The following is a 144,179-nucleotide window of genomic DNA, read 5'->3' on the forward strand; positions in this document are numbered from 1 at the left end:
TAGCTATAATTTGTTTGTGGCTTAGCACAATGTGTCAACTTCAGAGAACAATTTTCGAATTTTCACTTTGGGATACCAACTTTGTTACTGATAAAAATTATTTGCAGTGAGGGAAGCTTTTCTAACCATGCAGATTCAGTGCCAGATCCCTCCCTCCCTCATTTCCCCCTCCCCACCTCCTCCTCCTCTCCCTGTCCTCTCCCAAGAATTCCTGCTGGCTTCTCCATTTACTTTGCCTGTGGGAAGCTTGCAGGGAGAAAATTAGTGGGGTATCTGTCAGAAAGTTGCAAGTCCAAAGCCAGCAGACAGATAAGTGGCTGCTGCTGGATGCTGGACGTAGTGAGGAGGTGCATGGGGGTGTGAGTTGGGAAGGGGACACAGGTGTGCACAAGAGATAATGACTTGCGTTGCGTAGGGCATGCAGCGGGGTGGCATGGGTTGGGAAGGATATTTGAGTAACGTGTGAGAGATGCTGTGTGGGGTCATATAGGGTAAGCAGGGGGTGGTATGTTTTGAGAAGACTCTGTGGGCTCAAGGAGGTGTACAAGAGTGCAAATGCAGATTGGAAAAGGTGAGTAGGGCTGGTGTGGTTCGTGAAGGGTGCCAGGGGTGCTTGGAGGTGCACAAGAAACACCATGCAAGGCAGGGATGGCATGTGGGGGAGTGGCATGGATTGGGAAGGGTATGTGGTCTGTGCAAGAGGTGCTGGGAGGATCAGGGAAGTTATGTGGAGTGTGAGTTTGGGAGAGTCTCTGAGGGTGTGCAAGAGATGCTCACATTTCAGGAAAAGCATGTGGGGGATGGCATGGATTGGAAATTTATTTATTTATTTATTTATTTTATTAAATTTCTATACCGCCCTTCTCCCGAAGGACTCAGGGCGGCGAACAGCCACAAGATAAAACACAGAAGTACAAAAATTTAAAATAGATTAAAAACGAATTAAATAATTTGGCTGAATTTAAAATATCCCATAATTTAAAACAGATTAAAATTTGTATTTAAAATTTATATTTAAAAGGGAAGAAGATTTAGGCCAGGCCAGCTTGATGAAATAAAAAAGTTTTAAGCGCGCGATGGAAGATCCTCCGTATCTCCGGGGGGAGCTCGTTCCAGATCGTAGGTGCCCCCACAGAGAAGGCTCTCCCCCTGGGGGCCGCCAGTCGACATTGTTTGGCTGACGGCACCCGGAGGAGCCCCTCTTTATGGGAGCGTACTGGCGATGGGAGGCTATTGGTGGTAGCAGGCGGTCCCGTAGATAACCAGGTCCTAAGCCATGGAGCGCTTTAAAGGTGATAACCAGAACCTTGAAGCGCACTCGGAAGACCACCGGGAGCCAGTGCAGCTCGCGCAGGAGAGGTGTTACATGGGAGCTCCACATTGCTCCCATAACCACCCGCGCGGCCACACTCTGCGCCAGTTGGAGCTTCCGAGTGCACCTCAAGGGGAGCCCCATGTAGAGAGCGTTACAATAGTCCAGACGAGAGGTGACGAGGGCATGAGTGACTGTGTGTAGGGAGTCCCTATCTAGAAAGAGACGCAACTGGTGGATCAGGCGGACCTGATGAAAAATCCTCCCAGTCATGGCCGTCAAGTGCTCTTCTGAAGACAGCCGTGAATCCAGGAGGACGCCCAAGTTGCGAGCCCTTTCCGTGGGGGCCAATGATTCGCCCCCAATAGTCAGCGATGGCACCAGCTGACTATATCGGGATTTCGGAAACCACAGCCACTCAGTCTTGGATGGGTTGAGCCTGAGCCTGTTCCTCCCCATCCAGATCCGTACGGCCTCCAGGCACTGGGATATCACTTCAAGGGCATCGTTGGGGTGGTCCAGGGTGGAGATGTACAACTGGGTGTCGTCAGCGTACTGATGGTACTTCACCCTGAAACCACGGATGATCTCGCCCAGCGGCTTTACATAAATGTTGAACAAAAGGGGCGAGAGGACCAATCCCTGCGGCACCCCACATATGAGAGGCCTCGGGGTCGACCTCTGCCCCCCTGTTGCATGGGAGTACGTAAGACGTGCCAAAAGGTTGTGGAAGGTACACAGGTGGGCAGTGTGGCCAAGAAATATGTGCGGCATGTTCTGTCCTTCCCACTTCCCTTCCCTCCCACTTCCCTTCCCAGTAGGCAGAGAAATGGCGGCTACTGGAGAAGGAGTGACGGATTGCAAGAATGGCTGAGAAATTGGAACATTGAAAATCCTGAGGCTGCAGCAACAGGCCAATCTCAGTAGCAATCTAAAACAGCCACAACTTCAGGAGTGAAATGCTCCCGGTTCGGACTGGCTCGGGCGAGTAGATAGCGATGGCGGCGGGCAGTTCGGAGAACCGGTAGCAAAAATCCCTGCCCCCGGCCCCCATGCCCAGCTGAGCCGCGCAATCATCAAAGCCTCTTTTTCCTTTTTAAATGGCTCTGACAATCCAAGCTCTGACGAACCCAGCTGAGTTGCCTGCTAATCAGGCAACTCAGCTTGGATCGCCAGAGCCATTTAAAAGAAAAAAACTTTTTTTTCTTTTAAATGGCTCTGACGATCCAAGCTCTGATGATCCCAGCTGACTTGCCTGCCAATCAGGCAACTCAGCTGGAATCGTCAGAGCCTTTTGAAAGCATTTTTTTACATGGTTTTACATGTAAAAAATGTTTTTAAAAGTAAAAAAAAAAATTGGCCACGCCCACCCAGTCACATTATCCCCCCACCAAGCCACGCCCACAGAGCCAGTAGTAACAAATTTTAGATTTCACCCCTGCACAACTTCCCCAAATTTCATACCCTTGGGAGTCATAGATCCCAATATTCGGACACAATCAGTAAATTGTTGCCCTACCGTGCCCTGTTCCACCCAGTTAAAGGTTAGAGAAATGAAGTTTTAATGGTATATAGATTAGGCTGCTTGCGGGGAAAATGCTAGCAAGGGAGGACAAAGGATTGTAACATTCTCCTAGGGCTAGGCTGTTGTACATTTTAATTTTTGTACTGAGGGTGGAAATTTAAGTTTGTAATTTTTTTAAAGATCATTGCCCAGTCACTTGCTGAGATAGGTGGCTTTACAAATTGAATAAAGAAATAAGTAATGCAAAATAATGTAAAGATTTAGAAGTCATGTGAGTTCATAGCTTGTTCTCATTTACATTTGAAGGACAGGCATAGACAATCTTTCGTGCTTGCTAACTGGGCTTACTCATTGCCTTGAGCCATGGGCTTTTTTTACTCATGGTTTGTTGAATAGCCACATTTGAGTAGATATAAACACTGCACTAGCATAAAACCAAGTTACATTACAGATTAGTGGGAATCCAATGGGCTAAATCCCTGCTGTATGAGGTATCATATATGTTTTCCGAATAAGGCTAATACAGTGTAATAAATTAATTCATACATAATCTACATTATATAAAGACAGCCTTCCTCAATAAAACTGGCTAGAGCTGTGATGGCGAACCTATGGCATGCATGCCACAGGTAGCACGTGGAGCCATATCTGTGGGCACGCGAGCATTGCCCTAGTTCAGCTCCAGCGCACATGTGTGCGTTGGCCACCTGATTTTCGGGCCTTCCGGGCCCACCGGAAGTCGGGGAAAAGACTGTTTCTGATCTCCGGAGAGCCTCCGTGGGTGGGGAAAGGCCGTTTTCACCCTCCCCAGGCTCCAAAAAAGCCTCTGGAGCCTGGGGAGAGCAAAAAACAGGCCTACCAGACTCACTGTGCCAAAAGAGGGGGGAGTGCAGGTGGGGTCACACGTGCATGCGTGGTGGGGGCGGGGCACATTGAATTATGGGTGTGGGCATGCCCGTGCACGATTCCCCCCGCGATTCCTGCTTTTGGAACGCGACGACAAAAAGGTTAGCCATCACTGGGCTAGAGAATAGGGGATTTGCAGTCCACCTGATTTGGCAGCATTTGGAGCTTTGGGAACCTGCACTGAAACATCTAAGACTGTTCATAACTGTCCTGTACAGTATTAGAACTGCGAAAGAAATCTGTGGAGCATAGAGCAGCCTCCTAAAACAGATTGCATTAATTGCATTAATTGTTTTTAATGCAAAATTTGTTTTTATATAGAAATTAGCCAGTTGCCTTCTCAAATAGACCTCTCAGGTGCTGGTGACAGCCATTCCTTGATCATACACAGCCAGTCAGGGCAGTTCTGCAAAAGAATAATAATAATACAGCTTTCTGCAGAAGAAGGGATTTCTCCTTAGTGTCACAAAATTGAATAAATTTGTTTTCACAAGTGAGAACATCTTCCTGTTACTCAGCTTTTCCAAATGATGGCTTTAGTCAGAACATCTCCATGGAAAATAACTGCAAATTCCAAAATAAATCTGAAAGGAGTATAATGTTGCCTAGACATATATTTTGATTTCTTGATTTATGCACTAATAAATAGTGCATTTATATCATGGCCCTTTTAATAGGATATATCAATTGAATCTATTACATTACAGTTTACATTCTGAGAAAAAGTTGTCATAAATTATACAATGGGCAAAAACAGAAAGTTTAACTATAATGCTGTCACTGAACATTTTTTGGTGGGTGCCTTTTTCTTGCCTTTTTCCTAGCCCATCGTATCTTTCTACCTACCTTTTATTCAGCTTATCCTTTCTGATCTCAAGATGTTGTGTGTCTCCTCTTACTATATCCTCATAACTCCAATCTTGTAGGTAGATTGGTCTAAATTGAGAAACTAAGAGATATTTGAGTATGATTTTGACAAATAGCAAATTTTCATTAATCACCAGGTGTTAGCTATTAGTTCAGTAATACAAAATTTTATTCTAAGTCACATAAACTGATACACTCATGCTGTTTTCCAAGAAAGTGAAATACTGTTTTGCTGATAGAATCATTATGGGTGTATCTGTATGCCAGTGGTGAAATGTCAAATTTATTACTACCTGTTCTGAGGGCGTGGCTTGGTGGGGAGGGGGTAATGTGACTGGGTGGGCGTGGCCAACTTTTTTTTGTTTTACTTTTAAAAGCATTTTTTCTACAACTTCTTCAGCCGAAGAGGTTGTAGAAAAAATGCTTTTAAAAGGCTCTGAAGATCTCAGCTGAGTTGCCTGATTGTCAGAGGCTTTTGTTTTCCTTTAAAAGCATTTTTTTTTTTTGCTTTTAAAAGAAAAAAAAGCCTCTGATGATCGTGTGGCTCAGCTGGGATCGCCAGAGCCTTTTAAAAGCATTTTTTCTGCAACCTCTTTGGCCAAAGAGGTTGTAGAAAAAATGCTTTTAAAAAGCTCTGACAATCCCAGCTGAGCCGCACGATCATCAGAGGCTTTTTTTTTACTTTTAAAAGCATTTTTTCGGCTGAAGAAAAATGCTTTTAAAAGTAAAAAAAAAAAAGCCTCTGATGATCGCGCGGCTCAGCTGCGCATGGGGGGTGGGCAGAGATTTTTGCTACCAGTTCTCCGAACCACCCGCTGTCATCGCTACCGGATCGTGTGATCCGGTCCGAACTGGGAGCATTTCACCCCTGCTGTACGCCCATAAAAAATAGTTACAATATTCTAGCTGTCAAGGCAAAAAAAATATGCTAGCACAGTGAGAGAAAGTAAGAAAATAGATGAACATCTACTTTCTCTTCCCATATTTTATTTTGATGTTGAAATAATACAAAAGAAGATAAAGGTCATTAATATTAGTACTGAAAAGAAAATGTGGTGAGTCTCGGCTTTGTGAAAAAGTATGCAAAAACAACAAGTAAAAATACAATCCTGGAATCAAAGAAGGGGAAAACAGAAATCAGAAGACAGCAGCCTCTCTGATACATCATTGGGCATGCACAGCTCAGGTTCCCATTTAAATCCCATCATGTTGGAACATGAGGAAGCATTGGCTTTTTCTGAAATGAAATTGTGAGGTCTTCATCAGTGGTGGGTTTCAAATTTTTTTACTACCAGTTCTGTGAGCATGGCTTGGTAGACATGGTGTGGCTTGGTGGGCATGGCAGGGGAAGGATACTGCAAAATCTCCATTCCCACCCCTCTCCGGGGGAAGGTTACTGCAAAATCCCCATTTCCTCCCAATCAGCTGGGACTTGGGAGGCAGAGAATAGATGGGGGTGGGGCCAGTCAGAATTTTTACCACCGGTTCTCCAAACTCCTCAAAATTTCAGCTACCGGTTCTCCAGAACTGGTCAGAACCTGCTGAAACCCACCTTTGGTCTTCATGAAGACAAACTTGGAATTTTAATACAAATACATACTTTAAAAGGGGGGGGGTTATAGCAGACAGATTAAAAGACACAAGAGCACTGAATCACATTGTATATTAAGCCATAATACAGTTTGTTTGTGTCTTAGCATGTTATGTAAACTCAATCATTGCGGTTTTTAAATGATGGTTTATTGTTGAACACATTCTATAAACCCATTCTTGTTTTTAAATTATCTTTAGACCAATTCATGTGTTCCTTATCTTAAAAAGAGGGAAAACTACACTGGGTTTCCAACAATTGCAGATCAGGGTACAAAAAATGTTTCTACTCCTGTTTTAATTAAGCAAATGAACACATTCTGAAAGCTGCAAGTAGTGGTAATTAGAGAGATAACGCATCTTCTGCTTTTCCACACACCTGCTTTACCTTCTTTGAATTAAACTACTTTAAGAGTTGGAAGGATCATTCTATTCCACCAAATTGATCCTATAATGGTGCTGTATAAAGAAAACGTTGCTTGGTGTCCAAATTTCTGTATCAATTTTGCTAGAATTAAAACTGGAATAACCAAAGGCCACGCTCATGTTGATTACACTCTCTGGAAAGAGCCTTTTTGATATAGAAATAGATCATCTATTTTTCCCTCTTGTTCATGTCCTTCAGCCCCGCCCACCTCACTCCCCACCCCTTTTGGTTCCCTTTTATTCTGCATTTGATTTTTACTGATGTTTAATAAAGAGCAAACTATATTTTTGCTAGCTGAGCTCCATGTTGTGTGAGTTTGCTGTGATGCTGTATGGATAGAGAGGCTGCCTAAACTGGAAATTATCCATAGGAATTTTCCAGTATTAGGAACAGTCTAGCTAAAGAGATGCAGTTATAATGAACATTATCTATGAACAGAATTATATTAAGTCTGATGATTACATTATGAAAGAGAATATTGGACATTTAAAGTCATTTTTCAGTGGAAACACTAATTCATAATCCAAGTATTAAGGCATATCCTGTTTCCATGTTTATTGAGGGAAATAAAATGAATAAAAACACTGTGGCAGAGGTGAAATGCTCCCAGTTCGGACTGGATTGCCCGATCCCGTAGTGATGGCGGTGGGTGGTTCGAAGAACCGGTAGCAAAAATCCCTGCCCTCCCCACATGGCCAGCTGAGCCGCGCGATCATCAGAGGCTTTTTTAAAAAACTTTTTAAAGCATTTTTTCTACAACTTCTTTGCCGAAAAAATGCTTTTAAAAGTTAAAAAAAAAAAAGGCTCTGATGATCGCGCAGCTCAGCTGAGATCGTCACAGGCTTTTAAAAGCATTTTTTTCTGCAACCTCTTCAGCCGAAGAGGTTGTAGAAAAAAAAATGCCTTTAAAAGCCTCTGACGATCCCAGCTGAGTTGCCTGATCGTCAGAGAGACTTATAAAGCATTTTTTTCTGCAACCTCTTTCCCAGAAGAGGTGGTTAAAAAATGCTTTGAAAAGACTCTGCCGATCCCACCTGAGCCGTGCGATCATCAGAGGCTTTTTTTCTTAAGGTTGTAGAAAAAAATGCTTTTAAAAGTAAAAAAAAAAAAAGTTGGCCATGCCCACCCAGTCACATTACCCCCCCACCAAGCCACGTCCACAGAACCGGTAGTAACAAATTTTACATTTCACCACTGTACTGTGGACTAAAGGATATTCTGTTTGTTTTACAGCATGCAATTTTGGCAGTAATATCAAATGGTACTAGTCTGAAAGAGTATAACTTTTCCTGCCTGAGCAGTGGGTTGGACTAGACCTCCAAGTTCCCTTCCAACTCTGTTATTCTGTTATTTTTGTGTTCTACCTATTTTCACTAAATCAAGGACAAACATAGGGTTTACTATGTTGTTGTTTTCAAAACTATGATGTAGTTTGTGTAGGGTATTTTTGATACAGTTCACATACTGAGGTTCCAGAAACCTCAGCCTTAGCAACAAAATAAATATTCAACAGAGTCCCAACACTCTATGTTTCTTTAGCAGTCAGTAATCAAATACCTTGTCCTGACGCCACCAGATTTATTTGTGAATAAACATTCCTTTCCTCTTCATGGAAATAAAATAAAATAAATAATAATAAAATAAAATACACTGTTAAATTGCTTTTTTTTTTTTTATTTGATTTATATGCCGCCCTTCTCCGGAGACTCAGGGCGGCTTACAATGCATTAAGCAATAGCCTTCATTCTTTGTATATTTTATACAAAGTCAGCTTATTGCCCCCACAAACTGGGTCCTCATTTCACCTACCTTAGAAAGGATGGAAGGCTGAGTCAACCTTGAGCCTTGGAGAGATTCGAACCAGCAGAAATTGCAGGCAGCTGTGTTAATAACAGGGTGCACTAAACCACTGTACTATCAAGGCTCTTCCCCATGAATCTATGCTTGTGATGGCAAATAATTTTTGCTTACAAATTGTCTACTACTGGTATGCTGGCAATGATATATACATTTGGACTCTGTTATTTAATCATGCAGAGGTGGGAGTCAATTTTTTTTACTACTGGTTCTGTGGGCATGGCTTGATGGGCGTGGCAGGGGAAGGATACTGTAAAATCTCCATTCCCTCCCCACTCCAGGAGAAGGTTACTGCAAAATCCCCATTCCCTCCCTTTCAGCTGGGACTCGGAAAGCAGAGAATAGATGGGGAATAGATGGGCCAGTCAGAGGTGGTATTTACCGAATCTCCGAACTACTCAAAATTTCCACTACCCGTTCTCCAAAACTGGTCAGAGCCTGCTGAATACCAACTCTGTAATCATGCCAGCAGGCTGCTAGGATCAGCGATCAGATTACACCTTCGGGCCAAAGGCAAACTTTAAAGGGTATCTTGAACTCTGAATCAGCGAGCTCTATCCACGCCTACCTTATCACTGGAGCAAGTAGCAAAGTTAAGTGCAATTGCAATATAATAATTTGACCCCTCCTATCACCCCAGTATTGGGTGTACACATTTTTTTTCAAAAACCTCTTAGGCATAGGATATATAGATTATTTCTTGAAGAAAATCTATACCTGGTATAATCAGTAGAATTCATAATGGATAGTTTCATTTGGTTTCCTCCCTCTGATAATATTATTTTTACAGAGGAAAAGTCTTCCCAAGGACCGTGCTTATCAATTGCTGTTAAATGTACTGTACTTTGGACCAGTTTATTATCATGCAGGAACTCAGTCAATATTTGGTTACTTGTAATTAAGTTCTGAATTCACTATATTGTTTGTAAGCATGATTACAGTTTATTAATTAAAAGAATAATAACATTAAGTGATAGAATGCCTATAATAATGAATTTTGCTATATCCCCTGAGTCTGCCGGTTTGAAGCATGTTTATCTGGATCTCAATTTTTTGCAGCAAAGATTTACTGGAAAATATTAATTCTACTCATATATTGCTCAGTATGTTTTTAGGAATGTAAACATTTTGGGAGTGACAAAGGATTTTGGGAACTGGGGAACTGACACAGGACTTGCCTTTCTATTGGTTCCTTGAACAGTGATAACAAAAATATTTGAATCAATATACAAACTGAAACTTAGTAATAATTTAAAAGAATTTTTTGAATGTTTTAGTGCAATACATGTTTTTTTTTTTTAAAAAAAAATATGAACACACAGTCTGTACAAATATGCATGTAAGGTACGATAAGGGACGATAAGGGACGATTTTACTATTATCAGTATGACCAATGTAAAAAGGGGAAAAGTACAATATACAATGGGATCAAATGTACAAATGTACAAAAAGGAAAAAAAATACAAAGTACAATGAGATTAAATGTACAAATATGACATGAGTAAACAAAATAAATGATATAGTAATGATACAGGTAGTCCCCGACTTATGACCATGGTGAGCCCAAAATTTATACTGCTAAGTGAGAAATTTGTTAAATGAATTTTGCCCCATTTTCCAATTTTTTTTGGGACCGCAGTTGTTAAGTGAATCACTGCGGTTGTTAAGTTAGTAACACAGTTGTTAAGCGAACTTAGCTTTCCTACTGACTTTGCTCATCAGAAGGTCACTGCAATAGCCATAAGTATGAAACAGTTGCCATGCATCTGAATTTTGATCACATGATCATGGGGATGCTGCAAAAGTCATAACTCTGAAAAATAGTCATAAGTCATTTTTTTCAGTGCTGTTGTATCTTCAAACAGTCATTAAATGAGCTGTAGTTAGGCAAGAACTACCTGTATTATTATAGCTAAAATTCCTCAATCAAATTTGTATCTGAATCTAAAAAGAGAAGTAAATATTCAATGTATAGGAAGATTGACAATAGAAACATAAATCATCCTATAAAATGTTAAAGTTACAATCAACCATGAAGAATAATTAAAATAAAAATGTAAGAGTAATTATCAGTGTAAGTGTAAAACTTGGTTACATTTTATATGTTAAAACAGTGTTTCTCAACCTTTGAAGCTTGAAGATGGGTGGACTTCAACTCCCAGAATCCCCTGGGAGTTGGCTGGGGGATTCTGGGAGTTGAAGTCCACCCATCTTCAAGCTTCAAAGGTTGAGAAACACTGTGTTAGAACGTGATAGAAGAAAGTCAACATAAAATTCCTCAGACCAATCTAATATCTGCAACAACAGATGAAAGCTGAACTGAGACTGTTATAAAATGGACAATGTAACTGCACATGAAAGACAAACTCAGTTGAATCCTCAGCACAAGGACAGGAGTGACTAGCCACAGAGACATAGGAGTGCTAAGCATAAGTTATTGAACCTGGTTCTGAAAAGGAACCTTAATTATGATGAAGGCAGAGGTGGTATTCAGCAGGTTCTGACCAGTTCTGGAGAACCGGTAGTGGAAATTTTGAGTAATTCGGAGAACCAGTAAATACCACCTCTGACTGGCCCCGCCCCCATCTATTCTCTGCCTCCCGAGTCCCAGCTGATCGGGAGAAAATGGGGATTTTGCAGTAATCTTTCCCTGGAGTGAGAAGGGAATGGACATTTTACAGTATCCTTCCCCTGCCACGCCCACCAAGCCACATCCACCAAGCCATGCCACACCCACCAAGCCACACCCACAGAACCGGAAGTAAAAAAATTGAATCCCACCACTGGATGGAGACTTTAATGAATAGATATAATTAACTGATCTACTTTGAAAGTGCTAACTCCTGAGATAGGGTAGGGTGTCGAGCATAGCTTGGACCTCATTAGGCATTGCATGGGGATATGATACTCCTCAATAATCAGACGTCATGTTTCCTGCTTTTGAAATTCACAACAATGAACTGAGCCGGAGTAAACAATTCCAGAACATAACATTAGGTCATGCATGTTATTCCCAAGATTTGGCAGCCTTTACAATCTATGCGGTGTTAGTAATTGACAGTATAATTTTAAGAGTGAAAGGAGAAGACAGGAGAACATTATAGAAAAGCTAAAATGAGATAAGTAGCATTTTTTTCTGGAGACAGTTGAAACATCTATTGTGTTTCTGCTTTTAATATATACCTTAAAACAGTAAAAGCTTATTAAAATGTGGCTTGGATCATTAAAAAGTATTATAACTTTTAAACTAGGAAAGGCATCTTGTCCAGCTTGATAGATTATGGACTATTAAAGAGAAATCAGTTCACAAAATTCTTGTAAATAACAGTGCATATATCTGCTTTCAGGCCAAAGGTAAGGCAGAATTATGTATTAGGCCATGGGCGTCAAACTCAAGGCTCGGGGGCCAGATTTGGTCAGCAGGGTGCTTAGATCAGGCCCATGGAACCACCCTGGAAACAGGAAAGGACCGGCCCGGGATGCCTCTGCCAGCGAAAACGTAGCCTACGGCCCTCCCAAACTCCATTTTCATTGCAGAAATCTGTCACAGCTGAAAATGGAACTCAGGAGCCCATTTTTGCTGGCAGAGCGCTCAGGCCAGAGGTGGGTTTCAACAGGTTCTCACCAGTTCTGGAGAACCAGTAATGGAAATTTTGAGTAGTTCGGAGAACCGGTAGTAAAAATTCTGACTGGCCCCGCTCCCATCTATTCTCTGCCTCCCAAGTCCCAGCTGATGGGGAGAAAATGGGGATTTTGCAGTAATCTTCCCCTGGAGTGGGAAGGGAATGGACATTTTATAGTATCCTTCCCCTGCCATGCCCACCAAGCCACACCCACCAAGCCATGCCACGTCCACCAAGCTACACCCACAGAACCAGTAGTAAAAAAAATTTGAAATCCACCACTGGCTCAGGCCACCATACGAATGATGTCAAGCTGGCCATGCGGAGGTGGTGATCAACGGCAATGTGCTGTGGCAATCCCCGCAGCCTGGAACAGGTCTAAAATGGGGCATGCAGAGACCGAAAATGGCTGAAGAGTGGGGGCGGCGGGTGGGCGGGGCTTCAGCAAAATTTGGTGTATAAGACACACCGCAATTTTCACTCACTTTTGGGAGGAGGTGTCTTATACTCCGAAAAGTACGGTATATTGTCTGCATTGGTGATTAATCAGTGGAATTAATCAGTGGAACAACTTGCCTCCAGAAGTTGTAAATGCTCCAACACTGGGCGTTTTTAGGAAGTGATTGGACAACTAGTATAGAGTTTCCTGCCTAAGCAGAGGGTTGGATTAGAAGACCTCCAAGGTCCCTTCCAACTCTGTTATTCTAATTCTAATTCAATCAACTTAATTTCTCTGACATTTTATTGCTTTCAGTGCCCCAGGTCATATATGTATAACTCAGCATTACACTGATAATCACCATAGTCTCAGAAATGATATGTTTATCTTTAACACTGACATTCATTTCATCATGCAAAAATTGGGTAGCCATTTCATAGGTACGTAAAGTTTTTGAAAGATCCCTGCAGTTTGTTTAGCCCAGCTCTATCAAGTCAATATGTGTGCTTGAATTTTCTTTGAAAGAAAGAGAGCTTAGAATAAGTTGAGTTGTTTATGCATTTCAAGGCCAATTTCGTTCTGAGTCAGAAGATCTCCAGTATAGAAACCAACCAAAATATATTCTGTGATTGCATCACTTCCTCTGAGGCTTATGCTACTGTATGTACAACTCCAGATGGCCACATTTATCTGCATTCCTCCAGTCTTTGAGTTGGTAGAAAAGTATGCCAGAATAATTTGCTATGCCATACCTTGCCTCAGTAATAAGGGTGAGTTGTTTATTTGTCCAATTTGTTTGTTGGTCATATTGATAGGGCTACCTAAATCCATGAAGACACTGTATGGCATATATTAAACAGAATAAAAAATTGTGAAAAAGAAACTCCCTAATGAATGTTCCAAACAGGGGTGGGTGGGTGGGGGAACTATTCAAACATTCAGAATCCTTTAAAAGGTTCAACCTATGCCAAGGCCTAGAGCAAGGGTCTGCAACCTTAAACACTCAAAGAGCCATTTGGACCCATTTCCCACAGAAAAGAAAACACCGGGAGCCACAAAACCCTTCCCGTGCTTGACTATTTCTTGAGCGGCCATAAAACTAGCATATGTAGTTGAATTAAACATTGTGTTTTCTTCTGAAACTTTTCTTTTCTTGGATTTATCTAGGGTTGGCCTACCGGGGGTTGAAAAGCTCAATAAATTGTGTGCCAGCGGGTGTCTTACATTGGCGGTTGTGACGCATATTTTGAGTGAGAGGGAGCCGCAGCAGAGGGGTGAAAGAGCCACATGCAGCTCCAAAGCCGCAGATTGCTGACCCCTGGCCTAGGGGAAAAGTCAGCCTTTTAGACACCTTCCTAAGCAGTCAAGATAGCAGCCAGATTTTTAAATAGTTTTTAAACAGTCAATATAGCAGCCACAGCAACTCTGAGAGGATACGGTTCCAGATGGCAGGCATAGTGATAGAAAAGGCCTCCTTCCTGAGTCCTAACATATGACTTTGTTTAATTAGTGAATTTGGCACAAACCAACTTTATCTGATGGCATAGGGTGGCCAGAAACTATCAGAGACTATTTGCAGAGACTGTTTGCTTGCAAATAATACTGTCCATATTGCTTTAAATCAGATCATTTAAAGGCAATGATTAGTTGAGTCCCCTTGATACATTTCCCCTCCCACAAGATCATTGGCCCCTAGGCAGGGGTGAAATCTACTTACCTTCCTTATCAGTTCAGAAGTGCACACGCCACGCACTTCATGTTCTTCTTCGTGGAAATCATGAAAGTGATTTATGCTTGCCTACCTTGTAAGTGACAGCAGGTGTTTAACAAACATCTCTAGAGTACCGTAGGGCTGATTTAGTCATGGATACTGGCTACATATTAATAAGAAACCTTTCGCATCAGCAAATATTCCATATTACCTCCCCATTTATTGCAGAGCCTTTTCTGTAGCTCACTTTCATGAACTGCTCTTTGCAATTTTGGAGGAGATGTATAATAATACTTCTTTTGCAGAATGAACTGGCCCCAGAGATCTAGAGGAACCTGAAATTCTAGCATGAGTATCTCTAGAATGTTCTTTATATAACGGCTTGTGTCTTCTACTTACAGTTCCACTTGCTAATAGTTGTCCCAGTAATTCTGATGATTTAATTTTCTTCCTGTTGTTTAACAGGAACCTTAATATATCTCAAGAGTTGTACTAATTCTTTAGGAACATTATTTTACACAGGAAACTGCTCCCTAAACTTTCAGGACCCAATTAGCACACAATTCTTTTCTTTTTCCTTTCCAAATGTGTTATCTATTGTCTTATGTTTTGGGCCTTTATATTTTACTGATCACTCATCCTTGCAATATTTATACATACATATTATATGTGTATTTACGCAGACGTGCTCAGCAGTTTGGTATTAAGTCTGTAAGCATTTAATTTTTTTATTCATATTTAGATTCCTCAGTATCATTATCTGCATGTACAGCATTACAGTTAATTATTTTACACAATTTTACTGATTTCAGAAAATGTACTTTTTAGTTTGCACTTTGTATCATATTAAAAACTGCACATAATACTAGTTAATTATAGTAATCAAATTCACTCACTCACTCACTCACTCACTCACTCTATCTATCTATCTATCTATCTATCTATCTATCTATCTATCTATCTATCTATCTATCTATCTATCTATCTATCTATCTATCTATCTATCTAGCTAGATAGCTAGATAGCTAGATAGCTAGATAGCTATCCAAATACCTAAGTATCATTATGAGGATATGTCTCCCCCAAATGGTTAGCCAATTGTTTTAAATTGGATGGCTATGTAAGTTGAAGAAATAAATGAAAAATAGATTTATATACCTCAGCTTCATGTGAGGATTGTCTAGCTTTAATTGGTAACTATACATTACCAATGGATTGTTATGACTACTATTCTCTGATCTTTGTGGTTAAAGAAATAGGACAGAAATAACATTTATTGTTCTGCCTTCTTTCAAGGAGTTAATTAATAGCTCCCTCTGGTGGCCAAAATCATTTAAAACATAGAGTGAATTTTGTACTTTTCTCATCTTATCATGAGTTGGAAATAAATCTGGCCATGACATAAATCAATCAAATTCTTATTATTATATGGTAAACTTTTGCAAGTGTTGAATTTGTGACAGACCCACAGGGGTGGCTGTGAGTTATACAGAAGGATTAGGCTGATGATTTCCTCAGCCCTACTCCATTAGGTTATTGGAATGGAAGGGAAGGGAAGGGAAGGGGAGGGGAGGGGAGGGGAGGGGAGGGAAAAGAAGAGAAGAGAAGGGAAGGGAAGGGAAGGGAAGGGAAGAGAAGAGAAGAGAAGAGAAGAGAAGAGAAGAGAAGAGAAGAGAAGAGAAGAGAAGAGAAGAGAAGAGAAGAGAAGAGAAGAGCTTTATTGGCCAAGTGTGACTAGACACATAAGGAATTTGTCTCCGGTGCAGAAGCTCTCAGTATATATGGGAAAAGAACAAGTAATAATAACCATAATAACAAAGGATAATAATCATAATAATGATACCAATATATAAGGTAGTGGAACAAATGATAAGGATAAAAGTAATATAGCCACACTACATGGGTAATAAATGTAAGACAGACTTGTGGAAATTAAGTGTTCAGCAGAGTGCTGGCACAAGGGAAAAAACTTGTTTTTGGCATGTAATGCCCTGTGGCGTCATTCAAGGGGAGGAGTTGAAACAATTTATGTCCAGGATGTGAGGGGTCTGTAGTTATTTTCTCAGCCTTCTTTCTGACCCATGCAGTATACAGGTCCTCAATGGAAGGTAGGCTGGTTGAACCAAGACCTGTGGTAGTGCAGTGGTTAGAATGCAGTATTCAGGCTAATTCTGCTGACTGCCGACCGCCAGCAGTTCAGCAATTTGATTCTCATTGGCTCAAGGTTGACTCAGCCTTCCATCCTTCTGAGGTCGATAAAATGAAGACCCAGATTGTTGGGGACAATATGCTGACTCCAGTGGTGGGATTCAAATAATTTAACAACCTGTTCTCTGACCTAATGACCAGTTGGGTAGCCATGGCTGGGTGGGCATGTGACTGGGTGGGCATGGCCAACTTGGTATCACTCACATCAAGGGGTGTTTTGCCTCGCCCGGCCTCTTGTGACCGTGGGGATGCTGCAATGGTCGTAAGTGTGAAAAATGGCCATAAATCATTTTTTTCAGTGCCATTGTAACTTTGAATGGTCACTAAATTAACTGTTGTAAGTCAAGGATTACCTATACAAAAATACAAAAGGCTTTTTTGCTTGCAAAAAGCTGCCCTAATCATTAGATTAGAAATGGAGGAATACACACTGAAGATCAATGATAGCCACAGCCATCATGGAAACCTAAACCATTCTGTCTGAATACCTTCCTTTTCATCAGCAATATCTGCAATCCGAGTTACAAATCAGGCAGCGTGCCAGAGCACATTGAGGAATTAAAATAGTTAAAATACAAGCAACCAAGTTACTCTTGCTCATAAAGTGAAACCCTTTAGTAGAGAGGTCATTTAAGCTCTCCCAAAAGTGGGTGGGCATATTTGGACTACAAAATGCCGAGCTAAATAAACAAATTAACAAAGTTTATAGGGGACCTAGGTTCAAGTCTCCCAAGCTTGTCAGGCTCACAGTTAAATTAGTACATGCCACAGATATCTAAATAAACTTAAAGCCTTGTGTTACTACTGTAAGCCTTATTATATGAAAACTAAAACGAATGGAAGGATCCACACCCCTACCTCCTTTTTTTTTTGAAATTTTTTTTTAAAACATATATTAAAACATTGGACACAGTGTAACCATCCTGGCATTATCTTTGTCATACATACTAAAATAAACAATAAATATCATATATATCTTGCTACTTATATACATTTGGTCTATTCAGTATTTACATATATAAAGACATCATTTTTCTATCTATATTATTTATACATTTGTCTTATCTTCTTTCATTCTATTGTAATTACATACATACCCTTAGTTCTCTATTCTATAAATTCTAATCAATTCATATTTTTCATCCCTCCTTTCCGTTCCAACCATTGATGGACCATTTGTTCCATATCTTATAATAATCTGACTCATCTTTATTTTTCAATTCCAACATTAATTTGTCCATTTCTGCAAATGTCAAATTCTTTTTGATCACTTCATTTTCTAGGGGGATTTCCTTATTTTTCCAATTTTTGGCAAAAATCATTTTTGCTGCTGTTATAATATGTATTATTACGTAAATTACCCCTTTACTATATTTCCCATTTATAATTTCTAATAGGAACAGTTCTGGTTTATATTCTATTTCTTCTTCAATTACTTCTGTCAGCCATAAATGAATTTTCCACCAATACTCCTTTGCTTTTTTACATGACCATCACATATGGTAGTATGTGCCTGATTTGTGATTGCATTGCCAACATTTTAATGATAAATTTCTAAACATTTTTGCCAATCTCGTTGACGGAAGATGCCACCTGTAGAACATTTTGTATAATTTTTTTTATATGGTATTGCCAATGTTATTTTCCTATTTTTTTCCCATAATTCTTGCCATTTTTCCAGTTGTATATTGTACCCAAAATTTATTGCCCATGCCACCATCATTTCTTTGACCTGCTCTTCTTTCATTTTATAATCCAGTAAGAATTTATACATTTTCTTTACCAATTTATCATTTGTCCCCAGAAAGATCTTATCTATTATCATTAATTCCCTGCTAATGCCCCACTCTTTAATGTCTTTCAAGTAACGTGATTGGGTCTGTAAATAGGACCATCATGTGAGGGCAATCTGGCTGTGACATCTGTCACCCCATTGATCACCAGAGTTGATTTGGCTGATCTGGCTGGCTACGTGGGTGTCCCCTTCCTCCCTCACCGCTCCATGTGCGTCCCTCTGTGCATTCAGTGGAAGAGGACCACCATCCCAGATAGAAGGAATGTACTGATATTTGGTCAAGGGTATACAATAGCTGCTCTCCCCTGCTAGAACCTCCAAACAAGCTCAAGCTCCTTTTTCTTTTTTTAAATCTTACTATCAGTGAGCAATCGTGCCCTGGCCCCTCCAAAGCAATGAAAGAGACTCCTGTCCCCAAAGTGCTTTTTCAATACGCAACTAGACTTTCTGGAAACCAAAAAAGTCCAGTTGCCTCTTATAGAAAGTTAGCACCCTCCCCCAGGAGTGAAATCTAAATTTTTTTGCTACGGGTTCTGTGGATGTGGCTTAATTAGTGGGTGGGGCTTGGTAAGGTGACTGGGTGGGCGTGACCAAGTCAATGTCACTTCTTTGCCCTTTTTTAACCTACAAAACACAACACAACTGGCTCACCCACAATGTAAAAGCAGCTGTGCTAGACTCAAAATGGCTCCTGCAACAAGCAGAAACATCACACAGCCACAAAAAGCCCAAAAAACCAACTTTCACACTTTACACACACAAAATTCCACATACAGCTTTGTGAGATTTTGTGTGTTTGTGTAGTTAGAGTGAAACACTACAGAAACACACTAAATCTCAGAAAGCTGCACAAATATTTTATTTTAATTTATTTTTATTTTTATATAAAAGCAGCTAAATTTAAAACTTCCTAAACTTTAACTGGCTAGGTCTAAAAAAAGAACAACTAAAAAAACCCCAATTAACTATTTTTTTTAAAGCTCCCAAAGGGGAAAAAAACTACCTAATAGAACAGGGGTCTCCAATCTTGGCAACTTTAAGACTTGTGGACTTCAGCTCCCAGAATTCCTCAACCAGCTTTGCTGGGAGTTGAAGTCCACAAGTCTAGGCAGGAAGACAGGCAGGCAGAAAGAGCTGCTCACTGATGAGCTTGATTGCAGGCAGGGAGATTCAGTTGCTTGCTGATGTATGGATTGCGATCATCATGCGATCAGCAGCTAAGGTAAGCAAGCTGGAGGCTGGGAGGGGGGGGGAGAAAAAAAGATTTTTTTTTTCTTTTACATGGCTCTGGCGATCCAAACTGAGTTGCCTGATTAGCAGGCAACTCAGCTGGGATGTCAGAGCTTGGCTGGTCAGAGCCATTTAAAAAGAAAAAAAGGCTCTGATGATCGCAGGGCTCAGCTGGGCATGGGGGACAGGGGCAGGGATTTTTGCTACCGGTTCTCCGAACTGTCCACCGCCATCGCTACCTACTCGCCCGAGCCGGTCCGAACCAGGAGCATTTCACCCCTGCCTTCTCCCCAGAAAAATGAAATATTTTGAGAAATATTAAAAAGGCAGAATACTATATTTCCCTAAATGAGAAATAGAGATACATGCTCTTAAAAGTCAGGAAACAGGGTCAATCTTTTTTCATAGCCCCATATGGTTTCTGATAAATCATAGTCCAATCTCTTCTTGAAAGCCTCCAGTGATGAAGCTCCCACAACTTCGAAAGGCAAGCTGTTCCATTGATTGATTGTTCTGTCAGAAAATTTCTCCTTACTTCTAGGTTGAATCTCTCCTTGATCAGCTTCTATCCATTATTCCTTGTCTAGCTTTTGGGTGCCTTGGAAAATAGCTTGACCCCCTCCTCTCTGTGGCAGCCCCTCAAATATTGGAACACTGCTATCATGTCTGCCCTGGTCCTCCTCTTCACTAGGCTAGCCATACTGAGTACTTGCAACTGTTCATTGTATGTTTTAGCCTCCAGTCCCCTAATCATCTAGATTGCTCTTCTCTGCACTTCTAGAGTCTCAACATCTTTTTTATAACGTGGTGACCAAAACTGGATGCAGTATTCTAGGTGTGGTCTTACTAAGGCTTTATAGAGTGGTATTAGTACCTCACTTGATCTTGATTGTATTCCTGTTAATACAATTTAAGATTGCATTGGCTGCTGCCGCACACTGCTGGCTCATATTTAACTGGTTGTCTACTAAGACTCCAATAGTTACTGCTATTAAGCCTGGTTTCAACCAGTCTATATGTATACTTTTGGTTTTTCTTACCTAAGTGTAGGACTTTATTTTTCTCTACATTGAGTTTCATTTTGTTAGATAGGGCCCAGTGTTCAAGTCTGTCAAGGTCCATCTGGATATTGAGCCTATCAACTAGGGCAGGGGTGTCCAACTCAGGTCATCATAGCAGCGTCACGTGACATATTGCAACTTTTTTCCTCTTTGCTAAACCAGGCATCCAGCCTGTGAGCTGCAAGTTTGACAGCCCTGATCTATGGTGTTAGCTATTCCTGCCAGCTTAGTATCCTATCAGCAAGGTTCAAAATAAGCCCCAATGTTCTCCTTGAAAAGAAATCTTGGGAACAGATAAGGAGATAGTTACAGGAGATAACAGGAGAACAAATTGAATTTAAACCTGAATTATTTTTATTAGGAATAATTAATCAAAAGATAAAGAAGCAACTCCAACATATCATTTTACATATAGTAACAGCAGCACAAATTGTTTATGCCCAATGTTAGAAACTTGAAAATATACCAGCCATTGAGAGGATTATTCATAAGATATTAGAATGTGCCGAGATGTATAAGCTCACATTAGAAATAAAAGGCAAGGAAGAAACAGAATTTTACGAGGTTTGGTATAAGTGGTATAACTGGTTAGAACAGAGAAACAAAAATGTATAGAAATAAATGTAGATAACTGTAAGAGACACATGACACAGTACTGTTAAAAATGCTTATTGTTATGTAAATTGGAAAAATGGAAAATTAAAATTTAAAAAATGGTGGATATATGTGTCAGATCATATTGTGGAAATTGCTTAGCTTTTTTCCTCCCATTTTAGCTTGACTTGGAACTTGTATATAAAGTTTGTAATCTGCTTCACAATTGGCCCCTGGCCACATCTTTGTTGTTATAATTGAGCTCTTCCACTTCTTTGTATCAATAATATAGTTGATCTGATTTATTGTACTTTATCTGGTGATCTCCTTATGTATACATGTCCTTTTAGCTGAAAACTGTATTAGCAATAAAGAAAGCACTGGATTGAAGATACTAGCAAGTCATTCCCTTGTTCCACTTCTCTTTTCTAGCTATATAATCCATCTACATTTTCCTTCTTACTATTTGCAACTTTGGCAACCTAGTCTCCAATCAGAGGCAGACATCTAGCTTGTAAATTCTGTCAATTTTAGATTGGATTTTATCAACAAATCAACCTCCTCTCCTCTTCTTCTTCATCATCTGTGGTTGAAGCGTAAAATTGAGTAACTTCATACTGTGTTTCCCCGAAAATAAGACTAAGTCTTTTTTAAATTAATTTTTGCTCCAAAAGACGCATTAGGGCTTATTTTTGGGGAAATACGGTACTAAATGCATCCATCTAGCTGACAATCTTAACTGGGGCTTATTTTGGGGGTAGGGCTTATATTACAAGCATCCTGAAAAATCATGCTAGAACTTATTTTCCGGTTGAGTCTTATTTTTGGGAAAATAGGGTATTAAAGAGTTGTCCACAAAGTCTGATTAATATGATTTGGCCGTTGACTAGGTTGTATCCAAATTTGTATTATCTATTTATTTATGTATCATATTTAAGAAACATCAATTTCTCTCATAGAGGGACCCGTCTTTGCTATATTCTGCTTTATGAAAACATTCTGTTCCTTGTTTTTCATGTCTTGAGTAGTAAATGATATGATTTTCTGATTAAAGCAGCATCAGTTGTGATAACTTTGTTCTACACAGTAGTATTAGGGGAAGGATATCAGCTCCTAGGAAACTGATGATGGCAGCAGCAAGTACCAAGTTGCTATCCCAAAGCAGGTGGTGGCCAAGACCACTTGTGAAGACTCATATGAGTTGGGGGAAATTTTGAAACCTCCAGGTTTCCATTTTATTGGCTTAGTTGTTCTGCTACGATTTACGTGGTTATTGTACCAGGTTTTTTAGGGGCTGATCAGAAGTTGGATTTGAAAGAGACTGAGAATTTAATTTTTTTCTTTGTAATGATATGTGGGAATGACCTTGAAAGACTGGGCGAAGAGACACTGCCAAGAGAACAGTCTGATAAGAGACAGCACAGCTTGTAGGAAGATAGTGAGCAAGGCAAGAGGCTCAGTACCACTCTAGTTTCTTGGGCTGTAAGGAGATGAGGGAGGGGGAATCTTCTTTCATACAAAAGATTAATGTTGGCGTCATGAGGTAATCTAGGTAGGAATCACAACTAGATGAACTAATTATACTATTATAAAGATTTATTGACAGAAGATTGCTATCACTTATGAGTAAACCAGATAGGAATCAGCTAAACTAATTCTATGTTATTAATATAAAGCTACATTGACAGAATCTTGCAAGAATGAAAATACAATGCTCTCCCCACCCCCACCTCCTTTACAGCCTGAGAAATTAGGGAGTTTCTTCTGAGTCTTTTGCCATGTCCACTGTGTAGCCAAGGATTATGTTGTCTCTTATCTGTCTGTTCCATGGCAACATCTCTTTATACACTCTCCCAATTGTCTTTCCTACATACCATTACATCCTATGAATAATTCTGCAGTTCTACATTTATGGCATTTTCACAAAATGGCTATCAAGATTTTGGTAGCCAATCAAAAACATTCTCTTCTTAGAAGGCAATCTGATGAGATTATTCAATGTTACTCCCTCTAATATACTAGGCAACTCCATGGAAACTCAGGCTTTAGTTGTGATATTAGATTATTGTGAGCTACTGTATTAATTTGAAGCACTGTATTTTATACTGTGTCTGATTACTGGCTTAAACTACTATTATTGCCTCATCTTCTTTGTTTTTTTAACTTGGATAGGTGGGCATACTTCCAATTACCCACTACTACAATTACTCACTATTTTATTTTCTAAGAATGCTTCTGGGTATTTTTGGAATATACGTTATGACAAAAATTGGCACTTTTTTCAGAAGCAGGTAAAGCCACAAGCATGCAAATAAAGCTGGTAAGCTCAAATAGTTTTAATTTATGAATTTTGTATATGAAAATAAAATATGCCTTTAAAATAGAAAATAGGCATCTACACACGCATATTATAAGCACCCGTATTGATGATAAGTGAGGATGAGATCCTCTGCTTATTAGAGTATATGGCCACTGATCACAGTAGTACGTCATAGTGTTATGTATAAAGAAAATGAATATACAAAATGTTTGGAGAACCAGGAAGCTACTGTAGCTCTTCTGTTTTTACCAAACTTTCATAATAAACAGGCACAGAATACAGTAGAGATTTTAGTCGTTATAAATACTATTGAACAGACTGATATTGTTTCATATCAAGTTACTTTTAGCACCTTATGACCAAAAATTCATAGAATTTATGTTTTATTAAACTTAATTAAAAATTCAAATAAGCAAACAAAAACCCTACCCTTAAGCATAAGACTTTCACTGTTGCAATAAAAGAAATTCCTATTGCTGATTATTAGGTCTATAACTGAAAAATTCTAGAAAATGCAAGCAGATTTTTCTTTGAATCAGAATGGAAAATTCTTCTGCCCCAAATGTTTTGGCAAAAAATAATGTAATAGCAAAGGAGCTATATTTAAAATCTTTTTTAAGGTACATAAATAAATCATTACCTATAAAAATGTTCTGTATGTAAACATGGAATATATAACATGCTTATATTCCTAAGACACATTTGCATGAACACAAGCATAAATATGCATGTTCCCAAATTTTTCTTGATTTGCTTTTTTTCATCTTGATATTCTTTATATTTTACACATACACAAAAAAGATTAAATCTACATTCCAGGAGTCTTGACAAATTGATTTTTATCTGAATAAAAAATATGAAGAATACATCTTGAGTAATTCTATGTATATGAATGTCATGGTTAAACACCTAGCTACTAATGCTAGCACCTGCTGTTAGTTTTTTCCTTTGCAGGAGTATGAAAATTTTTCAGAAGCTACGCTGACGCTTTTCAACTGATTTGAGAGCAAAAAGATCCATTCTCAGTGGGCCAAATCTCCTCTTTTTGGTCAAACATGTTAAATCTTGCCACGTTTTTATGACGCTGCTTTGTTAATCGCACTGCTGCTTTCTCTACCAGAACGAAATCAAACGCAGTGCTACCCTTCCAAAATGTCCGTGACCTTTTCTACCTCCATCACTTGGCTTTCGTTGTTGCCTGCACTATCCTGTCACCAGTCAGTCACCCAGTATTGTTCTCTGGAACAGTTGCAGCCATTGCTGAAAGAACACTGCAAGCAGCACATTAGGGTGAAGGAAGGGAAAAAAAAGAAAAAAAAAGCCTTCCCGATTGAAATACAAACAAATATATTTGACGCCGGCAGGTTGATCGCGTCATCTTTTCCTTTCAATTTGCATTTATAATCAATCGTCTGGCCCGTTATTGTCTTTGCAAGCTTCCCAAACGCTGTCCTTGATTGGGGCCACCAGATCTGGTGATCTGCGCCCATAATTTTCTTTTGTTTGTAGCGGCGGCTGGCTGGCTCCTGGCCGGCTGAGAGATGCGGCGAAGAGGGAAGCGGCAGGCGAAGCCGAAGCGAGCACCTCCGTGAAGGCTCCAGACGTTGCAGAATGAATGCGCCAGGCACGGAGAAGAGAGCGCGGAGAGGGAGAGCAGAAGGGGAGGGACGGCGGGGATCAGATCAGCTGCCTGCCTGGCAGAAGCCGCGAGGTTGTCAGGAGGACGAGGAGAGCCTAGGTGGACTTTAAACCCGGGGCAGCCCCTCTCCGGTCAAGAGCTCCACTTTTCTTTGCAGACCGAAAAGCGGGAAGCGGCTGCTTGGCCAAAGTGAAGTGGTTAGTAGTGCACTGGGGGCCGTTGGAGAAGCCAGCTCGCTCTGGGCTGATGATAACCTGCGGATGCGCCTAGCCGAGGCGTACCAGTCTCCTCCTCTTTTCCCCTCCTCTTCTGGGGAGCCAGGCCGACTTCGAGGCTGGCGGGGCGTTGGATCTCCCAGGCATGCGGGGAGGCGCGGAACAGCCCCTTGGTAGAAATCCCCGACTCGGCACTGTGGAGTAACGCAAGAGTTTCGGTCCCCTCACTCGCAGGGAGGCGGCTGCGCCAGTCCTCAGACAAGCCAGGTGGTGGGCGGGGGGTGGGGGGAACCAGGCGCTGAGGCGAATTACTCGCTCGCTCGTGCCTCTCCCTCCGTCTCTCTCTCTTTTTTTACGCGCGCTTACGCCCGCCTCTCCCAAGGCTCTGGGCCAGTCTGCTTCTGGCAGGTAGGCTGCGAGCGCCGGAGGTGCGCGCCTTGGAACATTGGGAGTGCTGGTCTCCCGTATCTCCCGCCCCCCCCGCCCTCCTGCCAGTAGGACTCCACCCGGCGCGCCTCCGACCTTTCCAGGAAAGGGCCAAAAGTGCGCGCTTGGGGCTTTCACGCCCCTTCCCCGCCTGGCTTTTTTTCCCCCCCTCCCCTCCTTGCACGCCCACCTCTCCTGTCCGGCTGAGGGCAGCGGTAGGACGCGGCGCGCGCTTGGGGAGGTCTTTGCGTCGGCCTCAGCTGCGGAGAATGAATTAAAGCGGCTTTCCGGGAACGACGGCGGCGGCGGCGGGGCGCGTCTCCGTTTACGGTGCGTCTTTCTCATTGAATGAAAGGTAACGGCTCTCCCACGTAATTTGGGGGAGGCGAGACGAGGCGTCGTCGGGGCAGTCCCGCGAAATTCCGACACCCCCGCCCCCCCTCCTCCCCAGGTCGCTTTTGAATCAACCCTCCCCCTCTGTTTCCTCTGTATAGCGCGATCCTATCGGGTAGGCCAATGAATGTAGTTAAAGGGCGGGCGGCGCTTGTGGTCCGATAGGAGGGCGCCTTTTAAGGCTCCGGGTGGGGAGAGAGAGAGAGAGAAATAAATATGTGCACTACTCCATTTGCAGACATCTGCTCGGGGTGTGCAATGTTGGAGGGTGGTAGAAGGGTTTGCCGGTGCTCGGTGGGTCTTTCATAGCAACCTTTTTGCAGGCTGCTGATGCCTTCCGTCCCTGTAATTGACAATGCCATATTGGCTTGGGAATTCTGGGAGTTGAAATCCAATACATGGGGAAGGGGATTCCAGCTTGAGAAGGCTCGTTTTTATAAGACAATTGTTGCCTGATTCCTCAATTATGTTTGTTTTTAATAAATTAAGGAGGTTTTGATCCACCCAGATGTATTGTTGTCCAAATCTGAGCACGTTACATAATAGACTATATGGATGTACGTATTAGATGATTGCACAGATTTATGCAAATTCGTATCAGGAATGAGGGACAAGATATATATTTTTTTTGCACAATGTTACGTTGCCAAAAAAAAAAAAACAATTTTTAAGGCCTAATAATAAGGACTGTAACTTCTGTTATCTTTTTGGGAATTCATATTTGGCTCATGAGACTTTTAACATACTCAGTCTGACTTACACAGGGGCCTTGATAGTTTTGTGAATTGTTGCAATAGAAAGAGGCCTTGCCCTTTATCAAAATTAATACTTTTAGTTTTGTTACTTATACAATGGCAGCTGCTAACACTATCTTTCAAGAATGGGAGTAGTGTTAGACTATCTCCTTAAAATTATTGTACTGTTCAGAAAGTCCTATTGGGGATGTTTCTCTTCTATAAAATCTATAACTGATATCGAAGGAGGAAAGAGCATTTATTGCACAGTAAGGAACACACTTTAAATTTATTTTACTTTTAAAAAATCAAAATATCCGAAAGTTCTACTAAACCTTCTGTGCAGTGTCGAGAGCTACTGAAAATTCGAATTTTCACCCCACAGAGTAGCTCTCCTGCTTATTGAGCTCTTTCATTCTTGCTTTCTTAAACCCTTTCTGTTGAAAATATAGAATTAAAGGATAATCATTTTAAGAATGGTCAGAAGGATTGGGAGGGGAATCTGAATCCTTTTTAAATTTTTTGTTGAAAAGTTGGGAAAAATAGATTTTAATTTTATCTAGATTGTGTTTGTTTCATGGAGAATCTTTTATCAAAATAATTTATGTAAATTATCTACCAAGATCATTACAGTTCCTCTTGATATTTTCATGAGTGAATAAAGAAGCAATCTGTGTGTTGTCTGAGCGATTTTGATCACATTTGTAATCAAGCATATAGTGGTTCTGTTCTTGTCTTCTAGAAATATGACTGAGGCTCAAAATTGTGAAAGTGCTCTGGAATAAGCAGCAATGCATTATTCCAGAGGAGATTAGATAGAAACAAGGAACTCGTGATCTTGATTACCACAGAACAAGTCTAAAGGTTCAGATGATGGAATGAACTTCTCTTGATGTTGTAAGTTTATTTTGAGAGTCACAAATAGAGCTAAATAGAGCTGAAATGCATCATTGTTGCCAGCAAGAGTTCTGAAATCCTTATAATAAGTTCTATTTTACCCATCTAAGTTAGAATTTGCATAGATATGAAAAGAGACTATTGTCTGATATTCAGTTGGAAACCATTGTAAAAACACTTTTACATTTAATTGTACACAATACATTAAATTTTTCCGAATTGTGCTAAAAACAAAGGTTCACCTAGATTTAAAAAAAAAAACCAAAAATCTGGAAATTTTATATCTTTATTTAGAACTACTCGGTTTTCATGTTTTTGATACTTTTCATACCTGAGGTTAAATATGTCCTTGGACCAGATTCTTACCTTTTTGATCATGACTTTATAGTACTGTCATTGCTACCATTCACATTTGAAGCTGTGAATCAAAACTATAGTCTTTGGCCAAATATCCTTCAAGTGAACTACAATTTAAGGAATTTGCAGTCATTGTGAGCACTGATGTTTTTGAAATTCTGGAAAATCTTGCGCCCTGAGGTGAGATGGGCTCCCACCCTCCTGACGTGACAAAAGAGCCTTAAAACCTGGCTTTGCCAGATGGCTGTAGACTTGGTGGGGGAGAGCTTCATACTAAAGGTGGTTGACTAATTAAAATTCACCCCCTCCCCCACATGTCCGGCTCTCTTCTTTGCCGGCTTGTCTCCTTGAGTTTATCAATGTTTTTATTTGCTGTATTTTGGATGATTTTAATGTTTTTCAATGTTTTTATGTTGTTGGCCCCCTGGAGTCGTTGGATATGAGATGGGCAGCAAATAATTTTTTATAGATAGGTAGGTAGGTAGATAGTTTTCAGATCTCTGAAGGACTGATAGGTAGGAGAAAGAGTGGAAGAAATAGTGGGATTAAATTACAAGATATCAGATATCATAAACAATTTCCTAACAATAAGAACTGTTCAACAATGGAACACTCTGCTTTGGAAGATGGTAGAAGGTCGGATGGCCCTCTAATAGTGGATTCCTATTCTCATGAAAGCTACCTAAGCAAACTATTTAGCTGTCAAGTTATCTAATTTTAAGATCCTCTGGAGATATTTTTCAGAGGTACAGATGAGAGGTTAGTTTTTCTTCTATATATTTCAGTAGAGAGTAAGAAGGATAATCTTGATGGAGATATCCAAGATCTGTTGCCAGGACAATGGGAGATAACTTATTTTAAGCCCACGATATATAGATAATATTCAGAAGTGACTTGGGCAGACATCTTCCTAATTTACTGAACAATAAGCAATAGTACAGCACAACAGACTTGCAAAATTCTTCTTATAGACAATCTCAATGAAAGTAGTTTTAGCCTTTCCATTTTTTTGTTTCATCCACCTATTGGGCTGAAAAATTCTTAACTTACAGTGAAACCCAGACAGTGGGTTTTGAGGTCGAAATGCATATGACATATATAAAAATTGAATGAGATACATGCTAGAAATATAGAGAAAAGAATAGAAGTTAATGTTCAGGCAATTGGTATGTCTATCTGTTTGGGAAAAAACCAAGTTTAGTCTGCAGTTTTGGAATGTGCTTTGAAGTCTTCCAACATTCCTTTTTTTGTTTCTTTGTTTTTTTAAATATTCAACAAAAATAATGCATTTGTAAATTCATTGAAAGAAAACAATTGTCAAGTTTTCCTGCACGTGATTTGAATAGAATGTGACTATTTGCTGGTAGTTGTAATTGCTGATGCAATGAAAATCTCAAATGATCCCATTTGGGATATGAGAGGTTGACAGTAAGGACAGTATCTTTTTTTTTAGAAAACTGGTATTAGCAATATGTATCAGCTGCAGTAACTAATATTTTTGGACAATTTTTTTCAGAGATTATCTAGCAATATTAGGTTAGATGTTCCAGACATTTCTTGAAGAACTCTTCTTTTATTTAGTAGCTTCTTGTAGCAACTGGTTTTCAAAGGGATTTATATAACTACACACTTTTAAAAAAGTTTTTAAAATATACATGGGTAAATTTAGCACCAGATGTGGTTAAGCATCATAGGCAAGAACCACTAAATGATTTAAAACTTTGAAGTCACTTTAATTAGGAAAGTGTGGCAGGAATACAGTACTGCAATAACAGCAACTAGTCATACCAAAAATTTCATGTGGATGCTTGGATGGGAAGGGTTCAAATTCCATCCCTTCTTTTTTTTGCTTTGTGGGAGGGCAACCTATGATAATAACCATCAGTAGTTGTAGTGGGCATTAAGTAGAACTGTCATAACCTGGAAGAGTTTTGGGACATTGCAAGAATAAGGTAAAGAGTTTAGATTGGAACAGAAGGAAATGATTCATCTGTGGATTCATCTTAATGTTATTCCCCATACTTTTTCCTATGGATTTTAATTGGGAGTTTGACCTTGGTTCTTCAAAAACAAATCAATTTAGCTGGATTGAAATATCTTTCTACTTCCTATTTGGTTCTGAAGTAACCAATTTACATTGTTAATTAATATGGCTTGATTGTACTGTTATAGTTGAAAAAATCTTTTTACTGAATTCTTTATTTTCAAGGGCTAAAGAAAATATAATTTTTCAATAGCTTTTGATTCTTCATGATCTGACGGACATTTTGCCAGTCTTATCTATCAGTAACTGCTGTTTGAGTTCCTGTAAGCTCAAATCTTCTCCACTGACTCTTGCAAGCTTGCATTATGTGCCCACAGTATCTTAGTTTTATTTACAGAATTACTCCATTTGGGTGAGCAGCCTGGTTTTACTTCAGTTAGTATTGAATTATTTGTTCTTTAGGAAGGCTACAGTACACTAAAAAGTTTTCTCTAGAACCAATATTCAAAGACATTGACTTTTCTCCATTCATCATTTCTGATCATCCAGCTGTCATAATTATATACTACAGCTGAAAAAACCATGGAAGTGACAGTATATTTTGTTTATTTATTTGTCCAATTTATATAGCTGTGCATTTCACCAAACAAGCGGCTTTGGATAGCATAAACAAAGCTAAAATTAAATCAATCAATAGATACCTAAAACCATGAAAAACTAAAAGAAATCTGTACCCTAATAGATTTATAAATCTAATAGATAACTTTGTTATTAGTATAATGTCTGTTTCTAATCTAATATCTTCTGGAATTAAAGTAATACCAGTATATTTAATATCCTAGTGTTTCTTTGAGCAATTGTAATGCTAATTTCCATTTCCAGCAGTACTTCATATATATTTTGCATAGGAGTTAAATAATGGGACATTATTCTTGGTGTACTCCTTTCCTAATGTTTAACCATTTAGTTTCTCTATATCAGGGGTCTCCAACTTGGCAATTTTAAGACTTGTGAACTTCAACTCCCAGAATTCTTCAGCTAGCATAGCTGGCTGAGGAATTCTAGGAGTTGAAGTCCACAAGTCTTAAAGTTGTCAGGGTTGGAGACCCCTGCTCTATATCACACAAATTCTTCAATGGTCTAATGAGATGACCTCATGCACTCACATTTTTAATGGTATCCGTGAAACCAACATATACATCTTACTGTTCGTATTCCATGTGTTGTTGAAGAATTGCAAAATCTTAAGTGCTATTTTACTAGCATTTGAAATAATTGCAATTGCATAGTAGTTTGAGTATTCCTTAACATTGCCATTTTATTTGGCATTGTATACTGCTATGTTTTCTATACCTGTTTACAAGCCACAAATTGCACTGTATGTTTATAAACCTTAATTGTAAAAACCTTTCTGTGTACTATGAATGTGACAGGATTGTATAATTTCCCAGTAAGCACAAATGGTCAAGAAAGTAAAATTTTAAAATGCTATTTTGGCAATAATTTAAAATATGTTAGAACCAGTGACACAGTGAGAAAAAACATTGGCTGCCTGGCAGATACTTTTTGCATTCAGATTGAAAACTATGAATTGTGTCTCTTGCTAATCTATGAAAGCATAAGCTTCTTCTGGAAGATTACGCAAAATATGGCAGGTATGTTAATCTGAGCTGCTTGGTTGATGCTTACACCCTATTTTTATACCAGGCAACCAAGATTTTACTCCCATTGTAGCATTTAGCTGGCTACATTGAGGACCAGAAAATATCTTAAATCCAGGGTGGATAAAAATCAATGATTTTTTTAAAAAAATCAAAAAAATCAGATTTTTTTTATTTAAATTGGATTTTTTTGATTTTTATCGAATTTATTTTAATAAAAAACTTTTGGGGTAAAAATCTATGGTAAGATAGTTTTCTATTTAAGATACATAAATAATTTAGTTTATTCAGCATGAAATGGAGCTTAGTTATGTAGCATGAGGCTGTATATTCTGCAACACTGGGATTATCGGTGAGTCAACAGTGGGTCAAAGGAGTAGCAGAGATGACAGTTGCTCTTTAAAAATTATGATTTAAATCGAGTTGATTTATATCAAGCCTTTTTATTAGTGATTTAAATTATGATTTAAATCAACTCAATTTAAATCAAATCCACCTTGCTTAAATCATTTCTGTTCTTCTGAATATCTTACAGAAAATTGCTGGGAGAAAAAAACCCTTGTCTACCAATTGGAGAATGTATAGCAACACTCTGAACCTGGTACCTTGTAAATACATTAGATTCCTTAGCCTAAACCTGGGGTCAGCAACCTTAAACACTCAAAGAGCCATTTGGATCTGTTTCCCACAGAAAAGAAAACACTGGGAACCACAAAACCTGGGTGGGCGTGGCCAACTCAACATCACTCCCACCCAATCACATGACCCCCTCCAGCCACGCCTACCCTGGTTTTGTGGCTCCCGGTTTTCTTTTCTCTCTCTCTCTCCCTCCCTCTCCCTCCCTCCCCCTGGAAACGTCCGAAAAGAGAGAAAGAACAGATGTGAAAGATCTGCTCTAAAAAAAAAAACCCCAACAAGTGAGTGCATGTTTGTAAAGCAGCCCCCTTCCCAGCCATTCTGGATCCATGTGCAAGAGCAGGTTGCTGCAAGAATATGTGTTTGGGTATAAAAGACAGCTCTTCCCCATTGAATCTATGTGTGTGTGTGTGTGTGTGTGCACAAGAACAGACAGAATAATTTAACTTGCCCATGCAGGTGCAAAGCCATTTATCTGGGACAAATTAGGCACATGAACAATTCTTGTGTGCCTGCCAAGGTCCGGTGGACCAGGCACAGATACAGACAGATCGTTACACTCGTCCAGTACTTGGTCTCCAGGATGAGCCAATGCACGAATGGAGTGACAGGAACTGCAGCATCTCCAAAGCAGATCAGGTGCAGAGCAACCAAGGAGCGCACTGGCAACTGCAGAGTCTCCCCCTTCCATCCAACGCATGACCCCCGCCACAGAAGGCGGCCAGGAGAAATGTGCATGTCTTGAATCTGCATGCTGGTCGCTCTGGCGCTGCTGCTGCCATTGCTGCTTTGGAGCCCACTGAGGATGGCAGACTAGCAGCGCGCCGATGATCATTGGGGAGGTGGGACATCACAGTAACTGACACTGAGGAGGTGAGAGTGAGCCTCCAGAAGACGCGCCCGTGAGACCCAGCAAGTACAGCGGTGCTTCACTCCCACTCTGGAATATGGAATGGGTCTCCATCCCCTGCTGTCGCCCTTACCTTCTCAGGCCAGGCGAGGAATGACAGGGAGGGGAGGATGAGGGAAGGGGCCAGCCAGTGGTGGGATCACCTGACAGGGATCTGCAGCAGAGAGGTGAAAGAGCCATGGGCTGCCGACACCCGGCCTAAATAGTGGTTGACCATGCTAACTGGGAATTTTGAAACGTGTATTACAATAGGTAATACATAGTCTGTTTTTGTTTTTAATTAAAAAGCTGTTTTAGGAAAAGATATGCTCCCTGAGTAATGTGTAGTTCTATAGATACTGTTGAACTCACATTCCCATAAGGCCTACTCAGCTAAGCTAGTGATAAGATTTGATGACATTTATCCTTAGGTTTTTTATTCTTTTTGTAAGTGTTCTAAGTTGTTCCTAGGAACTTCTGATATTTATATTCAGTCTTTTGGTACCCAAGCTATGTTAAATTCCTATATTAATTCTGGAGGTAGGGAATTCTTTAAGAATATCCCTTTCATGGTAAATACTTTTATTATCATAACTGTTCCACGTTGCTTGGAAGACCAGGTTATTGACAGATTATTATGGAATAAATATTGGTAGGAGTGTGGCTTACTTCATGGCAGTTCCTTGATTAGGGCATTGTTTTTTGCTTGATTATTTGTCTGATGTTAATCCCTGTTTATCTGATGTTGGCTGCTGGAGAAGATGTTTTCTGGTCTTTTTGTTTCCTTTGAAGCTTTTTTATTGTCTCTTATGAATGACTTGTAAATGTACTTTATCTCTGTGTGCCTATAGATGGTGATTTTTCTGAATGCTAAACTTCCAGGAATTTGCTAGGAACTTTGGATTTAGCTTGGTCTAGGATACTCACACTCTCCTGGTTAAAATTATGGTTGAGTCTGTCCATCTGTTGTGAGATCAAGGAATTTTTTTCTTATGTCATCTGACTGCTAGTTGGGGTTCATGGATGCACTCTATTAATCTGCATGTCTGTCCTACACTGTGGCTGTTACAGTCTTTACATTTCATATTGTAGATGACTTTGTTTTTTTCCCCCCCTTGGAGCTATTTGGTCTTTTGGTTTATTTAAGATACTTTGGAAGAATTGAGTTGGTTTGTGTGCTACGGTGATGCCATGTGGTTGTAATAGATTGTTGGTTGTTTCTGTGATGTTTTGATGTATGGCCGTGTGGTCCGTTTCATAGCTTGTGTTGAGCGATGAGGCATTTTTTGATAAAAGTTGTATTGTTACCCATTTTGTTAGAATATGTTATATTAGACAGTTTGTTTCCTGCATAATAACATTACCCTACATGAAAAACATCTCGGAAACAACCAAAAGGCTATTGCAATCATATGGCATCGCTGTAGCATGTGTACATAACTAGAAAATATAGTTTTTATTATCAGCCGTACTGACATCTAAACTAATCAGAGAATTTAAGCTAATGATGCTCATTTATCTTATAATACATTTCAGTTCTGTATTGGAACAGACAACAATAGCATATTCAGTGACCATTGGATGTGCTTTTTGCAGCATAGGCAATTTGGATAGTTGTAGAGAGGATAGGCAATTCAGTTGCTGTCACAGAGGGAAGTCGTCCTGTCTTCTGAATCTTAGTACAAAGGAACTATTATATAACCCTCTGTTTTGTGCTCTCTCCCCCCACCCCCCATTATGATTAACTGAGAATGCAGCCTCGCTTCAGTGACAAGTATAATGTGTTTACTAATTTAAAAATATATTTTTAAAAAACTTCTATCTTCCTACTTGCATTTTTTGTTTTCTGTCTTGTATAAGTACCCACAATAATAGTGGCAGGATGCTTAACACTACATTGCATTATTCAGTCAGCCAGAATATTAACTGAGTAATCAGATGGTTATCTTATAAACAGGGCATAACCCAGAGTGTGATACGTTGAAGATTTGACATGTCAGTTTATCAGGCGATGTGTGGAAGCTTAAAAGGAAAAGAAGAAAGATGCTTTCCTGTTCTCCTTTGGAAGAGGAACCAAAGAAGAAATCTTGTTGCTGGATTCTTCCACTCCAAAGCTTTGAATACACCAGGAATACACCACACAAACAGCTGCTCCTGTCTTGAATGTTGCATTGTTTTTCAAGGAAAGAGAAATAATGGTTGGTTAGGTCTATCTAGGCCAATATAGGGACTATATTGTAGGGACGTGGTGGCTCAGTGGCTAAGATGCTGAGCTTGTCGATTGAAAGGTCAGCAGTTCAGCAGTTCGAATCCCTAGTGCCGCGTAATGGGGTGAGCTCCCATTACTTGTCCCAGCTTCTGCCAACCTAGCAAGTTCGAAAGCATGTGAAAAATGCAAGCAGAAAAAAGGGACCACCTTTGGCAGGAAGGTAACAGTGTTCTGTGCGCCTTTGGCATTTAGTCATGCTGGCCACATGACCACAGAGACATCTTTGGACAGTGCTGGCTCTTTGGCTTTGAAACAGAGATGAGCACTGCCCCCTAGAGTCGGGAACGACTGGCACATATGTGCGAGGGGAACCTTTACCTTTAGGCCGATATGGATTAAATGGTAGATATATATGGATTCAGGGGAAGCACTCAGATTCTGACCACCATTCTAAAAGAGTTCTTCCAGCTGAGGTGGCCTGATAGACTTGCCTCAATCTATTATATTAGGCTTTAATAACTGACTGGAAATAGCCATTTAATTCATTATGTTGAGAATTTGTCCCTAGAAACCTAGGATGAACATATCAAACATATTACCATAAAAAAGATTCAGGGATCTGAACCAAACTTTGGTTTATTAACTCTAACTAGTTTGTCTATAAAAGGTAACTTATACTCCTGAATATTAAGGCATCCATTGAAACTTCTTTGGTTTAGGGCAGCTTGGCTGTCTCAGGAATTCTGGGAGTTGAAGTCCACAGGTTGTAAAAGAGCCACAATTGCCCACCCCTGGTTTAGGGCAGTGATGGCTAACTTTTTTGCCATTGAGTGCCAGGAGAGGGAGGTGGGTGGGGGAGATTCGCACATGCGCGTTCCCACACCCATAATTCTAAATGAATTTTGAATATGAACAGGCGTTATTCATAGATTTAATAATTACAGAAAATTGATTTCAAGGCGGATAAAAATGTTGCTTTCATAGAAAAATAAGGATAAATATGAAATGGGATGAATTTAAGGAAAATTTATAATCCAGGAGAGAATATGTGAGAAGATATTTGTTGTAACACATTTCTATTTCAAATTGGAGGGAGATATGGAGGAGAATATGTTGAAAAAGCAACCTATGTAATATGCTGTGAATCAGCTAAAATAAAACATTTATAATAATAGATCTAGGAGTGGAGGAAAGCATGCTGGTAATCAGCGACAATAGATTTAGGAGTAGAGGAGATTATGCTGGCAATCAGCAGGAGAAATGGAGGAGATTATGCTGGAAAACAGCTTGCTGTGAACCAGCTAAATAATATAGATTTAGGAGTGGAGGAGAATATGCTGGGAATCAGCGAGAGGAGTCGAGGAGAATATGCTGGAAAATAACTAATTTAGTTGTGAACCAGCTAAATAATAGATTTAGGAGTAATGGAGAATACGCTGGAAATCAGCCAAAATAAAATAGATTGGGAATTAGATAAAATTATGGATGGAAATGTGGAATGAATGATAAATGTGAAACGATTCTGAAGTGATTTTATGTAAAATGAGAAGTGTATTTCATGACAAGATTAAGGAAATTAGACGTAAATCAATAGAGGTTAAAATACAGATTTGATGAAATGGGTTTTAAGATTAAGGAATATATATGGAATTCTGATTGACAAAATGGAAAAAAGTTAGAATGGTGTTTATTTGGAAATGAAAGATTGTATATAAAAAGGAGCTGTGTTTATTTGTGATTTAAGATTTATGGTGATACAATAGAATGCCAAGAGTTTAGAATAAGATGTTAGATTGTATGATAAAAAATTGGTGATTTGATGTTTTTTTTTTTCTTTTTAAAGATGTAAATGGATGAAATTTGGAATCAAATTGGTTAAAGAAGTGTGGGCAATTGTACTTATCTAATACCAGACCAAACCTTAGCTCTTAAAAGATGTATTTTATGTTTAAGATGTTTAAAAACAAATAAAATATTTTTTTAAAAAAAGAAAAAGAAACTTCTTTGGTTTAGTTTAGAGCAGTGATGGCTAACTTTTTTGCCATTGCGTGCCAGGAGAGGGAGGTGAGTGGGGGAGGTTCGCACATGCGCGTTCCCAAACCCATAATTCTATGTGCCCTGCCCTGCGCATGTGTGTGCAACCCCCCCTCCCCAGCCCCCCGCTCCTGGCAGGCAATGGCCTGGTAGGCCCATTTTCCTTTCTTATCTGGCTCCAGATCCTCTCTATGCATCTGGGAAGAGCGAAAACAGCCTTTCCCACTCCCTCGGAGGCCCTCCAGAGGCCTGAAAGGGCCCATTTCCCAACTCCTGGTGGGACAGGAAGTGACATTTTTTGCTGTCACCAGCCTCCTAAAGCCACTCTAGGAGTCTCTGGAGGCTGAGGACAGCAAAAAAGTCACTTCCTGTCCCACCAGGAGTTGGGAAATGGGCCCTTTCAGGCCACCGGAGGGCCTCCGAGGGAGTGGGGAAGGCTATTTTCCCCTCCGCAGATGCATAGAGAGGATCTGGAGCCAGGTAAGAAAGAAAAACGGACCTCCCCCCACCCCCGGCTCTCCGGAGGCAGGAAACAGCTTGCTTCCCTATTTCTGGTAGGCCCAAAAGGCCCGAAAATCAGCTGGCCGGTGTGCACATGTGCGCCAGAGCTGAGCTGACATGCCCACTGATATGGCTACGCGTGCCACAGGTTCGCCATCATCGGTTTAGGATATATATTTTAACACCTCCTCTAGCCTCAAGTCTGTTCAGCCTTTATTAGTGTCCAGCCAAAGACATTTCTATTAGCTGCTTACTGATTGTCTTACTTCCTCTGTCAACTTCTAAACAGGCTAGGCAAAATCTTCCAATTTATACTTACTAGATCAGATGCCTTGTGCAGAAAAGAAAATGCAACAATCCAGGAAAATTTAATTTCCTCTTTATTTAAGCAAGTAACAACATGAAATGCTTATTAATTCAGTAAAATTGACTATAAAGAAATTCCAAATGTTACAAATTTAAACTGAATATCCTACTCAACTAAAGATTCAAATGAATATAGTAGAGGTGCAGACAATCGCAAGAAGTGGTTCATCTCAGTGGAAACTAATGATGGGGACCCACTGAATTTAGCTCCAAATTCTAGGCTGCCATACTCAAAAGACTCCAGATTGACAAAATGCTGTTTCCTGATTGGCTTCTTTACAAAATCTTATTGACATTCCTGAGTCTCAGTCAGTCCTTCTCAGGTCATATAGAAGGTCTTAGAATATTTTACCACTTCCAACACGTGTTTCTTAATTGCTATTCATCTTGATGTGTTTTTGACTGATTTTTCAAAGTGGTTCCAATTATCTCCATCCTCTTCTATAGCTTGTATCCAGTCCTGTTTGTCAAAGCCTGTGATTCTATATAACATACTAAACTAACATAACTGCTTTATATCATGCAAGAAAAGCCTTTTTTTCCAAAATGACTTCTCATAAGCATGTACTACCATTCTTTAAGCAGATTACAAAAGTAATTTAGCCTGAATACATAACAGGCACTCTTTGGACCAGATTGATTATTATCTGTGGAGCAAAGGGGGATCTATTACTGATGTTTTTTTTCCTTGTCTTTGTGTAGTGTGTGTGTGTGTGTGGTTCATTGGCTTGGCTCAAAATTACTGTCAGCAGTTCTTTCATTTTTCCCCTTTCATTTTTTCCCCTTTCTTTTCTTTAACCCCTTTTCCTTTCTTTTATTCTTCCCAACAGGATCATCCCTGCCAAAGCCACAAATGAATTTTCCTGGAATATGTCAGGTTGTGTCTCCATTGGGGATTGGGGATAAGCCAGAAGACTGGTTTTGAGTGGCACACTAACACACTCTTCTGCCTTTCCATCAATTTTTCTTTCCTTAAGTTCAATTGTTTCCAATTCTTGGAAACCGTCTGATTAAATCCGTGAAGTTTTCTTGGCAAGGTTTTTAGAAGTGGTTTGCCATTGCCTCTTTCCTAGGGCTGAGGGAATGTGACTAGCTCAAGTCACCCAGCTGGCTTTCTGCCTAAAATGGGACTAGAACTCACAGTCTCTTGGTATTTAGTTTGATGCTTTAACCACTGAACCAAAATGGTTTTCTTCTTTCTATCATATCCAACCAATAAATTTGTGAATGCTTCTGTATTACTTCAGTGGCCAGACAAAGGAGTAGCAGTCTCCAATTTCTTCATTTGGTTCCTCTTGAGTAATTTTCTTCTCTGAACTCCCTCCTCCTCAAATCTCCCCAGGAAAGACCATGTTAAACTAAATTGGATTCTGACTTCCTCAGATCAAGCCTGCATAGTCACCACCCATTCCATGGTGAGTTTAAAGTCCAAGATTTAAAAAAAAGCCTTACTTAGTGAAAAAATATGAAGGAGAAAAGAGTGAGAACACTATATTGAGGGTATTGGGGGTGGGGGATGCTGATACAGTGAAATGTGTAATTGATGTGTAAATGATGCTGCTTCCTGTTTCCCCTGTTCTCATTACTCTTTTCCAGATTTTAATCACATAGTCTAAATTAGGAGTCTCCAACCTTGGCAACTTTAAGATATATGGACTTCAATTCCCAGAATTTCACAGCCAGTTTTGTCTTAAAGTTGCCAAGGTTGGAGACCTCTAAATTGTAAAAGGGGTAGAGCCATGTCCCCAAATGAAGGAGACATACCCAGTCCCCACCCTCTGTTGCCCCCAACTTGCAATTCCTTCTTTTTAAGAAAAGTCTGATTAAGAAGGAAAGTACACTGTCCTTGGATGAAGAGGAAGGCTTACAGCTTGAGCAAGCTCTTTGCTTTGGAGATGTCAGTTTCTTATGAAAACCTTTGAGACCCTAGATTTTCATTCCTCATTCCCTCTCAAGCAAAGAGAAGGAGTCCCTCATATCCCCATAGATCGCCTAAGGGACTTGTGAGCTGTAGAGGGGTTCCCTATAGCCAGCAATCTGGCCTGAAGTCTTCTGTTTCCTGATTTTTGGAAGTTCTGAGAAGCCCCTAAGACAATGAGGCTTATCCTCTCTCTGAAAACCAAACTCTTATTTCCTTCTCTGGATTATTGGATTATCTCAGTCCACCCGCCCTTCCCTTCCTCTCTGCAATGGAGGGCATCATTGCTGGGCCAAACTTTTAACTGAGTCGTTCCTTCCAGAGTAAAGAGAGCATAGCCCAGACCACTGCCTTCGTGGCAAATACTAATCTGGAGAGTGCTCAGTTGTCAGCCAGTGGCCTGGTGGCTGGTGTGGGCACCAGGGGGCAGTCATACTTCAAGAACTGAATCTAGATCCTACATCCAAATCTGGCAAACTGTAGGGAAAGTGCTTAGATGAGATCTAAGTTTAAAGAAAGCCTCTCTCTAACAGCAGCAGAAGCAGCAACAGCAACAAAACATTAAGGCAAAGGCAGCAGAACATCAGGTTGTCCCTCTCATTTCCAACTGTGTACGAAGTAAATTATGTGGCCCAGGAGCACAGATTGTCCTGGGAAGAGGCAAAGACCTCAAATATCTCATACTCATCTGAATGTCAGTCCAGAAAGACTTACCAACTGACACGGCAAATCATTTCCAGGGAGTCTAGAAAGTGTCATACTATGTCCTTAACTGGAACATCAACCGCAGTGTGTTTGAGCAAATTATATTGATGTTTGGAGGACCAGCAAGTTCCCTACCAATAACCAGGCTATATGATTAATCTCGTGCATGAGAACTCTTGAGAACCGGCACAACGGATCTAGACCTACTACATGCCTTTCCAGTGATTTCTGAAATAGAGCCTGAACCTGAGTCTAATAGCATTGTTACATGAATCACTGCAGTTGTAGTAACATGGTTGTTAAGTGAATCTGGTTTCCCCATTGACTTTGCTTGTCAGAAGGTTGCAAAAGATGATTACATGACCCCAGGATACTGCAACCATCATAAATGTGAGTCATGTTGTGGTCCGACTGCGGAGCTGGCAGTGGAGTCGGACAGTGAGAAGGCTGGGGAGGAACATGAGCCAGTCCTGGAGTCTGGGGAAGGCCCGGACAAGGGCTCTGTGTCGGAGGCAGAGATGGGGCCAGGGCTATCTGGGAGTGATGCGCAGACTCCGGAGCCTCCAGAGTCAGACAGCAGAGAGGCAGAGGAACAGGAGGAGCCTGTTCCTAGTGTGCCCATGTGCAGAGCTGCCAGAAGGCATGAACAGTTAAAACAAAAGGGACGACTCGGGAGATGATTGGCCCTTCCCATAAGGCTTAAAAGAAAAGCAAAGGCACATGGGCACTTTGCAGGAAAGCAACATTGTTAATTCTGTTCCCAGTCGGCATTTCTGTTTGATTCTGGACTCTGTGTGACTTTGCCAAGTAGGTCTTTGGCAGCATGTCAAAGGAGATAAAAATTGGTGATTATCCCGAAGGACTTCTCCTGAAGGACTTTTTGCAACTAATTGGGACTCAGCTGTGAATGAAAGTAATTCACATCTGTTGCAATAAAAGAGGTTTTTGCAACTACTCGTGTATTTTAATGACTCAGTAAGCCTAGGTCACAACAAATCAGTTGTCAAGCATCCAAATGTAAATCAAGTGACCATGGGGATGCTGCAATAGTCATAAGTGTAAAAAATGGTCATAATTCACTATTTTCAGTGCCGTTGTAACTTCGAACAGTCACTAAGTGAACTGTTGTAAATTGAGGACTACCTGCATATGTCTGGAGATTGAGTGGGGCTATCTTGTCAGCCAAGGGTGCTGTAGCCAAACCATACAGACCATTATAGCTTCCCCAGAATGCCACACTTGAGATAATAATTCATATGGACCAAAAGGGAGAAACCGTCAACAGTGTGAGTTTCTGCAGATGGGCCAAGGAAAATAAATTTCACCTTAGTTTCTACCACTATAGAAAAGCCTCAGCAAGGGACTCCAACCAAGCATCCTCAATAGACAAGTCTCAGACCTCTCTTAGATTTCAGTAGTGGGAGTCAAGGAAATTATCTCCTGTCAGGATCTTCCTGAGCTGTGATCTCCCTATTTGATGATTTGCTATCTACTCACTATCAGTTATGGGATCTTCAGCTAGTACTTCAAACCCTAATTTAAGACTTGTTTGAAATTTTAGACAGGTTAATCTTAGAGTAGGGATGTCAAACTCAATTTATTGGGGGCTGCATCAGGGTTGTGTTTGACCCCGGGGGGGGGACAGGGGGCGTGGGCAGGGTGGGAGTGGCCAGCTCAACTCACTCCTGTTGGGAGTGCTTATGGTGACCTGAGTGGTCTGCCAGCAAAAAAAGGCTCCCGAGCTCCATTTTCAGTTGAAATGGCCTCCTGCAACCCTCTGCCAGTGAAAACGGAGCTTGGGAGCCCATTTTTGCTGGCAGAAGCACTGCGGGTTGTCTTTTCCAGGGCAGTCCTGCAGGCCAGATCTAAGTACCCTGCAGGCTGGATCCGGCCCCCGGGCCTTGAGTTGACACCCGTGTCTTAGAGCATCTGACTTACAAAGTACTGTTTCTAGTAGCCAGAACCCTTTCAAGTGGATATCAGAAAGCATGGGCCCTCTCAGCAAAGAAAGTGTTCAGCATCATTCAGCTGGACACCATCATTCTGTGTTAGACCCAACTTTCATAACGTAAAGTGAAGTTATTTTTCACCAGGGATCCGCCCTTCTGTCCTCCGATATCCCTACCTAGGCTTCAAAGCCTTACCAATCATAATCTCCAGGTGGATCAGGGTTTGCATCAAATTAACATATGAGACTCCAAATAAGCCCACCCCACAAAAACTTTTGGTGCTTTTGACTAGGATAACCACATTAGCTGTCCTCCACTTAAATGCCTCTGGCAGACAGCAACTACGGTAGTCCTCCATATTCTCCTTTATAAAGCATATAAATTTAACTTTCATAAATTGCAGGTTCCATTCAGCCAGGGAGAGTATTACAGAAATTAGTTCCCAGTGGGGATTAGGGGCCTTACAATTGTAAGATTCCACCCTTAGGAATAGCTTTGGTATGTCCCATTATAGAATTTCCTGGCTACACTGTATGAAAACAGCACATTTTTCTAGCTTTGCCTCCAGGGCTATTAGGAGGGAGATTCCCATTGTAGGATGCTCTCTGTAGACAAAGAACCATCGCAATAAATCCAACGGATAATTTTGTTTTCTGAAATCTTCAGTATTTTTGCCTTTTTTGAGGGGGTGGTCCATGAAAGAAACGGCAAAAAGGAAGATCTTTATACTGAACTTCTGGAATGCAGATTGGTAACTTCTACTTCATTTCTTCTTCCTGAACGTTTCAGTAATTGAAAATGATTGTAATTCATTCTCATTCATATTTTCTCTCTCTCTCTCTCTCTCTCTCTCTCTCTCTCTCTCTCTCTCTCTCTCTCCCTCCCTACCCCAACCCTCTCTCTCTCCCCTCTCCCTCTCTTTCATTCTATTCTTAAATAGAAGAATATTCTATTCTTCTATTCTATTCGTGTTCTATTCTTAAAATAAGAATGACCAGAAACTTTATGTAGTGACTGATGATTGTCCTTTTTTGAGTCAGTCAACAATCACGATAGAAACTTCAGCTGTGATGTTCTGCTCCTTTTTGTTAAAATACTTATTTTTATTTCTTGTGTTTTAAATTGTGATCTTTAAATTGGTTTCTGTTCCTTAATTTGTTAACGATTTTAGGAAACTTTAATTAATAGAGAATACCTTTAAAATATATGATGGCTAGATGAAAAGTTACTTGTCAATTGTATACTGCTCAAAAAAATAAAGAGAACAAAGCAGGAGACATCCGAGATCTGAATGAATGAAATAGCCTTAGTAAATATTTTGTTTTTTACATACAGTAGTTTATACACTGCTCAAACAACTAAAGGGAACACAAAACTACTGTATGCAACGAACAAAGTATTTAATAAGGCTATTTCATTCATTCAGATCTCGGATGTCTTCTGCTTGTGTTCCCTTTATTTTTTTGACAGTGTACTTTAGCTGTAAGCTGTTTGGGAGAAGAGCAAAGTATTTTTGTGTGTGTGTGTGTGTGTGTGTGTGAAAGTTCATCCAGTTTACAATTTCCTCTTTAATCCTGGCTTAGTAACTTTTTTAGAAATGAAGTGCATATCATCTGGAACATCATTGGCACATTTTGTTTGTTATTTTTGTTATGGCAAAAAATCCCATTGCATTTCCTGTCTCTAGATTAACCGGTCCATAGTTTGAAATGCTCTCCTGGAATGTGTGAACCCAGCCTTTTATATTTCTACTGAAGTCCTTTAAAGGATGTTAGTCTGAGGCTCAGGCAGTCAATCCAACAGGTGGGCCTTCTACGTTATGGTGGACTTTTTAGAACTCTGATTTTGGAGGTCCCTGCCTTAGCTTGCATTTCTTAACAGCAATAGCAATAGCACTTAGATTTATATAAATCTTCACAGTGCTTTACAGCCTTCTCTAAGAGGTTTACAGAGTCAGCATATTGCCCCCAACAATCTGGGTCTTCGTTTTATTGACTTCGGAAGGATGGAAGGCTGAATCAACCTTGAGCTGGTCAGGATTGAAGGAATTGAACTCCTAGCAAGCTAGCCTGCAGCAATACTATATTCTAAGCACTGGGCCACTATAGCTCTTAATTTTTTAGGGTTCATCCTTTGTGCAGGCATTTTTATCTTTTGTGTGTTTGATAGTAACTGCCATGTGCCTGTTGCTGCACATTCTTTTGTTTATATTTTGTTATTTCATTTTGTTTCTAAGAAAACAGTACACAAAATAATATAATGTATTTCAAATAAACAACAATGGAGAGCAGGAGAATACGCATGTTGCTTCTTCATGTGAAACAATGTTGTGTTATTTTGTTGTAACCTATACAATAAGTGTCAGGGTGAAGAGCAAACTTCGTAACATTTTTCTCTTGCTGTAATTTTGAAAAACATAATTACTTTGCTAGAAAATTTGAACCTTAATTCATTTTTTGTTAAATTATCAAATTTCAGGAAATTATTTTAAAGCAAATATCTAGATGGAAGGTTGCAAAATACATGTGTTGTTACTTTGATTTTTCAAAGTATGATACCATTCCCCAATCTCCTTAGGGTACCATATTTTTCAGAGTATAAGAGCACCTTTCCCCCCCAAAAGGGGGTGAAAATTTAGGTGCGTCTTATACACTGAATGTAGCCCCGCCCACCCACTGGCCCCCACCCTTTGGCCTCTGCCTCGCAGCAGTTACCTCCTTGCAAGCAAACAGCAAAAAGAAACATTTCCTTTCAGCTTCAGCACAGCCTAATTAGCACAAGTTGATTGGATCGGCTTCCCAACCTCAGCTGATTTTCTCTCAGCTGTTTTGCGCAGGGCTCTGCTGCTTGCTGCAAAGAGGTAAATTACTGGAGCAGATTTTTTTTCCCTTGTGCTAATCAAGCTATGCTGAAAACAAAAATGAAAGTAAAGCAGGCTGTTTGCTACAAAAAATTGCTCAGAGGCAGAGGGAGATTTCTTTTTCTTCTTTTCCTCACCAAAAAAGGTAGGTGTGTCTTATACTCCGAAAAATACGGTATATAGATTGTTATAATCAAATTTATATACAGAATAATACAATTACTGATGCAGTAATTAAAATGTTGTGGTGGGACTTTCCAGTCCCACTCTCCATTTAACTGGAACTCATTGAAGGCTTTTTGCAAACTACTGTCAACTGGCTTGGTTGTTGTTGGTGAGGAAACAGAGAAAGACAATTTCATATACCCTGCTATGAGCTCCTTAAAGGAAAGGCAGGATCTAAAAGAGCTCCAAAAAGATGGAGTGGGTTATCTGAGAGCATGTAGAGCTAGCTGCAGTATCTTGAAACAGGGCACAGGTCTTTTTTAATGTCCTCTTTCAGAGCTTGCAAATTAAACAAACATAGTAACTAATTTTGCACTATAAGTCTTGGGCATTAGCGGAAACATTTGATTTTGCTTTCCAAGTTCAAGAATGGAAGTAGGGAGAATATAGATTTAAATAAAGATTATTATCAATTGCATAATAACAAAAGAACTGACTTTCCCCCAAGCTTAAATTATGTTACTAAATTTTTTTAAAGATAACAAATGCATTTTTATATAGAGGATATTTTATTTTTCTTGTATTAATGAAGCTTAGTACAATTTTTTCAGCTCTATGTTTGCATTTTGCATTGGCTTCAGTTGTTAATTTTGATCTGATAGTCCCTGTCATAGATACAGTATATGTTGGTTGAAAATTGGGTTGGATAGTGTGAGTTAAATGTTTTCTCTGCCTGATATAGAGATACATTCTGATAGAATAAGATTTGAAGATAGATTTAATTCCTTGCGCAAGGAGAATTAAAGAGTTTAGAGTTTATTTTAAGTGTTCTCACTTAATGACCTGCACGATCCTCGCTTAATGATCGTAGCCAGCACTGCTGAAACTCCTGTCCCTAAGTGGTATGGTAACATGATGTGTTTTATGATCGTGTTCCTTAGCAATGGCCATTCCAGTCCCAATTGCTTTTGTAAACTGAGGACTACATGTATATCCTCATGAGCTGCTGTATGTATACTTTAGATAATATGTTCTGAGTGGATACAAAAAATGAGTAGGATGGTATGCAATTGTTTTATTTATAAGTAGTTTTCTCCAATTTCGCACCTTGAGGATGTGTTGGAACTAAGTTTCAAATCCTAGCCTGAAATTGTTAAATGTGTTGCAGTTCCTAAACATCTGGAGACTATCAGTTTGTGGGTGGGCTTCTCCTATGTACATATAACTTTTAAAAATCCCATTTGGATTCCTAAAATGAAATGATTATAGTAATAATTCTGTATGTGTTTGTGAACTCTCCCTAAGGAATGGCCTTCCCTGTGGATCTCCTGGATAACTACAGTCATGAAGATCTTGAGAATTCTGGAGAGGATTATCTATCTGAACTAAGATGTGGCGATCCTGAAAATCCAGAATATCTCTCTCTTGTTGATAATATCAAGGTAAGATTGGAATCATTGCTATTTCATTTTAATGTTTACAGATATTCTTTATTTGTATAATTTTAGATGGTTTTCAAAATCCCTTTCCAGATTCCTGAAACTGTGTTGTCAGATAGGTAATGAGCACTCACTGCTAGCTTGCTAGTCACCATCTAGACTAGGAAGAAAAAACTCAACAAATAATCTCCAGTACAAGAGAATATATGTAGCATAACACTGAACTGTGAAATCCTTGGTGCACTCTGAGCTTGGTTGTTTGCTTGCAGACATGTCATTACTTGACCAGATAACATCATTAGTGCTGTTGAATATGTGGTTTGCTCTCTGTTTATATCAGGGGTGAAATCCAGCAGGTTCTGGAGAATCAGTGTCGGAAATTTTGAGTAGTTCGGAGAACCGGCAAATGCCACCTTTGGCTGGCCCCAGAGTGGGGTGAGAATGGAGATTTTGCAATATCCTTCCCTCAGGAATGGGGTGGGAATGGAGATTTTTCAGTATCCTTCCCCTGCTATGCCCACCAAGCCACCCCCACAGAACTGGTAGTAAAAAAAATTGGATTTCACCACTGATTTATATGCAATAGCTTGCTCTGCCAGTGTTGGTGAGGGGTCTTAAACCATTTTTACATGCCATTCAAAAGTGACAGTAAGAAAACTAAGAAGGAAGTAAAAATAACTAGAACACATCCTCTCCAGCAGCCATCAACTCCAGGCAAAAAAAATATCAAAAGATAAACAATGCTCTTATTAAGAAACTACTAAATAGTTTCTTCAACTACTTGTGGTGAAACTAGTCCTACCAACACTAGAAGGGCAAGCAACTGAATATAAATAGGGAGCAATCTACACACCTTCTAGCACTGATGAAGTTACCTAGTTGAGTAATGAAATGTCTGCAAACAAATAACCAAGCTCAGAGAGCATCAAGAATTCCACAGTCTTCTGTTATTGCTGTTTCAGAAGTTTAACAACTGGACTTTGATTTTTAGATTGCAGCCTTGAGTCCTTAATAATTGATTCAGCAAAACAAAAGGCCAGTGCTTACTATTTTGTGTGTTCTTTTGCCATTTTATCTTAGCCTTTAAATGATGGAAGGTTATGGCAACTGAACTTATTATTGTTTCCATTATACATCTGAATGATTTGTTTTATTTATTTATTCAATTTACTTTATTTAATATTTAATAATATGTATGCCAGCCATCTTTACAACTCGAGGAAGCTTATGATAAATAACTATGAAATATTTATATAAACAAAACCAGTTAAAGCTAGTAAATACTGTTAATAAATTATTGCTAGTGTTAGGCATATTTTTGTCATTTAATGGACTGATTTCACCATTTTGTCATAAAAAAAAATCATCAGAATCATCAGGGGCGCATCTGATCTCTGCAGGGAAGCTTTTCCCCACAAAGGGGCTACTGCTCAGAGTATCATTCTTGGGTCCCAGCTCTTATCCCCCCCCACAAGTCTTTTGAGGATGGGTAACTAGAGCATTCTTTCCCAGTTAGATTGTATAGGGTGGGCATATTGTTGCTCCTGAATGGAACAAAGCTCTAAGTCGAGTGTCGAACTGGTGGGCCCGGGGCCGGATGCATCATGCACAGGCTACATCCCCCCCGACTACTCAAAGGCAAAAAACGTCACGATACATCACGTGATGTCATGTAATGCGATTGAGTTTGACACCCGTGCTCTTAAGTCAAAGTGGATCATACATATGATGACCAGCATCTTGACTTCAGCATAGAAGCCTACTGGCAGCTAAAGTAGATAATATTCTGCTAAATTGACTAATGCCAGTCCAAAAGCAACCACTGTATTATGTACCAGCTACCACTTCCTTCAAGGACAGCTCCACATAGAAAGAATTGCATTAGTTTGATAACCAGGGCATGAGTCTCTCTCTTTAATGTCTCTTGGTTCAAGAATGAACTGTGTCAGCAATTTCCAAATCCAAATGAATAGAAGTAACAATGATGAACTTTTTCTCTCTCTCTCTCTCTCTTAGGTTCCAATTTGTTTGTCAACTGTAGGCTTCATCCCCCTTTATGGCGGAGAAGAAAGACACAAAGTCCTTGCTTTATTTGCACCGGAGGATTCACTTGCAGGTTTCTCTTACATTTTGAATTGTGACTGTGTACTTTTTTGATCAGAGTTACTCTTTTTTCGGTTCCCATGTTGTATGTTGCTTTTGATAAGAAGGGTTTAGAAATACTGTAGAAATCATGATAAAACGGGGGGGGGGCGGCAATTGAAACTGGGCAAAAAGCCTTTTGGTGCGAATAGCTTCTCCCTTCCAGTTTTCTAATGTTTGAAAGACTTGATTCAATCATTGATTGCATGTAGAACCCACAGATCTTTTGAAAATGAACATATGATGGGATAACCTAGCTGGGAAGTGACTGCTTCTAACATGGAACCGATCCCAGCTTTTTAAGAAATGCATTTACTGAACATACATTTAGTATTATAATTAAGAATAAAACTAATGTGAAATATATATCTCTACAACCAATTATATTTATTTACTAGACATAATTAGAATTGAAAGACAGAACACATTCTTACTTTACATTCTTTTCCTCTTTGAGCTGTTGCCTTGTTTCTGGCTGATCAGTGGTGGACTATCGATGATATTTTGAGAACATCATCTCCTTCTAGAGAAGGACTTCTACGGGTAAATAAAGTTGTACCTCTAGTAAAGTGTTTGATAATGAAATCTAAATCTTAGCATAAATAAAAGAAATGTCTGGCTTATTCAAGTGTGCAGTCTGATTTACTTGGAATAGAATTGCCTGTGTATACACTTTAAGCTGTGTCAAGCATTTTGAATTGTAGTGATGAATAGTTTATAATATGGACAATGCCTCAAATAAGGATTTATGACTGCAACTGTTTTATATTTCTAGCATCTCTCATAATTGGTCATGCAGGCTAGGACTCCTGGGATTTGCACTTCAGCTGTTTCTTACTGTTTTACTGTATAATCCAAGATAACTTCACTCAAATTATTTTACTTCAATGAATTCCAAGCTCTGAAGAATTAGCAGTCTGATCCCAGCATTATAGGATTTATATGTTTTCTTTCTGTATCCTCATTTTTGAGCCACTTTAAATCAATTTCATAATACAGGAGTGCCCTACTAGGTTTTTATCCATTCCTCATTTTTATTTTATTAATAGACATGTATATTTACTTTCTCCTAAACTGTTTGAGGTGCTTTAGAAATGTAAGCAAATTAACGAAAAACTAAAACCATAATAAAAAATAAAACCCCATTTTGCTTTCATTCTTTTGGAAGTATAAATGTGGATTTTAACTATATGAGCCTTCTGGCTATGTTTTCTAATTCATATGTATTTTTGTAGGCAAAAACAATAGGGGAGAGAGTGGTTCTTTATGTGCTCAACAGAATAATTTATCGTAAACAAGAAATTGAGAAAAATGAGGTTCCGTTCCTTTGCCATGGTAGCCACGATTATGCAAAAATTCTGTGGAAGAAAGGAATGGCTATTGGTTTCTATTCTATTAAACTGCCAGGTAAGACTATTCTTTCAAATGGAAAAAGTAATTTAATGTGAGGCCAAAAAAAAAAAGTCCATCTTTTAACTTCACTTGCAAAGAACTAGTCTATGTCCACAATTCCCTTGCATTTTTATTTTGTAAATGGCAAGGAATACTTTTACCTATTCAGAAAAAAAATTCTTTAGGAGCTGGTTGTGGTTATTAGTGATGATGGTGGGGATTGCTGTTGGTGAAACTGCTTATCAACCTGACTACTATCCCTGAAGGTAGCATAAAATTGTCTTTATAGAAATCATATAGTTCTAGGAGCCTAGGAAACAGCTTTAGAACAAAATAAATTTATAGAAAGAGGTGATCTTTAAAGTTTTCTAGTTCAGAAAAAAAATGTTTACACTTATCTTGATGAGTTTCATTTTATTGGCTCCAACCCAAGCTTTTACTGCAGCTGTGCATTGATATAGCATTTGTCTTACAATCTGACAAAAGTTTATGGAAGGTTTTGGGCTTCCATTCAAGATTCTATATCTTCAGAGCAGTCTCAGCATGGATGTCAAGCTTCTCAGCGCTGTATCTGTGATTAATCATGTTGGTTCAGACTGAGATATGCTGGTAGCATTATGCACATTATGAGAATATAAGTTTATTTCAGTTCTCAATGCCAAATATAGACACTCAAAGTTGGAAATCAATGAAAAAAGGAAATTAGAGAAGGAAATTAAATTCTTACAGAATAAGCCAGGGTTACATCCTCAGCTCTCAAATCTACTTACCCAGATTTAATTTATCCAGTTGAGTGAGATTTTTTTTTATAAAAGTTTTTTTTAGTTTTTTTAGACAAACACACATACAAACATACAATGTATTTTCTTTGAACAGAGTATTTGGCCAGTTCACAAATTTAAACAATATTTAGTCATTTCAATTAAATTTACAATTTCTATATTTCCTTTTTGCCATAGGTATTCCTTATCTATTTTTTTTTAAAAAAACCGATAGTACCCTTCATTCTCATCTCTAATCTTAATCCTAATCAAATTCAATTTTTCCCTTCTATCTATATTATACCCCTTCCCATTGTCATCTATTTTTATATCTATCCTCAACATTGGTTGGTTATGTAACATTACAATTGTTTAATATAAATCCAACATTTTAGTATAAATCAGTTAATTATATAACTTATCTTTTTTTTTTATTATTAATCAGTATGAACTCACAGTTGAGTGAGATTTAATGTTACCAACTCTTTTGCTAATTCTTGACATCTTAAATTAAATCCTATTTAAAGTTATAGGCTCATTTCTCTGTCTTTACAGACTGCTAAGGGATAGGACAGATCACCAGTGACTTTGTTCCTTTATTGCTACTCTCACATGGAGAATACATCTATTTTAATTGAGGGCCTCAATGCAGACTTCCCTTTCTTCTTTCTTATTCTAAGCAGAAAACAATCCTCCTTTGTTCAGTTTAAAACTGCAATAGTTTTAAAAAGGCCATGTAATGAATGTCTAAAGAACCTTGGTTAATTAGTAATGATTGCTTGTTCTCTCTTCCTCTCTCTTCCTCTCTCCCTCTCTCTCTTAATTTCTAAGGAAATCAGTTGCCAAGTGCAACAAATTATATGGCCTTGACAGCTCTTAGAAACTTGATATTTGGCCAGATGGCTCTCCCTTGTGCCATGACTTGCCAAACCTTGGGGGAGGGTAAAGAGCAGATGGCAAGGGATTCTTTTGTTTTGATTGCTGATATTTGGACTTTCTTGAATAATTTTGTGCAGAGTTTTTAGACAGGTTAGAGGGTGATTTGCCTATTTTTGGAATTGTACATTCCTATTAGTAGAGAGCAGTTTTGCCTAACCTGCTCCTTTGTTACTTGTAGGCTGGAGCAGTGAGGATCAAATTCCATAGTAGGTTGCTTTCATACTACTTGCTCCTAGTTTGCCAACCCTGATTGCATTTAGGGTTGTCACCTGTATTCAGTTTGATAATGCCTGTTCTGGAATAGCTATGGTAGCAATAAGAAGATAACACACCCCCTCCACCCCCCAGATTCTTGACAAAGTTTAGGAAAGACTAAGATTTTTTTTTTTAAAAAACAACAACTATGATTTCATAATGCATAACCTGACCTTTTAGCTTATTCTAATTTGAAGAATGTGAAGAGCCAATTAAAAACTTAATATGCTCATTAGGCCTACAAACTGTTCTTTGGATTTTGCTTGAGTTACATGCACAATAATCAGGACAGGTCCAATGGAGAGGACAAAAGATCCCCTTATAATGATCTAAAAGAATGTGATGGACTTTAGAAGAGGGTGATGGATTGCATGGCCAATATTATGGAGCCAACTATTGTCATTAAAGTTCAAAAACATATTTTTATCAGTCTTTTAAAGTTTAAGGCTTTTATAGATTTTATGCATTTTATTATTGTTGCCCAGAGCCCTTGGTATGTATATTTGAAAACTTATTTTAGGGAAATAAAATGCCTCTGGTATGTAAAAATGATTCTTCTGAAATGCTAATTAGAATTGGCTGTTGTGTTTGCAGGGAGCATTTGTAGTGCTTTTCTTACTCAGAGCTACCAGCTTCCTGTTCTGGACACAATGTTTGTGAGGAAGAAGCATCAGAACAAAGACTTTGGCCTTCTGATGCTGGAAGATTTTGTGGATTCTTTCACAGAAGATGCCCTTGGTTTGCGTTTCCCTCTGACATCTTTCATGCGTACTGGTAAGACCTGCAAGATACTTCAGAATGTTCACTGTTTGCAATTTAGGAATAGAGTTTGATATTCTGAACGGATATTGCATATATATATATATATTTAATTTGATTTATATGCCGCCCTTCTCCGAAGACTCAGGGCGGCTTACAATGTGCTCAGCAATAGCCTTCATCCTTTTGTATATTTATACAAAGTCAGCTTATTGCCCCCACAAACTGGGTCCTCATTTCACCTACCTTAGAAAGGATGGAAGGCTGAGTCAACCTTGAGCCTTGGCGAGATTCGAACCCTGCAGTAATTGCAGGCAGCTGGTCTTAATAACCAGCTTAATAACAGGGTGCCTTAAACCCCTGTACTACCAAGGCTCTTATTATATATCTCAGTTATCAGAACATATTTTTTTTGCATTCTTGCTACTATCATTTATTTTAGCTTCAAGTTCATCCTTATACACACAAGACACAAATATCTGAGAAATTTAGGTAAGGCCTGTAATCTTTTAAGAACATTTTTAAAGGATTCCCTGAGTTTTAACATCCTAGGTATTGAATTGCTTATATTCAGCACTGCTTTCATTGGTATATTATGCAAGGCAAACATTTAGCAGTCCAAGAGCTATCTGTGGCTTTTAAAGCAGTTGTATTCAAGTAGGATAGATGTACTGCATGTACCTGTTCTCTACAAACTGTAGAGTGCTCTTGTGCTTCTGTTTGTGACACAGTTAGGTTTTTAATGTTCCCTTTAAAGCAAATGCTAAAATAAATGCTAAAATTCCATATTTCGGGGGAGAGAGTGGGAAGCTTGTAAAATAAAATAAAAACAAATCTGTATGATGGATGGTTTACTGAATGAGTTCTATTTATCTTGCTCAGCTTGCCAGAAGTACTTCGAAAGGTATCCAGGGGATCGTGACCTTCTGTGGGAAGTTGAAGGCATAGGCCACTGGCACCAGCGAACACCTATAGCTACTGTTTTGCAGAGAGAAAGTTTAAAACTCAAAGGTAGGAGATATTGACATATAATGCAGTTGGATAAAAAATAGAGACTGAGAATTTTTTACTAGCCTGTGGGTGTTTTCCTGAGGTTCTAGAAAGATTTCGGTTTTTTAAGAACAGCAAAGACAAATTTCCTTACAAACCAAGCTGTGGAACTGAAGGAAGTTGCTTGGGGTAAGGGAACCAAAACAGATTTGGTGGTGGAAGATTATTGCGTTGCTGTAAAAACCAAAGTCCCAGCTTCCAGGTCTAGGACAACCTGCTGTGGCTAACTCACCGTTGCCATGGGAACCCGCGGTGAGGTGTCCTGTAGTGAGTTGTCCCATGGCAAGAGGGCCACAGCGAGTTGTCCCATTCCGGCCTTCCAGATAGGCTCCGAGTTCTGTGCTGTAAGGACTACTGTAAACTTTTCTACAGTTGTCCAAATGGAAGTTCTGTAATGGTTCTAGTGGAAAAGAAAACAGAGCCTGCTCTTTTAGTTAGCTTAAGTCTGCCCACAGAAAAAGGCAAAAAAGAAATTTATTATTAACAGATACTGCGGGATAATATTTTGTAATGGTTGCATTTTTAATTTTTTTTTCCTATGAACAAGAAGCCTTGCAAATAGAAGCTAACACTTCCCAGAATGAGGAACGGTTTCTGCACTCTTCCACAGATAACAGCCCATCGCATGAACAGGCAGTTGACCCCAGTGAAACACATTTAAGTGTAGGTATAAAATAGCTTCCTTTGAATTATTTAGTACCTGCTCTGTGTTTTATATTACGCCTATGGTTTTATTAAATTTGCCTTTTCAAAATCCTTAATGTTTTTACTGAAGTGGGAAAATATCCAATGTAACTTGCATTGCTTTGTCCACTACCCAGAGTTTATAATATTGTTGTGTAAATGAAGTATACATTTGAAATTAGACTTGAAGCAGTCATGTTTAGTGCTGCTTCTGTTTACAGGCTGCAAAGAAGGCCTCAGATTGTGTAGCACTGGGGTAAGCAGGCAGAAAAAGGCAGAAGACAATTACAGATGCATCCTGATTTTAATTCAGTTTCAGCAGTGTGTGACATTCCTCCAAATTCCACTGTCAAAAATCATCGGGAAATTGCAATTTTATAGGTGTGATTTTTCAGTTTTCAGCAGTAAAAATGAGATCGAAGCCTTTAATCCCTCTCCACCATTCAAATCTATAAAAAGCATAGAGGAAAAAAGATTGAACCTCACTTAGCTATATTAACAATGTTTTCCTAATAGATTATCTTGGACTGTACAGATGAGGGTTCTGGTGGAATATAGCTTAAACATTTTGTATTTCTCCTTCAGTTCTCTCATATATGTTAAATTTCCAGGTTTTCCCCCCTTTTTCTTCTCTCTTTAAATTCTGTATTTATTTTAATTTTTTATATTGATGTTTTGTTAAGTAAAAAATTGGTATGGATATGTAGCTGAATGAATGGAAGAAATCTATTAGCAGTGGTTTATTTTAAAGAGTTTTGGTTTTATGTAACTTAAGTCGTCCTGTTTTAGGTTGATCTCCATACAAATAAAGATGGCTTTGATGTATACGAAGGTACTTCTGAAGGTAAAAAAAAAATGCAGTATGCATCTTTTTTGGAAAAGATTCTTCTTCTATTATTCACTTTGTTCATGAATGCATATGATTAGAAGCCCTCAACTGACACTCTCTCCCTCTCCCTCTCCCTCTCCCTCTCCCTCTCCCTCTCCCTCTCTCTCTCCATCAAAGAAAGGGCAAAACTGGCACACAATTTGTACTTGTGCAGGGGTCCTCCCAGCCACAGCTGCTACTTGTTTTTTTAACAAGTCCAGAAAGACCCCATAGTTGTGCACCGGTCTTGAATGGGAAGTGCAGTCCCATTCAAGACCAAGGATGGTAATATCCCTGACACGGAGGGCCAAACAGCCACATCAACTTAGTTTTGAATCAAAATCTGTTCCACTCCATACAGATACAAACAGCCTCCAGACATCAGATTGAAATACTTCAAAATTGGCACATCAGATGCTTAACTGCTTTACAGAGTGCGGTAAAAATACCTCCTAGGCATTAGTAACACATTGTTAAAGCAATTATATATTTTGAATTTGTCGTATATCTTGGTATTATTTGTATACAAAGTTAAGTTTTGAGGTGGTTTTTCCTTCTCCAGAACTTACTGCTTTACCAATTCCTACTCGATCACGAAGCAATCATCTGAAACGTCCAAAGTTGGGGAAAAGAATTCAAGAACCTGGAGTTTCTGAAACTGAAGATGTAAATACTTCTCAAACATCAGGAAACAGGTACGGGATGTGATTTAATAAAATTACAAATGAAAAATCTCTGAATATGCCTTGCACGTATTTGTACAGAAAGACAGTATGTCATTTCATACTGAATAATATATATTTATTACTGTTAAACTGTGAAATTCAGTAAATGAATGTAAAGCTGCATAAAACTTAGCATCAGTAGCAGGGCAATACCTTTTATGAAGTTCAATCAAAGTAGTAAAAAGCAGTCTTGCAAGTTTTAAAGTTCTTCACCAGGAAAGACGTTACAAAAAGCTCAGGATTGGGAAGAAACAAAAAGAGTTTAAATATTAGACTAGATATTTCATCTGTGATGACTGTAAATCATAATCCATCCCAAATTGAGGATGGAAGACACTAGGTAGGTATTGTCAGTGTTGTGTTATAAAATTGTATTCTTGGATTTCCTGGTCTCCAAATAATTTGTTCTTAGTATATTTCCTGCATGCTTGAATAACCCAGCAGATCTGAAGGTGCCAACAATTGTTCTTTGCGAGTAAATAATGTATATAACTTAATACAGTCCGAAAAATCAAGTTATGTGCATTTCAGTATCGCTCAGTTGCTATTGGCTGTTTTACATGTATTTTTGTTGTTTCTTTTATTGCATAGATTGGATCCTATTACTCAGGTATCTGAACATTCAGAAGAATTGATAGATGAGATGGAAGAAAAAGTAATGGACAGTGAGCAGGAAAAGTTAGTGGAGAATTCAAAACAATCAGTTCAAGAAACACTCCAGCAGTGTATTCCATCAGAGAAGCAAGATGATAGAGAGGTACAATGATACTTTTAAAAATACATATTATTTATTACTAGTATTTTTAATCCTCTCTCTGTGACAAGTTGTCTTCCATAAGATCACAAACCATTTTTAAAAAGTGGCATTCCTTGCCATAAAGTTTAGCAACTAGGAGTATAAAGATATACAGGATGGAGAGGGGGAAAAGGAGGGGACTGACCTGCAAAGAAAGTTGAAAGAAAGATACAAATAATAATACTCAGTTTTGCAAAGTGTGATCTTTCTTTGTTGACATCCTTTTTGAACAGTGGTTAAAGATCAAGTAACTACACAGATACATCAATCAGCAGGAGAGTCCTTCTTAAAAATGCTTTCTGTTTCTGAGTCAGTTGGGTACACAGGAAAGAGCCTTTGCCTGGATTATTGTCCAACCAGAAGATATATCAGAACACAACTTCTGATAGAAGTTCCCCCATTCCAAATTTAGAAAAGGAATCAAGCCATTTTTTTTAGCCAGGTCTTTTCACTTGAAGTTAATTATTTTCACTAATTATGCTTTGTTTTTGTTGTTTAATTTTTTCAGTGCCCTAGGACAGAGGTGAAATTCACTTACCTTCCCTACCGGTTTGCAAATGTAAGCTCGCAGGTGCCTCTTTTGCGCATGCACATGGTTTTCCGTGCATGTGCAATACTTGCACATTACGTCTGGGTGGGCGGGTGGAGCCTCTCAGAGTCACCACTATCGGTTCGCCCGAACCAGACAGAACCGGCTGAATCCCACCTCTGCCCTATGAGCAAAAATGTAGGAATTCAGTTAAAATGAGTGATACCTAGGATCAAGTCAACAAACTGTGGAGAAACTGATAATTCTTCCTGGCAGAGAAATAGGTCATACAATATACTGTACTCTTTCTTTAGTTTATGGTAATCTCTCTTTCACCTGGATGATGTTCCTTAAGTCACAGGATATAGTCTTTGGCTCATGACAGAAGCCAGATTGATTGGTAAACCTATTTCTATCCATTATTAGAAATAAAGTATTATGATAGCTTTTATTTAACATTGGCCTTGGCTGTCTATACAGAAAGTAATAGTTGAGAAGACTTTACAAAACTCTTAAGATTCAAAAAGGACTTAGGTACAGAGCTGCAGTCATCCTTGAAATTGTTTTCACCCCTCTCATTTTGGATATAGTGGAAATAAGAGAGTGCATTCAAGAAATAATTATTCAGAGAAGTCTTCAGTACTACAGTGTGAATGTGTGTGTCTAAATTCTTCTGGTTGATTCTATATGGATGCATCACTTCGATGTGCTCATGTGGGTTTTTTTTTTTTAGGAAACAGATATAGAGCCAATTAATGGAGAGATAATGGAAAATGCTATCAAGGTATCAATAGTGACTGAAGGATCAACAACAAATGAAGTTCTGGATGGAGAGTCAAAGTTACAATCAGACAGTTCAGAAGAAGCAACTTTAACTTTACTTGTCCCACTAATCCTTGATTCTTCAGGAAAATCCACTGAAGACAGTGATGACAATATTTCAGATAAGGTGAGGGAATGTTAAAACAATGTTTTCAGACTATTTTACACTTGGCCCCTAATTTAATAGCTTTTAATACCAGGCAATGGATTTTATTTTGTTCTTCCAAAACTTTGAATTTTAAGTTCTTATTTAGGTTGCAGTATGATCTCCCAGTTATCTTTATCACAGTTTTTTTTCTCTCTCTTCACTTTTCTTGTAGTTATTTCATCTGCTTTTCTTCTTACGTACTCATTTTAAACATTGCAGTATATTGAATGGAAATTCATTTGGGAAATGTTCTGCTTTAACAAATGAAACAGTGTTTGCATTTCAGTTTACCCACATTTAACACTTCCATTTGAAAATGACTGTTCCATCCATCTCTGCTTCTTCGTCCATGCTGGGTTTTATATGGAGACTTCAGACTTGTCTCATCTTTACTATTGACCTAATTTTTCTCTGGTTGAGCCTTAAAGTGAACATTTTAGAGAACATATTTTAGCTTTAAGCTAATATACCTAATAGAAATCTATGGCAGAAGCATTGTGACAATGAATGAAGCAAAGAAATATTCTTTGGATTAAAAGCAACATCTTATGATATTGCAGAGTTTTGTAGTGTTCTATATATATTTGACTTACAGTGGTGCTTGCTTTCTTCCTTAGGTTGAGAATTTGGCAGATTCTGAGCTGCCAGCAGAAGAGGAGCAGGTTACACAAAGGAAAAGAGGAAATGCCGATCCTGTTTCAGCAGCAGAAAAAGAATCTTCTAATAATGGTCTTTCAAACTCAGTAGCAGGTGAAGTTCCAGAAGATGCCATTTCTGAAAATGTCTCTCCCAACACCACCTCTTCCTTGGAAGAGCAAAGCGAAGAGGGCGGATCTGACTCCCCAGAAGCCCCCATTGCTCTGGGTCAGGGGGCTCTGATGATGGTTGAATTGGAGGACATCTCTTACCAACAACATTCTGAGGGACAAAAGAACCAAATGGATGAACAGTCTGAAGAGTCAGCTGAGCCAGTGTCTGAGAGAGCTGCTGACAGCAGTTCAGAAGAAGCAGAAATTGAGGTGCCCGTAGTAGACAGGCGGACCTTACGAAGAAAGGCTAAAGGATACAAAGGCCCACCTAAGAAAAAAGGAAAACTAATTTGAACAGAATTGTGGTCAACCTATAAATGGGAATGATTGCCATTTTCATTGTGTTTGTTTCTTCACAGAAAAAGCTGTAAAATTACATACCACTTTAGGATACACATGTATTTAAATACTGGAATCATTCCCAGTTTTTTATAGTCTGTTACTTATTTTGTTGTTTAACCACTACATAAAAGGAACTGAATTGATATGGAAGTAAATGTCTACTTTTGCTAAACAATAATCATAAAGACACCAGAATTTAAAGTGGGGACAGTAACTATAAACCAGTTATTTTGGAGATGTTGAAAGTCCTAACAGATGCCACCTTAACAATTGTATTGTTAAGCTGCCTCAAGTGGTTATTTGTAATCCCTTGTGTACAATAACAGATAATTTGTGAAGTGTCAGGCATTTTCTTCATCCCTAAATGGTTACGGTAATTGCACACCTTGATGCTTTTTCAAGCTTATCAGGGATAGGTATATATAATTATGGTTTTTTTCCCTAAATCCTGTTACTATTATTTTGTAGTAAATTTACAAGCCTGTTTTAAACAGAAATATAAAATACTTGATATTATTTGTGCTTAGTTTAAAATACCCTTCAACTTTTCTATGGATACTATATACCCAGGTTAAAGATTATATGATCCTAGCTAAACCTGAATCTTCAATCAGTGTTGAAGTACTCCTGATTATTTTGCCAGTGAATAAAGCTCCTAATACATACATAGTAAATTACTTCAGAGTAATTGTAGATTAGACCATCATAAGAATTTACGGTTATCATTTTCAAAGTATTAGCAGTTGGACAGATTCAGTCTTTGGTTTGAAGCATATTTAGTCTTCAGTTTGAGTATATACTAGTAAAAATATTCATTTGAAAATACGTGAAAGTGTTCATTTTACTCTTTTCAGAATTGGTCTGTTCTGGCTCCTAGCTGTAAAAGCTCTTAGGCTTCTCAGTAATAGCTCAGTTGATTGCTTTTTAAAAAAATAACTCCTCTTGACATAGAGATGCTGAATTTTTGTTTTTGTTTTTGTTTTAAAGTGTGTCATGAGAAGTTTTGGCTTTATGAGGTTTATGGAGTTGCCAAGTTGTTTGGATTTTCAGCACGATACACATTTTTCTACCAGTGTACATTTTGTATATCGTGTATTAGAATTTGTGCAGAAATCTTGGTTCTAATATAAACACTTTCTATGAAGCACATAAAGAAGCTTGTATCTTGTACTCCCCCCCCCTTTTTTTTGGGTAAAATAAGACATTTTGACAATTTAAGGTTTTTTGCTACTTAGTGCTGAAGTTTTCGAGATGGACAAGGTTAGATAACAGTTTTTGAAAGGAACCATAGCTATGAATGTTAGATGTATTGAGCTAGATAAACATGCCAAGGGGTTTGATAATTCTCATTCTGTAAAACAAAACTATGTTTTGTGAAGTGGTTAAGTGTGTATTTCTATTATGGCTTCTGGACTGGTGGTGATTTAATACTATACTAAATGTGTTTTAAATCAGTGTTTTTCCCAAACCATAATTTGACTTGTACATTTAAATAAAAAAAATTATTCTCAGTCTGTAAATTAAATTGGTCTATATAACATTTAATTGCAAAGTTATTTCTTACATGAGAGCTGAGCTTAACTTTTTTAGGATATTCAGTTATAAAATCTTAAGGAAAGGTAATTTTGACATCTGTGGTCACCCCAGAAAACTTTTTCATTGTTTTGTCTATAAACCAAAAGGATATTTTCCCTTGTATGTACAAGAAAAAAGTTCCGCAGAAAGTAATCTACTAGCTGAAATTATTCAAAACTATCGCTTGGAGCACATATTGTTTATAAAAATATACGATGCCTGTAGCAAGGTCTGGAAGAATTAAATTAAATACTGATTTGTTATGATAGCAAATATTTCTATGTATTATGTAACTAAAACTTATTTTTTTCCCCTCACTGGAATTAGGTAATCTTGCTTCAGTAATATGCTATTGGTGTCTTATCAACTATCGTCTTGTAACTTTTTTACATTGCAGCAGTTATTGAAGTAAAACACTTAAATTATGCTGAGAAATTAGTTAAAAACAAATTTGTAAAGCCAAATTAAAATGTGCAGTGCTGTGCAGCTTCACAAAGGAACATGTTCTCAAAAGGATTATTATATTGTTTAGCTTAAATAGGTGAAAATAATTATTGGGTCTGCAAAGAACAAAATAGACCAGCTTTTGATAAAAGTTCATAGCAGAAATGAAAAAGATACTGTACAAAACAAAATTAAAAAGCAGTATTATTCATCTGTTTTTAGTTTTATATTTAAAGTAGCATGTGAACTCAACTTTGTTTTTAACTATATAGTTTTCTAGAATCTCATCATTTATTCAGGTTCTTACTGCTTCCAGTGTCAAGGTGTATTTTACATTTCATGCATGTTATCATTTTTAAGTATGATTTCATGAACTGTTTTACTGTACCTATTGCATGAAGTATGTAGAATCTTCTACATAAATTTAATAAAATGTTTACCTTTTAGCTCAATAGAAATATTGTGGTTTATTTTTGTTTATTCACATCTCTTAGTCATGAAATTGTAATGCAGTATAAACTTGCAGTACAACATTCATTTTTCATCATCATTACAGCCTATGCTTTTAAGGAAATTATCGTTGCAGGATCCAATCTGGGTTGGTCACTGGGACCAGAGATTTTGTCTTCTGAGCTTTTCTTGAAATGGGTTCCAGCACGAGTCCGAAAGCTCGGAAGACAAAACCTCTGGTCCCAGTGACCGCCCCACATTGGTTCCTGCAACATTAACCTGGAACACATGTTTGCCTTCATTCATGAGTTGTATTGTTGATAAAAATGTTTTAATACAATTCTTTCTTAAATTAATATGTTGTTTCTCCCTTATGGTATGTATTGTTTCTAATTGGTTAAACTTACATTTGTAATTTTCTTATAGCACTTACTAGCTTGAAAAATTCCTTTCTTTAGTCAGGATGGATGAGCATTTATCCAGACACCCATGGCCCAGTACAACTTGATGGAACCTAATTAGACATAGTAGGCCAATAGAACAAGGGATCACTAGTTTTTACATTGTAGCTGGGAAATCCGATCCCTAGGTTCAACAGAAACTTTGCTCCACCAAGTCCTGAATGACAGATATATGCAGCAAAAGTCTACCTATAATAATAAATTTGAATTCCGTGTTTCTATAAACCATCAGAAATTTGTGGAAAGCAGAAAAGCAGGAGAAAAAAGAACCCTACACTCTTGATCACAAAATGAAATTAATATAATTAACATGCTATACATACTGGACGTTAAGATTGGCTGCACTAACATTACCGGTAGACATGCAGTTCAATAATTGGACGACTAATCTATATTATTAATATTCCAGGCTTTTAATTCTAACCTATCCAATCTTGAGTAGGTCAACCCTCCTTGTATTCTGAAGATTTGGGGAACTCTGCAATGGTGATAGGATTGACACTAATCCCAAATTACAGAGGAAAGGGTAATAAGCTTCTAATCACACTTCCTCTTGGAGGGAGTTCTGATTCTACATTGATAGCAGCAAACATAGTAACTTCAAAGTTTCATTAACATTTGACTATATATGAAGAAAAAAACCACTTCAAGTAAAAATCTTAGAACGTGAAGATGGTATGCACTAGGCTAATACAGAAAATATTTTAACATATATAAAATGAGGTTACAGTTCAGTCACCCACACATTCCCAGGTTAAGAATATCTTGCATGCCTCGATAATTTTCTCTGGAACTAATGACCTGCAATATACTATGAATATGCTTTCTCACTACAAAGATGCTCCTTGATATTTGCCAAGTTGGAATATTCTTATATTTCAACTTGTGTTCCATCTATGTGAAATCTGGCGCAGAAAATTAGTTTCAGCTATTATTTGTCCATACGTACCCTACTTTCTTAATACTGGAAAAAGTGAGAGTTAAGGATGTTACTATATGCAAGAAACAAGGAATACAGATATTCTGTTTTCTAAGATAAGTTCAAGTTTTGTAAGTCAATTTACAATGCTAATCAAAAAATTTATTTTATTTCTGATAATATTTGGAGAAAAGTCAGTTCTGCAACAGTCCTTTGTCTTCAGAGATGGCTGTTCTGAAATAAATTATTTTATCCGAAGTCTGCAGATGCACATGTGTGTGTGAAAAGTTTGCACATCCATAGCTGCAGTGTCACTATACAAGGAGAACTGCGTTAATGCACCCGTCATTTTCTGGATTATTGGTCACTTGTGCATATTTTCCTGAAAAGAAAACAAGTTATATTGATTTATAATAGCAGATTCTTAATAACTCAGTCTACTACTGCAGTACAGTTTTTTTTAAAAAAGCATCCCTCCATAGCTGGCATTTGAATACATTGTGACAAAACAACTCTACTTAAGGAGTCAGGGGAAAAGGGAATAATGGACCTTTATTTTTCCCAACTGAAAAGTTACTTCTGTGAGACTGGACTAACCAACATTAACATTTGTTACAATAAAGTTGCCTAATGTAACTTTTGAATGAACTGCATAATTTCCTCTGATGCTGATTAGATGGAGACCATTAATTTTGGGACTGAAATGGAGAAAAACCAGAACAGAAAACCAAGAGAGAGTGCTAGTATGTGAGACATATTAAAATACATATGGATGTTGATTAGGAATCAAATGTATTACTGGAATAGGGAAGAAGCATTAGTATAAAACTGAAATTAATGAGATTTTTTTTCTCTTCATAAGATACATTTGAACTACTGCTGGGCAAATTTAGACAAAAGTCATCTGATTATCAAGATCCAAGCAAATTGTGATTTTTTAAAATCTTGCTAAGCAAGAAATACTAATTTACTTATTAGTGTGCCACCCATCTCATTTAGAGGTGACTAGATATCCTGTAGTTTTCATCCTGAAAACCTGCAATTTCATACGATTCTGACATAATAGATATTATGCTTAAATTGCTTAAATGCTTCTTTCGTTAGCATTAGTAGGAGCCTTTGTGGTATAATGGTTAGAATGCAGTATGGAGGCTAACTCTTCCCACAGCGAGGATTTCCAATTCAGATCAGCTTAAGGTTTCCAAAGTCTTTCATCCTTCTGAAGTCAGTAAAACGAGGACCCAGATTGTTGGGGGGGCCATATGCAAATAATGTTTACATTATAAATCGCTCAGAGAGTGCTGTAAAGCACTATGGGATGGTATCTACTGTAAGGCTAAATTCTATTGCTATTAATTCTTATTACTTAAAAGTAGTATTTGGTTACTTACCCCAGATAACTTTGCCCCCTTGCGTGACGAGACCAAGCTCACTCACATTCACCTCGATTACTGTACCTCTTGTGATTACTCCCAAAGAAGTATATAGAGGAGAAGAAGGATTCTTTTTTACACCAAGAATCGGTAGGCAAAATGTGGCTTTAAGTTCTGGATGTGTTACATGGGCCTTCTTAAATCGCAAACCCTGTTATTCAACAAAATAAATAAAATTCTTCATAAGTAACAGTAGAAAAAAGAGAATTCCAACCAACATGCAATTATTTTTAACCCCAATCCTAAATATGTGGGCTTAATTTTAAACCCAGAAAAGTTAACAGCTGTTTATGAGCTTTCATGACTCTGATTCCCAGCAGGTTGGTGGACTACAATTGTGACTAGTTCCAGGTAGCTTGCCCTCTTTTTTCACGATCATTAAATGTACCACTATGTCTTTCTCATTTATTTTATTTATTGGCTTCCCATTTTACCACAGGGTAACTCTGGGTGGCTTACAATATTGAAAAGATAAAACTATAGAAAATTTATAGACAATATAAATTAAATACTATAAAAATACAAATACTCAGCTCTAACTAAAAGATAGGGATGGAGGAAGTAGAATAAGCAGGGTGGAAGGTGGGATCTATTATTCATCTATCAATCAATGTAAAATCCCTCCGTTGAAGCTCTAAGCCAATTGGCAGAGCCAGGTCTTTAAGCTCTTGTGGAAGGTAAAGTGGGTTGGAGCCAACCTCACTCTGGCTGGCAAGATGTTCCAAAGTGCAGGTGCAATGACAGAGAAGGTTCTTCTCCTGGATCCCACCAGACAGAATACCCTGGCTGATGGGACCCGCAGCATGCTTCCTCTGCTGACATGGGTGGAGCATCTTTACTGAAGATTGGACATGAAAAAGCAAATTAACTATTAACCTACTACAAAAAAAATATTTACCATTGGTCGAATGAAGCGCTCGTATTTTGGAGGTTTTCTGGTAAAGCCGTCCCCTACAAAACACACTTTGGTAACCATTCTTTTCCAAGCTTTCTTCTTTCGTTTTCCTGTGCGAATCACTTTGAGCACTTCTGTTTCTCCCTGGGCCCGGACTTTGGGCACAGGAACCTCCCATTTCCCCTAAAAAATAAGTAATTTGTAATGTTAGGGAGCAAAAGATGGGAAAGGACATATGGGCACACATGCAATGTATTGCTTCAATAGTTTTGTAACATACTACTTTGTCTGACACAATAACAGAATGATTGTATCTGCATCACAAGCCATAGAGGAAATGTATAGACAATGTCCCAAACATTGAGGTTATTGCTAATGGTTTGTTTGATTATAAACTCTATGTCCCTTTCAGGTTTAACTATTTAACAGCCCTACTTGAAAGAACATCCCACTGGGACTTGAATCACAGATTGCCCTATTTCCTTCTGGGCTGTAACATATACACTGTGAGCAGAAATACTAAGTTTATAGTCAAGGTAATCCCGCTAAAAACCATATATTGGACAGATTGGGGTATTAGCCGGAAAAGGTGATGTATTTATCTGATTCATTGCATTTACCACATATTTTATTACTTTTACTTTATTATTTTCTTTTATCTATCTTACCCTGGAGTTAGAACCTGTACTTTATTTTATTTTCTTTGAAAGGGTTATTAATGAATAATCTACTACTACAGTTGGATTTTATCTGTGTGGGAAATCTGCAAAGTGTGGTTTGACTGCCTATACAACTCTTATTTGTTCTTTCTATCAAGAGAACATTGGTGTACAAAAAAATTGTATCAAAATAAGCTTTTCAACAGGCAGAGGAAATCTTCCAATACTCAGATGACATAAAATCCCTGTCATTTATACTGGAGAGTGGATCAATAGGAATTTATATTAAATATTATACTGCACTTTTGAAAAACGCAGAAATGGCTATATCATCCCACAAAGAGGAAAAATACAGAAAATACACAAGTATTTCTTTCCAGCAAAGGATAATTCCTTGTTTTCTAGCCATTTTCTATACATCAATTTAATTTTACTTTATATAAGTAACCAGTACTTATATAAGTATGTAAGTTTTAAAAAGCTATACTTATTATAAACTCAGCGAGAGTCGGCATGAATGAGGAGACGGCTTGTAACACGAACCGTTTATTGACAACAAAGGCAACTACTGAACAGAAAATCAACATTAGAGTTGACAGCTCTTATATACTGATCTGTCAAAAACAACAATCAATAGCGAAGTCTTAATTTTCCTGCCTGAAGGAATGCGGAAATAAACCAATCAGATTGCGTTGCGTCAGCATGCTCTACGCTCCTTCGGCAGCTGTGCGGACACAACAATACTCATATTTCAAAGTTGGAGATATAAAAGTACTAAGCAAATTAAAACATTTATTTAGACTGTTGGACAAATCCAGTAACTTCCCATAATATGTGCAAAGTAGAATGGATACTAAAGCCATTATTTTGCAAATCAGTATTTTAAAGCAACAGTAAATGTTCTGGCAAATCATATTAATTTAAGCATATGCATGACTTACAGCTTTTTCTTTTCGTTTTTGTTTGATCATGTTGGAAAGGACTTTTGCTCGAGACTGGCTCTCCCTATCCAGCAGGTATGCCGGTACAGCGCCTTCTGGAGTCTTGTCTTCATTCTTCTGCTTGGTATTTCTCTTTTCATGCATTTTAATACTAGACAGATAGATACAAGGTGTTTTTCAGATTTTTTCAAAATTAATCTAGCATTAAATCAGCAACACTGCCAAATGAAAATAGTTTTAGTAATAGAGATCTTAAATTGCTTCCAAAGCTTTTACAATAGATACAATATAATATGGAATCATACTACTTATAGGCAAAATATGCAAAATTACTACCAACTGTAACATGAAGCACATTTCTTAAATAAGTGCCTTAAGAAAACTATATTGTCATTGTATCTAATGTTTGAGCAAGGAGATACACAAAAATAATCAGCATACGTTCCAATAAGACTAGATTGCAGCAGTACAATTTATTATATCAAAGTCCTTAAGTTTATAATAAAAGTTGTCTCACGTCTTTTTCATCTGTATTTTCTCCGCATGGCGCTGTTTATGATACAGTTTAGCTTTTAATCCTATCATTTTCTTGGCTTTCTTTGAACGCTCATGAGCCTCACGTCCTTCTTTCTTCCTTTTCTTCTCATGGTAATCCAAGCGGTAGCCATATCGCTTCCGATGTAACTCTATATATTCGTTTTGTGGCTGTGAATTAGAGAAAAGTTTAGAAATTAAACTGTTAAAATTATACCCATCACTTTTCCAGTGTCTGTATTATTTTTGTGGGGTTCTTATCAGCAGAATACTATCTGAAACTAAACATACTGTCACTCATATTTAGTCTCCAAGTAATTACACATGAATCTTCCACTAAGTAACAAATTTAAATCTATTTTAAAAAGCCACTTTAAAATACCCTCACCATCCATTTTTATTTTTATAGTTTTCATTCTGGCTATTTTAAGCAAACAGGCACAAAAATACTTTAAAGTGAAACTCTAGCATGAAACATTTGATTAAAAATTTATCAAATAATCAATTTCTATCACTGGATACATGAAAAATAGTTTATGCTACTGCAAGTGTTAATTAGCTTACTAATAGCAGCTGTCTATATTTGGCTGAAGCTTCTTAACAAATTTGACTACGGTATCATTTTGCATCTCGTACCTCATATTTTTTTTTCCAATTTGTAATGCATTATGCAATTAATGACACAAACTTTAATTCATAAAAGCATACAATTTCTGCACAAATATGAAACACAGCCTAGGAGAGATATGCACACAAAAAACCCCAATAGATTATTTCTAGTCAAAAATGTAGGAATCTGCGATCTACTAGATACTGAATACCTCCTGTTATCCTTCACCATAGTCCATTGCTGGCAGCCGGGTTTGCTGGAAATGGTAGTTCATCAACAGCTAAAAAGTCACTGACTGCCTAGTTCCACGTTAATTTCTTTCTGCTTTTGAATTAGCCAGATAGTAAGCAAGCAAGCAAGCAAGCAACTCGTGCTTTAAAATGATGTTTGTTGGTATAACATCGAACTACAATGCAATACAGAATGCAAGACTACTCAGATGCAAATCCATTGGAGATCAATAGAGATCAGCTACAGTTGCAGTGATGCACATGATGAGATTGAAGTTGAGCTACCAGCCTTGATTATAAACGACAAGCCAGGGTGGATAAAAATGGACAATTTAAAAAAAAAAATTGGATTTTTATTTTTATCAAATTTATTTTAATAAAATGCTTTTGGAGTAAAAAAATCTATCTAAAAGATAGTTTTCTATTTAAGATACATTAATAATTTAGTTTATTCAGCATGAAATGGAGCTTAGTTATGTAGCAAGAGGCTGTATATTCTGCAATATTGGGACTGTCGGTGAGTCAACAGCGGGTCAGAGGAGGAGCCGCTGCAGGATAGAGATGACAGTTGCTTTTTAAAAATTATGATTTAAATCGAGTTGATTTAAATCAAGCCTTTTTACTAGTGATTTAAATCAGGGGGTCTCCAACCTTGGCAACTTTGTGGACTTCATTTCCCAGAATTCCCCAGCCAGCAAAGCTGCCTGAGGAATTCTGGGAGTTGAAGTCCATAAGTCTTAAAGTTGCCAAGGTTGGAGACCCCCAGATTTAAATCAACTCGATTTAGACCAAATCCAACCTGCGAAGAACAATAAGCGGGGATTCCCGAGGACCGTCTTCTCCTCTTTCTCCCGGTCCTCCGCAAGGCAGCTCCCTGGTCCCTCGAAAGCCTCCCCTCGTCCCATTCCGTTCAAAAACCCCACGGTCAAGTCGATCACTTCCACTCACCATCGTAGCTCGGCGCCCGAAGCCCAAGCAGACACCGGCAGGCAACCACCTTTCTTTCGATCCAGAAAGCAAAAGGAAGAGCGTCCGTCAAACAAGTCCGGGTTGAAACCCAGTCCCACTTTCGCCCCGTTCCGCCGACGATGTTATTTAGCTATTCCTCTTCTCTCCCGTCGCCCCGGGAGACAAACGGCTGAGGGGAAGCGGGGAGGGGGGAAGCAAAGCAAAATTAAACCGTCGCGGACTTTTCTTTGGATGCTTCTCGGAACGCATGGAGGGAGGGGGAAGGAAAAGAAGCAGGCACACTGCGAAGGAAGTGATGCCTTCCACGTGGGGAGTAAAGCGGAAGCTTCCGAGGCGGACTGGAGGACCCTTGGTTCTCAAATGGTCTCGGGGTTACGACCGATACCCTTGGCTTTATCCTCTGGTTTATTATTTGATGCATCGGTTTCCATCTAGCCTGAAGTTCTTTCTGTCGACACTATAAGCCTTTTCTGTTGGTAGCAGCCATTTACATGGTTAGGCTGGTGGGTGAATATGCTACGCAGTGCAAGAAAAATGATCGTGCCCCCGCTGCAAGGGGTACGTTTATACGGCATATGGTTTTTCAATATGCTTATGAAAATGAAGGGAAAAAAAAGGGGATTGAAACAATACTAACAATCAATATTGCATGGATAAAATAGGGGATCATGATACTGCGGGGTATGCGTGTGCAGTAATGTGTCACAAAAGACCCAGCATATCATCTAGAATAAATTAGCGTTCTTCTTCAGTGACATGCGATATGCTGTTAATTAATCTTTAATTAAATTAATTAATTTAATTTAATAAATTAATGTTAGTTAATCTTTAACAAAAAGATTTCAAAGTAATGACTGTTTTGACGGGTATTTTTTTCTTCAAAGTGTACCCGTTGCAGAAAAGCAAGAATGATCACTATAAAATGCTTCCAAGAGTTTTTGAATCTTCAAAGAAATTACAGTCATCCAGCAGGTAATTTCTTGACAAAGGTAATTCTAAATCTATAATGCTTTTGAGACTCTAGTACACTGCTTTAAAGATAAATAGTACTACCAGTTTGAATATTGCCTTCAGACAATATTGTATGGTTAGTGCTTTTTGTTACAGTGAAATTCTGCAGCCAAAAGAAGATAAAAAGTTCCTAATTTGTCAGGTTAATTCCTGATATTCTGTGAAATATTTTAAAAAATATTTAACATGATCCTGTAAAAATACTTTTTTATCCAGAATGCATGTAGCACAATATATCTACACATGCACTGTTGATAGGGAATACATCCTCTGTGAGCCCCAGTTATATATGTAGTGAACTTGTACTATGAATATTTTTTGCTAAATAGCTAAGTGGATTGTCAAGTCTAATTGCTGATAATTTTTGTGATAAAATGAATTTAGACATTCTTTTCCACATTCCAGATTAAATAGCATTTTTAGAATAGACAGTGTTGTTTATTTTTTTGAAATGGAAAGAGGAACTTCCTCCAATAGCAGAGTATCTCTGGTTGGAGCCTGCAAGTACTGTAAACATGATGCTTTCTATTTATTAAGATAACTCCAAATGTAAATGTCAACAACTTTTCTATTTCACAGGTGAAGTAAAATCTTTGCGTTCTGTTTTAACTCCACCAATATCTAAGTAAGTAATACATTCTTTTATATAGTATGTAAAATCTAGCAAGACTACCTTGGTTATAAAACTGGAAAACTTATTTGGCAACAAATGTTTAAGTTTCTTTATATATTGTGTGTAAAATTGTAATAAATTTAATAAAATTATAACGTGATGCTAAACGAAATTTTTTTTGTCTTTTTCTTCAGGATCCGCAACATAGGTATAATGGCCCACATAGATGCAGGAAAAACAACAACTACAGAGAGAATGCTCTATTATTCTGGTTACACAAGAACCCTTGGAGGTTAGTGGTGTGAGAGATAAGAAAAAAATTAAGTGCAGTAATTATTTTTCATATCAATTAGAAACTATTTTATTTTCTTCACATTTAAACTTTCTGTTTAAGCATTTTCAACAAAATCCTACATCTCAGAAATATTAGATATAATTGCACTTAATTTATTGCCATCTCTGCTATCCCTTTCAAGAGTTCAGCTGGCCAGCTTCCCCTTCCTACTACCTTAGAGGTGAACTTTTCTTTAAAGAGGGGAGGCAAGACAAAGTGCTATCTTTTTGAAGTTGCAAAGTTCTCTTCGTAGGCTTTGAAATCTATGAGACAGAGAAAACTGGAATGCAAAATTGTTTCTTGGAGATTTGCTAAGACCAGTATCTACCCTGAGCAAATAGCATTATGAGTTAGCATGATCTGTGAATTCATTTTTGTTTGTTTGTTTTTGTTTGTTTCTTGAAAATGAAAATGAAAATTTAATTTGGCTTACTGTCTTCTTTCCCTGTCTTCTTCCCCTCTGGGTTGGGTTTTTTAACTTGCAATCCATATGCTTTCAAAATAGGGGATATTGAGAAGCATTACAGCATTATCAACTTTTTTCATTCCTCCCCCCCCAGCTCCATAGCAATTAAAAGGACGGGGAGGGGGGATATTCAATATTTATTTATAGTTGGGTACCTTATCACCCTATATTTCTTGCAAGAGATTGTCCAGGAGATAGGTAGTTCAAGAGATAGGTAGCGGTGAGGCTGATGTCATTGTTTTTCAAAAATCAAAACCATATTATATGTTTCCTGTCCAACTAAGTAATCAATTGGATCACCAGGTGTTATATTCTATAACACTTATTATATTACCAAGAGCTCAAGTTATTTGATTAAAAACATGCTCTTTCTATTAAACAGATGTTGATGATGGTGATACAGTAACAGATTTCATGGCACAGGAACGGGAACGTGGCATTACTATTCAATCTGCTGCTGTGACATTTGACTGGAAAGGCCATCGAATCAACCTGATAGACACACCAGGTACCATGTTTTCATAACCTTAGGAGCACGAAGAGTTTAAGAAAATAATGGCTGAGTGATTTCATTTTTTTCAATTATTTTATTAGGGATTATATTATGCAGGTAAAATTTATACAGCTACAAAAAAGAGATACATTAAAAAAGTAAAAGGGGCTGAAAAGGAAAAAAGGAAGAAAAGGAAATAAAAATTTTAAAAAACTACTTCTTTTATTGCCAGCAAGTATAATCAACATTAAGAATTTATCGCTATCTCTTAAAATAAAACCATTCCTTCATTCCATATTTTTCCCCAGTTTCTATAAACCCATCTCCAAAACCTCATTGCTGTTTATTAAACAGCAAAGGTGCAATAGGACTTATTAGAAATAACAGCATAAGCATTGCATATTATCTCTAGTGCAGATCCATGTTTTCCCTTTAAACAACCTTTCATTCTAGTGGTGTCAAACTGGCAACCTGCGGGCTGGATGCGCCACACGCAGGCCATGCCCACTGCGAAGGGGGAAAAGTCAGAAAAAATTATGTGATGGCAATGTGACGTCGCAAATTTGACACCCGTGCCCTATTCCCTCTCTTCAAATAATCAAAATTCAATTCCACCGCAAAAACACAATTCTTGCTTTCCATGAAAAATCAGTTACCTGGAGCACATATGGGTGATTTGACAATTTCTCTTTGATTTCAGAGAGATTTCAACTGTCCAATTCCTGTAATTGGGCACTTTCTCAGCCGCAGTGTGTTCCTCATTCCTTTTTAGAGGAATGTCAGTTTGGCATTAGGCTCACTGGAAGTGACATGCCAAAGTGACTCCAGATGGCAATGAGCAGTATACGTGATTCTTCAGGAGGAGAGCAGTCAACTCAGCACACCATTTATTATTTTTTTGGCCTAGCCACCTCCCAAGGGCTATGTGCATCCTTAGATAATGTGCTTTTTTAAAAAAACAAACAAACACCTTTTTATTAAATAGTTTTACAGTAATATAAGATAATATTACAAAACAAAATATTACAAAACAAAACACTTTACCTTCCCATTTGGACTTTAGGTCATGTGGACTTTACTGTGGAGGTGGAACGTTCCTTGCGAGTATTGGATGGGGCAGTGGCAGTTTTTGATGCTTCAGCTGGCGTGGAGGTAAAAATGACTCTTTGGTGGCTTCATGTCTTGAGTATGCTTAAGGACGAGAACTTAAGACTTACTCCCATTAGCAAATGGCTCCCTTTGCTTGCATCTCTGCAAGAAATATGTTGGAGGGAAAAACGTTGTGGTGAAAATCTGGTTTACTTAAAATAACCAAATCACTTTGAAGATATAACATAAAGTTATTAAGCGTGTAAACAATAAACAATGTATACTGAGCTTCTAGCAAAGCATTGGCAATAGCTTAGCAGCTCTGAGCAAAAATAGAGCCATAGCTTATTTACCTTTGGTCTATTACATTTTAAGAGAAGACAAAAGAAAAGATAAACACAATGTAAACTACAGCATAATGAATTGTTTTTGATGACAGCCTTATTTATCCATTCCAAGGTCAGCATGGCAGCTATATTATATCTCGACAGATAGTCAGTGAATATAAACAATTTGGTTTACTGGACCTTTGGTTCCTATCTTATTCTTCCCCCTTTCATCCTAAATATCATGCACACAAATACGAGGAGTAACATCCGAATGGCTGCATACATGGTGTGGGCAGAGCTTGTGTCCAAAAATTCACATAAAATAACAAAAAGGAAATATAGTTCAAGGGTTGGAAGAAGTGCAGCATATAATTGGCAGAAATGGTGAAATTGACAGCTTTGATTAAAGAAAAGACTTTGACCAAGTTTCTGCTTGGAAGCTACTTTTGGACTTTTTGAGAGAAACTGTAAGAAATGAAATCTTGAGTTTGGGATTTTATGATTAGAATTATATGTGATTATAGCAATATTGTAGACCATTGTTAAGTTTAAACTAAGTGTTAGAAATATTTGTATATGTACTGAAGAAAGTGAGACCATTCTGTTTTTCTTTGCTTTTCCTTTGCTCTTTCTTTTTTTCCCCATTTAACAGTTTTATTGAATTATAAAATAAAATAAGATACAAAATACAAAAGTAAATTAAGAAAACAGTGTGGAGGAAGTGGGGAAAGAGAAGTGAGGAAGGATAAGAAAAGAAAAAGAAACATTGACTTCTGACTCTCTGTTGCAGTAAAATACGGTATTAACATCAAGTCACAAGTTTTTGTTTTTTCATAATAATAATATGAGCAAGCCATTTCTATAAAGATCTATTAATCTAATCAGTAAAACCCAAAATCAAAGTTTCATTCTTTTCCACTTCAAGCCCAAAGTTCAGAAGAGGTCTCCAAGTGGAAACAAAAATACTTTGGCTCTTTCTTATTGCGGCTGTATCTTGCTTTCAGTTTGATTTTTCTTTTTTTTCAATTCCCTTTTTTTTCTTGCTTGTTTACTTTTTATTCATGTTTTGAAATTTAATAAAAAATATATTAAAAAAACAAGGAAGAAGCACAGTGTGGCCAGACCGCTGGAATTTCAAGTATCCTAAGTATTCCCTTTCTACTGAGAGATTCAGTTTTCACAGGGACAAAACTCACATTATTTTTAACTTTTTCTCTCTAGTTCAAAACAGGTGTTCAGCCTGGGTTTTTCTTTTTCTTTTTTTGTGAGGGAGGTGATGCACATGTACACTTGCACAAAGACCATGTAGCTGTAGAGCAGAGGTCTTCAAACTTGGCAGCTTTAAGACTTGTGGACTTCAACTCTCAGAATTCTCCAGCCAGGTATGCTCTGCTGGGTGGATAATTCTGGGAGTTGAAGTCCACAAGTGTTAAAGCTGCCAAGTTTGGAGACCCCTGCTGTAGACAGTTAAATGAAACAATTTAAACATCACCCACTTCCCTCGAAAAGTACTTGCAAAACTTTCCCCTGTACAGAACAGTATCTTTTAGGAACTGTTACGACGCATAATCAGCATGCCAAAGCAATTCCAATTTCTGCAGACTATTGTGTAAGCCTCACAGAATGGGGTTATTTGTACTCCGATCTAAGAGGGCATTATCTCTGTGACAGCAGAAGAAACGTTTTCCTGGATTTAATCACAGCCTTTTAAGCCCAGTAATAGCTACCATTTTGGTAGCTCCTCTTGGAATTTGCCAGCAGGACATAATCTATCTCTGTATCTTTCTACAATATTTGGAAACTATAAATTTCTGAATGTTGTATTTAGATAAGCAGTGCTATTGATAAGACTTGGTTTTTTTTTTTAAAAAAAAGTGACTAGAAATTCCTAAGCTTTAGTTTAGTACTACCAATGACATGATTTGTTACAATTTATCTTTGCTGACTTAACTTGTAATATGACGGGAAATATTCCTTCTTTGTATCTCATTTATTCTTAGGTTTTGTTTTGTATTGTAATGCCTGTTATCTTAAAAAAAAAAACTTTTGCAGCCTTTTCTCTTAAAGTTGGGATTCTTTAACTTTGCAGTTATTCATTTTTAATTCTTTGCATCTACTTGTCTACTGCAGTCTATATTTCCTGCCTTCCTTATGTTAGCCCCTAGGTTTTACTATTAAATTCATCTTATTGCAAATTTCATGGGTAACAACTGGTTTTTTTTCCCTTTGTAAATCATGGAAATAAATATTTACATGTTTGACTAGACTAGACTAGACTAGACTAGACTAGACTAGACTAGACTAGACTAGACTAGACTAGACTAGACTAGACTAGAATAGAATAGAATAGAATAGAATAGAATAGAATAGAATAGAATAGAATAGAATTCTTTATTGGCCAAGTGTGATTGGACACACAAGGAATTCGTCTTGGTGCATATGCTCTCAGTGTACATAAAAGAAAAGATATATTCGTCAAGAATCATAAGGTACAAAACTTAATGATAGTCATAGGGAACAAATAAGCAATCAAATCATATTAGGAAACAGTCAATATAAATCGTAAGGATACCAGCAACAAGGTTACAGTCATACAGTCATAAGTGGGAGGAGATGGGTGATAGGAACGATGAAAAGATTAATAGTAGTGCAGACAGTAGTAGTAAAGGACAGAAGACTGCCAGTGAACAGAAATGATTAATGCTGTACATTTTTGCTTAGGCACAGACCCTGACAGTCTGGAGGCAAGCAGACAAACACCATATACCCAGAATTTGCTTTTTAAACAAGATGGACAAACATGGAGCAAGGTACCAAAATAACAATTATTTGTCAGGGCAGAGAAACAAAGAAGAACTTCAACGATGTGGAGTGAAAGGCTATTGCTGAATTTTATAACTTAATAACTAATCAGTGAAAATATTTCACTTCTGAACTGAACTGAATTGAACAAGTTTCTTGGATGAGAAGCGAAACATTTGCAAAGGGAAAAACAAGAAATTCCAATTGTCTTTTGGAAAAAGCACCTTTGGGGAAAATCCTGTGCCAGCATTATGGCCAAATAATAGTTTCTTATTTTTGTAGCTGTTGTATTACTTTGGAAGTTTGGAGAAGAGAATAATTTAATGGTTAAAGAAATGTAACTATTCTCTCTAAAACAGTAATATTTTGTCTTTAGTTTCATCCATTCAGTTGAGAGTATCAAGCAAAAGTTGAAAGTGAAGCCTTTACTTCTACAGGTAATTTTAGAAAGTGATTAATGTTTATTAATTATATATAGGTAGTCCTAGTTTTGCAACTGCCTTGTTTAATGACTATTTGCAGTTACACTGATGGAAAAGTAACTTCACAACTAATCCTAATGTTTATGATCTTTGGAGGTCGGTAAAGCAAAGGAAAGCTGAATAAAATCATAAGTATAGTCATGGTTTCATTTAGCCACCACTTGGCTTAAATGAGTTGCCAGTCTGAGTTGTAATGCTAAATGAGGTCTACCTATTACTCCTTTATAGTTTGCATAATGCTGGATTATAAAGTTTGTGGGATGATACCCAATTGTACATCTCAACACTGTGCTAACTGAGTGATGCCATCAATATACTCTCCAAATGTCTGGAGATTCTCTGGGTCTTCATGGGCTTCTGCCAAGAATTCCACCTGACATTTATATAGGGTTGTACTTCCCCATTTAGAATTAATATGCAATTTGGGGGTTGTCTTGGACTGACAGCTCCTGCTCAAAGAATTGTGTCTGCCTCTCTGGATTGACAGTCACTTCAGACAATCAAGCTCTATTCACCCCAGAGTTCTGCTTACATGGGGCTGCCCTTAAAACCTATTTGGAAACTACCATTGGTCCAGAATGTAGTGGCATGATTCTGTGGACATGCCTCTGTATTTGAGGGACCGCTTGTCTTCCATGGTTTCTACCTGTCTGTTAAGATGTACTTTGGGTCCCTTCAGTTAAAAGATGCCATCTATAGACTCAGGAAGCATTCCTTCTCTGTTGCTATGCCTGCCTTTGAGAATAGTGTTTCTGCAGAGAACCATATACCCCTTAAAAATTAAATCGATGGAGTATGTGGAGGCCTAATTGTGTTTTTTTATGAGATATGGTTGTCTGTTGACTTCAGATACTTAATAAATAATATTTAGTGTTACTTTGGTGCTACTGTGCCTTACCTTACTGACACTGGTAATTTTTAATATGTTTTTTGTATAGTTGCCAATTGGAGAAGCAAAATCTTTTAGAGGAATCATTGATGTGGTGACCAAGGACCAAGTTATCTGGAATGCTGTCAGTGGATTGGATGATGGAAAGACCTTTAAGCAGAAATCCTTGGAAGATACTGGAGATCTTAACTTATTAAGAAATGCCAATGATGCAAGACATACCTTAATAGAACAAGTAAAGTTCTAAAGTAAATACATAAAACACATGGGAATTTAATTTAAAAGTATGGCTACCCTTCAAATATGTGGACTTTAGTTCCCATGATTCTCAACAAAAGCCTTGATGATTAGAGAATTTGGGGAATTGGTGCACACATTTGGAGAATAAATAAACCAGGAAAGCTGATCTGGAAATAATGAAATACAAGCCAGAGATGATGGGCTAAGTTTATTTGAGGTTGCTGTACAGTGTCCGATGTACAGCTACTTGAGTAAATAAATATGGGTAGTTGGTGATAAGAAACAGTACATTGAGAACTACATATATTTGCTGCAATCAAATAATGAAAATAGTGATGTGTTCTCATTTGTGATTAGAGCAGTGGTTCTCAACCTGTGGGTCAGGACCCCTTTGGGGGTCGAATGACCCTTTCACAGGGGTCGCCTAAGACCATCGGAAAACACATATTTTCAATGGTTTTAGGAATAATTTTATGGTTGGGGGTCACCACAACATGAGGAACTGTATTAAAGGGTCGCGGCATTAGGAAGGTTGAGACCCACTGAATTAGAGAGTTCTGGACTGTGTATTTTAAATTCTTAATTGCTCCTATGCTGGTGGCAAGCATTTGCAATACCTTTGATACAAATTAACATTGAATTAGCACAAGTTCCTCTGAATGGCATAACAGGATATCATCCTTTTCATCCTTGTTCAACTAGATGAATGCTACATTTAATGACTGAAGTGGTTTCAATCCCAGTTCCTCTAGTCCTAGTTCAGTATTAATTCTTGTACCATATTGACTCTTCACTTATTTTAATCTAAATTGATTATTGTGAATTGCCCAATATCACTGGCAGTTGCTTATAATATAATACACAATAATATACATGTTTCATTTATTATTATCCAGTGTAAACATTAACTTTGGTTAATATGTTGCTTTAGTAGTCCTTGACATGATTGTAATATGCCTGCCCATTACGATAACAAGTTGTGATGGTGGTTAAGCGAGGCAGCCATGTGATTGCCTTGCTTAACAATCCCCATCCCTGCTCTGCCAGATTTGGTAATGAAGTGGAACATGTGGTGTCTCGGGTCAGGGAGGCCCTGAGAGGCCTACTGCAGACTTGGGCCTTCTACCCTGGGCCTCCCAAGACTTCTCCACCTCCAGAGGCTTCCCGCCTCTCAGGGTCCCTTGGAATTTCTTTCCTACCCTCCTGGTCCTCGCAGGCCTTGGTCCTGATCTCTTACCCCACTGGGTCTCCGGATGCCTTAGGGCTGCTTCCTAGCCCACTGAAACCTACATCATCCTCCTTGCCCCCTCTCACAACTCACTGCAGAAGTTCTGGAAGTTCTGAAGATTGTGTTGGAGAAGAAGAGCAGACTACTCCAACCCCTGATATCCCCGAGCCGCATGGCTTTGTCCAAGAAGCGGGTACTATTTTCAGAGCAGCCACAATGAATCCCACCTTTTTCGTTCACATCCTTTTTAACTCATATCAGACTAAGACAGTGATGCTGTTTGGTGAAGTCTCCAATAAAGAATGCCTCTTGTGAAACTCATCCTAAGATAGGTTACTATTTTGGTCACTTTATTTATTTGTATTGAATCAATTTTGGCTACAGTGGATGCCTTTGAGGCACAATAGATCCCCATGTCTCTCTAGGTGCATTGGTGACCTCTGGTGTAAGAGATTTGTAACTGCATACGCTTAAATAAGGAAGATACTTTTAGGCTAGCAATTATGGGAATTCATATTTTCAAATTGTTACATTAATAACATGACCTTTATATCTTTATTTCATTAAGAAGCAAGCAGACCTAACATAAATAATGTGAAATGTTAACCATTAGGAAATGCATTATCTTTTAAAGGTTGCAGACCTTGATGACGAATTTGCTGAATTGGTCCTTGGAGAATTCAGTGAGAGTTTTGATTCATTACCAGCTGATGAGGTCTGTGCCTTGACTCCTTCATTATGTAAACTGGATTTTATATATGAAAATATACTTGTGTTGAAAAAATAAGCCACTGGCCTCTTTTCCAATAGAGTTGGTCATAGATTAAAATAAAATACTTTCTTTGCATAATAATAATGTTGCTTAAGTTTGAGGTAACCATAATGATTAGTGAGAAATAATAGGGAATTGAATCAGATTGGATTACAGAATATGCTATAGCAAAAAGAAATCTTAAATTGGATTTTCTGTGTCAATTAAATGCTTAAGCCACATTTCTGGATCAAATCACCTGAAGTGGATATTAAGCTATTTTAAACTAGCTGATATATGAAATGTAGCAAATATTTTAGAATTATTACGAAAGATAAAATTAGTCTAGAAGTGTTCAGTGACTAATAAATACCATATAATTTAATCAAGCTGTTTCGAGTGCCCATGAACACAATAGATATAAATTGAAATAATGACAAAAAATAATGCCAAGCAAAAACCAATTAATGTAACTAAGATTTGGAATAGGCAGATGCCCATTTGCAGTTGCACTGACTTTGATTTGTTGTTAACTTTTCGAATCAATCAGTGTAGCCAGCCACATGTTTTTCATATTGTATGGAATTGTAAGTATGCATTTGTTTAAAATAATTGTGTCTTTTCAATTTTCTACAGCTACAGGCTGCAATACGAAGAGTAACCCTGGCTCATAAAGCAGTGCCTGTGTTTTGCGGAAGTGCATTGAAAAATAAGGGTGTTCAGCCCTTGTTAGATGCAATCACCAAGTATTTGCCTGCACCAGATGAACGCAGCTATGATTTCTTGTGAGTACGGAATGAAGATGTAATTTCATTTGATCAAAAGTAAGCAAAATTTGTACGGCAAAGAAAACTTAATATCTTACGGGGTGGGAAGTAAAGTGAATTTTGGAGAATCAGGAATATGTACTGTTATTCTGCAAGAGACTCACATAGCCAAGGATTCTAGGAAGCCTGATCTATTCAAAGACAAATCATGTCTCTAGGGTTTTTCTCCCCACTTAGTATTTCAGTGTGATGAAGAAAATACAAATAATATGTCTTCAAATGTAGCAGAAATCCCTCAATTATCAGTAATTATGGTGCTTTCAGTGCTAAATGCTAAGTATTTTTTACATGTCATGATTCCTAGGATAAATAGGTGGGCTGGCTGGTTGATTGATTGATTGATTTGATTGATTTTCCAGGCCGGGTTATAAAGATGATCTATGTGCTCTGGCATTTAAAGTTCTTCATGACAGACAGCGTGGGCCCTTGGTTTTTCTGCGCATTTACTCTGGCACAATGAAGCCTCAATCGGCAGTTTATAATATTAACAAAAACTGCACGTGAGTTTAAAAAAAATGGGCTGGTGGTGAGAAAAGGCGAATGAGCTTAAATAAATGGGTATCTCTGAGGGGACTGAAGCCTAACCTGAGTCAACCGTTGCAGAGAGAGAATGAGTCGCTTGCTCCTGCCTTTTGCTGATCAGCAAATAGAAATCTCTTCACTAACCGCTGGCAACATTGCCCTGACTGTGGGGTTGAAACAGGTAAGAAAACCCAAAACCCTCCTGTGATCTTTCAAACTTTGTATTTTACCCCCCCAAAAAAACAAAAAAAACACACCACCCCTGCATCACGGTTAGTTTATGGAATCAAAATCATTTTGCTGATTTAAATGTCTGTGGAGATTCTCAGTCATCCAGGTCATGGTTGTCTCAAAGGTGCTTTCTCAAGAGGCAACTGGACTTTCTGACCAATTTGCTGATTTAAGTTTTCTCATAGGTAACCTTGCAAAGTGGTCTAATCAAGATTTCCTGAATGCGATGTCCTTCAAATGTATGGAGACTTCAGCTCCCAAATTCTTTGGCATATGTTCTTTGAGGCTATGGAAAATGTCTAATCATACAGGGAATAGCATTCGACATTTATTTTTCTAGAAAGGAATAATATGTGGAAATCTTCACAAATTCTTTCTTCCATTTTTATTGTCCAAAAAATAATAATTATAGCTGCTGGTAGTGCAAAACAAAGGATTGGATATGCTTGTCCTTTAATTGGGAAAAGCCAATGTTGGATGGCCAATTAACATTCAGTGTTTTTTTAATGATGGAAACCAATTGTGTGCTGGCCATTCACCATTTATTTTGTTATTTGGCTTACGTTAGAGTGCCACTGGCGACACCATTGTTTCTTCAAAAGCGTCTGCAGTGGCTGCAGCTCGTCGAGCTGGAAGAAATGTGGAATCGGCACGTGGTCAAGATAAAGAAGTACAGAACCTCCTGTTAGCTGGCATTGAGATTCCAGAACCGGTCTTCTTTTGTACAATAGAGCCACCTTCCATGGCCAAACAACCAGGTGTGCTTGTAGTCTATGCATTTAGGCCATAAAGAAATGGGACGATTTGTTGTTTTTTTAGTAGACAAAAAAATATATTACAGATGATTAGAATTCTTATCTAGATCATGTCTCCAGTTGTGAGATGATTTGAGAGGGAATGCGATCCTGTTATGGTTTTCTAGCTTAGCAGGTAAAGTCATTAATTCAGATTTTAGGATAAATATCCAAAGGTCACTGTAATCGCATTGCACACCCGAAGTGATCATAGTCAGCAACTGTCTGCTGGTTGAAAGACTTTTTGGAACTAGGAGATTTTGAAGAGTGTGAGAGTCCCTTATTTTGTACTGATGAAGAAGAAAAGGGGGCAAGGAGGAAGAAAAATCTTAGACACGGTTTTATAAGTGATGATTGGCAGAGGAGCTTTATGGTCTTTAAAAAGAGAAGAGAGGGAAACAATGGAAGAGATAAGCCTAATGTAGCTTTTTCTCCCTGGCCTGCTTTTCAGTCTCTTAAATTTTGAAACATCGTCTTCCCTTCCATTTAGGTTTTGGCCTGTAGTTTGGAAATCAGAATATTTTAAAAGAATAGAATTAAAATTATTTATTATTGGTTTGGCTAGGAAACCCTGGTTTAGCATGCTGCTACATTAACTTTGGAAGAGTTGAATAAATAATGGGTAATATCACATCTTTTCTTGAGAGTTGTCTCTTACTACTTTTATTCTCCCCGGGGGCACAAGAGTCAGTTTCACTACAGTTCTGCATGCCAGGATTCCTCACCAGTGACCCTTGTGAAGCCTTTGGAAACTGTGGAAACTACAGAAGAAGAAGAGGACCACAGTTGTGCTCTCTGTACCTATTCTAATCAATTATTTGCTCCAGATCTAGATCAAGCATTGATTTGTCTGCAGCGTGAGGATCCAAGTCTGAAAGTTAAGATTGATGCCAATACGGGGCAGGTAAGGTTTACAATGCTTATTATTATTAAACGTACTGCTGTGCTCTAAGGCAGTGAAGGATGAGTCCCATGTAGACCCCATCTCCTTTTTTATGGTGGTACTACCTTTCAGATGACACTGCTGACAACGGAATAACTTTTGCTGAAATACAAAGCATGCTTTTTTTTTTATTGTAAACTGCCCAGAATCATTTAAGTGAGATGGGCAATGTGGAAATATGAATGGATGGATGAATGAATGAACCAATGTGATTATTTTCTGCTGTTTTTCTGTATCTATTTTATATCCCATCCACCACCATCCCAAAATAGGACCTAGTGCTCCTGGTGACATCGCCATGTAACATTTGCATTTCCTGCAGACTTTGGAAGGAGCAAAAGTTCCATCTCTAGCTACAGAGTTTGCCTGCCCATTCTCACATTTGTAATTCATTGTTCATGTTTATACTGGTATCCATATTGGCTTATGCAACTGGATTAGAAGAAGGAGGTTCCCAATTTATCTTCCCATTGCAGCTGTAATTATTCCCAGAAAATTTGCTATGAAAAAAGGAAATCTCTGAAAAATGGATAGAGACTGTTTAGTTTCAAAATTACTAACAGATGCATGTTGTTGCCTGTATTGCACTCCTCTCACATCTGCCTGGCTTTAAAGCCACTTTGAAAAATAAACAGTATGTTCCATGCTTTGGTGATACTACTTTTATGAATATTTTTGCCAGACGATTCTTTGTGGCATGGGGGAACTACACATTGACATCATTCACGACCGAATCAAACGCGAATACAAACTGGAGACTTACCTTGGACCCCTTCAAGTTGCCTATCGAGAAACCATCCAAAACTCAGTTGAAGCTGCAGGTACATTAAATGTCATAGACCTGCAAATGAAGGACTTAAAACTGGTGGCTAGTTAATACTATGCTAATTTGATGACTTGAACTTCGTGTTTGATATGTTACTTGATTTGGTTACAGATACATTGGACAGGACAATAGGAGAAAAGCGACATCAAGTGATGGTTGAGTTGGGAGTTAAGCCATGGGAGGGAGAGATGCCAGCATCAGCACCAATCATTGAGTATGCTGAAAGTATCAATGACTTACTTCACCCTGATATTCGTGAAGCTATAGAAAATGGAATTTCAACCTCATACCTTCAAGGTAAAGAGTTATTTCAGCAAATGTTTTGAAAGTATTATATTGGAATTGTTTGAAGAAATAGAAACTTTGTTGTTAAGCGTGCCTACAAAAGAGTAAGGCTGTCAGGCAGAAATTAGCATTAGTCCTTCTTTCCCTTTTTTAACTGAAGATGCAAATGAATGAAACTGCTAGAGACAATAGTTGCAGCTTTTCTCCATTTGTTTTTATTAGTAAAGTAACTGGCCTCAAGATGTTTAGTCTGCAGTCTGCAAAATACCGTTGAAAAGAAACAGGATGATGCCATATGAACAGGTTGAATTGTCATCTGCATGATACAATCTACAATTGATTCAATGTAAAATCCTAATGTGTTACTGATACTTCTAGGACCACTTATGGGATATCCAGTTCAAGATGTGGCAGTCACTGTCCAGGCAGTAGTTACAAATGCTGATACATCACTAACTATGGTTTCTGCATGTGCTTCTCGTTGCTTGCAAAAGGTATGAATCAAATAATCTTACCCAGGCCAAGTAGTAATTTTTTTAAAATTAATTAATTAATTAATTAATTTTTAAATTTGATTTATATGCCGCCCTTCTCCGGAGACTCAGGGCGGTTTACAATGCGTTAAGCAATAGCTTTCATACTTTTGTATATTTATACAAAGTCAGCTTATTGCCCCGACAAACTGGGTCCTCAATTTACCTACCTTAGAAAGGATGGAAGGCTGAGTCAACCTTGAGCCTGGTGAGATTTGAACTTACAGTAATTGCAGACAGCTGGTGTTAATCACAATGCTTTTAGTCTGCTGAGCCACCAGGCCCTTTTTTTTGACCTTCTGTAGTTCTCTTTGAATTGGCATCATAATAAAGTTGCTTACGATATTTATTTTCCTACATTCAGAAATGATGAGACCGGGATCCTGATGAAGATGCATATTTTCTGTTTTATGTTGCTATTTTAAATTAAAATATTTTGTAAAGTGCATTGGGAATACTTACGTTTTGGAAAACGGCATTTCATTAATCATGTTTCTTATTTCTGTTATTGTTCATAATTTGTTTATATGAAATTTTCGGATTCATACAGAATAAGTATAGCCTTCATGTCAGCCTGATCTTCTGATGCAAATTAATACTGTATTAAGCAGATTGATGTTTGGATGGAAGATTTGTCTTGTAATTTTGTTTCTTAGGCTTTGAAGAATGCGGATAAACAACTCCTGGAGCCTGTCATGAACTTGGAAGTGACCATGCCTGGAAACTATGTTGGTGTAGTACTTGCTGATCTTGCACAGAGGAGAGGAAACATAAATGACATTCAAGGTCGCCTAGATAACCAGGTTGTGATTGCAGCTGTTCCCCTAGCAGAAATGATGGTATGTGCTGTAATTGGCAGGAAACTAAAGTTGCATGTTCTGGATACTGTGGATACTGTGGAGTATTTTACAACAAACCTGAAAAATTGAGTACAAATAGTTCTCAACTTACAGCCACAGTTGAGCCCAAATTTTATGTTGTTAAGCAAGAAATTTCTTAAGTGAGTTTTGCCCCATTTTGCGACTTTTCTTGCCACATTTGTTAAGTGAATCACTGCAGTTGTTCAATTAGTAACAGGGTTTTTTAAGTGAATCTGGTGTCAGCCAGGCTGTTGCTGCTGCCATAAAATAGGGGGAAGGGAATAAGGGGGGAGATTACGCTGCATCTGGCTTCCCTATTGACTTTGCTTGTCAGAAGGTTGCAAAAGGCGATCCCATGACTCCGGGACACTGCAGCTGTCATAAAGGTGAGTCAGTTGTCAAGCATCTGAATGTAAATCATGTGACCATGGGGATGCTGCAAGGGTCGTAAGTGTGAAAAATGCTCATAAGTCACTTTTTTTCAGTGATGTTGTAACTTTGAACTGTCACTAAATGAACTGTTGTAAGTCGAGGACTACCTGTACAGATGGCAACGCATGTTGGTGCCTGGAGGCTGTGGTGATTTGGATGGGAGGCAAGAGGCTTCAGCTTAACCATGGCAAGACTTTGGGTTGGAGTTTGGGTTGGTGGCTACTGGATCTGTGAATTTACTACCTTTAGTTCTGGATGGGGCTAAACCCAGTCTGACCTGGTGTGCAGTCTGGAGGTCTTTCTAGACTCATGACCACTGTTCGATGAACAGCTGGTGGCCATGGGCTTTACCACAATTGTGGGTTGTGTGCCAGTGGCATCCATTCCTACACCAGAAGGCCCTATGCTCAATTACTCATACCCTCCTGCATGAATTACTGTAACACGTTGTGTCTGGGACTGCTCTTGAGGAGCATCCAGAAACTTCAGCTGGTGCAAAATGTGATGGTGTAGGGAGTTATTTGCACTAGATTAGGCTATATTATACCTCTGCTCCGTGAGTTTCATTGGTTACCAGTTTGTTTCTGGGTTCAGTTTAAAGTGCTAATAATGACTCATAAAGCCCTACATAGCATGGGACCAGATTATTTGAGAGACTGCCTTTCCCAATACCATTTACATGCCCCACGTGTTTTTAATGTTTTTAATTATCTTTGTTGTTATTTTTTATTTATTTATATTTATTTTTATTGGTTTGATTTATATGCTGCCCTTCTCCGGAGACTCAGAGTGCTTACAATGTGTTAAGCAATAGCCTTCATACTTTTGTATATACCTGCTTAGTAGGGCTTTCAGGGGCCCCCTAAGCCGTGTTCTTTTTTATAAAAGTCAGCTTATTGCCCCCACAATCCGGGTCCTCATTTTACCTACCTTGAAAGGATGAAAGGCTGAGTCAACCTTGAGCCTGGTGAGATTCGAACTTGCAGTAATTTTTTTTTAAAAAAATTTGATTTATATGCCGTCCTTCTCCGGAGACTCAGGGCGGCTTACAATGCGTTAAGCAATAGCCTTCATACTTTTGTATATACCTGCTTAGTAGGGCTTTCCCCCCCCCAAGCGGTGTTCTTTTTTTTATATACAAAGTCAGCTTATTGCCCCCACAATCCGGGTCCTCAATTTACCTACCTTAGAAAGGATGGAAGGCTGAGTCAACCTTGAGCCTGGGGAGATTCGAACTAGCAGTAATTGCAGGCAGCTGAATGATAATAACAGGCAATTAGTCTGCTGCGCCACCAGGCTCTTGACAATTGCAGGCAGCTGGTGCTAGTTAACAGCACTTTAGTCGCCTGCGCCACCAAGGCTATTTGGTTCGTTATTTTGCTGGATTCTTTTATGTTTTTAACTTTGTATGCTGCTCAGAGTCACTACATGAAACGAGCGGATATAATTAGCATTTTGGATTCAAAGACTACATGCTGTTGTGCCATTCATCTGTGAACATGACGGGGCTCTGCAGACCCAGTCCAGAAGTGTAGAGTCTAGCACAATTGGAAATTTATTGTTACAATATCTGTCAGTATTGATCTGTGATGCCATTCACTGTTTTTGGCAGTGCCTGTCTTCAAAGCTGGTGTAGGCTTTGGAGCACAGGGCTTGCCAGCAGATTCTGGCAACAACCACAGCTTCTAGTTTCCTTGGCTGGATGTCAGAGTGGCATAGGCACAGTGGTATTCCCTTCGCAGCATCTTCATAGTGCTTGTCTAAATGACCTCCAGGTCTCTTTCCCATTTCCATTTCACCATAGTGCAATTGGCAAGGCATGGAGTGGTCATGCATTCTGATATATAAATTTACCAAACCAATAATGGTTCGGTTGAGATCTGCATATGTGGGATTGATTGGGGTAGATTGTAAGGGTGGTACCGAAATATAATTTTATCATATTTTATCTATATCTTAAATTATTGTATTTTATTCCAATTTCATTTTAAATTACCGTATTTTTCAGAGTATAAGATGTACTTTTCCCCCCCTAAAAGAGGGTGGAAATGTTGGTGTGTCTTATAAACTAAATACAGCCATTTTTGGCCTCCATAAGCCCCGCCCTGCTCGCCCCATTTTTGTGAAAAATGGGCCGTTTTTTGCAAAAATAGGGTGCGCAGAGGGTTTGGGCGACCTGCAGAGTGCTCCTGGGGATTGGGGAGGGCAAAAACACTAGTTTTTGCGAAAAACGCATCAAAATGCTCTCTCCCAGCCTCCACGAGCATTCTGCAGGCCTCCCAAACTCTCTGTGCACCCCGTTTTTGCGAAAAACAGGGCACACAGAAGGTTTGGGAGGCCTGCAGAGTGCTCCTGGGGGCCGATGAGCAGAAAAACCTTTTTTTTCTTACTTACCTCTTCAAAATCTTGGTGCGTCTTATACACTGGTGCATCTTATATTCCGAAAAATACAGTATATTTTATCCAATTCCATTTTAAATTGCTTTTATCACATTCTAGTAATAATTTGTTTCTGGAACTCTGCACTTTAATATGGCCCAAGGGCTAATCAATCAATCAATAAATGTAAAATGTAAAGTAAATAAATAAGCATGTTTTTACTTTGAAATAGTAAGTGCTCGGTCTCAGAGTCAGAACAAAGCACACTCTTTTGCTCCAGCCTCAAAACAGAACTTGGCTGTTTTGAGCATCATCCTTTCAGTCATAAGAAACCATCAGAGGTCAGGGCATTTCAGTTTCAAAGCAAGCTTTTTCTTTAACTCCTTGATAGAAATGAAACTTCAAGCTTATTCCATGTAGTTGTTATCTGAACATTTTGAGGAAGCAGTGGAAGCTTTTCTACCATAAAATTTAATCTTAAAAAGGAGCAGTTCTACTTTATAGTGATTCTTGAGTGGAAAGATAAATGTCAACAGGGTTTTTTTTAATGGAAGAATTTACCTAGAACGGTTTGTCTCAGATTAAATTCATCTAGGCAGGTCCTCCTTGGGCTGAATAGCTCACATGCTAGAGCATGGCTGCCAAACTAGCAGCCCATGGGCAGGATGCGTCATGCGCAGGCCACGCCGACCCTAGCTCCGCGAAGGGGAAAAACGTCATGTTATGTCACGTGATGGCAATGTGATGTCACTAGTTTGACACCCGTGTGCTAGAGCGTTATACTGTCTGGCCCATCTTCTATGCTATCATATCAGATAGTTCAGTCAGAGCTGTCTTTTCTCTATTGGGCTAACAATATTGAGTATGATAAAAAAATCTCCAGGAAAATATAGTTAAATCACACCCCCTTAGTATATAAAGCAGCCTCATTTCATATCAATTTCACTTGCAGAAGCATTTGATGAAAAATTTTGCAGCCTCACAATTAAACAAATCTAAACTCGAAATTGCAGACAAAATACACTGTATTGTGTTATTGAATTACAACTTTTCTAGCAATAAAAAAAGTATTTCAATTGTATGTAAAATTTATTTTTCTGTCTTTGAAATAACTTCATCTTATAATCTTTTGTGATGCACATTTTTTTTTACAGGGCTACTCAACAGTTTTACGTTCTTTGACATCTGGGACTGCTACATTTACACTGGAATTGGCAAACTACCATCCAATGAGCCTTTATGAGCAAAATGCTTTGCTTAATAAGAGGACCGGTTTGGCATGATGTCACGGAGGACTAGAGACTTGTTTTAATCCTTTCTTAGGAAGCAGTTGATGTTGAAATTACAATGATCAAAAGTATATACTGCTGCTGCAGCCTGTTTATATGTCAATAGAAACTATAAGATATAAATTATAATTCATCTTCAGAAAAATTGACATTTTGTGACTGTTATCAGTTATTCCACTGAAGAACTACAACTGCCTTTTCCCGAACTGTTATATTGCTATATACAAAATATGCACTTGTATATTTCTGGTTATGTAGTAGGTTTGTAGAATTCTGCTGTTGTACATATCTCTTTTTCTATATAGTTCACACTGATACATATATCTCACATTAAAATGAAGAATAGGCACTTTTGCTACAATCCCTGATCAGAGGAAGTCATGGTTGCAGTACCCAACAAACAGAGGTTGTGCTGCAATTCCACGCCTGTGGAGAAGAGAAAACGGGATTAATCTCTGGCCAATAAGTGCTGTAAAAGGAGAGTTTTATGTTGTACAATTTAAAGAGCTAAGAAAGCAATTAGAGATGGTTCCAAGACTAAAATCTGTTTTTAACAGTAAAAAAAAATCCCTTTTTATCATTTACATAACTTCAATTTCATGGCAGGGTCCAGTGCTATTTTTGTTTTTAAAAAAGGCAAATAGCTGAGGAAGGAAAAGTTAAAAAGTCTATATATATGCTTGCGTTGTTTTATAACAAGCACTTCTGAGCCATTCATAATTAAGTTAAAAACCATTAAATATTGGACAATTTTTTCAGATTTTAAATAAAATAATTTTTTCCAGCATTAAGAAAAAATACAAGGTCAGAAAAATATAATTCAGTTTGTATCCGGCCTTTCTACATACCTCACTTAATACAAAATATAAAATATAGCTGTAAAATACAAAAAATGAGTATTTTACATAAATGTCTGTTATGAAGTTCTGAAGTTTATCCCCACCAAATTATACTCTTGTACTTCCACAACTCTGACTTATGCAAAGAATGAAAATATGCATTTAAAGCTCCACAGATTGTTTTCTCAGGAAAATGTAAATATCAAGTTACACCCATCCATTTGAACATGGCATTTAAAAGATATTTAAGCCAAAGGTACGTGTGTGGAGCCATAGCAAACCTTGAATTTGGCTGAATTAAATTTAACATAATGTAACATAATTAAATGTACTTCATGTGCATTTATGCATTCCCCTATCCTTGCAAAACTTATGGGGCTTTATAGAGCCATATCCAGCCTTCAAGCTACCTACATTATGCTAAAATCTTTTTGTTCCGTGAAGAAGAGAGACTGTGTTACAATATACTCATTTAGTAACAGAAGCAATACAAGAAATTTATAAGGAACTTTGATAGCACTCTACTTCTTTATTAAACTATAAAATCTTACAATATCTGTATCTTACCTAAGCATGCGACAACGATGTTGAGTAAGTCTTTTAGAAGCATCTGAAATATCGGTTACATTTTCACTGCTCCAGAGTCTCTCACCAACAGCACTTGCCCGTGGCCTGGAATTACAAGGCCAATGCAATTTTATTTAAATATTTTTTTAAAAAAAAATCAAATGGTAGTATTTGTTTAAAAATAACGGGACAGTACCTGCAACATTTAAAAGCTTTTACCCACTTGCTTTCCAAATAGAATGTGTACTTTTTGCTTAGCCAAAGTGAATTACAAGACTTCAGATACAGCATTATAAAAAAATGTCACTCTGGCTTATGGGTTGAATGAAAGTCGAATGAAAGTTCAATATCACTTTAAGAATACAGTCATATATAAGTTCTTTTATACAAGTCAGGTTTAAATTAGGAAAATAGGCATTGGTAGAACAGAAGTTTTAGATTCTGTATATATTTTGTTATGAGTGAGCAAACATAGAAAACCTTATATTTAAATCAAATAGGACTTAAATATTCCCTGTGATAGTGGTACCATGAAGCTGACTGTTCTGGATCAGGGGTGTCAAACCGGTCACATCACGGGCCGTATCGTGACTGCTTTTGCCCTTATGGGGCAAGGGTGGGCATGGCCTGCACAGGCTCTACACGGCCCGTGGGCCGTGTGTTTGACATGCCTGTTCTGGATGATGCTGGAGAATACTAGATTTATCATGTAATCCATAAACTGGCCATAACTGTATGCCTTGTTATATAAAAGAAGTTAGGCAGTTTTGCCTCTTGACTCTGTAATGTCTCCCATCTGTAAAAGCAGTTTCTTATATTGAGCTCATTAGTGCTTCCTGTAAGGGCAAATACAGGTAATCCTCTACTTATGACCAGAATTTATATTGATAAGCAAGACAGTTATGACTTTCTTTGTCTGCAGTGTGAGGATCCAAGTCTGGAAGTTAAGATACATTCCAAAACCAACCAGGGAAAGTAAGGTTTATGTCCTTTTTCGTCACAGCTAAGAAAATCACTGCAGTTGTTAAAAGAGTCACACAGTCATTAAGTGAATTGGCTTCCCCTGTTGACTTTGCCTGTTGGAAGCTTGCAAATGGTAAGCACATGTGACAATGATGTTGAGAAAGTTTTATAAGCATCTGAAATGTCGGTTGCGTTTTCAGTGCTCCAAACTCCAACAGCACTTGCCCATGGCCTGGAATGACAGGGATGCTGCAACTATCATAAATATATATTGGTTGCCAAGCAGCTGAATTTTGACCACATGTCTGTGAGGATGCTTACAAGAGTAGTAAGTGTGAGAAGAGCTTTCAGTTATTTTTTTCAGTACCATTGTAACTGAACGGTTGAAAAACATGGTTGTAAGTTGAAAACTCACCTATCAATAAGGAAGAGGAAAAAAACAAATGGAAAATAGAGATTTGCAATCCTCTGATGTGAAGAAAGTATATACACACATTTTTAATCTCCATTTTAAAGCAGAAACAAAAAGATTAGATGCTTAAATTTATGAAAGGAGAAACAAGCTAGGTGTACCAGAGTCTTGGTGTAAGATTAGTTGCATCCACATATTCTCCCCAAAGACAAGCCTCTCCACCAAGCACCAGTTCCTTCTGTGATTTGCTTCCTGTGTTTAAAGGGATAAAAAAACATTTGTTCATTTCCTATTTGCCATTGAAAAGAGTGTTCAAAATACAATCTTAATGTAAATTAAACAAGTGTTGGTAATTATTTAAACCATGGAATGTGATGGGTTCATATACAGGTAGTCCTCGACCTAACAACAGTTAATTTAGTGACTTCAAAGTACATCACTGAAAAAAGTGACTTATGACCATTTTTCACAGGACCATTGCAGCATCTCCATGCTCACGTGATCAAAATTTGGATGCTTGGCAACTGGTTATATTCATGACAGGTTGCATGTCCCGGTGTCATGCGATCCCCTTTTGTGACCTTCTGACAAGCAAAGTCAATGGAGAAGCCAGATTCACTTAACAACTAATTTACCCTATTTTTCGTAGTATAAGACGCACCTACCTTTTTTAGTGAGGAAAAGAAGAAAAAAAAATCTCCCTCTGCCTCTGCCTAATATGCCTCCTTGCAGCAAACAGCAAACAGCCTGCTTTACTTTCATTTTCATTTTCAACATAGCTTAATTAACACAAAAAAAAATCTGCTCCAGCAATTTACCTCTTTGCAGCAAGCAGCAGAGCCCTGCGCAAAACAGCTGAGAGCAAATGAGCTGAGAGTCGGGAGGCCGATCCAATCGACTTGTGCTAATTAGGCTGTGCTGAAGCTGAAAAGGAACTATTTTTTTTTGCTGTTTGCTTGCAAGGAAGTAACTGCTGTGAGGCAGAGGCCAAAGGGTGGGGGCCAGTGGGTGGGTGGGGCTACATTTGGTGTATAAGACGCACCTAAATTTTCAACCCCCTTTTAGGGGGGGGAAGTGTCTTATACTCTGAAAAATACGGTAGCTGCAGCGATTTACTTAACTGGCAAGAAAGATTGTAAAATGGGGCAAAACTCACATAACTGTTTCACTTAGCAACAGAAATGTGGGGTTCAATTGTGGTTGTAAGTCAAGGACTAACAGAACTCTAATTTTTCTTAGGTTACAAAAACTATAACCTTTACACAACCAACAAAAAGGAAACTTTCCTGTAATCTAGCATAAGAAAATACATGAATTTGAGCGCTAGTTTATTTAAACGGAAATATGCCACTCATGCACTGGAATCCAAAGATATTAAAAATGCCCAACTCCCACAGAAAAAAAGCAAATGCAAACTATTGACAAACCCATAAAGTTCAGTGGTTCAACACTGTAGTAGCTCTTCCAGTCCTCGCCATAACTGATGAGGTCTAGGTACCAAGGTGCAGCAAGGATTGCCTGATGCCCTTGTTTTGTTACTCTTGCTAATTCAAGTTGATACAAAAATTTCTTCCACACTTCAACTATTGTGTCTGGCTGCAACTGAAAAGACAGAAAATTATAGCGTTTTTTTCTTTTTTTCTTTTTTGGAACAGCATGCATATGATTCATTCCAGCATGGCATGGTGTTTGAACAATTCTAAAAATTCAGGACAACGTACTGTATTTATAGCCCATCTTTTCCTCAGAACCTATAACAATTACCCCTTAATTTTATTTTACAGTATTTTTATCTATGAGAAGTACGTTGGGCTGAGAGAATGACTAGCTCATAGTTGCCCAATGAGTTTGCAGGAGGGATCTCAACATAAGTTTTACCAGTCTGAATCTGTCAGTCTAGCTACTATGCTGTGATGGTTCGTCTTTCTGAACTTTTCTAAATACATGCAGAAAAATATCACATCAAAACTGCCAAAGATAGGGTTATCTTATGTCCCATATCACACTAATCCTACCGGCTCTATATCATTTTCTAACATTCAAACATTCCTGTCATACACAAAGGATGTTGAGAGAAAGAGAATTTTTCCAGGGATGTGTTTGAACAGAAATCATGACATATCATATTGAAGCACAAACTGGTTTATAGAGCTTCATTGAATTAGGTACAGTGGTGGGATTCTGCTGGTTCTAGGCGGTTCGAGTGAACCGTTAAATTGCTGGCTCGCCCGCCCCTCTCCCCGCCCTGCCTCCCACCCGCACCGTGCCAGCCTACCCGCTAGCCCATCCAGTCGCTGGGGGAGACATGCGACTTTTCTCCACCCTAGAACACTGGCTGCCCAGGCTGCAGCTGAAGCTCCGCATCGTAATGGGCTCCAGGGGGAGGAGGGGTGCCGTCTGCCCCATTGCGAAATTCAGTAAGAGCAACGAGCTGGCTGGAGGTGCAGCCAGGCGGATGCACATGCAGTGGGGCGCAGGCTTAAGGTGCCGCCTCCAAGCCAAGGGGTGACCCGATGGTGCGGTAGGTGTGCTGCCGCCGCCACCCAGACGGGAGAGGAGAAAGAGATGGAGAGGAAGAGAGATGAAGGAGAGAAAGGGGGGAGGGGGGAGAGAGAGAGGAAGGAAAGAAAGGGGGAGGGAGAAAGAGATAGAGAGGAAGAGATGAAGAGGAAAAAAGGGAGAAAGAGATGAAGGAGAGAAGGGGAGAAAGAGATGAAGGAGAGAAAGGGGGGAGAAAGAGAGATGGAGAGAAAGAGATGAAGGAGAGAAAGGGGGAAAGAAAGAAAGAAATGAGAGAGATGAAAGAGACACACAGAGATACCTGTTTAAAAGAAAATACTGGGAGCCACAAAACCTGGGCGGGAGTAAGTGATATGGAGTTGGCAATGCCCACCCAGGTTTAAGGTAAGTGTTTACATGTGTTTAAAGTTGAGTGTTTAAAGTTGCAGACCCCTGACCTATCCCATCCGATCCCTTCACCCTGCAGCCAGCCCTGTAAGCCTGCGCCCGCCTCCTACCTGGGCAGCAGCGGCCTACCTACCCTAGTTGTACCACCTTGCCCTGCAGCCGGCCCGAATGCCCGCCTCAGACTGCCTCCGACCGCTCCAGCAGGTCATTTTTATTTAATTAATTTAATTAAGAATGCTGCAATGGGCATAAATGATGACCGGTCAAAAGTGCGAGGACCTGTCAGAAATCATTTTTTTCAGCCCTTTGGGTAGTCCCTATGTGCACATGGACTACTCAGAGGGCGGAAAAAGTTATTTTTGACCAGTCCTTGAATTTATGACTGTCCTCACGTTTTATGTTTTGTGCCCTATCTTGTCACTGTGGTGAAGAGAAGTAGTGATGAAATGACTGGCACGGTTGTTAAGAATGCCGCAATAGGCATAAATGTGAGGATGGTCATAAGTGTGACGACCAGTCAGAAATGATTTTTTTCAACCCTCTGAGTAGTCCATATGCACATAGCCACGCCTACCCAGTCATATGACCAGTAGCCACGCCCACCCAGTCACATGACCACAAGCCACACACACACCTCAGCCACCCCCACAGAACCGGTTGTTTAAAAAATTGAATCCCACCACTGATTAGGTACCTAGTGAGGCCATTACTATGAAGTAATGGGGAAGGGCTACAAAGATAACAAAGTTCTGGGGGGGGGGAACCAAAGGCAATATTCTGTAAATAGTTTCAACATTCTGTAAAATGTTTTTCCCTCCCAAAAGGGACTTTCTTTTTAAAATCATTTCTAGCTCTCTGTTTGGCCCTTGGTATATTTTCCCAGCTTATCATCAATTTTTGGTCTTTTAAATTGGGTCCCCAACCTTGGCAGCTTTAAGATTTGTGGACTTCAACTCCCAGAATTCCCTAGCCAGCATAGTTGGGAGTTGAAGTCCACAAGTTTTAAAGTTGGAAATCCCTGTTTTAAATGTTTCATTGCTTAGTTGATATCTAAGCACACTAGAAGATATTGAATAATAGAAAGGACTTAGACGGACAGAAACTATTGGACCACAAGTGGCCATCCAAAGAATGAAGTCTCATGCCATGTAGGGTTTTATAGGTGACAACCAGCACCTTGAATTGCAATTGGAAGCAAACTGGCAATTTGCAGGTTACTGGGCACTGATGCAGGGGTGGGTTCTACTTAGCTTTACTACCGGTTCGCAACGGGGCCTCGTGCGCGCTCTTCTGTGCAAGTGCTGCATTTTCATGATGTCAGGATCAGTGGGCGGGGCCTCCTGCTGGTTTTACTACCATTTCTATAGAACCCGTGCGAACTGGGGGCAACCCACCACTGCACTGATGATACATGGACATATTGAAGTGCACCCATTACTGCCCATGCTGCTATATTTTGGGCCAGCTGTAGCTTCTAGGTCATCTTAAAAGGGCAACTCCATATCAGGTGCATTGCAAAAGTTCAGTAATGAGTAAGCATATGAATAGCCTCCCATTTTGGGAATGGGTGCAACAGGTGCACAAGTTGAATCTGTGTCCAAAGGCTCTCCTGGGCACAACTGCCATCTGTTCTCTGAGTAGTAGTTATGAGTCCAGGAGGACCCCCAAGTTGTACTTAGGAAAGTACTGCCTGATCGAAAAATCCAAATTCAGCCAGAATAGCCACAGTCACTGAGTCTTGGCAGGACTGAGCCTGAGTTTATTCTTCCCTGTCCAGACCTGAAGAGCATCCAGATATTGGATCACGACACTGACAGCATCACTTGGGCAGCCTGGGGTCAAGATGTACAATTGAGTAACATTTGGGTACTGAAATCAGGCCCCAAACCAATGGGTGAAATGACTGAACAATTTCATATAGATATTGAACAGGAGGGTAAGAGCATTAAGTCTTGTTGTACCATACAATTATCATACACTGAGTGTGATTCTGTTTAAATTATGAAGTGCCTAGATTAAATCAATAACTTTTGGACCTCTTTAACTGCCAAGCAACCTGCTTGTCCAGACTATAACACTTTAGCAGCATCAAGACTAGAAGAGAAGCAACAACAAGTAACAGAGAATAGGGAGAGCCAACCAAGAGAGAACATTGTGAAACGAAAATACAGAACAAGAAAGAAATGCTTCAGCTAATTCTTTTCTGGCTCACTTTGCTCTGTTCACCTACCCTCTGTCTCCTTTGAAATCCTGACTAGCCTCCCCAGTCAAGACTTGAGAAGTAGCTGGAAATTATTTTGTTCTCGGTGGTTTCTATTTTAGTTCTTTTGAACCTTACATATATGTTAAGTTGCAGGCTTCACCATCATGATATGCCTGATGCACAATAATGTCCAGAATGATTATTCAATAATTCAAGAATTGTAGTCCTAATGCATTTGGAGGGTACGAGATTGGAAAAGTCTGGATTATCATATTTTGAAGACTGGTTTTTCTCAACCTTGAACAGAAGCACCAATTGCCCTGGTTTTACTCATTCTTACACTTGTTAAACCTTTCTTGATTTTATAAATGAATAAAAGGGATATTCAGTTCTACATATATTTTCTGGTGTATTTTTGCAGATAGGAACTACTCTCAAAATTATGATGGGACAGTTCACATAATTTCTCAGACCTTACCTTTGCTCCATCATCAAATACTTCCTGCCAGATTATGGATTTCTTGTTAAGAGAAGTCACTATTTCCAGTATTCTAGGTGCAAAACAAAACACTCATATAGTTGACACACATTCAATTGTATGTTCCTCTGTCAAACATACAATTTCAGCCATGGAATCTTGAACAGTCACTTCTGTTGTAAATCAGAGGTCCAGACTTTTGCTCTGTGTGAAGATGTCTCTTCGGCTCTTGCTGAGAGCTTTATTTTTTATACAGTTTTTACAGGCAGACAAAAAGGCAGGACAGCAACAGTGTTCTAATTGGTAGAAACTATTCATCCCCCCTCTCAAGATGCCATCCTCTCTGAAGGTGAGATAATACAGATCAAAGCCCAAATGAGATCATAGGCATGAGCTAAGGCAGTATGCTGCTCTTAGCCTGGCACTACGACCTTTGACCTACCTCTACACACTTCCTCTCAAACCTAGGAAGGAGGCAATGGCAACCACATCTGAAAAACCTTGCTAAACTGCAGGGATTTATCCAGGCAGTCTTTGAGAATCAAACATGATTGAACAGAAGAAATATATATATTTTTAAAGAAACCTGTCATCTTTTGGTCTTGTGGCAACAGCTAGCTAATCTTGGCTGCTTTTCATAAATAGTGTTTGAACTATTACTTGGGAGGGAATTACTTTCATGCCTTTGGTAATCCCAAATCTGGAACTTTGAAAAAACCAAACCAAACCAAACCAAACCAAACCAAACCAAACAAAACCAAACCAAACCAAACAAAACCAAACAGAAAAAGGCAATCGCAAGAAGGCTACTTCTCTATCATTGTCAAGAAAAAGATATGAGTGTGCAAGTTACTAGGAACTGAACTTGATTTGAGAGATTTCTGCTACTTAACATGTTTTAAATAATGTGGCAACTTGAAAGCTTGAAAGATGCATAATGTGCATCTCATTATGTTTGATCTTCACAGGGAAAAAATAAACTGAGTTGAAAGAGTACTCCCTTTCTGCTCCATCATTTTAAAGCAGGCATTGTTCCTTCCTTCCTTCTTTTTCTTCTGCTTCAGTTTCAAACCTACTGCCACAAAGTCTCAATAACTCTTTCTTTAAAATGGTTAACTTTAACTAATCTAGCTTTCCAGGATTCTAGATGTAATTTTAATCATTATGTTTTAGGTGCCTGAAATGCAAGATGAAATTGTTGCGACAAACGATTACTTTTAAACTTTCTTTTAAGTTGTAATGATTGGAAATGCATTTTTTCCTGATACCTAGTCAAGTTTGTAATCTCTCCTAGATAGTTTCCTGTTTATGGTAGAAAACTTCCCTGTTTTATTTTCCCTCTCAAATTAATCATATGCAACTTTCATTGTTTTTACTGCCAGAAAAAAAAGGAATGAAATCTGAGATGAACTGGGTCAATTGTGAATAAGTTGGTGTGAGTGTAACCTTTTCTTCCCATTCACTTTCATTCAGGAACATTTAATTCCAAATGACAGTGTGTGCTGTTGATTCAGTCTCCTATTTCAACAGAAAATCTCAGCACTCCTCTCCCAATTCAAAGTAAAAAAGCATTTTTTAAAATTCAATTTTGTTAGAAAAAGGGTGTATTTTAAAAATACACCCCAAAATAAGAAAGGATATGGCTAGAATGAGTGATATAAAAAACCCTGACAATTTCAGATAACTTCTATTGTCTAAACCAGGGGTATCAAGTTCAATTTTATTGAGGACCACCTCAGGGTTGTGTTTGACCTCTGGGGCTGGGTGGCTGTGGCCAGGGTTTGCCAGCTCGATATCACTTGTGTCAGGGCCACCTAGGCTGGCCCGAGCACTCTGCCAGTGAAAACGGAGCTCAGGAGGGCCATGCGTGTCCCTCCCAAGCTCCATTTTCACTGGCAGAGGCACCACGAGTGGGTCCTGCACTATTTCCAGGGTGGCCCTGCGGGCCAGATCTAAACACCCCTTGAGTTTGACACACCTGTACAGTACACTTTCCTCATCTTTTAAAACAAACCATTTGTGTTACTATTCCAATCTGTTAGTCCTTCAAGTTAGACCAGGCCAGTAAGCAAATACTCCAAGAAATACGAGAACTCAATTTGTTGAAATAGGCTATATATAAGAACAGAATCTTGAAAACCTGAGACCAGTTTCTCTTCTCTTGCCTCCGTCTTGTTTTCCCAGGCTGAGCTCATGTTTTTTGGTAACGATTTTTGCATATCTTCTCCAAGATCATATTTATGTTCCTTAGTCTACACGATCCTGCTCTTAATTGATTTTTTGTATGTGTGGTGATAAAATATGAGGAAGATCATGAGGTAAATGGCCTCACCTGAACTGAGCTTGGTTATGTATTCCACAGCAAAGGGCTGGTTTGAAAACACTCCCGGTCTACCTATTGAATTTTCTAGTCAGAAGAAGCGACTGTTGAGATTGCAAAATACAGCATCTTTAGAAGAAATTATAAACTAGAATCTGCAACTACACTGGGTTAATGAATAAGACAGATTTTGCTTCAAAACCTCTGAAATGACCCAATTATTTAATTAATTCAAATGTACTAGATATAGACCTGAGCCAAATGTTCTACTTTATCTTCTTTGTCTTCTGCAGACTCCAACCCCATCTTCTCCATCTCTTCCATGATAGAAAATGGACAACGAGAAGGAGAATAAAAAAAAATAAAATTCCAGGCCGCAGCCAATAGCATGGATCCCAGATCATACTGCTAAAATTAGGCAAGTAAACTACTGGTTTTCAGCAGCATCCTGTTTTCTTTTGCTAAGTTACGAAGGTACCCTTTCAAGCTCTCAAATTGTCACTTATACCCACTCCAGTGACATTGTTATGTCATTCATTCCAATCCCTGCAAAGCTCAGCTGCAAGAAACCAGCCTATCACTGGCCTTTAGGAAGTTTCCCTAGCAGCAGTATAAATACAATTTAGGAGATTACAGCAATCAATAAAAGAAGCTGCAGATACTCACTTTTCAACATAATAGGATTGCAATTTAGAATACCAGTACCCAAATCCTTTCTTTTTCATGAACTGAGTTACATCAGGATTGGAATTCCTAAGAAAGAAAGAAAAACAAAAGCAACAAATTACATTTCTTATAATATAGTACTAAAGTAGCAATAGAATAGAGTGGATTTTGAACTCTAATGTTCTTTTTAATCACACATGAGACGGGATCTAAACAAAATAATGCTGATGTGAAGAATGCCTTCTTTGACTTGTGACATAAGCTAGCTTGGGCCACTGCTAGTAAAAATAAAGCATCTGCAATTCCCATTAATTTTTTGGCATGGCAATCTTAAGATCAGGATGTTCAATGCATAAGCAGTAGGGGTCTCCAACGTTGGCAACTTGAAGACTTGTGGACTTCAACTCCCAGAGTTCCTCAGCCAGCTTTGCTTTGCTGGCTTTGCTGACTGAGGAATTCTGGGAGTCCACAAGTCTTCCGCAATACAATACAATAAGCCTATAATTGTAAGTTTTTTATTCCCCCCCCCCAATATTTCAGTTTGTTTTTCAATTGAATTGTACAGCTTCTATGTTATATTAAAGATGGAAAATGTTCTGAAGTTATTTATCTTGGTTTGATTTTTTTACATGTCAAAAACCTGGCATTTTAACTGGAGTGGATAGACTTTCTATATTCATTTAAATATTTTGGTAATGTAAAATTGTACATTTTGAATTCTGTTAGGAAGAAATACTTTGAAATATTCTGTATTCAGGAAAGTATCTCTACCTCATTAAAGCTACTGCCTGTTTCTAGGTCATATGGCTGCAGTGGAAGTCTTCCTTCAGTGGCTGTGTAATCCTGGATACTGACAGGGCTACATTAGTGAGATGCAGTTCAATGCTGCACTTATACTACTAGATTTTCTACAATATCTCTTCCTAATCAAGTCTGGAGAATTGTATAATGCTAGTATCTGTTTAGTTTTCTTGTTACACCATACCAACAACTGAAGTCCACTTCATCTCCTCCTAAGTGGATATAGTCATCGGGAAATACAGTGCCAACTTCTTCAAATAATTTCATCATAAAATCATAAGTTGCATTCAAAATGGGGTTTATAGGTCCATAAGAGCCACTTGGATGTTTTCCACTGTAGCAGGGTGTGAGGATATCTTTTTTCCAGTATATAAAGCAAAGACAAAAATAAAACAAAAATATATGCTATTTTATTCTACATAAACTTGCATTTCTTACATTCATTTTAAAAGCATTTCCAAGAACTTAAATGCTTTTTTTCTTTGTAATGGCCCAGAACATAATCCTTTTAAGTGGAATACGATTACTGGCTAAGTATCAGATTTGGAAAATAATGATTCATAAAACCTTTGTATTCACATGATATGATTTAGCTATTTATTGAGTACTTTTGTTCTGAATTCAATTTATTTCCATTTTCCGAATCACTTAATGGTAATCACTGGCATTGGCAGTATCATAGAAATTACCTTGTAAACCTCTAGAATTAGCAATCTTTTGTTGGCTGGACAGTTGTAATACTTTTTGGAGGACAGGACAAAGGCAACAGTAAATCAGGGCACAGATATAAGCAGAGAGCCTTATACCAATAAGGCTGGTCGTTTAATGTTCTTATTGGGTAAGGGGGAATGATTAGGAATATTTATTTTAAAAACTATGTTCATCTTATTTAATGTCTCATGCTACAGTTTATATGTGTTCCTGCTTCAAAATGACAGGGAAGCATTACACGCTAACAGTTTTCAGAAATGATCAGAAAGTGTTGAACTGGACTGCCTGCCAGGATCACAGGTCAATTATCCTGACTAGCTTAATACTGCAGTGCCAAATCCAGTGTAAACATCTGGCTGACTGTGCAACCACAATTTATTAAATTTGTATGCTGCCCAAATGTCAAGTACAATAAAATCAATAAAACATAGAAAATAAATAAAAGTAGTTGAAACCAGTGGTGGGTTTCCCCCAGTTCACATCGGTTCTATAGAACCGGTAGTAAAACCGGTAGGAGGCTCTGCCCACCAACCCCAACGTCATCAAAACGCTTCTGCGCATGCGCAGAAGAGTGCGCGGCCCCACTGCGAACCAGTAGTAAAGGTAAGTAGAACCCACCCCTGATTGAAACCTTACCTACTCTCTTTATTAGAAGATATTTAAAACCTGAACATATCTGAATTATATGTAATCAGGCATATGTAACAATGTAATTTAAATTTAAATAATATTTAATAATAAATATGTATTTGTATTTAGCTACCAATCTTCCTTTTTGTTTTTTGATTCCTATTGTAAGCATATAGTATTTTCAGTTCACCTTTCAGAATGATACCCATTTTACCTTTTCTCCAAGACTGAGTATGTCCTGGTGTGTCAAATTCTGGAATAACTCTAATCCCTCGTAACCGAGCATATTCTATGACATTATGGACATCCGTGGGAGTATAAACATGGTTGGGAGTATAAGCACCCTGAGGAAATAAACAAGAGGTAGTATTTTTTCTCAATACTCCAGGAAATTGTCAGCAAGTGAGAAGAGTAGTTAAATCTAGAAGCAACATCATATTACAACAGTCAAGCCCTCAGATATAATCCAGATGCAAGTTATTTTTTGAATGAAATTAAGCACAAACCATTTGTACTTTTTACTGATGATCAGTACTTTGAGTAATACTAAGTAAAAGTGACTTATCCAAGATCATTCTCTTTGAAATCCTAGGACAGTGATGGCTAACCTTTTTGCCGTTGCGTGCCAAAAGCGTGGGGAATGTGGGAGGTCATGCACGTGCGTGCCACACCCATAATTCAATGCGCACTGCCCCACCACGCATGCGCATGCAACTCCCCCCACACAACCCCCTTGCTTTTGGCACGTGATGGCCCAGTGGGACCTGAAGGCCCGTTTTTCGCTCTCCCCAGGCTCCAGAGGCTTTCTAGGAGTCTGGGGAGGATGAAAACAGCCTTCCCCCCCCAAGAGGTCCTTCGGAGGCCAGAAACAGCCTGTTTCCCAACTTCTGGTGGGCCTGGAAGGCCCAAAAATCAGCTGGCCGGCAGGCACATGCACGCTGGAGCTGAGCTAGGGCAATGCTTGCGTGCCCACCAATATGGCTTCACGTGTGCCATAGGTTCGCCATCACGGTCCTAGGAGAAATTAATTTTGCTTCCCTATGTATTATTTTTGTGACTATGCATCTATTGAGAGACTGGCAAATGACTTTTATGGATGAAAAACTGAACATAGTTGCAGTATCTCTGAAGATCTAGCCTATAAAACATGAAGTTGGTAATTGAAAAGGGCAAGAAAGAAGATGGCTTTGTGTATTCTTTATAGAGTTATTTTTATGCTTGCTAGGACACCATTGTGTCAATAGGAATAAATCTGCTGCTCTGCCATTGACATAACCCATGTCAAATAAAAAACCATTACAACCAAAGGCCAGCCCCAAAACAGCACAAACAGATAAATACAAAAAGAAAGACAAACAATACCGTAAATATAGGAGTAATTGAGTTTTCAGGAAGCATCATATGCCAATTCACAGAACTTGGTGACATTGTAAGTCACCTGGAGTTCCTTACTAGCTAAGAGGAACACTGAACACTACATAGTAATCTTTTGACCAGCTTGGCATTATTACTAAAAAAAAAAGGAGAAATTAAACGTTGGCTTAAGGCCAAATAAAACCTACAGTGCAAAATCACATTGTAACAAGGAACCAGATGGTAGGTTATAGGAGTTTTGTGATACCTGTCCAATAGCCGGGCAGAGAGAAGAACATTGCAACATTTAGAAGAGACTGCTGTGTAAAGATAAGATTCAAAGTAAACTGCAGTTCTAAATCCAAAAGGCATTGTGTGATCAGTTCTTTGGTCTGTTTCATCATCATCGTTGTTGTTGTTGTTGTTATTTAGATTTTTATCTTGCCTTCTTTTGTCATCTCAAAACGGCAAACATATCTAATACATGGCTGGTCACAATTGCCATTGTTAACTGAGGACTACCTATAAACTTTCTTAATGAGCCGTGGTGGTGCAGTGGTTAGAGTGCAGTACTGCAGGCTACATCTGCTGATCACCGGCTGCCAGCAGGTTGGCAGATCAAATCTCCCCAAGCTCAAGATTGACTCAGCCTTCCATCCTTCCGAGGTGGGTAAAATGAGGACCCAGATTGTTGGGGGCAATATGCTGACTCTGTAAACTGCTTAGAGAGGGCTAGAAAGAACTATGAAGCGGTATATAAGTCTAAGTGCTATTGCTATTATATTTTATTATTGTCTTTTCACTGAAAGTTTAGTGAATAGCATAAATATTCAAAATGGTGTACTTGAACTAAGAAAGTTTTAACTATACTGACTGTGATTGTTTTATATTATTCTTTATCTGTATCTTAGTTTTAGGATTTTTATATTATTTGATGCTAGTCAAGCATCAAAATAATGTAATTTCAATTCACTTCAATAAACTACAAATCTTCTACTCTGTTGGAGCATTACCCTGAATTACTATTTCAGATTTCACAGGTTGGAAGTGTCCAGATATGTTAGCTCACCACTACCAGTCAATATGGTGGCCCTGCCTGATATAACTGAAGTATGTGAGAAATAGGACTCCGAATCTTATTTTTTAAATACTTGCCACATGATTCCATATGTTCTTACTTACCTGGGCATTCAATTCTGGAAAAGTGGTACTTTCATAAGGAAATGAAGGGTCATCTACAATGTGCCAATGCAGGACATTGAACTTGTTAAAGGCCATGGCATCCTGTGTTAGGAAAGACAAGATGGCATTTTAGTGACACACTCTACATCCAAAAATTAATTTATATATGTGGGAATTTAAAATCTGGTTTCTACCATTATTTCTAGGCCTGAAAGAACTCAATGGAGGAAAGCTTTGCATACAAATACTATACATTTTTACAAGATATTTAATTTTATGTAACTTATTTCAACAAGCAGTCACAGAACCCAAATATAATGACCTAAATAAGATAGCTGCCAAAGAAGATATTTATCACAGAGCTTTCCACATGTTGCCAAAATGCATAGGCATATATTGACTATGTAGATGTCTTTACAGTGTAAAATTTAGGCCTTAAACATGTTCCTCAAAACTACACGAGTTCTTGTCTTTATGTTGTGGGTCTCACTGATTAGGGATTGCTGTCTGGTGGGACCTTGAATAAAGGTCTTCTCAGTGGTGGCTCCTTCTTAATGAAAATAATTCCCTCTGAAATACAGTTAGCCCCCAATCTGCTGCTTTACTGTAAGGCCCTAAAAAGTGGTTTTGTCAGCAGGCCTAGAGACCAGGAATGGAAACTGACTAAATCAAGTGGTTAATGGGAAGAGGTTATTTAGGCCAGCAGGTTCTCCCTGTTCAGTGAAGAAATCTAAGTTCATAGATTCTATGAAGTTCTTCCTAATATTCTAAAGAACCTGCCTTCTGTAACTAAATGCATTCTGCATCCTGTACTCTGAATGAAAGAGAAGAGATCTTCTGGTATTTCCCCACCCCTTTCCCCTTTTCTCATAGGCATTTTCTTGTATTTTATTATTCTGTCAAATCTGTTCTTACATTGAATGTACCAGTATGGAGCCAACTGTTTCATGCCATGGCCTCATTTCATTGGCCTTTTTTCTTTGCCAAAATCCAATAGCTATTCACTCTTCAGTTTTCTAGGTCATCCTTTCACTGAATGAAAACCCGTCTATGGATCTTGGATTTTGCCTTCAGACCGTTATGTGCAAAATGGTTTTACTGGTACATCTTGTTCATGTTACCCAGAATTTTAGGCTTCGTTATTAGCATTCTAAAAGGGTGACATTAGCATTTTTAACATGGAAGTTGAAGCCTCTTCTCCAATTTTAAGAAAGCACATTTTTCTCTTCTCAGCCAAGTCCATTTCATTTGGTCTGTGAGAATTTGGTTTTTCAGCAACTATACAATAGAAAGTGCATTCTGGAAGACCTGGGATACACATGCAAGTATTAAGAATCAAACTCGACTGGGAAAGGAAATTTATGTAACCCATAAATTTGAGGCTTGAGCAATAGAAAACATTGATTCTACGTAACATTTTACAAGTGTCAAATTTATGGGTTGCATAGTCCCTTTCCCAGTCAAATTTGATTCCCGAGTTTTACCTGAATTTCAAGGCAAAACATAATTTTTTCAAATGGATGCCATTTACATTGTCAGTAGAAAAGCCCTTCTTAAAGATAATTTGTTATCCAAATCTGCTATTAGAAAAGGGTGTTCTCTGTTATTACCAAGCTATGGAATCTGTTCCTTTTGAAGCTGTACTCAGTTTCCAATCTTTCTGCTTTCTTTAATCTCCTCCTCAGGGTGCCATCAGCCAAACAATGTAGGCTGGTGACCCCTAGGGGGAGAGCCTTCTCTGTGGGGGCACCTACCCTCTGGAATCAGCTGCCCGCAGAGATAAGGAGAATCCAAGACCTCAGCGCCTTCCGCCGTGCCCTTAAAACCCACTTTTTCCAGCAAGCCGGGCTGGCTTAGGAAGAAATTTTTTAAAATTTTTAAATGTTTAATTGGTTTGTGGTTTTTTTAAATTTTGGGCCAAATTTATATAGATTTTAATTGTTTTTAATATTTGTATTTCATGTTTTTAATTCTGGCTGTGCACCACCCTGAGTCCTCAGGGAGAAGGGCGGTATATAAATTGAAAATAAATAAATCAATAAATAAAATCAATATGTTTTAATCTGATTTAAAGTAGAGATAGTTCTTGATTTACAATTCCAATTGGTACCAGAATTTTTATCGCTAAGTAATGTAGTTTTAAAGGGAGATGTCACATGACCACACAGCGATCAAAATCCCACCTTTTCTGGTTGCCATCATAACTCTAGATGTGGGATTTGTTAAGCAGAGGGAATCCCAGGTAAGGAGCTCAGGGAGCCTTGTGCAGGCCACATGCAAATGGGGTGGGTGCTGCAGTGTGGTATGAATACAGAGAGGACAGGAAAGAATATGCTGCGGCTCAGGGGATTCTTGGTGTGCGATGGCTCTAGAGTTGCAACAAGTCCCTGAGCTGCAGCACAGTTCAAAGCTGCAGTCATCCTGGGAAGTCTCATCTGGCCCAGCACACCACAGCCTGGGAAGCCTCAGCCACCACAGCCCATCCCAGCACCACAGTGCAGCATGCCTCAGTCTGTGCACCCTGCACTCCACAGGCTTTTCCATGCCTCGCTGACCTTTGCTGTTTTTCTCCTGTTGTTGGTGAGGCACATGCAACCTGGCCCTATTGTAAGAGAGGAAGTTGTTGGCCATGCTTGGACTTCTCCCTGAGGCCACTTGTTTGCTTCATTATCATGATCCTTTGGAACATTTGTGAGTTTTTTTCTGAAGCATCGTGAGAAAAGAGAGAGCCTTGGTAGTACAGTGGTCTAAAGCACCCTGTTATTAAGACCAGCTGCCTGCAATTACTGCAGGTTCGAATCTCGCCAGGCTCAAGGTTGACTCAGCCTTCCATCCTTTCTAAGGTAGGTAAATTGAGGACCCAGTTGTGGGGGCAATAAGCTGACTTTGTATAAATATACAAAAGGATGAAGGCTATTGCTTAGCGCATTGTAAGCTGCCCTGAGTCTCTGGAGAAGGGCGGCATATAAATCAAATTTTTTTAAAAAAAGGGCATCTACCATTCTCTAAATAGTGCATATGTTCCCACAAAACCTGGGGAAGATTTCAGAAGCTTTCTCAGAAGACTTTTGACGCATTGTGAGAATGGAGCAGACTATTTGGAATGATGTGCCCGATTTGAAGAATTGAGAATGAGTTCACAAACCATAGGTTCATGTGGGCTGCCAAGTGCCTAAATTTTGATCACATGATCATAGGGGTGCTGCAACAGCTGTAACTTCATTCAGTGGTGTGGTAACTTTGAATAGTCACTGAACAAATGGTCATAAATTGAAGACTACAAGGACTTAAGTTTTTCTAAAGTTATAAGCTGTACAGAATGCCCTCTGGGAAGATAGGCAAGATATAAATTGAATAAGGAATAACAACAGTAAATACTATAATGGAAACCTTAAGTCAAAACTCACCCACAACATGCAGAGATTGATAAACCTATCTTACTCATTTATAGTCATTCATTTTAAATGTCTACTAGAATCTTCTCAACTTGGATAGCAACTAGAACTTTATATACTAAGATGACTCAGCATATAATCTGGATCACTTACCAAATTAGTTAGAATAACTTTCAGTGGCAGGAAATGTCGTGATGTGTCAAGCAAGATTCCTCGATATGCAAATCTTGGAAAGTCACTTATGACAGATTCATTAACAAAATACTGTTGAAACAAACAAAAGATGCATGCGAAGAATGTGGCAGATAATCAGATTTTACTTTTGTGTTAAGATGCATTATTCAGGTGTTAAGCTTCACTTTCTAGCATATAAAAGTTATCAAATATCTTGCACTGCATTTAGCCATAGATTTGAAAAATTATGTATTTATGTAAAGAATTTACTACTATTCCTTCTGTTTGGAAAGGCTTTATTTTATTACCTGCAAACAAAACATTAATGTATATGCTAAATTCAAATATAAATACTGCTTAGGGTAAACTTCAATAAAATATTGACATACAGTTCCAAAGATTATAAGCAAATAAATAATTTGTAATTGCACCTTCTGCTTATTTTTGACTCTATCCCCTGCCTTCCTCCATTATCCCGAATTTTTTTGGACAGCAACTCCCATCATAACCAAGCTGATATGGTCACATGGTGAGAGTTGTCCCAACAATCAGCCAAATAAAGGACTCTCAGTTTAGTCCTGCTAAAATATAAGTAATAAATAATATACCAGAGAATATTGGAAACTCAAGGCTGAAATGATATATTATAGATAGGCAGGCAGGCGGGCAGGCAGACAGACAGCAGACAGATAAAGTTACTAAATAGAGTTAATAGAATTTCAGCAGAACAATTACAGTGCATTCAGAAAGTATTCAGATCCCCTTCACTTTTGTCAATTTTGTTATGCTGCAGCCTAATACTATAGTTGTTAAAATTCATTTTTTTCTCATTAATCTGTACTCAGTACCCCATAATGACAAAGTGAAAACAAAATTTTAGACCTGAAAATGGCTGTCCATTGATGGTTGCCATCCAACCAGATTGAGCTTGAGCAGATTTGCAAGGAAGAATGGCAGAAAATTCCTCAATCCAGGTGTGCAAAGCTTGTCACATCAAAGACTCAAGGCTGTAATTGCTGCCAAAGGTGCTTCAACAAAGTATTGAATGAATGGTCTGAATACTTATGACAATGTGATATTTCAGTTTTTTTCTTTTTAATAAATTTACAGTCATTTCTAAAATTCTGTTTTTACTTTGTCATTATGGGGTACTGAATGTAGATTAATGAGGAAAAAAATGAACTTCAACAACTGTAGAATCAGGTTGCAGCATAACAAAATTGACAAAAGTGAAGGGGGTCTGAATACTTTCTGAATTCCGCAGCATTCTGCAGTATTACTTTATTGTATTAAAATATTGTTCTCAATAAATAAATGTATGTTAGTATTACCTCTCAAAATAACCTCAAATCACATCACAGAGGTGTCAAACTGGTGGCCTGCGGGCCAGATGTGTCACACGCAGGCCACGCCCACCCGAGCTCCATGAAGGGAAAAAACATCATAATATGCCATGTGACGGCAATGTGACACTGTGAGTTTGACACCTGTGACAAACAGCAACATCTGGAAGTGCTAAAGCCAAATCTGAAGAAAATAAGGTACCAGCCGAGATACTCACACTTCCACAATCATCTTCATATACTAATTGGCTGAAAGTTTCCAAACCTGGAAAGAGACAGAGAGATAGAATTTTATTCCTGAACCCGCAAAAAATATTGTTTTGAAGCAATAATCACTTAGATATTTCAAAGAGGTTTAAGTAAACAGTAGATCCTGTTCCTAAATTTCTAGACTTTCTTTTAAAGAGGGAAAATGGATAGAAATGGAGCTCAAATGGGATTTATTTGTGGCACAACCCGCATCTTATACAGTATGCAGGGAGTATGAACTCTTCTTTTGAAAAGGTTGAGAAATGAAAGACGAAGAAGCCCACGTCACTTATATTTCCTTTCTCATCTTTTCCTCTGAATATTTGCGGGAACAGCAAAGCCAACCCCATGGTAAATACTGGATGGGCTATTAATGTTTTGCAACCTAATTTACATTTATGTTTCCAAGTGATTATAGTATAGTATGGACCCCATCACAGACAGGTTACAACTGTCTATACTCAGCTTTTAACATGACCCATATTTTTTAAAAAAATCAGCTTACTGTTTGGGCGAAAAGTCAATATAATAAAACTTTTAACATAATATACAAGTTGGGATTATATGAGAAACTGGAGTTTGAATCACCTAATAAAGCTAATTTACAATAGATTTAGGAAAAGTAAGAGTTTTTTTTAAATGCAATGTATAATTTGCAAATGTAAGGACCTGCCCCAGCTGGTCCCTCAGGAAAACAAAACTCTTGAATCCATTGAGTTGAATCAAAAGAACTTTTACTGAAAGAATGTGGTTGCAATAAAGTCGGGCGAAATCTGAAAAAGCCCATGCAAAGCACAAAGCAATTCTTTCATGTCCCCAATCCCAACCTCCTGATCAGTTCACTGGCAGCCAATGTGATGCCACAAGATTGTTTTGAGAACACTGAGGTGCTAGGCAGATAACAGTTCACTCTCAGGGTATGATGGCTTTGGAACCAGGCTGGAACTGGCTGGGAGGGAGTCTGCTTGTCTCTGAAGGCAATCCCCATCCTAATTCCCAAGCAGTTGCAGCAAAAGCAAAAGCATGCGAAAAATGCCAACAAGCCACCCTCCTCCTACCTTTCCAACAGAATGGCAGGACATAATAATGGAACTGACAACAATTCCATTGCCACAGATTGTGTTGACACTGTCAACAGATGGTTTTCAAAACAGAGTAGACATTTGAAAGGGCATAGGTTTATATCAGTATTAACCACGATTGCTAAAAAGCATTTCTATGCAGAAAGATGATTCTTCCAAGTGATGCTTGGACCATCCAAAAGATCATTAGGGTAATTAATCATTAGGATACTTCGTTAAATATTATTACAATAATAATAATTATCATGATGATAAGAGCATGCTGAGTAGGAAATTTTCATCCTGTTATTTTGAGACTCACCTCTTAATACTCCCCAAACTTTGTCTGCTTTTAACACAGATGTGGGCTTTGATACTTGGAGATGATCTTAAAAGGGAAAAATGTTTAATAAAGAATTATTATTGAGTAAAACAAACCATGAAACAACCACTTAGAAAATTAGCACAATGAACGCTTATATGTGCAAACCAAATGTGGAAGCAGGTATTCTACGGGTCTAATGAAAGGAAACTAAGCCCATACAGAGCAAGTCACTTTTTTCCCACTACAAGCAGCCACTACAAGTCTTACGTTACTTGTAATTTCCGAAACTGAATGAAGTTGCTCAGGAAACAGATTTGTGAACCTGATTCATACCTCATCTGTTTTTGCAGTGGAACAGGGGAAATCAGCAAACATTTCTAAAAAGCTCACATTACTGCAGATCAATAGGTGTTGTCGTACTCTAATGCCTTTCATATGTACTAAGTTTTCTAGCTAAAGTGCAAAGACAAAACACAAACAGAAATGCATGCAGTATTTCCCTATTTATGTCCATTTGTTGATACATTTCTCTGAAAAGGAAATGAAATTTCCTCCAGCTTAGAAAATGTTCAAGGCCATTCATTCACAGATACTCACATACCTGAATAGATTAGAGAAAAAAAATAATGTTAACAGGATCACAATTAAGCAGCATTCCTTCTGTTGAAATTCAGAATCCTTATTATCCTCCCTGTATTTTATTAAAAGTAAAGCCTTTAATGAGATGGGAAAAAATTCCAAAATCAGTGCATTGACTCCTGAGCATGTGGAATACTAATGAATTGCATGGGGAAGGAGATGGAAAAAGATTCAGAATGAGGAATTGAATCATGTATCTTTGAGAAGGACCCATCTGATAGAATGCTGGATTTTATTTCCTGTCCCATTTGCGTTCATCAAATATTTCAGTTATCAAAATATATACATCTAATTTGCACAGTGAATTATTTGACTGGGTAAGTACTATTCAACTCCATCTATCTAGATAACTAGATAGGCTATGAGTAATGGGTTGTGAATATAACCTTGGGAGTCAGCAGGAAGAGCCAGAGGTCACAGGTCAGACAAAAACTATATCAAGCTACAAGGAATGGGGATGTGGGAAATGTCTCAGAAAGAATCTTCCCTTAGTTCTCTGGAAAGTAAAGGGAGGGGAAGGCAGAAGTGCTTTCAGATGCAAGATTCTGTTACTGCAACCTAGTGAAGCTCATTATTTTGGTTTCCTATGTGAACTACCTTAAAGGGCTGACACTATATACATAACTGTATAATAAATACATATATTAGTCACAATGAGTCTTATTAAAGAAATTTTGACCTGCAATATTGCAATATTTTATTCAATTACTCACCAGATAAAATTATTCGGTAAGATGGTGGTTATTACAGATGATTAAAATAGCATCCAATAACACACACATAAGATGTCAGATCTTATGACAGGAAGACAGAAGACAGACACAATTCTGTACACATTTATATTGTCATATACTCACAGGCTTCATCTGATGTAATACTAGGGAATTTATCACATTCAGAATCCTTTGAAGTGATAATCACCTGAAGCAAGGACAATTCTGTTTTACATAGGGATTTTTTCTCATCTTGATTCTGCCATTTGGAATATCCAAACATATATTCATAATACCTGGAAGTAAATTCAATGGCACAGAAAAATGTTATTCAAAGTTCGTTTTCTAGCAAGATTGTCAGAAACTAAAGAAATCTAATAATTCAAAAAAAAAAAAGACAAGCTATTGTTTATTTTTTCATAATAGAAAGATTACATAGTGTCAAAATTTTGTTATTTTAACAAGTTTTCAACCTTCTGAACCTTGATCCTCACAGCAATATGTGAATCAACAATGGTTTTGTCATGTTGAACCATGGCTTGTTTTAACTATAATGTTCAAACATTGAACTAAACTGAAAGTCAACAAGACAAGAAATAGCTTAGCATAACTGTAAAACTCCCCATTACTGAAATAGAACTTTTAAGTCGATCTAAATATACCAATTCTTTATTAAACTTTGGGTTTTTGAAATTCAGAAAAATTTATATTATTTTTAAGATCCTCTCTCAACAGCCTCCCACCATTTCCAGCCAACATGGAAACTAATTGCAGCAACAGCCTTTGGATTGATAATATCATAACATTGCTGCACAAATGATGTGAATTCTGTAATCTGGTTACCTTAAGACATTATTATTTCATTTGTATGATTATTTATTTATTACATTTACATGCCGCTTGCAGTGATTTTGAGTAATTATTGTGTTCAAGATGTTACTTGTTTTCAGCTGCAGATACTTTATGTTGCCAATGGTATATTCTGAAGGTACCACTTTGGGAAATATTGTTCTAAGTTGAAAGGAAGTGATCTCTGAGATCACTTCAATGTAATTATCCTACCTATAATTAACCATGCATGTCCTGTTGTCTGTTGCTTCACTGAAGTATGCTTCACCATCAACATTTAAAATTTATTTGTAAAAATGCATATTTTTATATACTTGGATGCTAGATGTTATGTAATAGTCAGTGCATTCTTTTATTGGTAACAGACCTACAACTATCCCAAGTTAGTAAGTATCAGACAAACAAGAATCACGCGCTTTGAAAAATAATGAGAACACAGGCTTCCAGTGTGAGTCTTGGCTGACTAAATAATGAATAAAGATGACAAGCATTGTGCAGAATAAAAGACCAGTTAGTAAACAAGTTCTTCAAGTTTTTCTGGAGAGGGAGAGATTGGGAGGTCTTCGGTGACTGCTGATAGGCAGCTCATTGTGGGAAGACTCTAAAACAGGGGTCTCCAACCTTGGCAACTTTAAGCCTGGAGGACTTCAACTCCTAGAATTCCCCAACCAGCAAAGCTTTGAATTGAAGAATTGAAGTCCGCCAGGCTTAAAGTTGCCAAGGTTGAAGACGCCTGCTCTAAAATACTTGTCTCCTATGGGTTTGAGAGCTAAGAGTCAAGGTGAGATGACATCTTTGCTCTCAGCAGTGGTGGAGCTTTTCATAAGGACGCAGACAGTCAAACTTATTTTCTAATCACCTTCAAAATGGGGAATTTAATTTGACATGTGGTGAATTCTTCGGATTTAAGAAATTTTAAACAGTCTCAAAAATTTAAAATAATATACAATTGGCAAAAAGCAAGAAAAAAGAATTTTGATTTATGAGAATTTGAAATGGATCAGAAAACCAGAAGTTTGAAATATTGATTATTTTTGCTGTAACACTTGAAAAACAAGTATATAATTAAATAATAAACTAGAATGGAATTAAACTCATATAGGAAGCAAGGTTTATTAAAGTTGAAAATGGACACTGGAAGGAACAGAAGCACCAGATGAATGAGTTCAAATGAAGGAATATATATATATATATGTTTTCTGAGGTTTTCGCAGGTGTTTGTATGTAGGTCTTTGGTTATTCGGGTTTTCTCCCGCGTAAAATTGGAGGTTTCTTGGCAACTTTGAGACTTTGAGACTTCGTCGAAATGGGAATACACAGGCAGATAAGAAAAGGATTGGGATCTTGATGCCCTGTACACAGAAGCTTTTCAGCAACCAATGTAATCAGAAGGAAGCTTAACAGTCATACAGTCCATGCCTCTCCAGGGTGTGCACCTGTACCCCTTTAGATGTTCTAATAGTTGTTTTGAACTGAATTGAACTGAATTCAGATTTGAACTGCTGGTTTCCTGGTGGTCTCCGATTTTTGATGTTCTCCGATTTCTGATGTTTATCTCAAACATTTTGTTGCAAGGTTAGGGTAACATCACTCTGATGTTACCCAGCCTGGCAACGAAACATCTGCAGGAAAACCATCAAACTCACCCATAATTTAACTCTTTAGGTATTTGTGGATTTCAACTCCTAGCAACCTCAGCCAGACTAGATCTGAAGGGGAGAGATGCTGGGAATCGTAGCTCGATAACATCTGGCCATATGCAGCCTCTCTCTACTCCGTCCAACTATACAGATCACATAAAACAGTAATTACAGCATCTCATGTGATGGCTAAGCAGCTTCTGCTTAACTGTATCCAGAAGAGGGAAAACTCCCCACGCTCAGGATAAAATCTCTTTCTCTAAAGCAGTGTTTCTCAACCTTGGAAGCTTGAAGATGGGTGGACTTCAACTCCCAGAATCCCCCAGCCAGCGCTGCTGGCTGGGGGATTCTGGGAGTTGAAGTCCACCCATCTTCAAGCTTCCAAGGTTGAGAAACACTGCTCTAAGGCTTCGTTGGGAGAAAAAACGATCTTGCGGTTCTGCAAGCATCATCCCGGAGTTCTTTCTTCTCTGCCAGGAGTTACCATGCTGATCCCTTCCCACCATCCCCCTCCTGTTTGGCTTTCCCGCTCCTGCTATTCCGCTCCAGCTCCTCCCGAAGAGAAAGGAGACGCTCACCTGCGGAAAGCGTCCTGCAACAACGAGCAGTTCGAACCCGCGGAGGATCCCGGGCCGTGGACGATCTGGAACTGATCGGGCGCCAGACGGAACCTCCTTGGGGAGATCCGGAGCGACTGAGGCAGCGGCCAAAGCGAGCCGAAAGGAGACGAGGCCGGCGGCGTCCCGGGGCTCAAGAATAGCATCTCCTGAGGCCCCTCCGCCCACCTTGGGTACCGGGATGAGGCCGCCACGACCCCCGCAACGGCCAGGAAGAAGCCGAGCAGCCCCAGGCTCCCCATCGCCCGCCCGTTAACTCGGCTGCCGGGACTGACAAGCGCACCCGCCTCTCCGCGGTTCCTGACCTCTCAGGAGGAGAGTCCTCCCCGGCTGCTCCCAGCCCCGCCTTCTTCATGCCTCCCGGGATGAGGGCAAAGCTGCCGCCTCCGCCCGCGAAGTGCCACTCCAGGGAAAACTCCGAGCTGCTGCCCATTGGACGGAAGCCCCCCCGACTGCATCTGGCCACAGCAGAAGCGGAGAGTCCCGTCTGTTTCGTCCCTTCTGAGCCGTTCTCCGCTTTCCCGCTCAGGCCAAGCTTTCGAGAAGAGCCGCGTAAAAACACCCGGCTAGGTGGCTCAGTGGCTAAGACGCTGAGCTTGTCGATCAGAAAGGTCGGCGGTTCGAATCCCTAGTACGGGTCTCTTGCTTTTTTTTTTTTTTTTTTTTAAATTTGATTTATATGCCGCCCTTCTCCGGAGACTCAGGGCGGCTTACAGTGCGTTAAGCAGTAGCCTTCATTCTTTTGTATATTTTATACAAAGTCAGCTTATTGCCCCCACAAACTGGGTCCTCATTTCACCTACCTTAGAAAGGATGGAAGGCTGAGTCAACCTTGAGCCTTGGAGAGATTCGAACCAGCAGAAATTGCAGGCAGCTGTGTTAATGACAGGGTGCACTAAACCACTGTACTATCAAGGCTCTTTCTCTTCTAGCTTGAGCTGGGGGTTGGACTAGATGACCTCCAAGGTCCCTTCCAACTCTGTTACTGTTAACACTGCTTGCCCTCTTCTTTGGCTGTGGCGGCCCAGTTACTCTGTTTCTCTTGGTTTCCTGCCAGAGGACAGTCGATACAAGGAAAATAGCCCCCCCAAATACGGTACAATCTTCAGTGATCTTGTTTTTGGAAACCAATCCATATTTCTCACTGCAATTGTTGATGGTTACAGACAGTCTACACTGGCTAGGTGGCTCAGTGGCTATGACGCTGAGCTTGTTGATCAGAAAGGTCGGCGGTTCGAATCCCTAGTACAGGTCTCCTGCTTGAGCTGGGGGTTGGACTAGATGACCTCCAAGGTCCCTTCCGACTCTGTTATTGTTAACACTGCTTGCCCTCTTCTTTGGCTGTGGCGGCCCAGTTACTCTGTTTCTCTTGGTTTCCTGCCAGGGGACGGTGGATACAAGGAAAATAGCCCCCCCAAATACAGTACAATCTTCAGTGATCTTGTTTTTGGAAACCAATCCATATTTCTCACTGCAATTGTTGATGGTTACAGACAGTCTACACTGGCTAGGTGGCTCAGTGGCTAAGATGCTGAGCTTGTTGATCAGAAAGGTTGGTGGTTCGAATCCCTAGTATAGGTGTCCTGCGTGAGCAGGGGGTTGGGCTAGATGACCTCCAAGATCCCTTCCAACTCTTTACTGTTAACACTGCTTGCCCTCTTCTTTGGCTGTGGCGGCCCAGTTGCTCTGTTTCTCTTGGTTTTCTGCGACCTTTGGAGAGGGGACGGTCGATACAAGGAAAAGAGCCCAAACAAATAGGGTAGAATCTTCAGTGATCTTGTTTTTGGAAACCAATCCATATTTCTCACTGCAATTGTTGATGGTTACAGACAGTCTACACTGGCTAGGTGGCTCAGTGGCTAAGACGCTGAGCTTGTTGATCAGAAAGGTCAGCGGTTCGGCAGTTTGAATCCCTAGTGTAGGTCTCCTGCGTGAGCAGGGAGTTGGACTAGATGACCTCCAAGGCAGGGTTGAAATGCTCCCAGTTCGGACCGGATCGCCCGATCCGGTAGCGATGGCGGCGGGTGGTTCGGAGAACCAGTAGCAAAAATCCCTGCGCCCCCCCCCCCCCACCATGCCCAGTTGAGCTACACGATCATCAGAGGCTTTTTTTTTACTTTTAAAAGCATTTTTTCTACAACCTCTTCTGACGAAAAAATGCTTCTAAAAGTAAAAAAAAAAAGCCTCTGATGATCGTGCGGCTCAGCTGGGATCGTCAGAGGCTTTTCAAAGCATTTTTTTCTGCAACCTCTTGGCCGAAGAGGTGGTAAAAAAAATGCTTTGAAAAGTCTCTGACGATCCCAGCTGAGTTGCCTGATCGGCAGAGGCTTTTCAAAGCATTAGAAAAAATGCTTTGAAAAGTTAAAAAAAAAAAAAGTTGGCCACGCCCACCCAGTCACATTACCTCACCACCACCGCCAAGCCACGCCCACAGAACCGGTAGTAACAAATTTTACATTTCACCCCTGCTCCAAGGTCCCTTCCAACTTTGTTACTGTTATTTCAGAGGTCACCCAACTGTTCAGCTCATCAGCCGCTTCATATTGTTCATCCAGGCACAAACATTTATTATATGAAAATAATTTAAGAAATACCCCTTTAACCAATAATACTACAAACAATAACCATAATGGCTAGTCTCATTGACCCTTTGAGGGTCGATATTGGCCACTTTGGGGACCCTGGTATAGACTTTTATGGCCCACTTTTTGGAACGAATGTCCGTCTGCAGAATTGCGTAAGAAGCCCAGACAAATTTATTATTTATTTATTTATTATTGCGATTTATATGCCGCCTTTCTCCCTAGGGACTCAAGGCGGCTTACAAAATGACAAATTGTTAATTCATCTGTAAATTCAGTGCTACTTTTTTACCACAAATAAACAGAACAGCTGTTGGCACATTGGTGGGTTTATGTGTTGATATTTCTAGTAGTCTCTGCAGGAAGCATGCTAAGAAAGCAGAATTCCTACACTCAATTAATCAAAATGCTGCATCCTAATAAAATGATATTTTCCCCTTATCAGGATATAGCATCTTGCTTAATGTCCCTTTTAATTCTGCTTATTAAAATAAAGGCAAAAGGTCTGTTGAATTGGCATGGACTAAGAAGTCCATTTTATAAATGTCTTCTCATTCCATCATATTAATCATATTCTCTTTTTATAGTACTGTTGTTCTGTCCCCTCCCACGAGTGGCCTTGCAGAAGCTCAAATAGCCCGGCAGTAACAAACGCAGGCTAGAGAGATTGAAGCTGGCCCTTTAATAAACAGTTCTCTTTCAAAAGTATATCAGTTCAGTAATTACCGGGCAATGTTCCAGAGGTCTTGGCAGACGGCCAGCAGGCTAAGGTACGAATGCAGACTCCTTTTCAAAACTCAAAACTAGCAGTTCTAAACTCCACTACATCCAAAACGCCAACAAATTGTTCACCACGCCTTTCCGGCCCAGCCACACCCCTTTTATACTTTGTAGGGTGTGGCCCTACGTCTTCTGACCACACCTCTTGGGACGTGGCAATAGCTGTTCTCTACGACGTCTCCTACGTCTCTCTCTTGCATCCAATAAGGGCTCCCTCTCATCGTTACCGGCCTCTGTTTCCTCCTCAATTTGGCTGGGGTCCAGAGGCACGTCAGCAACTGTAAGTTCTTGCTGACTCACTAGTGAAGACGGCCCCTCCGGCACATAGCTCGTGCCAGTTTCCTCCATATCATCCTCCGACTCAGCATGCGAAGATAAATCAGCCTTCGGGGCTGGACTCACAACAACTGTACTAAGTCATATAAAATGTACATACAATAGAGTGTGCTGTATAAATAATATTAACAATTACTTTAATTAGTGAAGATTGACTGTATTCCATCAGAACCTTAGTTGCCCAAGTACATTGTGTGCACAATTATTAGGCAAGTGGGTATTTTGACCATATCGTCATTTTTATGCATATTTTCTATCTCCAAGCTGTATACACTTGAATGCTTATTGGATATAAGCATATCAGGTTGAAGTGTATTTGTGTAATGAGGGAGGGTGTGGCCTAAGGAGATCAATACCTTATATCAAGGTGTGCATAATTATTAGGCAGTTTCTTTTCCTCAGGCAAAATGGGCCAAAAAAGAGATTTAACTGATTCTGAAAAGTCAAAAATTCCAAAAAGTCTATCAGAGGGATGCGGCACTCTTGAAATTGCTAAGATATTGGGACGTGATCACAGAACCATCAAACGTTTTGTTGCAAATAGGCAACAGGGTCACAAGAAATGTGTTGAGAAAAAAAAGACACACATTAACTGCCAAAGATGTGAGAAGAATCAAACGTGAAGCTACCAGGAACCCATTATCCTCCAGTGCTGTCATATTCCAGAACTGAAACATACCTGGAGTGCCCAGAAATACAAGGTGTTCAGTGCTCAGAGACATGGTCAAGCTAAGGAAGGTTGAAATCCAACCATCACTGAACAAGACACATAAGTTGAAATGGCAAGAAATATCTGAGTCAAGAAATATCTGAAGACAGATTTTTCAAAGGTGTTATGGACTGATGAGATGAGAGTGACTCTTGACAGACAAGATGGATGGACCCATGACTGGATCAGTAATGGCCACAGATCTCCACTTCAACTCAGATGCCAGCAAAGTGGAGGTGGGGTCCTGGTATGCATTAATATTATTAAAGATGAACTAGTGGTACCTTTTCGAGTTGAAGATGAACTCAAAATCAACCCCCAAACCACCTGCCAGTTTTTAGAAGTCACTTTCTTCAAGGAGTGGTACAGGAAAAAGTCAAGAAGACCATGATTTTTATGCAGGACAATCCTCCATTGCATGCATTGAAGTACTCCACTGCTTGGCTAGCCAGTAAAGGCCTTAAGGATGAAAGAATAATGATATGTCTCCCTTCTCACCTGACCTAAACCCTATTGAGAACTTGTGGGCCTTTCTTAAATGGGAGATTTATGGTGAAAGAAAACAGTACACCTCTCCGAATAGGTCTGCGAGGCTGTGGTTGCTGCTGCACAAACAGTTGATTGTCAACAGATCAAGAAACTGACAGCCTCTATGAATGGAAGGCTTGTGACTGTTATTGAAAAGAAGGGTGGCTTTATTGGTCACTGATTTTTTTTTTTAAAGTCAGAAATGTTTTTTTGTAAATTTTGAAATGTTTGTTTATAATTCTCACTTTAACAGATGAAAATAAATGAATGAGATGGGAAAACTTTCATTTTTCATTCAGCTGCATAATAATTCTGCACACTAATTCTGCACCCAATAATCGTGCACACACATATATTCTCCTAAGAAAGCCCAAACTTCACTTTTACTTTCTTAAATATTCAGGTTTGCAGTTTCTTAGCATTTTGGATTGACCAAGAGCTGTAGTTGTTCAATAATAAAAATTAATTCTCAAAAATACAACTTGCCTAATAATTGTGCACATGGTGTATTTGATTAACAGTGATATATTTGTATTGGTAATTATTTCCTGCTGATCAAGGTTGTGCGTCATACAGTCTAGCTTCACCTATCTGGAAAACCTTGATAGAAATAAACAAATGTACAAGGTTCAGTAGGTCTGACAGACTGCAGCATTAGCCAAATCCGTTTGCATGTAATACTATCCTTCTGAAAAGGTTGTCCAGATTGGTGTGGGTGGAACAACTTTGCAGTAAGTAATCATCTCCAGAATGATTTTGGTGGTTGCCCGTGATAGATGTTCCCCAGAATTTACCTGGAACAGCTGTATGAGACCCTACAGATATACAGGATAAAATCTCAGTATCATCAATATGCTAATAACACCCAGGACTTTTCAGTGATTCCAGGTGTGGCCATAAGATTGAGGAATCAATGCCTGGATAGGTGGTAATCTCTACTCAGTTTGATGCAGTTTGTAAGATGTGGCTGTTGGACATTACTGCTAAACCCAAACTCCTATTTTTCCTAATGTGCTGTGCCACATTAACTTACCTAGGCAAAGTAGGAGAGAAAACCCAGAACATGTCTTCAAGATCAGATTCCATGTGCACAAAGTAGACAGCCTTGACAAGATTGTGTTCTGGGTTTTTTGAACAGCCAGCTTGTCTATCCAGAGTGGGGAAAATGTGAATACAATTAGCTCTAACTACACTGAAAAGATTGGGACTTAAGCACGTAATGAATTTAATTTCTATTGAGTCCTTTTTAGCAGTCATATACATCATTATGATTTATGGATATTTAGTTCAATAAGAGCCTGAGCACAAAATTATTTTACATCGACCCATTTCTAAACAGAAGTAGGATTTAGGATTACAGGTGATGTCTTTTAAGAAGTAAGACTTTTAAAATTGCTTAATTATTTCTGCACAAAGTCCCAGGACGGCAAAATCATGAAACTCCGTATCACTTACTTTGGCCATGTTAGTCAGGGGAAGTCATTGGAGAAAGCAATTATGTTTGGAAGAGTTAGTGGTAAAGAAAAATCAGGCAACCAAAGAACATGATGGCTGGACACCATCAAAGCTGACACCAGTTAGAGCATATAAAAACTCAAAGAAGTAGTACAAGATTAGAAGACGTGGAGAGACCTGGCCCATAGAATTGCAAAAAGTTGGACTTGATTGAATGGATAACATCAGCAGCAGCAGCATGCATTCCTACTTTCATCATCCAGGAACATCAAACTATTTCATCTTCTGTCTTCAGTTCTCTGAGTAAAGCATTGAGAGAAATGGAATTATTCCTGTAAAGAATATAGCCTGAGTGACTCCATATTTACCCTTCATATAACCTGAGCTAACCCTAAGCTATTAAGCTAAGTAAGATATGTAGAAAAGGGAAATGTGTATGATGCCTGTTCTATGGAAATTAATGTGTTAATACATTCTGAGTTGGGAGTTGGGTCAGGCTGACCCAAGCTCAATTGGAAGGAAGGAAGATACCTCGTACCGTAGTGAAGGACAGTTAAGGACATATTGAAAGGGTATTTCTGGAGGGGAATTCCAAGCTGGAACAAATGTTGCAGAAAAAGCTAAAATGTTATGTAACATCTGAAAAACAATGACAAGTGGGGGCATTTTAATTGTTTTGCTGATTGCCTGAAAATGTATTTAAACCATGTATTTGGAGTGGCCAGATGTTCTCTCTCTTTCATGGGAGAACCCTTTTGCAAAAGCTTATGATACCTATAATATATGTCTATAATAAATCTGCTTTTTACTTGTTCATGGTCTCCATTTCACTTTTTATGAGGTTTGCTGTTTTTTTAAATCTCACAAGCATCCAGGACCAATCCTTCTATTATCAAAAAGTGCCATCTAAAGAGAATCTTTATACTGAAGATGATTTTCCTGACCGGCTTACATTCCAAAACCACTGCAAATCTCAACAGGTTTCAATATAATTTTTGTTAAACTCTATTGCTTATAGTGGATGCCTAAAGTTATCCTATCAAAGTGATTTCTATTTGAAATGTTAGTATTCTGTCACAACATTCTTTCTTATTGGTGTTGCGATCTGCTATGTTTTTAAAATTTCTGTTGAATACAGCTCTTTAAAAAGATGTGTTGGTATGTCCTAATCCTTAAATTACTTTCAGATTTGTAATTTTAAAAAAATAACATGATAATTTATTGTATGAATTGGGTTGTTGCCTTGATAACACTCCTGCTCTGGTTGCAGGATTGGGCTCATTAAAGGCCAACAAAATGAAGTCTGATCCAAAGTTTCAGTTAGTAGATGGTTTATCTGCCCAGAGATATAAGACCAGGATATTCTGGATGTAGTTGAAGTTCTCCCAAAGGATTAAATTCATAGTTTTGGAGTATTTCTAGATCCATTTTTGACATTATAGACAGTAGAAGCTCTTGTAGCATGAAATACCTTTCACTGGTTAGGGTTGGTTGTGCCAGTTATGGTCCTGCTCTCTCAGTGAGAAACTATGCCTTGGTAATTTCTGCAATGTGATTGTGACTTGGGGCTGGGCACGGAAACAACACAGCCAGAATGAAGACTTAACTCCCCTTTATTGTTCCAATTTCCCCCCAAAAGTCTCATTTGTTCACTGCAAATTCAGGAGCAAAGCTCTAAACACGCACCTCCAATAGTTCCTGGCTGCTATTAGTCCAGAGGAGCAGCACAGTTCAGAAAGCATCCACAGTTCAGGGAAGTTGGGTCCAAGAAGTCCTTTTCACAGGAAGAGTTCCCTGGAACTGCAGCACCACCTAGAGTATAACTGTGTCACTGCGACCTCACAGTAAGCCAGGCCAGGCCAGCATGGCAAATAAGGCAAACAAGACAAGCACAGCAAAGCATCTAGATAACAGCATGTGAGGCTGGAAAAAACAACGCTTGTTCCTGACTAACGTCCCTCCCAACAGCTTCTTTTTTATATCTCATTCCCCAGGTGAGCCTTGTGAAGAGGGGTGAGGCACCAGTGGTGGGATTCAGGTAATTTAACAACCGATTCTCTGCCCTAATGATTTCTTCCAAGAACCAGTGTGCCAAACTGCTCAGAAAATTAACAACCGGTTCTCCCGAAGTGGTGCAAACTGGCTGAATCCCACAACTCCTCCCAAGTCATCGGGTTGCCCTGTGCTGATCCCGCCTGTTACAGATGAAAATACCTAACCTGATATCTGTAAATATGTGTGCTTGTTTATATGTCATTGTGTGATGTCATTGTGTCACTTACCATTGGTTAGTACTTACCATTAGCCCCGCCTTCTCTGTATATAAGTTCTTGCTCCTCCCAGATTAGTGTCTGTCTAATTGTGTTCCTGAGGAAGAAAAGAAATAAATATTACTATTACAAGAAAGTCTACAGTCTCTTATATATGGGCCTAACCAGGATAACCAAACTAGCAACACCGCCTCCTCTCCATTCTCCATGCTCAGGAGCGGGGGAGGTAATTGCTCTTCTGCTCCACTGTCTGCCCTGTCCTCCTCCCTCGCCTGGTCCTCCTGTGCCACCTCTCCCTTGCTGGTGACCCTTCCTAGGCCCAAGGGACCAGGACTGACTCGTCCTGCTCCTCCAATCATTCCTCCATCAGCCCTAGCTCCATCTCATCCTCTCCTCAGACTCAGGCTCCGAAGGGGCCATGACAGTGATGTAAATAAGGCTGCCTTTGCCTTGGGCAATATGAACATATCACACCCATTCCTTGTAATCTTCACTGGTTCCCAGTTTGTTTCTGGTCACAGGTCAAAGTGTTGGTTTTAACTTAATATTTTGGACCACAGCTTCTGAAATAAAGACTCTTCTCATAGGTTCCTAGCTGTAACTTACTGTCATCTTCAGAAAGTCTACTCAAGGTACCATCCCATGTTATGGCACGGATGATGGCTACTCAGGAGCAGGCATTTTCAATAGTTGCATTTCTGAGTTTGGAATGCCCTGCCAATTGAGATATACCTGGCATCATGTTTTTCTTAGTTTTTCATTACTGGGAAACTATATTTATTTTCTTAGGCCTTTTTTAAAAAGCTGCTATATTTAAACCCTTGTTTGGTGCTGTTTTGGGTTATTGTTTTGTTGTTTTATTTCTTGTATTTTATATTTTCTGCATATGATAGTTTAATGTATGTGATAACTGATGTAAATTATTGTTTTATTGCTAATTTTTATTTGAATTTTTGTGATGTTTTTAAATAAGCAGATGTATACAAATATTGAAATTAATATAATTTAGACCTAATTATGCAATTTTTCTATAAAAATAAAATAGATATTTAGTTACTTAGTTTTAATGCTGAATATTGAATTGCAATAAATATGGATTTTAAATCTAAAACTTGACACGCCCACCCACATGCACACCCACACACCCATACCACACCCACACACCATTCAAACTGAGATGTATAAGAAAAGATTATATAAACAAGGTTCACTTATAAGCCCAAGTAATGATCCTAAAACTTACTATCCTTAAATGCAGATTATTACAGGTACAAGATTTATATTTTTCTGCATAGTAAACAATCTGGAATTATTATCTACAATTAATAGCCTGAATTTATAAGCAATTAATACAATGTTAGTAAATTAAATGAGTGTCCTCATCATACAATAGTTAACTATTTCTTGTAGCATAAATTTGCCTTTCATTTCTTCAAACTTTAATCAATTGCTTAGCCACAAGCAATAAAATATCTGGAGAACTAGATTAAGTGGAAAAAATAGTACTCTGTTAGGGGTGTCTGGCATCCATACAAATGCTCTGTAATGCACATTTTTATGGGCCAGATGGGATATTTTGTGTTATGCACAAAAGAGGCATGTTCACTCATACATTTTATTGCAGCTAAAATGTAAGATATATTTTAATAACTCAGAATGGAAATTGTATTGCAGTAGTTAGAAGATGTCAATATGTCACAGATAAATCTTTGAACAACGAATCTGTCTGCTAGGAGATAATTTACATTTAGGGTGAGTTGACAAAGTTGAGAGAATGAAGTTTATATACAGTATTTTCATGGGATGTTGCTGTAAAGCTAATCTCCACATACTTGGATTGTTCATGCCCAGGGAAGAACCATGTCCTGTTTATATTTATTGCTGTATAAAATAATTACTTCCTCGTGTTGATTTCCCCCCCCCCCCCAGCTTTTCTCATTGTTACCATTAAGATAAAAAAAAAAAACTTTGCACAAACTTGCAAAATCTCTACTTTAAAGATCTCCATGGGTTTTTCTGCATTGAACATTTAAGGAACCAAACTGAATGTCTTAATTTGTGACTGCTGTTCTCCTCTCTCACATTAACAACCAAGATATTTGCTTTTTATTTTAGTCATAGTTCTCTATCCAGCTAGAAGCCTGGTTAGCCTCCTGCCTGGTAATACAATGCTCTCAGTCTGATATCAGGAGTATCAGTTCAACACATTTGGATAGCACCAGTTTGGGGAAAAGCTTCTCTCAGCTTGGAAATGATAAGAATTTTTGTAATTTGTCACCAAATATACACCTACAAAAGCCAGATGGACAATTTTTTCTGACTGTATTCAAGGGAAACAGAAATTCTCCAAAAGTTTCTTAAAGGCTATTTTTTTCCTTAGCGTGTTACTGAAAAACCCCAGGATCCAGTCTGGGTCAGTCACTGGGACAAGAGGTTTAGACTTTTGGACTCGTGCTGGGGCCCATCCTCAAGGAACGTCTCTCTCACCAGAATGTGTGCTTTGGGCTTTTCTGAGGAAGACTAAACGTCTGGTCTGTCCCAGTGGATTGGACCCAGATTGGATCCTGCAACATTATTCTGGGACACGAATATTTGCCTTCATCTATGAAAAACCACAATCAGAAGAATTTCTTCACTGTGACATTTTTTTCTTGCCCTTGGTCCACACTCTCACTGTGTTGTTGGCTTGGTCTGGGGCATAATTATACAACTGGCTATCATCAACATATTTTATTTATTAAAATTTACTATGAATAATTTTTGCTTCACCCACTTTCACTCCAGGATTCTTGGCAATATATAATAAAAATAGTGTAAAATATTCCATAAAAGACTATATTCTGTACATACAGTAAAGTTATCAGTGAAAACAAAACAGAAAAATAGGCACTCACATTGGTTAGGTATAAAACAAAAAGTTTTTATAAAGAAGTTTTCACTGCCTTCCAAATACCAGGAATGAAAGTGCTATAATTTTAAAGGAAAGACAGATCTTACACAGGGACTTAATAGTTTGTTATACATTTATTTTCCAGAATCTATGTAATAATAGTTATTTTCCAAAGACTATGTAATATTAAGTAACCTAATGAACATTTGGTATAAAAATGGGAGAGGGGAAAGTCCAGTGAAATCTAATGACTGTCTCTTATGGGGAATGAAGAAAATACTAATAAATTTGTTCACTGGAGAAGACATTAATCTGTTTAAAGGATTCTATTATTAGATATTATTATCATAAGAGCCGCGGTGGCACAGTGGTTAGAACGCAGTACTGCAGGATACTTCTGCTGCCTGCTGGTTGCCTGCAATTTGGTAGATCAAATTTCACCAGGCTCAAGGTTGACTTAGCCTTCCAGCCTTCCGAGGTGGGTAAAATGAGGACCCAGATTGTTGGGGGCAATATGCTGACTCTGTAAACCAGAGAGGGCTGTAGGAACACTATGAAGCGGTATATAGGTCTAAGTGCTATTGCTATTAATGTGACAAAATTAAGATATTTTACATTCTGAATATACAGTGCAGCTCAACATCCAATTATTCTTCAATAAACAGAAAAATAAGAGAATTAGGGTAATACTGAGGAATATGCCTGCATTTGATAATAGCCAATAATACTGAACTGAGCATCATTTTTAATTTGTTAGTGATATGTGATTCAAACCTGAACAAGATTGAATGATCAAGTGGATGTCCCAAAGGTGCTTTTTTCAAGAGGCAACTGGACTTTCTCGTTTTTCTTTGAAGGCGTTTTGCTTCTCATCCAAGAAGCGTCTTCATCTCTGAAGAAGCTTCTTGGATGAAAAGCGAAACATCTTCAAAACAAAAACAAAATGGTCAGTTGCCTCTTGAAAAAGCATCTTTGGGGCAACCATGACTTGGATGATTGAGAATCTCCATAGACCATCAAGTGCATGCAAAATGTGAATGCAGTTGTTGTAATGGTGTGTAGGAATGACCTTGGGAGGCAGGACAACAAGCAACCAAGAGAACAGTCAGATAAAAGGCAGCTTAATCTGCAGCAGGAATGTGAGTGTGGCAAGAGGCTTGGAAGAGATTATTCCTAGTTTTTCGCTTGTAAAGGGGACAAGAGGAGAGAAGATTCTGATTAATGTAGCCTTATAATAAAGTAGAATTTGTTCACCTGGTCATGTTTCCTGTCTGGTCTGTATTGTAAGATGGACATCAAGCTTGCAAGTCTTCCAGGGAAGGGAATTTTAGGAATGGCTTTTAGTCCTCAGGGAACTGTACTATCCACTGAGCACATCAGAGCACCATTGTTGTAACACCAGCAACAGGTAGATGCACAAGTAACCTGTTTGCAGAATGCCATGATACAACTAATGCAACAGCTGGACAGAATTTGCCCATAGCATCATAACAACTTGTGTTGTATGGGAGCTTGCCAGAGAAGTTTGGAGGGGACCAGAATTAATTGTGAACATTTACAGCTCAATGTGACATGTTTATGGCTGGCAGATTGGTGGAGATTCCCACTGATCATACCAAAGTGACTTTTGTGTTAGGTTTGCTGAAGGAAGCTGCAGCTAATTGGGCAACACTACCATTCATTGAGGGGAAGGATCTGGAGTTGGACAACTATCAGGATTTCATTGTGTAAGCCCTGAGGATAATTTGGAGGTCCCATCCGAAGAATCATGAGGTCAAGAGATCCAACAACTCTCCAAAAGCAAGGTCAGAGGAGAGCAAATAATAAATTACTGTACTTTTTGGAGATGCAGAATTGCTTAACCTGATTGTTCAAAAAAGGTCTGAGAGATGAGCTGGTGGGGCAAATTACCCCCAAAATCCTGGAAGAGGTGTACCAACATAGTTCATGCAGGAATTTATTTCATCAGTGCCTCATCGCCCCAATGAGAGAGACACTTGGATGGGTTTGTTGTATTGGTATGTTATTGGTAAGAATAATATATAACCCCAGATGCTCTGAAATTATTACCTGAATCTATATTACACTTTGCACCAATTCCTGAACCTTTTTTTCAACTGTTAAATACTTTGACTAAGGACAAGAACAATTTTATATTATCACCCATATTTGTGCTTTCTAATTCATTTCAAAAACAGTAGGGGGCACTCTTGTATTGTCAAAAAATCTAAAGCTTCGTTATTTTCAGTAACATTGCTGCAAAACAAAAAAAATTAATACAACTCTGTTCTGTTTTCCTTAAGTTAGATCCACCTCTCTTGAATGAAATTCCCCCTGAGAGTTGAACAGCTCCCATCCTGCTGGTGTTTAGAAAGGCCTTAAAGACCTGGCTCTTTGCCCAGACCTTTAGAGAGAATAACTGATGCCCCCTCCTCCTTTTTTCCTGTTCCTTTCTTTGCCATGGATGTCCTTCTGTCTTGTGCTGTTTTTTTGCTCGTGTTTGTGTGTGTCTGCTTTTTTCTATTGTTCTTTATCTTTAAACATTCTAATGGTTGTAAGCTGCCCAGGGTCATTGGGAATCAGGCAGCATACACATTTATTAGTCATATTTAAAGATATCTGACTCTCCTCACAGGACAAAGAGTATTGATGCCTTTGAACTTTAGCATAGGAGAAGACTCCTGGAAATACCACGGACACCAAGAAAACTAATCAATGGATCATCAAGCAAATCGACCCAGAATTCTCACTTGAGGTACTAATTATTCTACCTCAGACACATCGTGCGAAGACCCATCTCTCTGGAAAAGGCTCTAATGCTGGGAAAGAGGAAAAAAAAAGAACAGGATGGCCATTAGCTGGTGAATAGACTCAGTTGCAATGGTGATGAATACATCATTGGGAGACAGGAAAGAACAGGTTAGGCTTGTCAGATTGTCACGGAGAAAATTCACCTAGTTGATGGCACATAGTCAATTAATCTGCCTGTCCTTAGCAAGCATTCATTCATACATTGGAAATTAGTTTTACACTTTCTTTCTGATAATAATTATACTCTGAATTTTGAAAGCAGTTGAGGTGCAAAGCACAAAACTGTTTTAGCAATTTCTCATGTTTGGCAAAGGTGGGTCAATCATTAGGCAGAATAGGCTCTCTCAAGCAGTAGTCAATACTGATAGTCCTTGACTTACGACAACTGAGCCCAAAATTTCTGCTGCTAAGTGAGACAGTTGTTAAGTGAATTTTGCTTGATTTTATGACCTATCTTGCCACAGTTGTTAAGTAAATCACTGCAGTTGTTAAGTTAGTTAGTAACACAGTTGTTAAGTGAATTTGGCTTCCTCACTGACTTTGCTTGTCAGAAGGTCGCAAAAGGTGATCATGTGATCCTGGGATATTGCAACCTTCACAATTATGAACCAGTTGCCAAGCATCCAAATTTTGATCACGTGACCATAGGGATGCTATAATGGTTGTAAATCACTTTTTTCAGTGGCGTTGTAACTTCAAACGGTCACTAAATAAACTGGGGGGAATATAACTCTTGGCCCCATGAACTTTTCCATGTCATCTAAATTAAGACTTAATTTTAACTCTGAACTTAGTTGATTTTGGGTACAAATGGGATGAAGGTTCAAGAGGCATTTACAGACATTTAATATTTTAATTATACCTTGTGGCTTCAGTTATTTCATTCTGTTAGGTTTCTCCAACTATACTTCTATGTTAACATACTAAGTCACTTACTGCTACTTATTCCACCCTCCCTCAATTGTGTCATCAATCTACACTACCCACCTGCCCTCCCAGCTTATCCACAAACTCCATATATATCATAAAATGGGACATCTTAGACCAGTGTTTGCCAACCTATAGGTGTGTGGACTTCAACTCCTAAAATTTTATAATCAGCATGGCCATTGAAGACCATTCTTGTGGGACTGCCTACTACCACCAATAGCCTCCCACCGGCCGGTACGCTCTCATAGAGAGGGGCTCCTCCGGGTGCCGTCGGCCAAACAATGTCGACTGGCGGCCCCCAGGGGAGAGCCTTCTCTATGGGGGCACCTACTATCTGGAACGAGCTCCCCCCGGAGATACGGAGGATCCCGGATCTGCGCACCTTCCGCCGCGCTCTAAAGACCTTTTTATTTCACCAGGCAGGCCTGGCCTAACTTTCTCCCTCTTTTTAAACAATTTTAATATCTTAATATTTCTAATATCTTTTAATCTTCAAAGTTGAAATCTGTTTTAAATTGATTGGGGTTTTAATCTGTCTGGGCCAAACTATTTAATTCGATTTTATTTCTGTTTTTTAAATTTTGTATGTATGTATTTTATTGTTGGCTGTTCACCGCCCTGAGTCCTTCGGGCGGTATACAAATCAAATAAAAGATAAAGATAAAGATTCTTGGGAGTTGAAATCCATGCATCTGAAAGCTGACAAGGTTGAGAAGCACTCTTTTAGGTAGTAAAATGTCCTGTGTTAGTTTTCAGACTTGTATATTGGGAGATTATTTAAACTTCATAATGTCTCCTGTAAAACGAACAATAAAATAATTTGTATTTCTCTTCTTTATATACAGCCTGTGAAGAAGGAAAGGCAGGAGGGAGGAAGGGGGAGGAGGGAGGAAGAGAGAGGGGGGAGGGGGGAATATGAATTAAAATAAAGATTTTAATTCACATTCATAATAATGCAAGAGTGGGCCATAGATCATTTTATATATTGTGCATCATAAAGAAGAAACACAAATATTATTGTGGAACTTTTGGTGTCACTGAGCTTGTTTGTCTGTTTCATTACCCAATTAGGTAACATCATCAGTGCCAAAATATTATTGAATTGGTATAAAGAATTGTTATCCTACAGTAAATGTGTTTTACTGTATATTCAAGCAAATATTCCCATGGAGAAGCATTAAGAATCACATATTTTTCATTGTACAAAAGTTTTTCCCAATACATTTGCTTTTATTCTCATAATAACACGATGATACATACAGTTTATACAACCTAATTTTACTAGCAGTATTTTGACCTAAAATATATTTCTGATTCTTTAAAACTCACTAGCAAATTAAGTATGGATTTTAATCTGTATTCTGTAGGCCTGGTAGCAACACTTAAGTCAGCTAATGGACTACTTGAATTCCTGCTCTATTAAATTGTGCAGAAGATAAAGGAAGGGAGAGCCACCAGTGCTTGAAACTCGTGTATAAGTTTTGAATGACATCTTTTTTGTTTGTGCTACCATATTACTCAGATAAAAGAGTAAAAGAGTGAGGCTCAAACCTCACGATCTATAGGCAGAAGGTTTAGATAGAGAATGTCTGATTTGAACCTCAAACACTCTTGCCAGTCAGAAAGAATGGTTGCAATATTTACAGGCATACTTGAAAGTTTAAAAGCATGTCAGAGCCATTCAAACAATATTTTTGCTGTGGAAGGGTTTACCCATTCAGAAAATGGATTTTACAGTTCTCTACTTCTACCGCAGATGGCTGATCTTAGGTGTTACTTAAGTGTCAATCAAAATACAGAAAGCTTTTCTATCTTTTATATTGGAAAAAGCATGGCAGGATTGCAATAGAAAAACAATATTCTCTGGGCCACTTGTAAAATTTAGTATTTGAGGCAGAACAATTACCCAATGAATGCTTTTTGAGAAAACATCCCTTGTATACCAGTGAAATAGAAATCATATCCAGAATATATTTTTCCAAAAAGATATATTGTCTACTTGCTAGAGATACAAGAATACAAAGTCTGTGTAGCATTTTTGCTTTGCTTATATATATATATATATATGTAGGTCTTTGGTTATTCAGGTTTTCTCCCGCGTAAGATTGGAAGTGTCTTGGCCAAGACACTTCCAATTTTACGCGGGAGAAAACCCGAATAACCAAAGACCTACATACAAACACCCGCAAAAACCTCAGAAAGCGTATATATATATAATTGTGGGTCTGTGGTTGAGAATGGAAGCACAAATGGAACAAAAGTGTATAACACTTTTCCTGCTGTCATTTTCCAGATTACCATCACAGCTATTTTGTTCTCACTGGATATAATATTTATGCACTTTATTGATTAAAAAAAGAGGTCAAAACCCCATTTCTGAACACAAACTGAACTAAGAGAACAAATATTAGTATTTCCTCCCTGGCTCAAGGACAACTTTTGATTCATGATTTTTCCTGCCTTCCTGCTTAACTGATCAATGTTTGATATATGTAACTTCATATGTTTTATATATCTATCTTTATTCGGCCCTTAAGGAAAGGTCAGGCTGTGGGTTTTCTATACATGCAAATCCTCCATTTCAATAAATGGCTTACGACTGACTCCAGAAAACAAAACCAATCATTTTATGTAATGGGAGACAATAATAGGAGTGCTATCTAAACACAGATTTTCACACGGTCTTACGTAACCATTTCTTTCTGTCTGTATTTAAGTATCACCTCTTCAGTGATCAAATACCTTCCCCATTATAAAAAGCAGCCTTTACTGTTTTCACTTCCCAAACAGTTTTGAATTGAGTCCTTTAATTAAAGCAGTATGCACACATTTGCTCCCTATAGATCTTTTCTTTCAGGTGGGGACAAGTCTGGACATGCTGTGACGGTCCGTATATTACCAAAAGTACACAAATGTAAAACAGCAACACTTTACTGTTTTAGCAGCCATTGGATTTGTAATTTAATTAAAATCAATCACCTGGTTTCCAAAACCAAACTTTAAGTCCTATGAAGGTCACACAGTTTCACAGATTCAGATCAATAGGCAGTATAGATATGTTTTATTGATTATATTACAAAGCCCTTCAAGGCCCCAGTAGCTAAATGTGTGAAGCAATTAAGAGACTTAAATTTGCTGCTTCTGTACAAAACCTAAAACACAACTATGATGGTTATAACTGTATAACGATAAAACTATTTAGCTACAACCAATAATAAATCTTCTTATGAATCAGGAGTTTCAAGTTGTTACTAATGTATGAAAATGAAGACTCAGAAATGGATTTGTGAAGTATTAACTTTGCTTCTTATTTCTGGGTAATGATAAATATGCCAGCTATTTAATACATGGTAATAATCCACTTTTTTGTGGGTATACTATTTTTAATTGACAGTAACATTTATATATGTATTATAAACACATTATTGAAGTTCTTATATTTAGCAATATGGCTTTTGCTCTTAATTTCCTAAGGTTGCTTAGGTTCCTAAAGACAGCATATATAAAAGGAAGACAGTCATATTAAAGCTGAATAAAGAGCATTGCACTTTTATTTTATAGGTCCTTATTTCCAAGGAGACTTGTTATTTAGACATGTCTTGCATTTGGGGATCAACATCTGCAAATATTAACCTTTTTTTAGGAGCTGGCACACTTCTACTTCTTTTCCCCTGCCCAGAGTCCCTGGTTTATTTGTAATATTGTCATGGAATGCATTATAGTCAATATTTCATCCTTGGCTTCTGGCAAGAATCCTTATATAAATGTCATGACAAACACAATACATTTTTTAAAAAAAAGCTAGCTCCATTTTATTAAAGAATAAAGCTAGCTCCATTTTATAAAATGTTCAATTATTTGAAAACTTACTGATTGTTTAAATTTGAATTTTCTTTCCAAGCACTTTCTCTGGAAAGTTCACATCTAATACAAGATAGTTATTCTTGCCACAGGTTTTGATGAACTGCAAATTTCTGAATTATTCCAAGGCTTTGGTACTATCAGCCGAGGTGTTCCAAACTATATTGGACTGCAAGTTCTACTATCATCGTCTTTAGGTTCAGTCATTCAGATCACTATGGTGCTTTGTCTCTTACATCAGCTGTCTCTATCATCTGTTAATTTCAAATGGCTAATAATTTTTTTCCGAGACCATGTCATCTTGACACATAGCATGTTATTTCATGTCTTTCATACCTTAACAGCATCAATACATTCTTTGTGTTGAGATAGCAACTTACTGTATATGCTGTTTGTTCTTTAAACCTGCTTTTGAATAGTAACAAGAAATCTCACAAGATCTTATGCGGAGATACATGGCTTTTAGAATAAAAGTTTCCATTAATATTGGGAACTATAATTTATACTACAGATCTTATTTTTTCCTGTTTGATAATAGATTTGCAGCATCACTTGATCTCTTAGACCTTGAGTCAAGTTGGATTAGTGATTTAGCATGATGGCATTATCAAATTCACCACTTGATTCTTGAATTGGTAGGACAATGCTACAAAGCAGCTTGAAAGAAAAAGGAAGGAAAAGAAAAAGGAAGAGAAAAAGCAAATGGAAGTGCTTTCCACTGAATTTAACTAGACAATTACCAGACTGTAGAATTATACTTCTGAATCAATTTTGCCCTGCACTGCATTTCCTGTAACTTATCATTATTGGCTTTATCCAGAACCAGATTGTGATAACATTACCTGATTATTGTATTTTAATTTTTGGAAATGTTTAAGAGCTAAATATCTATAAGTTTATTTTAATGAGAAAAGAGTACTGTTTAAACACGCAAAAGGGCCTTCATGCACATTATAAAAATAAATTCATATTTACAAGAGACTGTACCTTACTATGACTGGGTCTGTGATCAAACCTTGCTCCCTCTCTAAAGTTATGATATATGTTCAGATGTCCATTTGCCATGAGTACCGTGTTTCCTCAAAAATAAGATCCTGTCTTACATTTTTTTGAACCCTGAAATAAGCGCCTGGCTTTATTGCCATGCACTCAAAAGCCTGATTGGGCTTATTATCAGGGGATGTCTTATTTGGGGGGAAACAGGACACTTTACATGTTTAGCGGTGGTGGGTTGCCCCCAGTTCGCACCGGTTCTATAGAACCAGTAGTAAAACCGGCGGGAGGCTCCACCCACCGACCCCAACGTCATCAAAATGCTTCTGCACATGCGCAGAAGCTTCTGCGCTTGCACAGAAGAGCATGCGAGCATGCTTGCTTTGCTTGCGCTCGTGCACGGCCCCACTGTGAACCGGTAGTAAAGTTAAGTAGAACCCACCCTGATGTTTAGGGTAAAAAACCTCAGTTGTGCAGCCAAAACCAACCAACCAACAAAACAGAATAAACAAACAAACACAAACGTCTGAAGATTTCAACCTGGCTTCAGAGAATAAGCAATGAGTGTGTGTTTTCAATCAATGGCTCTATGCCTGCAACAATTTCTACTGTAAGGCCTTCTTTACCACTAAATCTATCCAGTCCAGGTAGGACAATCTGGGATTGTGCTGTGGTGGTTGCCTTGACCTGGTATTTGCTGCCTCATTTTATTTATTTATTTATTTTAATATGCTGCTCATTCCTAAAGACTCTGAGCAAAAACTTGAACATGTGCACCTGGACAACATACACCTTACATCACAAAACAACCAAACAACCAAACAGCTATAGGCTCAACAAACTACTACACTCTTGGCCTGGGAGCAAAGCTATGTTTTCAAGGACTTACAGAACCCTTGGAGGGTAGGAGCTGTGCAAATCTCTTTGAAGATGTTGTTCTACTGCATTGTTTTCTTTTCCTCCCTTCAACCAAGATTATAGAAGGAAGGCTAAAAATCTTTTTCTCTTTCTGGTAATTGAGAAATGTAATAGCATGTTAAGCCCAATATCTGGTTGTGAATCTAGTGAGGCTTAGGTCTTCTGAGGCATGTTACCAGATTATTACGTCCACAAGGCACAGATTGACACCAAAGAAAATGTCTCTTTGATATAGCATATTGAATTTACTGAGAAACATAAACTAGTAAAGAAAACATGGGCAATTGTTAAGATTTGAGAAAGGGATTAGGCACAGGAACAAAGGAATAATAGGAAGGCACAACCATGACGGCCATTATATCACAGGAAATATAGCTCTGAAAGAAACCTGTCTGTCTCAAGTATGTGCAAAATAAAATCAACTGCTAACATCACTTTCGCACAAGAAGTCCTTGGGGGTTTGATTCTTTGCTGTATTCTGGAGAATTTGATGCCACAATTTACAGGTAAAGGACTTATGTTTCCTTTCATTTCTTATCCAGATCTAGGTAATGCTTGTAGTGAAACAAAACAAAAAACACAATAAACCTTCCAGAAACTGTTCTACTATATGAGTTTTACCTACTAGAGACAGAGTCAATTAGACTTCAAATCAGTTATAAGTGCATTTATCTAGAAGAAGCTTTAGAATGTTTGCATTGCTGGAAGTGCCCATAACACAAACATTCAATGTTCCCACTATATATAAAATGAACCTAAAGTAAATTCAATCACAACCAGGGTATGGAAGCAGTCCAGGTCATTCTTGGAGGTGGGGACCAATGAGTCATAAATATGTAAGGATGTTATAGTATTGCAATATAAGCCCCATACTCTCTATGTATGCATGCATACCCAAAAGGGGCAGAGATTGCATTTTATATATGCAAATTTTATATTAAAGTTATTTAATTTTTCCTCTTATCTTAGCATTGTTAAAATATTTGAATTTAACAAAAAGCTCAGAATGTATCTATTCAGTGGTACTGAAAATAGGAGCTATGTTGTGCCATATTACTTTGGTGTGTTTTGTTACAGAGATAAGAACTAATTAGTTTGCTTTTCCTAAGAATTGCAATCTTACCCAGTCTATGTACAACTCTATATGAAAATGAAAAGCATCTAGCTTTAAAGAAAGTTTTTGAAAGATAAAGATACACAATATACTCAGAACTTCCCTAAAGAAAAAGCAAAAGGAAATGAAAATAAGCAACCAATAACATTCAGCTTCATTTAAGTAACGCTGATAAATGCAGTTATACAAACAGTATGTACTGTAGTACCATTGGAGTGATTTTACAGAAATACATTTGATTTTAATACATTACATTTTAAAATGATATATAAAAGTACTCTTAAGTAATTTGAAAAAAGTTCCATTAAGAATACATATGGATTTTATTTATGTTTGTTTGCTTTAGTACACTCTGATGTACAAGGACAAATCTTGCTTTTAAAAATTGCTTTTTAGAGCAATTCTTTATTACACTTCTCTTATTAAATAGGCAACGTGTTTTCCTGCTCAATAGAAGTGCCAGCTCTTTATGTGTAGCTTTGAAGCCCACAGTCTTAATTCTTATGACTACTTTTCTTTAATAAAGACTATACAGTTATCAAACAAAGAAAACTTCTAAATAGGGGGTTGTTTTTTTGGCACTCCTTCAAATGTCCTATGCAAAAGAAGACAGATGATTATTCTTTTACAACTCCTACCATTTAAAACAATGGGAATATTTATGGGGCTAAATTGAAGACATCTGTACCAAGCAGCACTATCTAAATTAGGGACTGGATTTTCATCACTCTCTCTGGAAAGCCACAAGCATGGTCTAATTTAAGTTGAATGTAACAAAGCTTTAGCACAGAGGAACATCCAGAGATTTTGATAATATTCTGGTTCCTACTATTATAGTATACCCAGCAGCCAGATCCATAACTGAGATTAATTTGAGATTATTTATTACTGTGGCAACTGAAGTAAATTTGAATACATCAATGGAAGCATGTATTAATATTAGATTTCCATATTCATGATTTTTTAAAGTGTGCAGACTCTGTAACATTTTAATGTCTCTCTTTCCTTCTCCATCTTTTGTCATTTGTTTTAATATTTGGGTCAGTCAACTTATTTATTATTTATTTATTTATTTATCAAATTTATATTTTACCAATTATAATTATTTCACCTATCCCCAAAATACACTGAGTCTTTGGATCGCCTAGTTGATCCTTGCTGTGGCGTTTTGTTGTATTTTAAATTGTAACTGGAAAAAAGAGAGAAATTAGGGGTCAAAGATATTATTTTCTCCTCTAGTTTTATGATCTTGTAAGGTTTTTTTTTCTCTGTAAGGAAAGAAAAGTCTTGCCAATGAGTCAAGTAAAATTATGAACTTCCTTTTGGGAGAAATTTAGAGTCTCATTTTGCTTCCTTTAGGGTTATTTTTAAACTGTAGGTGATTCACCATCTCCCAGCAGACATAAGGGAGAGCATCTGCATTCAAGCTATCTGGATCCTAAGTACTTTAACAGTGTTTAGTCAACCATGGAGTATAAAGCAACAACTTTCTTGCAAAATATTTAGGTTGTAAGATTGCTGATAGGCTAATACGACTGCATTTGGACTGATTTCTGCTTAGCAAAAGTATGGCTTGAAAGATGTATTGAAAACTCCCATGTGCTAATCTGGTAAAAGGGTGGGAAAGACTGATAAAATCTCCTTCAACTATATGTCCAGATTACTGATAATCCAGTAAACACATTCAGCTATTAGCAAATGTCTGGATCATTTGTCACCTAAAAGAGCTCAATTCTTTTGCCAATAATTCTTTTACAAGTTTATAAGGCAAGTGCACAAAAATACATCTTTCCTCTGATCATTTTACTTATTCTTCTCTATGCCTGAGTTCACCCTTGTCATGGTTGTTATAATCACTGCTCAGTGAATAAACCAGAATCATCTAATGCAGTGATGGTGACCTTTTCGGCACCAAGTGCCCAAACCGGAACACACACACATTTGCACATGCTGGAGCACTGGAAACCCGAATACCAGCTGACCAGTGCGCATGCATGCACTGGAAACCAGAAGAGCAGCTGGCAATGGTGTGCATGCTCACAGAGAGGGCTCTGCGTGCCACCTGTGGCACGCATGCCATAGGTTTGCCATCGTGGACCTAGTGCATATAATGCTTAATTTAAACTACATTTTTATATCAGTGATTGCATGATCTCTATAAATGCCATATGCTAAACAAACCTAGCACATACAAATTGCTAAGCTATAACCCATAGTTTACCCAACGATTGAGTTCACACTGTGCTCTAGGTCTTGTTAATTGGTTGTATGTTTGGACATGTGTATGTATATAAATATATGTGTGTGTGTGTGTGTGTGTGTATGTATGTATAAAATTTAATACTAGCAAGTAGTATTGAACTTATTATGAAAACAATAATTATAATGATGTGGATTTGTTTGAGCTTTAAATGTTGTATAAACCCGTTGTCAGTTTTATAGTTTATAGCCACCAATAGAAAAATAACTGAATTATTATGTATCAGTTATATCTGTTTAAAGCATCCCATTTGGCATTTAGAACTCCATCACAACCCTATAGAAAATAAAAATCAGATACAAAATTTTCAGACATCCTGTTCCCGTAAAGTTATCATTGGTCATACTCTCCATGGTTTGTGGCTTAATCTTCTATGTGAACTTGATTATGTCCTATTAAAACATGGTTAAAGAAAACATAGTTTAACCTGGCATAAGATTAAGGTACTATTTCTTATGCTAAGTTTACTCTAATATTCTTTTATGAATATAGAACCTGATAAGGACTTAATGATCATTTTGTTCAAGAACAAGAGTAGGAAATATCCAGTTCCTATTAGCTGCAGTATGTTGCATGCTTAGAAGTGGCAGTTGCATTCTCAGTTGAATTCATTGGAGATTACTAATACATTGTATGTGTGTGTGTGTGTGTGTGTGTGTGTGTGTGTGTGTGTGTGTGTGTGCGTGTGTGTCTATTTTTATTGTATTTTTTCCTCTTTGGTATGGAACATAATTAGAAGAAGTAAGAATAAGATAATGTCTGGGCTGTGTGTTCATTAAGTTTAATAGGAAGCATAAGGTAGGGGTGTGTGCGTCCGTGTACCATTTTTCACTATCCTTCTGTAAGATTCTGCAACTGTGTATTGGACTACAACTACCATCACCTCCCAGCTAGAATGTACTTTAAGCCTCAAAGTTTAAGGCGTCTGAAAGACACCCCATCGAGGAATGCCGTCCAACAATGCCTGCGTTCTTAACTGCAAAACAGGCTCTTCTGCACGAGAGAACCTGGGCCCTTCTGCCCGGACGTCTCCCACACAGAAATCTGCGGAACTTGCACGGGCCGGTGTAAAAAAAAAAAACAACAGAGCCGGGATGTTCCTTCACATCCACGCCGCTTCCGAGCGAAAGGAAAGGAAGCGCCTCATCCACATTCCCGCCTGCACCTTTCCCTCCCCCCATCCCCCCCCCCCGTTTCCTCTCCCCCGGGTGATTCCCGGGCGACGTCCAGGGACTCTTTCAGCAGCCGAGCCAAGCTCCGCCCGGCTTCCTCCCCGCCTCCCGCGTGTCATTCACTCTTTGCATCTTGGGCCCTCCCCGCCGGCAGGCCCATATACTCTCTGCCTCGCACTCGCCGAGGCCACAGGAGGAGCGGCGCCCCTCCTCCTCCTCGGCCTCTGCCCGCCTTCTTTGCAGCAGCGCCACCGCTTCCCTTCGTCCAAGCGTGTGGAGGCAACCGGGACAGCCGCCGAGCA

The 144,179-nt window shown here is 38.5% G+C and overlaps 5 protein-coding genes and 1 long non-coding RNA gene across 14 annotated transcripts in view; 3 read left to right on the forward strand and 3 right to left on the reverse strand.

Annotated features, from left to right (window-relative positions):
* Window positions 1–24,239: 24,239 nt before the first annotated feature.
* LOC148115074 (uncharacterized) lies at window positions 24,240–26,074 on the reverse strand. Its single transcript, XR_015732104.1, has 2 exons — window positions 25,936–26,074; window positions 24,240–25,513 (listed from the first exon to the last, which is right to left on the reverse strand). It is a non-coding gene; the product is annotated as an uncharacterized LOC148115074 (long non-coding RNA).
* Window positions 25,113–62,934, forward strand: FAM169A (family with sequence similarity 169 member A). 8 transcript variants are annotated; one of them, XM_034441145.3, is made up of 13 exons: window positions 25,113–25,301; window positions 47,309–47,445; window positions 49,459–49,558; window positions 50,042–50,127; window positions 50,820–50,991; window positions 53,526–53,705; window positions 54,573–54,701; window positions 55,288–55,403; window positions 56,214–56,268; window positions 56,855–56,987; window positions 57,609–57,774; window positions 59,076–59,291; window positions 59,930–62,934. In XM_034441145.3, exons 2-13 carry the CDS (start codon window positions 47,311–47,313, stop codon window positions 60,413–60,415), a joined length of 1,974 nt encoding a protein of 657 aa, XP_034297036.2. In that variant the 5' UTR covers window positions 25,113–25,301; window positions 47,309–47,310; the 3' UTR covers window positions 60,416–62,934. The 8 variants fall into 8 exon arrangements, with proteins under 8 accessions (XP_034297036.2, XP_087741951.1, XP_034297035.2 ...); XM_087885825.1 differs by having other exon boundaries at window positions 25,126–25,301; window positions 55,291–55,403; XM_034441144.3 differs by lacking the exon at window positions 25,113–25,301 and adding an exon at window positions 25,397–26,100 and having other exon boundaries at window positions 55,291–55,403.
* A 1,518-nt stretch (window positions 62,935–64,452) lies between these two features.
* Window positions 64,453–70,863, reverse strand: NSA2 (NSA2 ribosome biogenesis factor). Its single transcript, XM_034441147.3, has 6 exons — window positions 70,563–70,863; window positions 68,758–68,945; window positions 68,241–68,391; window positions 66,644–66,823; window positions 65,704–65,896; window positions 64,453–64,694 (listed from the first exon to the last, which is right to left on the reverse strand). Exons 1-6 carry the CDS (start codon window positions 70,563–70,565, stop codon window positions 64,627–64,629), a joined length of 783 nt encoding a protein of 260 aa, XP_034297038.1. The 5' UTR covers window positions 70,566–70,863; the 3' UTR covers window positions 64,453–64,626.
* Window positions 70,864–70,871: 8 nt separating this feature from the next.
* Window positions 70,872–91,376, forward strand: GFM2 (GTP dependent ribosome recycling factor mitochondrial 2). Of its 2 annotated transcripts, XM_034441140.3 has the most exons (20): window positions 70,872–71,141; window positions 71,468–71,555; window positions 72,174–72,219; window positions 72,402–72,499; window positions 73,390–73,515; window positions 74,564–74,652; window positions 77,640–77,728; window positions 78,097–78,157; window positions 79,141–79,326; window positions 81,194–81,274; window positions 81,947–82,095; window positions 82,497–82,637; window positions 82,741–82,840; window positions 83,459–83,648; window positions 84,512–84,588; window positions 85,310–85,448; window positions 85,565–85,750; window positions 86,117–86,232; window positions 86,928–87,110; window positions 91,097–91,376. In XM_034441140.3, the coding sequence occupies exons 1-20, from the start codon at window positions 71,097–71,099 to the stop codon at window positions 91,223–91,225; spliced, it is 2,319 nt and encodes a 772-aa protein (XP_034297031.2). In that variant the 5' UTR covers window positions 70,872–71,096; the 3' UTR covers window positions 91,226–91,376. The 2 variants fall into 2 exon arrangements, with proteins under 2 accessions (XP_034297031.2, XP_034297032.2); XM_034441141.3 differs by lacking the exon at window positions 70,872–71,141 and having other exon boundaries at window positions 71,528–71,572.
* On the reverse strand, window positions 91,013–118,845 carry HEXB (hexosaminidase subunit beta). Its single transcript, XM_034441146.3, has 14 exons — window positions 118,230–118,845; window positions 115,307–115,458; window positions 113,808–113,873; window positions 112,394–112,440; window positions 110,812–110,922; window positions 107,264–107,365; window positions 104,943–105,072; window positions 103,572–103,743; window positions 102,587–102,673; window positions 99,601–99,673; window positions 95,440–95,614; window positions 94,174–94,264; window positions 92,638–92,742; window positions 91,013–91,657 (listed from the first exon to the last, which is right to left on the reverse strand). Exons 1-14 carry the CDS (start codon window positions 118,508–118,510, stop codon window positions 91,600–91,602), a joined length of 1,650 nt encoding a protein of 549 aa, XP_034297037.2. The 5' UTR covers window positions 118,511–118,845; the 3' UTR covers window positions 91,013–91,599.
* A 25,167-nt stretch (window positions 118,846–144,012) lies between these two features.
* Window positions 144,013–144,179, forward strand: part of ENC1 (ectodermal-neural cortex 1) — a 14,750-nt gene continuing 14,583 nt past the window's right edge. The window contains exon 1 of the mRNA XM_034441148.3: window positions 144,013–144,179. This exon is cut by the window's right edge and continues 192 nt beyond it. The gene's annotated coding sequence lies outside the window, so the exon portion shown is untranslated.

This window comes from Pantherophis guttatus, chromosome 2 (genome assembly GCF_059756535.1).
Source record: "Pantherophis guttatus breed Tessera chromosome 2, ASM5975653v1, whole genome shotgun sequence".
In the NCBI taxonomy this organism is placed as follows: Eukaryota; Metazoa; Chordata; class Lepidosauria; order Squamata; family Colubridae; genus Pantherophis; species Pantherophis guttatus.

Excerpts from the sequence above, each read along its gene's own strand:
- NSA2 (XM_034441147.3), bottom strand. Across the intron at positions 65,897-66,643 it reads AGCGCTTCATTCGACCAATG|GGTTTGCGATTTAAGAAGGC; the intron begins GTAAATATTTTT and ends GTTGAATAACAG. Across the intron at positions 64,695-65,703 it reads AGGGGGCAAAGTTATCTGGG|GAAAATATGCACAAGTGACC; the intron begins GTAAGTAACCAA and ends TTTTCTTTTCAG.
- HEXB (XM_034441146.3), bottom strand. The coding sequence starts at position 118,510 with ATGGGGAGCCTGGGGCTGCTCGGCTTCTTCCTGGCCGTTGCGGGGGTC. Across the intron at positions 113,874-115,306 it reads TATTACATCAGATGAAGCCT|ATCATCTCCAAGTATCAAAG; the intron begins GTGAGTATATGA and ends TTCCCTTTTAAG. Across the intron at positions 102,674-103,571 it reads GAAGTGGACTTCAGTTGTTG|GAATTCCAATCCTGATGTAA; the intron begins GTATGGTGTAAC and ends TTTCTTTCTTAG.
- FAM169A (XM_087885821.1), top strand. Across the intron at positions 55,404-56,213 it reads CCAGTGAAACACATTTAAGT|GTTGATCTCCATACAAATAA; the intron begins GTAGGTATAAAA and ends GTCCTGTTTTAG. Across the intron at positions 56,269-56,854 it reads ATACGAAGGTACTTCTGAAG|AACTTACTGCTTTACCAATT; the intron begins GTAAAAAAAAAA and ends TTCCTTCTCCAG.
- GFM2 (XM_034441140.3), top strand. The coding sequence starts at position 71,097 with ATGCTACGCAGTGCAAGAAAAATGATCGTGCCCCCGCTGCAAGGG. Across the intron at positions 73,516-74,563 it reads CAACCTGATAGACACACCAG|GTCATGTGGACTTTACTGTG; the intron begins GTACCATGTTTT and ends TTTGGACTTTAG. Across the intron at positions 84,589-85,309 it reads TTGATGCCAATACGGGGCAG|ACGATTCTTTGTGGCATGGG; the intron begins GTAAGGTTTACA and ends TATTTTTGCCAG.